At 40.9% G+C, this 144,179-nt stretch overlaps 1 long non-coding RNA gene across 1 annotated transcript; it reads left to right on the forward strand.

Annotated features, from left to right (window-relative positions):
• Positions 1-16,672: 16,672 nt before the first annotated feature.
• LOC137055551 (uncharacterized) lies at positions 16,673-119,793 on the forward strand. The gene is made up of 3 exons (XR_010900023.1): positions 16,673-17,150; positions 63,081-63,504; positions 118,839-119,793. It is a non-coding gene; the product is annotated as an uncharacterized lncRNA (long non-coding RNA).
• The last annotated feature ends 24,386 nt before the right edge of the window (positions 119,794-144,179 follow it).

Consider the following 144,179-nt stretch of genomic DNA (forward strand, 5'->3'; position numbering starts at 1 on the left):
CTGCCAAAGTCACGCTATGATTGGATGTTGGAGAACATAGCGTGGCATGGGGACGTAATGACGTGCCATAATCGATCTATGTTCTATCACATGTAAAACGGGAACATGAACGGAGTACTCTAAAAGGAACTCATGTAAACACCTTAATCAGAATATTGTCTTATTTAGAATAAGGTCAATAATTAGATTACTGCTGTCCATGTAAACATAGTCACTGTCAGCTTGCTTGTTTTAGCACATAGGGGGCGATTCAGACACAGCCACACACTCGTTGTATGAGTCAATAGATGGCTAACGATGATATCGAGAAACCCTGCATAGTTCAGCTCCAACATTAATCAAACACACCTGATGCAGCTTATGAAAGGGTTAGACGGGTGTGTTGGGGTAGGGTTGAAATGGAAGAGTCCTCCAGAATCAGGCTACCCCTGATTTATTTTGCAAATCTAGATACGAATGCAGTTTTTGAAATAGGGTGTTATATATAATAGCATCTCTGTTAAAATGTTTAGGGACTGACTTCAGACTTGATTCTTTGTGTAGCTGCATCAAACAAGACGCAACTGTACAGTTTTTCTGATGCACTGCTCATGATGAACGTGATGATATCTCTAGAAATTGCTATATTAGAACACTACAGATGGCCTACTCTACCAGACATAACTTCTCTAAATTTGATCACAATTGAGTTTTTCTGTTGTTGATGTTGTTCGTACGTCTAATAAAAAGGAAAGCTCAAGAATAAAACACAAAGTCTGAGAAAGTGAGAGCTCAGGAGAGCAGGTGCTGAGTCAGAGAGGGCAGGAATGTCGGTGGAATGAGGAAGAAGCGTGCGAGTGCGAGTGTGTGTGTGTGAGTGTGTGAGTGTGAGTAAGGCTGAGAATGATCTGGGGAAGGAGAGGGCGGAGATTCTCCAGGGATTGCGTGCGGACATCAAATGTTTACCTGTAACAAAGAGAGAGGGGGAGGAGAGGAGAAATGGCTGTGGTTTAAAGGAGTAGGCGGAGAAACAGAGCCTCCAGCATGAGCTTCGCACGCAACTTAACAATACTACCTTTATGAAGACGGCACACACACACACACTCCTGCAGGAAGAAATCCAGGGTTTCATGTCAGTGGAATTTCAGTGGTAGTATTCTCTTATCATAAACCACAGGTCACACAGTCAAATCACAGCAGACATGAGTTTGCGGTAACAATGAAACTCATTTGTGTGGGTTAATAAACATAACCACAGATTTTGTAAAGCTATTGAAATATAAAGGAACATTTTCTAATGCTCACATTGAGGATTTCATGAACTGTTTTCTTCTTTTAATTGATCCCATCTCTGGAAATAAAGGGTTCCCTGAAGAGTTAAGTATATTGTTCACTGATAAAAACGTATTTGGAGATATCCACTATTCAGTTCGGTAAATGCACTCCATATTCACGGTCACATAAATCACATTGTATGCAAATCTCACTCAGTTAACCTACATGATGATGCCCATGTAATTTATGTGGCACGTTCATTCACTCCATATGTCAATTGCGATCTTTTGTTCTTGGTTGCTCCCTTGAGACAGGTAAAGTTTACGGATGAGACCCCAACAACTAGAGCCATTAAAGGGAGGGGGGCATTCTGACTTATTTACAATGTTAAAGAGTTTATTCTCATGCTAAACATGGACAAAATTATATAACTAGTGAGACGTAAATAAGAGTCTGTGACAAAAACACTCCTTCAGGATTCAAAAGAGTTTGGGAAAGGTTTTTTTGAGGATGGTCAAGATTGCTGTCATTGACCCTGTCCCAAATGGCACACTTCATATGCACTTTCGGTTGTGCGGACTTAGGGTGTTTTCACACTTGGTCCTTTTCAGGGGTCAGAGGCAGTTCGCATGATTTTTGGCCCATATGGCCCCGTTCATACTGCAGGCAAAAGTGGCCCAAATCAGATTTTTTTTGGGGTCAAGTGACCAGGTCAGACTTCTTCAGAGGTAGTGTGAACACTTAAATCTAGCCCAGAGCTGATTTTTTCAAATCAGATTTAGACCACATCCATATGTGGTCCTGAATCAGACCCAGGTCAGATTTTTTTCAATGCGGCTGCAGTGTGAACACACAAGGCGGATTTCATGTGACTTTTACGTCAATCTATGTCGACATTCATCAATTATGCAAAATGATGTGCCGGCGAGTTAGCCCTAGACACAGACGGACACAGACAAAAACATTAAAAACTAGTCTAGATATGGAGAACAGCGATGGAGTGAGTCAGTAGAGGGAGAGTGAGGTGTTAGACCTAATTAGTATATGGGGAGATACTTCAATTCAAGCTAAACTAGAAGGATCCTACCGTAACCGCTCCGTTTAAATTTTTTTTTTTTTAAAAGCACCCGAAATGGAAGAACGGGGACACAGAAGAACCGTAGCCAGTGTCAGTGCCAAAGGAACGTGACAAAAGTACAAAATAACCAATTTTGCTCTCTTACTTTTCGTTCTTCTCCTCTTCAGCACATGCTCATTAATGTTATGGCTTCCATTACACAAACATTTTTAAATAAAAGCGAAAATGCTTACTTCCTCTATAACCTCCCGACCTTTAGTGCTACAGCATGCTGCGTCTGATGTCATTGATATTGTTCTTTTGCACATGCAGGTTAGTTTGAAACCTCAAACAGTTCACACTGGAATCAGATATAGGCCACATTAGGTAATGTGAACAGCCAAACAAAAAATCAGATCTGAGCAAAAAATCAGAATTGAGCATTAAGACTTGCAGAGCCTATGTGAACACTCCTGACGATCTCAGACCCCTTTAAAGCGAACCGAGCCGAGACCATCGCGGGAGGTGGACTGGGTACGGTTCGATATCATCTTGTGGTACGGTTCGCTAAAAACACACAGTCTGAACACAAACCCTCTGGGCTTACTTGATTTTTCTGTTCGCGAATTCCAATGTAGTTTGGTCATCAGATGCCTCCGTACAAATCGGCTGTTCATCACGGCTAATTCTTCTGACAAATCTCTACAAATGATTCGTTCACAACATACACTTGTTTATTGCAATTTAAACCGCTTCGGAACTGAGAGGTGGCTGCATGCCTTGCCAGTTTAAAATGGTGTTACGAGCACACACACCTGAAGCGCAATCTTTAGCATCTTATTCCATGTATTTTAAAGTGTCAAAAACACACAAGTTTCACATAAACGGGTGGTTTTGTCTAAAGTGAATGTAAACATCTGCATGATAGCCTAATAAAAGAATCAGTGTAGTCATACAGTACAGTGAAGAATAGGTTATGTATGCAGTTTTTTTTCATGTGATTATTATTACCTTTTGCAATAAAATTGAATGAGTCAAGGAAAGCAATTCTAAATAAATGTTAGTTACAGAGGTGAATGTGTGATATAGCTAGTGTAAGAATATGTAGTATTATATGTGTGTGTGTGTGTGTGTGTGTGTGTGTGTGTGTGTGTGTGTGTGTGTGTGTGTGTGTGTGTGTGTGTGTGTGTGTGTGTGTGTGTGTGTGTGTTTTGTAAAAAAGATAAACTAGTTAATTCAACAGCATTTGTAGCAATGTCATAAAGTAATAATAATCTTTACAAACAAATATCATGGTTACTGAGGAACAAACAATGTAAGCGAAAGGGATCAAATGTTGAAGGCCATAAGGTCAGCCATCAAACACTGAGCTGGACTAGATCCAGAAAGCAACAGTCTGAACACAAAGGGGTCTGAGACCACATTCCTACTAAAGGGGACCAAAAATGATCTGAGTCCTCTTTCAGGTAATGGGACAGTGTGAACGTAAAGAGAACCGGGTCCTTTTTCACTTGGTTCACTTCTTGGTTCACTTAAAGGAGTCTGAGTTTGGTTCTTTTAAAGAGGACCCAAGTGTGAAAACACCCTGACAATGACTGCCGCGTGCACGTGTCCATTCAGTCCACGGGACCATAGGGTGTCCCATTTGTCATTTTAGGTCTCAGAAGGGTGCTCGCAAGTGCGGTCTCTATGCCGCATTGGTGTGAGCTCCGCAGCGGACTTCTTCCCGAACAGTAAAAGCCGCATTACGGCATTAAAGTGCGGACTCGACCACAGGGGCTATTTGGGAAACACACACACACCAAACAGAGCGAGAGCAAGAGTGTGTCTATCAAGAGCTTTGTTCGTCTTATGGGAGCCATCTGCGACTCTGGCGTTGTGTTTTTAGACACGAGATCAACAATGTCACTAAAGAAGTGTGTGTGTGAGGGAAAGATCACCTTGTTCCGCTTCACAAATAACCCCGCGTTAAGCGAATAGTGGATGCAGTCTGTGTTTTCAGAGTTGTGCAAGTGTGTGTGTTTGTTCCCGCTCATGAGTGGAAACCATAGGCGGTGTTTGAAACTGCATCAAATGTGTGTTTTTAGTTGGTAATCGGCACCTAAGTGAATATAATGTAATAATTCACAACACCAATGTATAGAGAATCGAGGGTTATCCAGGGATAATGCCATGATTGATGTGTGTGTGACTGACTCTTTAGTCAAACTAAAGACTCTTGGGAGATAAGAAGGATCAACACTACTCAACAGATACTCAAGATTAACACGAGACTGGCAGAAACTGCGTGTTAGTGCCCCTTTAATAATTGGCTGCTTTGCATCTTGTCTTCTTGTCAAACCATTTCCCGAACGATCAGATTGTGATCCATCTCGGAAAGGTGTTCACGCTTTATCTTTCCATGATCAGATAACAATCCTATCAGCAGAAACTCATTGATCAAATAAGTCATCAGCAACCCTGAGAGCTAGAGTTGACACCAAACTAAGCTGACTACCACTTTGCGTTGTAAGTAAATGTCTGCTCAGGTGAATGTATAACTATAAATAAAGCATGTGTGCTCACAGGGTGTGTGTATGTGTGTGTGTGTGTACACACGTGTGCTTGCGTGCGTGTGTGTGCATGAGCCAGGCCGGGCTGGGTTCTCCTCCTCTCCGTGAGTTGCGCGTCTGCAGTCAGAGCTCGTCACAATGGCAGTCATTGTTCTGAAGGCAGGCCCCTGCGTGCTCACACCCTCCCCTACCTGAGCAGCAGACAGGTGTATCTCTGCTAGTCACGCACAGCCACGCTGCCAAATATCCAGCACGCAACACAGTGCCTCACAAACCGCCTCTGTGTGGCTGGACATTCCTCTACATTTCGTTGGAATACCAATGTCCTTTAAAAGGTGTGAATTCATGAGTGTTCTTGTGAACTTAGTGGGAGTTTAGTACTATCATAGTCAATTACCTAAAAAGCATAAAGTAAAAACATTAATAATATGTAATTACTAAAAAAGTTTCTTATGTCTTCAGTTTTTATTAGGTTTGCCTTTTAGTCTCTTTTTCTTAAATTCTTATAAATGCTTTAAAAAGGACCCATGTCCTTTTAAAGGGTGTAAATGCTAAATAAAGCTAAATAAAAGTGTTCTTGTTAACTTATTTATTTATTTATGTATTTATTTATTTATTTATTTATTAAATGTATTTTATTTTATATTTTTATTATTATTTTCATGATAATTTTTTATACCAGTCACTAATTTTGGATTTTACTTTCAAAAGTACTTTCAAAAGATTTTCAGTAGATTTCATGCACAAATGAATGCATAACAAACAACAGTTAGTAATTGACAACTATTGTTTGTCTGAGCATCCCAAGCTGGTTTTTCATAGGCTGCTTCTGGAAATTATTCTATGAAATATTGCTTCATGACATAAGCTGTGTTCGAAACCATTAAAGGATTAGTTCACTTCAAAAAGAAAATTCCCTGATAATTTATTCACCCCATCTCACCCTAGATGTTCATGTCTTTCTTTCTTCACTCAAAAAGTGTTTTGAGGAACATATTCTAGGATTTTAACAGAAATAAACAAAACTAAAGTCAGTCTGGTTAGTAATGTGTGAAGCTGGTAATGCTGTTTGTGGAGTTGTTTAATCCTCTGATGAGATCTTCAGAGATGTAATGTCTTCTTTTATCTTCAGTTGATTTCATCTAAAGCTGTGGCTGAAGTCAGTTGTAGTCATTATTTAGTGATTCTGCTCGTTATCATCAGGTGTTCATCATTAATGCTCAATCATCACTTAATTATCTTATTAACTTTAACACTGATTCAGAGTTATTTTAACTCTAGGTAGAGAGGGACCATATGTACCCTGAGTAGAGGTAATTTAACTCTGGGGATTTTGCCATGCAGCTTCTGATGCTTATTGCTGGTTTACTGGATCCCAGCATGAGATACTGATTGCTGGTTTACTGGATCCCAGCATGAGATGCTGATTGCTTGTTTACTGGATCCCAGCATGAGATGCTGATTGCTGGTTTACTGGATCCCAGCATGAGATACTGATTGCTGGTTTACTGGATCCCAGCATGATATGCTGATTGCTGCACTCAAAAAAATGACCGTGATTTTAACGATGTAAGGTTGTAATATTCTACGGTTAAAAAATGTTATTTGGTAAACAGAAAGTTTCCGTAGGAAACAGTACAGGTTCTGTACTATATATACGGTGAATAACTGTAATAGGTCTAACCTTATGCCTGTAAAATTTACAGAAAAACAATGTAAAATCCCAACAGAATATTATTAGAAACCCAAAGCATATATTTTTGTTTAAATCACAATGAACTTTTGTAAACTGTTAAACAGAATATTGTGTTATATTTACAACATGTGATTATAAACAAATTTGTTTGTTAAACCTACAAATATTGGTATCAACAACAGAGAAATACTGTAATACTGTAAAAACTATGGTGTTAATTTGATATCTAAATATTGTAAAAAATTAAAGTTTTAGTCAGTTGTTCTCAGAAATGTAAGTCATTTTACAAGTTTATGCACTTAAAAAAGTCTAAATATGTATTTGAATTGTATATAAATGTTCCAGGCATTTTGATTATGTAATTTTGACAAACAAATTAATAAACTTAATGAAAATCTTATTTGTAAATCAAACATAATTGAAACAGGTAAGATTCTCAGATGAGAAGCTCACTACTGAGTTAAAGTACTATTCAACCAGTGTTGACGTTAATGAGATAATTAAGAGACTATTGAAAATTAATGATGAACACCTGATGATAACAATCAGTCACTGAAAGAAAGAGAAACACGAGAACTACAACTGACTTCAGCCACAGCTTTAGATGAAATCAACTGAAGATAAAAAAGACATTAAATCTCTGAAGATCTCAGCAGAGGATTTAACAATTCCACAAACAGCATTACCAGCGTCACACATTACTAACCAGACTGACTTTATTTGTGTAATTTATGTTTTAATGAAAGTAATAGTTTTATTTGAAGTCACCATGATGGTGAACAGTATTTTCTTTAGTTGGTCTCTTGACCCGCCAACATTAGTTATCTTGCTGCTTTAACTGTGTTTATAGCACTTTTGTTATGGCATGGAAAGTGAAGCAATAATATGGTCAGGTGATTTGGCTCTTTGTTCATGAGGCTATAATCATCATCTAGTGATCACTGGTCTTGCTCATAGTCTAATGTCCTTGTTATGTGTGTTCATTTTGTTTTATTCATAATAGTGGTCAACTAGCTATTTTGTTCTACAGCATTTTTTTTTTAGAGTTTTAGCAATTTTGTGGCAATATAATAATATGCAGAGTTAAAAAAATGTAAAAAAAAAAGTGTGCAAAAGGTTTTAATATATGGAAACTATTAGACACAAACAGATATCAAAAATCAGTGTATGAATCTCAACAATGGTGACAATCAATGAAAAGCTTCATGCTGCAGTGCATGCTGGGTACCACCAATCAAAACTCTCCCATGGGTCCCAGCATGCATTGCGGCATGAATAAATGATGCATCTGAATTGACAAATTTTCTTTGATTCTTACTTTTTTTTATTACTTTTGCTGTTTTTCTTGTGACGTTTTATAGTTGCTTGTTTCATGTTAAGAGTAGATGTTTCTGATTTTTTTTTGTCACCATTGTAGAGATACATACACTGATTCTTGATGTCTGTGTGTGTCTAAATAATGCTGTAGTTTAAAACTTTTTTTATAAACCTGCATATTGTTTGATTACGACAATCATACTGGATATCGTTCTGTAAACCACATGGCTATTATTACACATATTACACAATTAACACATCCCTGAGTAGAGTTAATTTAACTCTGGGGATTTTGCCATGCAGCTTCTGATGCTTATTGCTGGTTTACTGGATCCCAGCATGAGATGCTGATTGCTGGTTTACTGGATCCCAGCATGAGATGCTGATTGCTGGTTTACTGGATCCCAGCATGAGATGCTGATTGCTGGTTTACTGGATCCCAGCATGAGATGCTGATTGCTGGTTTACTGGATCCCAGCATGAGATCCTGATTGCTGGTTTACTGGATCCCAGCATGAGATGCTGATTGCTGGTTTACTGGATCCCAGCATGAGATGCTGATTGCTGGTTTACTGGATCTCACCATGAGATGCTGATTGCTGGTTTACTGGATCCCAGCATGAGATCTGATTGCTGGTTTACTGGATCCCAGCATGAGATCTGATTCCTGGTTTACTGGATCTCAGCATGAGATGCTGATTGCTGGTTTACTGGATCTCACCATGAGATGCTGATTGCTGGTTTACTGGATCCCAGCATGAGATGCTGATTGCTGGTTTACTGGATCTCACCATGAGATGCTGATTGCTGGTTTACTGGATCCCAGCATGAGATGCTGATTGCTGGTTTACTGGATCCCAGCATGAGATGCTGATTGCTGGTTTACTGGATCCCAGCATGAGATGCTGATTGCTGGTTTACTGGATCTCACCATGAGATGCTGATTGCTGGTTTACTGGATCCCAGCATGAGATACTGATTGCTGGTTTACTGGATCTCACCATGAGATGCTGATTGCTGGTTTACTGGATCCCAGCATGGGATGCTGATTGCTGGTTTACTGGATCCCAGCATGGGATGCTGATTGCTGGTTTACTGGATCCCAGCATGAGATGCTGATTGCTGGTTTACTGGATCCCAGCATGATATGCTGATTGCTGGTTTACTAGATCCCCGCATGGGATGCTGTTTGCTGGTTTACTGGATCTCAGCATGAGATGCTGATTGCTGGTTTACTGGATCCCAGCATGAGATCTGATTGCTGGTTTACTGGATCCCAGCATGAGATTCTGATTGCTGGTTTACTGGATCCGATCATGGTATGCTGGTTGCTGGTTTACTGGATCTTAGCATGAGATGCTGATTGCTGGTTTACTGAATCTCCGCATGAGATCTGATTGGTGGTTTACTGGATCTCAGCATGCGATCTGATTGCTGGTTTACTGGATCCCAGCATGAGATCTGATTGCTGGTTTACTGGATCCCAGCATGAGATCTGATTGCTGGTTTACGGGATCCCAGCATGAGATCTGATTGCTGGTTTACTGGATCCCAGCATGAGATGCTGATTGCTGGTTTACTGGATCTCACCATGAGATGCTGATTGCTGGTTTACTGGATCCCAGCATGAGATCTGATTGCTGGTTTACGGGATCCCAGCATGAGATCTGATTGCTGGTTTACTGGATCCCAGCATGAGATGCTGATTGCTGGTTTACTGGATCTCACCATGAGATGCTGATTGCTGGTTTACTGGATCCCAGCATGAGATCTGATTGCTGGTTTACTGGATCCCAGCATGAGATCTGATTCCTGGTTTACTGGATCTCAGCATGAGATGCTGATTGCTGGTTTACTGGATCTCACCATGAGATGCTGATTGCTGGTTTACTGGATCCCAGCATGAGATGCTGATTGCTGGTTTACTGGATCTCACCATGAGATGCTGATTGCTGGTTTACTGGATCCCAGCATGAGATGCTGATTGCTGGTTTACTGGATCCCAGCATGAGATGCTGATTGCTGGTTTACTGGATCCCAGCATGAGATGCTGATTGCTGGTTTACTGGATCTCACCATGAGATGCTGATTGCTGGTTTACTGGATCCCAGCATGAGATACTGATTGCTGGTTTACTGGATCTCACCATGAGATGCTGATTGCTGGTTTACTGGATCCCAGCATGGGATGCTGATTGCTGGTTTACTGGATCCCAGCATGGGATGCTGATTGCTGGTTTACTGGATCCCCGCATGAGATGCTGATTGCTGGTTTACTGGATCCCAGCATGATATGCTGATTGCTGGTTTACTAGATCCCCGCATGGGATGCTGTTTGCTGGTTTACTGGATCTCATCATGGGATGTTGGTTTGCTGGTTTACCGGATCCGATCATGGGATGCTGGTTGCTGGTTTACTGGATCTCAGCATGAGATGCTGATTGCTGGTTTACTGGATCCCAGCATGAGATCTGATTGCTGGTTTACTGGATCCCAGCATGAGATTCTGATTGCTGGTTTACTGGATCCGATCATGGTATGCTGGTTGCTGGTTTACTGGATCTTAGCATGAGATGCTGATTGCTGGTTTACTGAATCTCCGCATGAGATCTGATTGGTGGTTTACTGGATCTCAGCATGAGATCTGATTGCTGGTTTACTGGATCCCAGCATGAGATCTGATTGCTGGTTTACTGGATCTCAGCATGAGATGCTGATTGCTGGTTTACTGGATCTCAGCATGAGATGCTGATTGCTGGTTTACTGGATCCCAGCATGAGATCTGATTGCTGGTTTACTGGATCCCAGCATGAGATCTGATTGCTGGTTTACTGGATCCCAGCATGAGATCTGATTGCTGGTTTACGGGATCCCAGCATGAGATCTGATTGCTGGTTTACTGGATCCCAGCATGAGATCTGATTGCTGGTCTACTGGATCCCAGCATGGGATGCTGGTTTGCTTATGGACCAGAATATGATGTCTTTTGGGTTTGGGTTTCTTAGTGTGTGTTCGTAATTAAAACACCATAACAATATTTCAAATTAATTTCTTTAAATTATTTGATAAAAAACGCATGTTGCTGGTTACATGTTTAATGGTACTCAGTTACATCCTTAGTGTTCAACAAATGGTCCCAGTCTAAAAGTATTACTAAAAACAATGTTATGGTTAGGGAAATAATAAGATTCACTATATATATTCACACTATATATTCACATGGTGATTGAGCATTAGTGATGACACATGTGGTTGACAAGCAGAATCACTGCTTGAGAAGAGATGGGCAGAAAAACACCAACTAAAAGATGTACAGCCACACAGCCTTAGATGAAATCAGCTGCCGTTAAAATGTATTGATTATTAAACAACTCCAAAACAGGATTACCATATTTGTTTATTACAAACCAGATTGGCTTTATATTTTACATGATACATGTACAAATTTAATTGGACACTTGGCCATTTACTTTGGTTGAATTAATTTGTTAAGCATCTGTTCAAAATGCCTGATGTCAATATTGTTTACATTATTTCATGCTCCCGACTTCAATGACATACCTTTTGCTATGTGAAATCAGTGACTGACAGCTGGATTTTGACAAAAGTGAGTTCCCGAAACGAATATGAAAGTCTTCAAAAACAGCAACTTTCAGTTTTGAACTTGCATTATTAAGTTGTTATTAACTGCTAAAAGAGGTCTTCTCGTTACCTCTGTTATTGAACAAACCACTTATAGTTATGCTTTTATTAGACATTTTTCTTGGTTTTCATATCACTAAATGTTTTTGTTTTGCAATGTACATGAGCTCATTCAGCAGATTTTAACTGATTTATGTTCAGATCTTTAGAAACAGGAAATCATTTATTTGATGCTTTGAAACATTTTACCAGCTTACAGTACCTGTATTATTTAAGTATGTTAGGCTCAATGCAAAGTCTTGTTTTGTCATTGCTAACATTTCTGAGCATTCCCACGATTGTCTTGCCAATCTTGCTTACTATTGTTATCACAAGTCTTGCTGCTTCTGGATATTGTATTTGTCTGATCCTCTGCCTGTTATGATTATGATTTCTGCTCTGTCTACATTGCTGTTGTTATTCGACCCGTGACTGTCTGTACACTCACTCTGTTGTTGTTAATAAACTGCACATGGATCTTAATCCCAGTTTGCCTGAGTCATCGTTACAGTTGATTGCAATTAATTGAAAGTGCATTATTATTACTACAATTTGCATGAGCTCACCAAAATTGGATAGTTGAAGACTGGAAAAATGTTGCCTGGTCTGATGAGTCTCGATTTCTGTTTCGAGACTCATTTCAGAATTTGGTGTGAACAGAATGAGAACATGGATCCATCATGCCCTGTTACCACTGTGCAGGCTGGTGGTGGTGGTGTAATGGTGTGGGGGATGTTTTCTTGGCACACTTTAGGCCCCTTAGTGCCAATTGGGCATCGTTTAAATGCCACGGCCTACCTGAGCATTGTTTCTGACCATGTCCATCCCTTTATGACCACCATGTACCCATCCTCTGATGGCTGCTTCCAGCAGGATAATGCACCATGTCACAAAGCTTGAATCATTTCAAATTGGTTTCTTGAACATGACAATGAGTTGACTGTACTAAAATGGCCCCACAGTCACCAGATCTTAACCTAATAGAGCATCTTTGGGATGTAGTGGAACGGGAGCTTCGTGGCCAGGATGTGCATCCCACAAATCTCCATCAACTGCAAGATGCTATCCTATATTGGCCAACATTTCTAAAGAATGCTTTCAGCACCTTGTTGAATCAATGCCACATAGAATTAAGGCAGATCTGAAGGCGAAAGGGGGTCAAACACAGTATTAGTATATTGTCCCTAATAATCCTTCAAAAACTAAAATCTTCGATCATCTTGCTGATACATATTACTGATGAAATCTGAAATCTCTCTGATCCCTCCATATACAGCAGTTTAATGAACACTGTCAAGCCCAAAGAAGGTACTGTTAAAATAGTCCATGTGACTCCAGTAGCTCAGCCTTAATGTTACGAAGGAACGAGAATACTTTTTGTTTGCAAAAAAAACAATAAAAATAACAAATCTATTCAACAATTTACTTAACGTCTTTGTCAATCTCCTCCGATGCTGTGTCTTGAAAGGTCAGAGATCTCGTGGATTTCATCAAAAATATCTTCATTTTTGTCCATAAATGTTACAAAATAATTCATTTTTATTATTGGGAAGACAGAGGTTTAAATATTAATGAGCATATATGTTAGCAGGATGAGTATCAACTTCAGCTCTATCTTAAACTGTGCATTATTAAAATGATCTATTCTTATTGAATGATAACAGCCTCTAACACCACCCATAAACAGCACGAGAGTCCTGTCATCAAAACAATAAGTGCATCTATTAATTGTATGCTAATCATTCATGAATGTATTATCCTGTTCAGCTGCATGGCTACTGTATATCATGTTATGTGTATCACTCGCAGAAGGAAAAAAAAAGAAAAACTTCAGAGCGCCGGTGACTCAGGAATGCAAGACAGGAATGTTGTTGAGTTACCAAAAAGGGGGTTTGACTGAAAACAATGTCTTTGTGTTTTCGTTCAAGGCTCTAGTCACGCAAACCTCCAGCAACTCTCCTGCGCGGTACACAAGAAAGAGATCGAATGGCTGTAACTGACAGAGTTGCGTGCGGCTCAGGTACCCCTGGGTGTGCTGGACTCCAGCCAGAAGAGGTGTTGCTTTCAAAGCAAGTGCTGGATCAGGGAACGGATTAACTGGTCCCATAGCACTAGATGTTTAACTTTTATCCAAAACAACTTCCATTACAATTATGAGGACAGTCACTGTGAAATAATCTCAGGCTATGTTCAAGAACACAGTGGTAATTGTTTATTGATCAAACTTGCTAAGCTTTCAAGTAATGGTAGATTGATACACTATATTGCCAAAAGTATTGGGACACCCCTCCAAATCTCTGAGTTCAGGTGTTCAATCTCTTCATGGCCACAGGTGTATAACTCCAGCTCTCGGCCTGCAGACGCTTCTACACACATTAGTGAAAGAATGGGTCGCTCTCAGGAGCTCAGTGAACTCAAGCGTGGGGCCTTGATAGGTCCATTCCTGACATTTCCTCACTACTAAATATGCCACACTGAACTGTTAGTGGGATTATAACAAAGTGGAAGCGATTGAGAATAACGACAACTTGGCCACATAAAAAAACAGAGCAGGGTCAGCACATGCTGAGGGTCACAGTGCGCAGAAGTCGCCAACTTTCTGTAGAGTCAATATCTACAGACCTCCAAACCTTATGTGTCCTTCAGATGAGCTCAAGATCAGTGTGTAGAGAGCTTCATGGAATGGGTTTCCATGGCCGAGCAGCTCATCCAAGCCTTACATCACCAAGTGCAATGCAAAGCGTGGGATGCAGTGGAGTAAGGCAGCCGCCACTGGACTCTAGAGCAGTGAGACGTGTTCTCTGAGCGACCAATCATGCTTCTCTGACTGGCTATTGTGTAAAGTTTGGTGGAGGGGGGATTATGGTATTTTTTATTTTTTTATTTTTTTTATTTTTTTTTCAGGTATTGGGCTTGGCCCCTTAGTCCCAGTGAAAGGAACTCTTAATGCTTCAGCATACCAAGACATTTTGGACAATTTTATGCTCCCACATTTGTGAGAACAGTTTGGGGAGGGCCCCTTCCTGTCCCATCATGATGCGCTCCAGAGCACAACGCGTCGGTCCATAAAGACATGGATGAGGAGTTTGGTGTGGAGGAACTTGACTGGCCTGCACAGAGTCCTGAGCTCAACCCGATAGATCAGCTTTGGGATGAATTAGAGCGGAGACTGAGAGCCAGGCCTTCTCGTCCAACATCAGTGCCTGACCTCCCGAATGCGCTTCTAGAAGAAAATATCCCATAAACACACTCCTAAACCTTGAGGAAAGCCTTCCCAGAAGAGCTGAAGCTGTTAGAGCTGCAAAGGGTGGGCCGAATCCATATTAAACCCTACGGATTAACAATGGGACAGCATTAAAGCTCATGTGCATGTAAAGGCAGGCGTCACAACACTTTTGGCAATATCATGTATATTGGCAATTAATTAATTACTTTTAAATTTTTATTAGTGTTGTCTGATATATTTGGCCAAGATTTTGTTGTTTAGCCTTGTGTTCCAAAATAGTCTCGTTAAGGAATAATGCACATTTTCAATTTTCAAAAAAAAAAATTTACATTGAGAAACTTAATCATTCTCATTTGCTAGCATTATATATAACATTTAATTACAGAATATGCAAAGGTCTTCAAAACAAGATGCTTATTTATATCCTTTGCTCTTCATGCAAGTGAAAAAGTCTTTCAACAGACAGAGATCTGATCTCAGCGGCATCGAGTCAGTCTGAGATTACAGACACCGAAGCGATTTGACGAACGCCTAAAGAAATCCTCAGAAGAACTGATCTATTGAACAGCAATGTTTCTCTGATGATGCCACATTAATTATTTTTTTTATTATTCCACCATCTGAAATCATTGTAATTGTAAATAATGTTCACAGTTTGACTGATCCTAATCCCAAATCCACTTCTCATTTTAGCAATTCAGCTCAGATGTGGGAAATGAAAGCATGTCTGGAGCTGACGGAAGAACATTAATGAAACCATGATTCACCCTTTTGTGTCCTGTGACGACAGCTGATCTTATCTTCCTCACGCTCATCTGCTCACACGCGATGCTGTCATTAACTCCAAAACATCAGCGCATTGACAAACGGCCTATAATCGATTCATAATAACATGCTGAAGTATATTGGACACTCTTGCACAGTTTTTAGTTTGGTAAACAATGCAATCTTAAGCACAACAGAGCAGTCCAATATACAATAAACGTATACCCTTGTCCTCAATAGACATATTAAAAAGACATTTTGCATCGAGCTGACATTCAGAATAACAGCATGCTTGTCCGTGCGATATTACTCATGGTAAGGCTGTATTAAAAAATAAATATTATTCCTTCTTTATATTAGATGCCTTTATTTACATCAAAAGGGAAAAAAATGTTAGGCACACTGTGCTTATTGTGTTCATGTTGTATTGCAAAACAAAACATTTGCTGTTATTGAGTAGGCAAGGTTAGGGACAGGTTTTGGTAGTATGGTGAGGTTTAAAGGCACAATATGTAATTATTTTTGCCACTAGATGTTGCTTATTCAAAATGAAGGTGTGGCTTGTCGCCTAAATATAAATAGTTTATATATAAATATAACATATTTTTCTTGAATATATACATGCATGTGTGTGTACACAATAATTATACACAGTACACACATATATTATGTAAACACAAACTATTAATCGCGATTCATCGATTGCCCGGCATTAATATTAAAGTATTTGGTGTTTTCATGGTTTCTACTAAATAAAACCAGAAATGGAGGGTAATGTGGTCCGTGTTCTGGTTAAAATTGCTTATTTATCTGGATTTAAACATTTTTGGAAACGTTTGGAATAATGCAAGTACTCAAGCCAACAAAATATATAACATTGTTCTAGTGGTTTTTGGATATTTTAATCCAGAAATCTTACATATTGTACCTTTAAATGTAGTTTCATAATAGACATGTAAATACAGGAGAATAATTGGTGTTTAAAATGTAAGTAAAACATAAAAACATGTCCTACATGGGCTCGTGAAAGCTAAACTGAATTCAACTAAACTTGGACTACATTTCCCATGGCTCGATACTGTGCGTGTGTGAGAGAGAGTGTGTGTGTAATATGGGGCTGAGCTGCAGTCTGCCGCTGACAGTCACACTGTGAGTGTGTGTGTGAGTGTGTGTATGTGCTCGCCTCTCTTACTCTTGACACATTCGTCATAGCGAAACACAAGCTCTCATCCGGACCTTCATCTGAGTCTCTCGGTTTAACAGCAGGACGTCGTTCTCGAGTGTGTGTGTGTGTGTTTGTGTGTATGTGGAGATCTTCATCCGCTGGATGGTGTGGAGATGTGTTTGTAAAGTGTGGCACGTGGGTCGACAGCTTCATTCAGGGAGATACACCGGATGCCTCTCTGGATTCATGTGGATGTTTATTCATTCGTCGGTTTGGATGCTAAAGGCTCGTTGTTTGTGAATGTGACCATGATTAAATCCGCTGTCTGTGGGATACTCGCCTGTCTCTGCACTTCTGGAATAACTTAACTTGTGGAATACACTTACAGTAAAGGACGAACGATTGACAGGAGTAAGAGAAGAAGCAACAAATACTCTGGTAAGTACCCTAAGATAAGTCTAATATTGACAATGGATATGCTCAAAACATCTTCAACAACAACACTAACAGACATTGTAGTAGCCTATATAAGGCACCATTCATTACAGCCAGTTAATAATCCATTCATTAATGTGACTCTGGACCACAAACCCAGTCATAAGGGTCATTTTTTATTATTATTGAGATGTAAGGATCATCTGAAAGATGAATAAATGATCTTTCCATTGATGTGTGGTTCGTTGGATGGAACAATATTTGGGAAAAATGCAAAATATCTTAATATTGTGAAAATCTCATTTTAAATTGTCCAAATGAAGTCTTTAGCAATGCATATATATATATATATATATATATATAATTTTTATTTTATTTACGGTAGGAAACTTACAAAATCTCTTCATGTAACATCTTAATATCCTAATGATTTTTGACATAAATGAAAAATGGATTATTTTGACCCACACAATGTATTGTTGGCTATTGCCACATATACCCGTGAGATTTATGACTGGTTTTGTGCTCCAGGGTCACATTTTTCAAACCATTCTCTAGTATAATCCCTGTTGTGTTATTAATGTCAGTGTTAAAGTCGCTAAAGTGTGCGCTTCACCTGTTTGCCTGTCAATCACAGTTATCTCTTCGTTAGAGCCATTTAAACACACAAGACTTCATTTGGGTCTGGTTAGCAAAACTTCAAAACCAAGAGGAATCAAAGCAAAGCAAGCACTATGATAAAGGAATGGTGTTAACATGGCACTTTAAATACATGTAAAGTATTTAATGCTGTGCAATATTCCTGTGCCATTCATGTCTTCTGCTCTATATTGACAATGACAGCTCTCATTGTACTAAAACTGAAGTTCATAATCTCACAGCCATAGTTATTTAAGATATCATTAGGTTGTTTTTTTTGTGTTTTTTGTGTTTTTTTTTTTTTTTTTATGAACACAGAATGCATAATTTCTGGTTAATCATGTGACCCTTTAGAGTCTACTGATGCCTCTGTGGTGTAAGGGGCATTTCCTGTCAGACTCAGGTTGATGACATGCAACTTATTTCAAGAGTGTGTGTGTGTGAGTGAGTGAGAGGGAGAGAGTTGCTTGTGGTATTCAGCTAGTGGACGGTGTGTGCTGTCAGGGTGGTTGTGTTTTAAAGCAGCCCTGTCTCAACTCGCCCCTCTTTCGAGCAGAATTTCCTCTATTGTTGAGTCCTGGACAGAGATCCACTATAACCGCAGTCCCCCACCTCCCCTTTCCCAGCGTCCCCCTCTCTCAAACACATCTTCTGCAAACAAGACCTCCTTTCTCCTCTGGAGAGGGACCCTATGTCCAACAGCAAGTGACTCTCATGGCCAGCCATTGACGATGGGACACTCCCTTCACAAAAGAGGCTGAAGTGTCAATAAAGTTGGTCGGAGAGGCACAGGAATGCCTCTCTCTCCCACCCTGAGACAGACAAAGAAACACTTTGTGTCAGCCAGGGGGCCCTTGACTAAACACCAGGGCCTTCTTTTCACCCCAACCCTACTCCTCTTCCTCATCCTGTTATCTTAAACGAGGAGTGGGAAGCACGTGTTTGTGTTGTGGTTGCTTTGGTTTGTGCTACCCTTTCCTGGCTCTGTTTACACCTGGTGTTAAAAGGCCACCCGAAAAAAAAATTCTATCATTAATTTCTCATCCTCTTGTCGTAGGACAGCCGTCAGACCTCCGTTCATCTTCAGAACACAGATGAAGATATTAGTGTTGAAATCCGATGGCTCAGAAAGGCCTTCATTGACACCAATGTCATTTTCTCTCTCTAGACTCATAAAGGCACTAAAGACGTCGTTACAAAGCCCATCTCACTACAGCGGCTCTACAATCATTTCATGAAGAGACGAGAATAGTTTTTGTGCGCAAAAACACTAAATATCGACTAAATATCAACCATTATCAGTCAGTGAATCGATTTCATGATTCGGATCGTGTGTCAAACTGCTGGAATCACTTGGCTTTGGTGATCGTGATTTCAAATTGATCTTGAATCGATTAGCAGATTATTTTGGGTCTTGAGCATCGGATTTCAACACAAATATCTTCAGCTATGTCTGAAGGTTGTGAGGATGAGGAATTAATGAGATAATTTACATTTCTGGGTGAACTAACCCTTTAAGATACGTTTTGGGTGTTCTGATCAAAAGCAGACGAGGGACACACAGTCCCCTTTTACACCTGATATTTTAATCTGTCCTTTTTGTCCACTTCTGTCCTGATTTTTCAGGTCTGTGCTTGGTACGTTTTTTCGCCTTCAAACCAATCAAACCAAAAAATGTAATCCTGCCTGGCTAGTGACCTTCAGTCACCCTGTTGGTTGAACATGTTTGAGTCCCGTCGTAAACAGGTCGGAGTAGGTGTGTGTAGCGCGTGCCTGCGCTGCAGGTGTTTACTGCGCTGTCATACAATACGGCTGTGGTAAACCACAAGAGAAACGTACAAGAGCGGTCAGGCGCGTGCGCTGGCATCCTACATCTGTCAGGAACTCCAACGTTTGCATTCAGTTCAACTGACCACGGTTCTCTAAACCACAAACTGTTATTTAGGTATATAATTATACGTACATGTCAAGTTTAAATGGCAATATTCCCTTCAGCCCATTCCTTGAGCCATGACAACACTGCAAAAATGCTTTTCTTACTTAGTATTTTTGTCTTGTTTCTAGTCTAAACAAGAAGAATTTACTAGACAAGCACAAGTAACTTTTGTTCTTCTTGTGTTGGGGAAAAAATACCTCAAAATGAAGAGAGTTTCTGCTTAAAATAAGATAAATAATCTGCCAATGGGGTGAGAGAAATAATCTTAACTCAAACAGAAAACAAGATTATTTTTCTCACCCCGTTGGCAGATTATTTATCTTATTTTAAGCAGAAACTCTCTTCATTTTGAGTTATTTCTTCCCAAAACAAGACAATACTTTTTCTGGTCTAGTAAATGTTTCTTAATGTAAGAATTTTTTGATATTTTGACTAGAAACAAGACAAAAATACTGAGTAAGAAAAGCTTTTTTTGCAGTGAATGGTTAAAGCGAAAGAGAAAACCGACCATAAGACGGACCGACTTCTTACACATAGTATTGTTTGATGCACCATTTAACTTCTCTTTCTCAGGGGCGTTCTGAGGCTAATTAATGTAGTGAGGAACTGCAATGGGATATTGTTTAGTAACAGAACCAAATATTTTTGAGGACATGAACAGCTCGCACTGAAAAAGTGTTTTTGACTCGTTTCCAGTCCAAATATCTACAATTCTAAAAAGATTAAAAAAATCTTCTTTTACTAGATAAATGAAATGTCATAAGATATTTTTTCTGGGGGAAAATCTAAATGAAGTGAGTTTTTGCTTAAAGGGATAGTTCATGATTTACTCACCTTCAAGTCACCCTAGGTATACAACATTGTTCTTTCAGACCAATAAATGTTGAATTGTATAAAAAAAACTCCTGGCTAATACAACCTTTATAATGGCAGGGATTGTAGCTCTGTTTTTTAAGTCCATTAAAATGCATCTGTCCGTCAAATAACTGCTGCACACGACTCCTGGAGGCCTTTGGAAGTTAATCGATGAGTTTGTGTAAGAAAAATATCCATATTTAAAACGTTTTGAATTAAAGTTCAGGCTGATCGTCGTCTGTGGAAAAGTGTTGAAAGTGCCTCTGCAGTTCAAAGGCGTACGCTCGTCAGACGTCGCGTACGCATCTTGAACTCCGAGAAGCACTTTCAACACTTTTCCACAGACGACGATCAGCCTGAACTTTAATTCAAAACGTTTTAAATATGGATATTTTTCTTACACAAACTCATCGATTCGCTTCAGAAGGCCTTTATTAACCTCCCGGAGCCGTGTGGAGCAGTTATATGACGGACAGATGCATTTTATGGACTTCAAACAGCTACTGCCATTATAAAGCTTGGAAGGGCTAGGACATTTGTTAATATAACTCTGATTGCGTTCGTCTGAAAGAAGAATATCATACACACCTAGGATAACTTGAGGCTGAATAAGTCATGAGCTAATTTTTATTGTTGGGTGAACTAACCCTTTAACTAGAAAACAAGATTTCAATCAGAAACAAGATTAGATTTATTTATTTTAACTCATTGGCAGATAATTTAGCTTGTTATAGATTTTATTTCCAGAAAACGTAAAATATTGCGTAATTTTTCTCGTCTAGTAAAAGCATTTTGATGTCATTTTAGGGATATTTGGACTGGAAACGACAACAATACTAAGTAAGAAGAGCATTTTTTTGCAGCAGGGCAAAGTTTTCCTCACCTGTGCGGTGTAAATTGAGTCCAGTAATCAGCGTAACGCGAGGGGCTGTGAATGTCAGCGGTGGGAATGAGGTGACGAGTGTGTGTTTTTACAGGCCTAATGTCAGCTGCCAAATCTCACGTCTGCGGTCTCTGATGCTTCAGACTAGAAGCCTTCAGCAGGATTTCAAGAGAAGGACTGTATGATTAGCTAGGTTTTGCTCCCTAGGAGTGTTTAAACTGTGTGTTCATCGAGTACTCGTATACCGCGGTTATAACTCACAATCCGTGTTTGTGTGCATGCATGCTCTCCGTCTCTCGGTGTGTGTTTAGCGTGGCTCTCGAGCTTGTCTGTCATTTGTTCGCGCTGCGGGAACAATGGGCAGCTTGTCTCTGGGGCGGCGATGCTGGAGAGAGGGGGTCTGGGATCGGCCCGCCTCGGACCAAGAACAAGCGTCTGTCTGATGAAGGACCTGCTGACCCTTCCTTAGGAAAAGGGAACCTTTGTTCAGAGGTGTGTGTGTGTGTTTATGTGGCTGTGTGTGGGAATGTGTCTACGAGTGGGAGAGGCTGAGAAAACCAAATGGCCAGATGAAAGGTCAGAGAACTCAAACGCTGTGTGTTTCTGTCTATATGTTGCACAAGTGGCAGCAGCAGGCCAGCAGGTTTTGGAGAAGTTGTAGAGGACCAATAGTGGCTTGTAGAAAATATGTGATGTGTCTTTTTATGGGACTTTCTCTGTCTGGTCTTACTAAGCGAGTCCCGGTAATTGGCTGATTTTGAGATTGTAAGGGTTAGCCACTTCTTGTTCCAGTTTATAAACTACAACTTCAGTTGCTTTATGTGAAACAAGTGTCTTTAAATCAAAGCCTTGTGGACATGTGGGCTCCTCGTGAGGTCCATCAGGAGTCTCAGATGTCGTTTTTGTTCTCACGACCGTCCTCTTCAAGCTGTGCGCCCTCAATGTGCACTTTTGCCTTAATAATGTGAAGGATTTCTGGCGTTACTTCACCAAAGTGTGGAGTGCTATTTTGGGACAGAGTCAAACTGCTTCTGGCAATCAGAAGGCTTCACCGCACCTGGAATTGAATGTCTTGATCACGTCTGTCAGCCTTTAAATTACAAGAATAAGCCTTGGCACATGTCTGCCATTCAAATGAAGGTGGTGAACCCATTTTCTTATCATTTCAAAGAGTTGTTCTCGACATGACAGTGTGAGTAATGCCTACACTGTAAAAAATGCTTTTCTCACTTAGTGTTTTAGTCTGGTTTCTAGTCAAAATATCTAAAGATTCTTACGTTAAGAAACATTTACTAGACAAGCAAAAGTTATTGTCTTGTTTTGGGAAAAATAACTCAAAATGAAGAGAGTTTCTGCTTAAAATAAGATAAATAATCTGCCAATGGGGTGAGATAAATAATCTTGTTTTCTGTTTGAGTTAAGATTATTTATCTCCCTCCATTGGCAGATTATTTATCTGATTTTAAGCAGAAACTCTCTTCATTTTGAGTTATTTTTTCTCAAAACAAGACAATTACTTTTGCTTGTCTAGTAAATGTTTCTTAATGTAAGAATTTTTAGATATTTGGACTAGAAACAATGCAAAAATACTGAGTAAGAAGAGCACTGTTTGCTGTGTTTTCCCGCTCATTGTCTTGAGGCAGAATTGTGTTAATGAAGGTGTGATTGTGTCACTCGTCCATCGGTCTCTCTTTCAAACCCAGATATCTTTGTGTGAAGAGTATGCTTACTGTATTAGTGTTTGATTGATGATGTGCTTTATAAAGCACACGAGCGATTTCATGGTTTGTGGGTCCACCTGGTGGCCGGTGAGAGTAACACACACTTCACTTTCAAACAGTGTTTCTAGAGAACCTCCAATGCAGAACGAGGACTTAAACATATTTAAATGAACATATTATTATATAATATCAAAATAAATGATGAAATGTCAACTGAAAGAGCCAGTTTGTTGTATGAAGAACCGAGAGTGGTTAAAATGTCTGGCATCACACAATAGACCCTGGTTAGTTAATTAATCGTCGGTTCTCTTAGTTTTGTCATAAAGCAGACGTCCAGAAATTATTGAATATTGTTTTGGGAACCACTGGCTTTGAACACGTCTTCAGATTGACAGACATACCGCTGGAATATGCTTCAGTCCGGGCAAATTTATGGGGATAAAAAACTTTAACCTTTAACTTTTCATTAGTGCTTCCCTACATACAATTTTTTGGACTAACTAATTTCTTATTATTTTTACTAACGTTATTGTGTGGGTAATCGAGTTTTAGGACATCGCTCTTTCTGATGGAAGCTTCTGGATGGCACTTTGACTGACTTTATACAGTATAACGCAATGGCTTTTATTTGTACTCTTGTAACTTTCTGCTCCACAAATCCTAAAAGTGGATCCTCAACTTCTGCTAGATTACCTAAGATCGGCATCAGTTTGATGTCCTGGTGAAGGTTCGTTCCGTGCTCTCTCTTCAGTCTCAGACTTTAATTCATCTGAAGTATCTATGATTTCTAATAATTCTGCACCCATTGTGTTTTGCCCTTTTCTTGCCAGTGTTAGGTGTTAATTTTAAAATGAGATGGCAAATGAAGTGTCCACTTAAAGAAATGCATATCATGTGAAGAAGAAAGCCAAAATATGAAATGTCATTAATGTATATTTACTGAGTAAGGTAGTAGAGGAGGGTCAATTAAAGATGTTCACCTTGAGATTTGGAGCCGAATTATTAGGGGATAAAAATGATTTTAGATTGTTTTATTTTCACACAGAGATCGGTAGGTCTGTTAGTAAAATCTGTTGACTTTATCAGTCTTCTTTTCATTAGATGCCAACGGTGAGCGTTCAAAAATGGGGAAAAAGCACTTCTTGTTTTTTTTTTGTGCCGTAAGTTTGCATTTCTGTAACTCAAGAGGTATTAAATATATCTTAGGGTGCGTTCACACTTGTCATGTTTGGTTCGATTAAAACGAACCCTGGTGCGGTTGATCGGTTAGTGCGGTTCATTTGAACATATGTGAACGCTGCCACCCGAACTCTGGTGCGCACCAAACAAGCGGACCGAGACCGCTAAAAAGATGGGTCTCGGTCCGCTTCCAAACGAACTCTGGTGCGGTTCGATTGATATATGAACGCAACACGGACCAAAGACATGTAAACGGACCAAAAACCGGACGTAATGTCACAAGATGCCACGCATAATGCAGCTGATTTGACGACGCGGAAAGATCGGTGTACGTTATCCAAAATGAGTAACTTTAACATTAGAGGGCAAACGTAGAGCAACGAGGAAGAGCCTTATCAATATTTGGTCTGACGAGCATGTTTCGAAAATGCTAGAAAAAACACACAAAAAGCACACCTGGCTCTTCTCATCAAAGTTCCTGTGTTGCCCATTATTAGCAGGTACAGACGACAGAACGGCCGTCTCTGTTCTGCACAACGGAGGAAATCCTGCTGCTGTTTTGAATGTTTTGAACATTTTATGAGCTCTTCATGAGTTCTCAGCGGGTAAAAATAATGCCACATGTACACGCATAAAATGATCGCGTTTAATCCAGCACACAGCGTTGTTTAGAACATTTCATGAGCTCTTCATGAGTTCTCTGGTAAAAAATAATGCCATATGTACACGCATAAAATGACCGCGTTTAATCCAGCACACAGCGTTGTTTTGAATGTTGTGAACATTTCATGAGCTCTTCATGAGTTCTCTGGTAAAAAATAATGCCATATGTACACGCATAAAATGCCCACGCGTGTAATCCGCACACAGCATTGTTTTGCATGTTCGGTAAACGAGCTCCTACGTCATATAAACCGACCAATCAGGTTGTGAGCGTCTCCCTGTGCCTTTGGTTCGGTAACTTTAGGTTCGCTGTTAAAAATGCCCGTGTGAACGCTAAGCGGACCAGGACTATTATGTTTGTTTTTGTTTTTTGGTCCGGACCAAACTAACCAAACGAACCGAACTACAAGTGTGAACGCACCCTTAATATCCTCTTAGATGCTGGTTCTTGGCAAACTCTTCTTTTGGCATCTTCATTTTAAAAACCCTTTGTGGTTTATTCCCGGAGATTTGGAGATCTCAGTGTGGCTCCGTGAGTAAATGTGTCAAAATTGTAAAAAAAAAAGTAGTGGTCAAAACCAAATGTGGGTCACAGCGAATGCTTTTTTTCTTTTAAAGAGGAATATCTGAGAACAAATAATGATGAAACTATAAAACCTATCTTGTTTTTTCCCCACAATTTCTACCAGCACTCTCACTTAAATCCATTTCTTGAACACATTGCGCCCTCTGCTGATGAGTCACGAACACTACAACTTTTTGAATCTTTAATCTTGATGAAAGCAATATTTACACAAAGCCTTGATTCTAGGCCAAGCCTCTATAAAACCACATCAATGTGCAGCGGGAATCTTCTCTGGATGCTTTTCAATTAATGCGCGTGGACATAAAGGAGAGGAATATGGGTAACCAAACAGGCCTTGGGCTCATTGACTTCTATATATATATCATGTAGAGTATGAGTACATACATGCATATACACATACACATATATACATAAGCAAAGTGTATTATGGACCTAAGTATTTGGTGTATGCACTATTGGCAGTCAGTGGGGCCCAAATATTCGTTTTGGTGAACGATATTCTTCGGAAAATCATCTTTTGTGTTCAGCAGAAGAAAGAAATGCATCCCGGTTTATTCAGCGTATTCTTCAGCATTCGATTAACATGCACAGAAATGATTAAAGACACATTCAGTGCCAGATAACGCTCTTCAGTCTTCCAGTTATCTAGTATACTGGATAATGACCCTCCGGCTAAAATGATTTGAAGTCAAATCAGTATTCAGGGGTTGACTCGATGGGTAGTGTTGAACAAGGTCACTGTATTGTTCTTGTCTACCCTAATGATATAATCATGTGTTACATTTATATAGTGCTTTTCTAATCCCTCAAAGCGCTTTGCCTAGAGAACATTATTTTATTTTGTTTCCACACAGAGATAGGTATGTCTGTTAGTAAAATCTGTCGATATATTACAGTCTCCTGTGGGGAAAATCCAGTTTTTCTGCTTTAAATATGCTTTAAAACAAACCATGTGCAAACTCAGTCATTGCTGAGTAGTTTCTCCTTAACCAACGTCAGCACCGTGTCTCAGGTTTGAGAACAAACACGGAAGAGAAGACAATGCTGAATAAAGTCGTAGTTTTTGTTATTTTTGGACCAAAATGTGTTTTCGATGCTTCAAGAGACTCTAATGAACCCACTGATGTCTCATATGGACTACTGTGATGATGTTTTTATTCCCTTTCTAGACATGGACAGTATAGTGTGCATACACTTGCATACGCTCTTAAACTGTGCTTAAACTGTGTGTGAAGATGAATGGAGGTCTTACGGGTGTGGAACGACATAAGGGTGAGGAGTTAATGACAGACATTTCATTTTTAGGTGAACTCTTGGGTGAACTGGCTGAGCAGATGTCAGTGGCAGTATATGCCTGAGCGTGGCTCTCCTGCGCTGCCGCCTGCTGGAGACTTCACATCAGTGCATGCCACTCCATCACTGAGAACAATTTGAACAAAATAAGACATCATACAAAATGCATGCTCTTTTTAATTTAGTGCTGTCCTGGATAAGATATTTTACTTTTTTCACATCTAGTCCACAAGACAGAAAAGCTGAATTTATAAAAATGACATGTTCAAAAGTTTATGAATCCTTGATTCTTAAAGGGATAGTTCACCTAAAAATGCTGACCACAGTGCATCCAACATGTAGGTCTGTCTGTTTCTTCAGCAGAACACAAATGAAGATTTTTAACCTCATATAGTAAGTAAGTAAAATGTATTTTTGGGTGAACTAACCCTATAATCCTGTGTGTTGTTCTCTGGATGATCCACAGCTGTGTGTGTGATGGTTGTTCTTGAGTTTGTCCAGATCAGTTAAACTGCCCAGCGTTCCTCAGGGAAATCCTCCAGCTCCTGCATGTTCTTTAGTTTTCTCATCTTCTGTGTGTTTGAGCCACTCTAGCAGTGACGTGATCTGAGGGCGATTGAGGGACACAACTATTACAGAAGCTTCAAACAGTCACTGAAGCTCCAGAAGGAACAACATTGGGCAGTTTAACTGATCAGGACAAGCAAGAGATTCAAGAACAACCATCACAAAACACACACACACACACACACACACACTATTTTTTGTCTTGGGAGCTATCCTATATGTAAATATAATTATATATTATTCAGGAGAGCACTAAATTAAAAATAGCATGCATTTTGTATGATCTCTCTTATTTTATTAAAATTATTCACATTTTTGCGAATAATTCAATCACTCTCTCTTTTTCTCTCTCTCTCTGATTTGATTGATTTAAACCCAGATTTTCTAAGCTAGTTAAAGAAAGTTGAAGAAAACTCACTTGTCAATGAATCTCGTTTGTAGCAGATTATCAGACAACATTGCTGAGATTTTTTTAAGTCTTTTTTTTTTAATCTAACTGCAATAACCAGATCTGGAGCTCATTCTTGATACATAAGCTCAGAACTCAAAATTTTAAGGCAACCAGGTAACTTTATTTTTTTTAAATATTTGTTGACAGTGTAGTTATATCAGGATGGCTTAATACATCAGAATGACCATCATAGTAACTCATTATTTGTCTATATGCAGTATATCTTGTCAAACCTATATTATGAACATCCCCAAATGTGGCACTAAACTAGAAGAATGAATTGAGAATATAGAGGCTTTAAGCTAATTTGTTATCTCTGATTGAACTGTCCACTGGCAGATGATCAGTCTTCTGACTGATAATGTGTTTGGTCTAATGCACATGCTGCCCGAATCGATTGGGCCTCTATTGCTGTTCTCATCTGGCCACAAAGTGCTGGCAAACAAACGTAACAAGAAGAAGACAGGCCAAAATATAGACCGTTTGAGTGATTACACTCAAGAAATATTCAATAAAAGCACGATAAAACCAAATCAACAGTGTTTTATCAATTTGAAATGTGCACAGTTTCCTTAAAAAGAGCAGACGTCGATGCCCCTTTTTACACACAGCTTCACAGTTAGCTTTAAAGCTCAACAGCACGTGAAGCTAATGAGGAAATACAGCAGGTCTTCTCACCAAGTGTGGTCCAAACGTCTTCATTATGACACACAAATGATGTTCATTATCATATGTCCAGAGAGCGAGTGTTCCCATTGGACTCTGCCCATCATCAGCACATCCAGTGTGCTTCAGTTTTGCTGTCCAACATGTTCACACATGTGAGGAGTTTTCCCAGTGAACAGAGCCGTTTGAATAAATGAGATTATTTAAATCAAATGATGCCATTATTTAACACACGTGTTCACGTTTATCCTTGTTGAACCTGTGTTTAATGGACGAGGGCATGTGTTTAATGTCCCAACGGGTATATTTGTGGCAATTGTGTGGGTCTTTTTTCTTTTATGCCAAAAATCATTAGGATATTAAGATCATGTTTCATGAAGATATTCTGAACATTTCCTACCGTAAATATATTATAAATGTATTAGTAGTAGTAATATGCTTTGCTAAGGACTTTATTTGGACGACTTTAAAGGAGATTTTCTCAATATTTAGGTTTTCTTTGCACTCTTAAGTTACAGATTTTATAATATTGTCCTATCCTAACAAACCACACATCAGTGGAAAGATTATTCATTCAGCTTTCAGATGATCCATACATCTCAATGTCAAAAAGATTTACCCTTATGACTGGTTTTGTGGTCCAGGGTCACACATGAGTTTGATAGCCCTTGTGAGATCAACCAAAGGTTATGGGAGATGTTTTTCCATTGTTGACGCTGATGGTCCATGTGAGCACTAGATGGCGCTGTGCTTCCACTGACAGACCTGCAGGGCTGTGTCTGAGCCGATCATGCTCACGTCTCACTGCAAGCCGTCCGCCTTTGAGGATCAAAGCTCCCGCACGGCCACTATCACCACAGATAACGTCCCTCAACCCCCATAAAGCCTGAGGAGGGTCCGCTGCCATTCAGGCCTTATTCAGGAATCAATCTTCAGAGCATCTGAACTTGGGTTAGATTTGTTGGTGTTGTAAAACGTTGAGCTTCACAGTTTGTGCAATGCACAGTTAATCATTTGGACAAGCATTTGTTTGGCTTGACAGGAGGCTGGAATGGCCGGTTTAGTGAAATGTGTGTGTGTGTGTGTGTGTGTGTGTGTGTGTGTGTGTGCCCTGTAACCAGAAGACACGGAAACTTGGCAGATGTCGAACCCTCAGTTGGGGCATCGCCAGATCTTTGTGAAGTTCAGGTCTGAAGTGACGCTCGTCATGCAGGTGAGCCGGGTTATGATTGGACGACAGTAATAGCTGCGCTATAAAAGCGTCCTGTTTCTCACAGTCTGTGTGTGTGTGTGTGTGTGTGTGTGTGTGTGTGTGTGTGGGCATGTTTTTGTGACATATGAGTGCACAAATGTGTATAATGCCATGGGTATGACACAGGTATTACAGGAGAGGGTGAAATATGAGGACATTACCCATGTCCCCACTTTACAAAAGGCTTATAAATCATACAGGAGGAGTTTTTATGAGAAAGTAAAAATGCAGAATTCTTCCTGTGTGTGTGTGTGTGTGTGTGTGTGTGTGTTTGAGATGGGTAGGTTTAGGGGCTGTGTGTGTGTGTGTGTTTGTGATGGGTAGGTTTAGAGGCTGTGTGTGTGTGTGTTTGTGTGTGTTTGTGATGGGTAGGTTTAGGGGCTGTGTGTGTGTGTGTGTGTGTGATGGGTAGGTTTAGGGGCTGTGTGTGTGTGTGTGTGTGATGGGTAGGCTTAGGGGCTGTGTGTGTGTGTGTGTGATGGGTAGGTTTAGGGGCTGTGTGTGTGTGTGTGTGTGTGTGTGTGTGTGTGTGTGTGTTTGTGATGGGTAGGTTTAGGGGCTGTGTGTGTGTTTGTGTGTGTGATGGGTAGGTTTAGGGGCTGTGTGTTTGTGTGTGTGATGGGTAGGTTTAGGGGCTGTGTGTGTGTGTGTGTGTTTGAGATGGGTAGGTTTAGAGGCTGTGTGTGTGTGTTTGTGATGGGTAGGTTCAGGGGCTGTGTGTGTGTGTTTGAGATGGGTAGGTTTAGAGGCTGTGTGTGTGTGTGTTTGTGATGGGTAGGTTTAGGGGCTGTGTGTGTGTGTGTGTGTGATGGGTAGGTTTAGGGGCTGTGTGTGTGTGTGTGTGTGTGTGTGTGATGGGTAGGTTTAGGGGCTGTGTGTGTGTGTGTGATGGGTAGGTTTAGGGGCTGTGTGTGTGTGTGTTTGAGATGGGTAGGTTTAGAGGCTGTGTGTGTGTGTGTGTGTGTGTGTGTGTGATGGGTAGGTTTAGGGGCTGTGTGTGTGTGTGTGTTTGAGATGGGTAGGTTTAGAGGCTGTGTGTGTGTGTGTTTGTGATGGGTAGGTTTAGGGGCTGTGTGTGTGTGTGTGTGTGTGTGTGTGTGTGTGATGGGTAGGTTTAGGGGCTGTGTGTGTGTGTGTTTGTGATGGGTAGGTTTAGAGGCTGTGTGTGTGTGTGTGTGTTTGTGATGGGTAGGTTTAGGGGCTGTGTGTGTGTGTGTGTGTGTGATGGGTAGGTTTAGGGGCTGTGTGTGTGTGTTTGTGATGGGTAGGTTTAGGGGCTGTGTGTGTGTGTGTGATGGGTAGGTTTAGGGGCTGTGTGTGTGTGTGTTTGTGATGGGTAGGTTTAGAGGCTGTGTGTGTGTGTTTGTGATGGGTAGGTTTAGGGGCTGTGTGTGTGTGTGTTTGTGATGGGTAGGTTTAGGGGCTGTGTGTGTGTGTTTGTGATGGGTATGTTAAGGGGCTGTGTGTGTGTGTGTGCGTGTGTGTGTGTGTGTGTGTGCGTGTGTGTGTGTGTGTGTGTGTGTGTGTGTGTGTGTGTGTGTGTGTGTGTGTGTGTGTGTGTTTGTGATGGGTAGGTTTAGGGGCTGTGTGTGTGTGTGTTTGTGATGGGTAGGTTTAGGGGCTGTGTGTGTGTGTTTGTGATGGGTATGTTAAGGGGCTGTGTGTGTGTGTGTGTGTGTGTGCGTGTGTGTGTGTGTGTGTGTGTGTTTGTGATGGGTAGGTTTAGGGGCTGTGTGTGTGTGTGTGTTTGTGATGGGTAGGTTTAGGGGCTGTGTGTGTGTGTTTGTGATGGGTATGTTAAGGGGCTGTGTGTGTGTGTGTGTGTGTGTGCGTGTGTGTGTGTGTGTGTGTGTGTGTGTGTGTTTGTGATGGGTAGGTTTAGGGGTAGGGGCAGTGTAAGGGGATAGAAAATACGGTTTGTACAGTATAAAAACCATTACGCCTATGGAGAGTCCCCATATGACACAAAAACAAATGTGTGTGTGTGTGTGTGTGTGTTTGCCTACTGCCTACTCTGTTTACTATATCAGAAAACTGCAATTCAATCTCTTCCACATTCATAAGTGCAGAAATTGGGAGAATGATACTTGAGTTCTTGATGCGTTAATCCCAACTGTCAGATGAGTTTCTCTGAATGAGAGAGACCGGCTCCGGTAGTGTTTTTCAGGAGGCCATTGTAAGTAAATACGAGAAGAAGCTCGGAGCGCCGCATACTTGAACCTTGCCCAAATTTGCTTTCAACAAATCAGATTTGGTGTGATTTAAAATGCTTCGTTACGCAGGTTCCAGCCTTCAGGGATTACGAAAAACAGAACGAGCGGGGAGAAGTTTCTCCGCAGACTTTACAGCATTATCAGAGCTTTGCCATCAGTCTGCTGCGTGTGTGTGTGTGTGTGTGTGTGTGTCCGAGCAAACAAAACGGCCCCTGTTGACCAATCGCAGCTCAAGTTCTAGTGCCGACTGGAGCGCTGCCAATCCGAGTCAGATGAGGGCGCGTTCAATCAAAGCTTATCTCGTATCGGAAGGCAAATACTATACTTTCAGATTAAACTTCTTCTCACTCTGTTCCTCTAGATTGTACTTTTTCAATTCTCAGTGAAGAGCAAAAACAAAACAACTTTGTTACATGCGAGTGAAGCTTCTGTGTTTGGCTGCTCCAAATCAAGCTGCTTTCATCGTGTGTGTGTGCGTTGAGGTGTGGTTAAGGTACTGTAGGTCAAAGCTCATTTTGCTCCACATGCACACACTCCTCAACAATTATATTCTCGACAGTGTGTCCGAGAGTCGGCTCTAACACAACTGTTGCTTTAATGCTAAATTGAGACCATAGGTGACAATGAAACGGCCTCATAGAGCTGAATTGAAAGCCATTTTATTTCTCGTAACTCTCAGTGCTCCATACTCGGTATATTAGTTTGGACTGAACAAAAACGAACCAAAAAAACAAGATGAAAATCAGCTTTAGAGTAAAGTTGCATTGACGTGTTCTTGCCTGAAGATGCTCGTTTCCCTTTCCCTGTTTCTGACATTACAGCTTTATGTCTTACATTTGTGTGTGTGTGCAAAGGAGGAATAATGAGAGTACATGTGTAACACAAGCTGTCATGCATTAGCAACATCAACATTTACAGCATTCATTCATCGTGGTTAATGTGTTTGGGTTCTTATGAGTTTGATGCATGTTTTTTATTTATTTTTTATTTATTGAATTCAGTCATATTGCAGGCTACCTAATGACTGTTGACAAGTAGTTTTATTATAACATATATGTTAGTTAATTCATATTACCCCCTCCACACACACAAATAATGAAGTTGTTCCCAATCACAATACAATTACATTGGAAACAGACCAATAAGCCCAATTTAAACACTAAAGACTGCATTGTGCAAAAAACGGCAAACGGATTACAGGCTACTAGATAATTTACATGAATTAAACCAATGATATTCAAATGGCGGACTCCGGGAGACAGAAGATAGCACCGTTTTCCTGTTTCTAGCTGAAGTGAGCGGAGCGTCAAAGCGAACAGCGGCGCGGGTCACACCACAGGCTCTCAGGAGGGTTTGTGGGAAGGATTTTTCAGCGCTATGTCCTCTATAGGGCTGTAATCAACCAAAGAAAATCTTAGTCGACTAAAAATCACGTTAGGAAAAAAACTTTAAATGAATTAGCGGCGCACTGTGCGCGGTACTTGGTAGCCTTGTAGTCTGCCTAAATGAATTATAAGTAAACATAGTAAGCTTTTTGCAGTACATTAAAGAGTTTTTGACCTGATTATTTAGCGCTGAAGTGAGTCTGACACACGAGTCTGTCGGCTGTGCAGCGTCACATACACTCGGCTATATTATAGTAGGGCCCCCAAATTCCGTTTTATTTTTTTCCAAATTCCGTTTTTTCCGTTTTAATTTTTGCAAATTCCGTTTTTTCCGTTTTAATTTTTGCAGATTCCTTTTTTTCCGTGTAAATGTTTGGCAATTCAGTTTTTTTTACCCTTTACTGTTATTTTGGTGAAAAAATGTTAATATAATAGAACATAAAACAAAAAATAGGAATGACCTTAAATTTATTGAGGTAACAAACATCACATTTCCTTTTTAGGACAAATATGATATTTGACATAACACTGCACTTCAAATACTTCAAATATTAATGGTTATTAGCTTTAAACTTTCCGGTAAAATAAATTATAATAGTTTATATAAGTTAAAATGAAAGTGCTCCATTAGCTTTTTCTTTCAAGTAATTTTTTAAAAAAAGAACTAAATAAAAAAAATCATCTTTTACATACAGTACTATTAAGTAAAACATTTAAAGCTGAAAATTAACATGAAAAAATAACATTTCACCATGAAATCATGTAGTGAATTGTTCTGTGTGTTTAACAATCACCATAATGATATCCAGAGCTGTGAAAAATAAAAATACACGAAAACACAACACTGCCTGAAGTTATTTCCCCCAACTTCAAAGGCCCCTTTAAATGATTAAAACTAGATGCTTAATTTTAACTTTAAGGTTACTTTTATCATGTAAACTACCCATATGGGCTACAGCATGTTAAATGCATATCTGCAAATGCGAGGGGGAACCGGTCACATTTGCAGCAGATATGCATTGCTGCCTAATGGGCCCATTATAAATCAAAGCACGAGATGACAGGGGTCGAGCAGAACACCGGAAAATCTGACAGAATGGACAATATTTGTCTGTATGTGCAATACACGAGCCGCGGTTCAGGTGTGGCTCCCGCTCTCCATACGCAAAGCTGCCTGCGCGTGCAGTGTGAAACCGCCGTTAGCGTCGAGTTTCTTAACTTTTTCGCTGCCGAAAGCAGAGCCGTGGAGACCAACTTCGCCGTACTTTCATTGTTTTGAAGGGCGAGCTGAAATGACGGGAGGGGTTGTGTCACGAAGATTTGCTTCCCCCGGTCTGCACTTTCCTCAGACATACAGTCTTGTTCAAAATAATAGCAGTACAATGTGACTAACCAGAATAATCAAGGTTTTTAGTATATTTTTTATTGCTACGTGGCAAACAAGTTACGAGTAGGTTCAGTAGATTCTCAGAAAACAAATGAGACCCAGCATTCATGATATGCACGCTCTTAAGGCTGTGCAATTGGGCAATTAGTTGAATTAGTTGAAAGGGGTGTGTTCAAAAAAATAGCAGTGTGGCATTCAATCACTGAGGTCATCAATTTTGTGAAGAAACAGGTGTGAATCAGGTGGCCCCTATTTAAGGATGAAGCCAACTCTTGTTGAACATGCATTTGAAAGCTGAGGAAAATGGGTCGTTCAAGACATTGTTCAGAAGAACAGCGTACTTTGATTAAAAAGTTGATTAGAGAGGGGAAAACCTATAAAGAGGTGCAAAAAATGATAGGCTGTTCAGCTAAAATGATCTCCAATGCCTTAAAATGGAGAGCAAAACCAGAGAGACGTGGAAGAAAATGGAAGACAACCATCAAAATGGATAGAAGAATAACCAGAATGGCAAAGGCTCAGCCAATGATCACCTCCAGGATGATCAAAGACAGTCTGGAGTTACCTGTAAGTACTGTGACAGTTAGAAGACGTCTGTGTGAAGCTAATCTATTTTCAAGAATCCCCCGCAAAGTCCCTCTGTTAAAAAAAAGGCATGTGCAGAAGAGGTTACAATTTGCCAAAGAACACATCAACTGGCCTAAAGAGAAATGGAGGAACATTTTGTGGACTGATGAGAGTAAAATTGTTCTTTTTGGGTCCAAGGGCCACAGGCAGTTTGTGAGACGACCCCCAAACTCTGAATTCAAGCCACAGTACACAGTGAAGACAGTGAAGCATGGAGGTGCAAGCATCATGATATGGGCATGTTTCTCCTACTATGGTGTTGGGCCTATTTATCGCATACCAGGGATCATGGATCAGTTTGCATATGTTAAAATACTTGAAGAGGTCATGTTGCCCTATGCTGAAGAGGACATGCCCTTGAAACGGTTGTTTCAACAAGACAATGACCCAAAACACACTAGTAAACGGGCAAAGTCTTGGTTCCAAACCAACAAAATTAATGTTATGGAGTGGCCAGCCCAATCTCCAGACCTTAATCCAATTGAGAACTTGTGGGGTGATATCAAAAATGCTGTTTCTGAAGCAAAACCAAGAAATGTGAATGAATTGTGGAATGTTGTTAAAGAATCATGGAGTGGAATAACAGCTGAGAGGTGCCACAAGTTGGTTGACTCCATGCCACACAGATGTCAAGCAGTTTTAAAAAACTGTGGTCATACAACTAAATATTAGTTTAGTGATTCACAGGATTGCTAAATCCCAGAAGAAAAAAAATGTTTGTACAAAATAGTTTTGAGTTTGTACAGTCAAAGGTAGACACTGCTATTTTTTTGAACACACCCCTTTCAACTAATTGCCCAATTGCACAGCCTTAAGAGCGTGCATATCATGAATGCTGGGTCTCATTTGTTTTCTGACAATCTACTGAACCTACTGGTAACTTGTTTGCCACGTAGCAATAAAAAATATACTAAAAACCTTGATTATTCTGGTTAGTCACATTGTACTGCTATTATTTTGAACAAGACTGTACGTTCTCCACCCACACGACACAGAATTTCTTTACAAATATGTAAAATTCCGGGGAAATCTGCATTAACACCAGATTCCGCGTTAATATGCCAATTCTGCGATTCCGTGATCGCGGAAATTATAGGGCCCTATTATATTTCCCAAAATATAGTGCTGTGTTGTTAACTAGTGATATCATCACAAGAACTTCTGAGGAATATGCAACATAATTTTGGCAATTGTTTTAGTCATATGTATTATAATAACTGACAGACACTAACATTTCAGCCGCTCTGTGCAGATCAGACATATGAGACAAGAATAGACTATTAACTTAAAGCTACACTGTGTAACTTTTTTAGTTTAGTCTTAGCTGAGCAGAGCGTCAAAACAAACAGCACAGGCTCTCAGGATGGTTTGTGGGAATGATTTTTCATCTCCTCTATAGGGCTGTAATCAACTAGGGCTGGGTGATAAAACTATAACGATAATTACCTGGATATAATTTTCCTCTGTGTTAAAAACTATAACGTGATAAAACTATAACGATAATTACCTGGATATAATTTTCCTCTGTGTTAAAAACTATAACGTGATAAAACTATAACGATAATTATCTGGATATAATTTTCCTCGATAAAACGATAGCAACAGTTCGATAAAATGCTTGATGCTAAAATGCTATGCGTAATGCTGGGCATGTGTATTGCAGACCGGGCTTCCGGGGCTTCTGGGTGCTGACTTGTTTACAGTCAATGTCTGAAAGGCTTGGAGAGGATCGGAGTGAAGTGGAGCGAGAAAAATGAGAGAGAGTGAAGAAAACTTAGAGCTTACGACCAGCTCGGAGAACACAGATATCGTTGACAAGTTAGGCCCTGTCCACACGAACACGGGTATTTTCAAAGCCGCAGCTTTTTCTACGCGGTTTGGCTGTCCGTCCACACGCAAACGCTGTATCCGGTTACTAAAACCGGACTTTTTTGAAAACTCTGGCCAGGGTGAAGATTTGTAGAAACTCCGGTTACAGCGTTGTCGTGTAGATGGTGAAACCGGAGATTTCGGCTTTTTAAATTGAAGTGCGCGCCGTTCTCTCCTTTGTTTGATATCAGGTTTTCCGCATCTCCTTTTGAATTATGTGAGTCGAGTCTATGCGGTGGACTCCACTAACAGCGCTTATCACATGTATATCCTACAGATACATGTTCAGTTATTTCATTGTATTGCAGAACAAAGGCGCCAGAATGCAATTAATACAAAATAGTAAAGCAAGTGTGTGAAGCTATTACAGTCCACTTCGGCCCGGCACCTGTATACAGTTACCTGTCACTGAGTCCAAAGCAAAGGAACTTGTAGGAAGTGTTTCACTTGAGCCCATGGCATCCCTCAGTCAGTGCAATGTGCATCGGTGCAGTGAATGGGACCCATGTGGAAATCAGGCAGCCAATCATAGCGTAGTTTTGCGTTCTCATGTGGACAGATTTTTTTTAAAAACCGTGCTTGTGTGGACGCGATTGTTTTTTAAAACGGAGGAGGAAAAACTCCGGTAATAAAAATACCCGTGTACGTGTGGACTAGGCCTAAGTTTGCTCAACTTCAGTGGTTTGGAGTTATTTTGGCGATCCCATCAGACATAAAACAGCGACGTACGTGGACTGCTTATCATAGGTTCACCACACAGAATTGAATGATTAAATGATCCTGCTTCGAACTTCTTCCATATAACATGGAGCCCAACACAGCGGTAAATCTACATTAGCCTAACATCAGTTCACGCACAGCAGGCTTATTACCTTGTTAGCTGTAGTGGGTGACTTGCAACAAGCTAACGTTACCAAACTTTAATCAGTAAAACGTCAGACTTGTACATCGCTATCATAATTTTGTCTTTGGTGATGTATTAATGACACTCGCCTGTTGCGCTTTTCTTTAAACGACGGAGGGCGACTCGGAGTAAATGTTCTCTAAACCATCAGGAACCAGCGGTGAGAAGTAGCAATGGTGACGATGTTTATTTCAGAACACCTCACCAAAAAAACACACTACTGAAGAATTGTGTAAACTTTGATATTATTACTTGTGACATGAGAACAAAATGTATGAACATGTACACAACTAAATTAACGATCTGTTAAATAGTTCCTAATTTCACTAAACATGAATTAATTAATTAAACACAGATCTTTATTTTCAATGAAAGGGTGTTTATTTCTGCTTTTGTAGTTATTTGTACTATCAAACTGGGTGCTGGTTTGATGAGACGATATATCATTATCATTTATCGCCCAGCCCCACATTCAATTAAAAATGTAATTGCAAACACACACTTGAGCTTTGGTCTTTACTCTTTATTCATTTGTTCGGGACATGTAGAGTGAGGCCTCATCCTAAATCACATGCTTCCCTAATCCCTACTATATAATAGCCAAAACCAGTATGTGGCAAAACTATGTGTGAGTTCACAGTACTCCTAAAAGAGTAGTCGAATGACCATCTACTCCTGAAGTGAGCATACTGTATGATGGACCCTTTACTATCCCATGAGGCCGCTGGATTCGTGAAGTGACATTGGCAGGTCACATGATAAGCACAACATGGCGAATGCAGCACGTCTGGATTACAGTCATACTTTTAGCCGGTGTGAAGTAATCACTTGTGATTACATGTGATTTCGGACGCAGTGTTTATCTGATTGAATCGTCTGGTTCCTCTGCCGTCACATTTGCTGGTTTCGCTTCAGTTTGGGGAACTTCTTCAGGACAGCAGCATATCAACAACCGGAATGAGCACTATATTGTGCCATATGAAAATATAATAGATGTATTTTTCCATTACTGTTATAATAATAATAATAATAATAATAATAATTCATTACATTTATATAGCGCTTTTCTAGACACCCAAAACACTTATAGAAGGGGAGAATCCTCTCAACCACCACCAATGTGCAGCACCCACCTGGATGATGCGACGGCAGCCATATTGCGCCAGAACGCCCACCACACACCAGCTGATTGGTGGAGAGGAGACCGAGTGATGAAGCCAATCAGGATATGGGGATTATTAGGAGGCCATGATGGACAGGGGCCAATGGGCAAATTTGGCCAGGATGCCGGGGTTACACCCCTACTCTTTATCGAAGGACATCCTGGGATTTTTAAGGACCACAGAGAGTCAGGACCTCGGTTTATCGTCTCATTCGAAGGACGGTGCTCTTTGACAGTATAGTGTCCCCATCACTATGCTGGGGTGTTAGGACCCACACAGACCACAGGGTGAGCGCCCCCTGCTGGCCTCACTAACACCTCTACCAGCAGCTCCTGGTTTTCCCAGTTGGTCTCCCATCCAGTTACTGACCAGGCTCAGCCCTGCTTAGCTTCAGTGGGAAACCAGTCTTGGGCTACAGGGTGATATGGCTCCTGGCAAATGCCCCTAGTATGTCCTAAACCAATTGTTATAATTTTATTTTAAATTATTACATTATTTGGTCACCATCATCGTGAGGACTCTTGGTCAGCACACACACACATCATAGCTTTCTATTGTTTTTTTATTTAAAGCTAATCCTAAAGACTTTAGACCAGATCTGGCCAATAAATCAAATATTCACTGTATTTTCACAACGATTTTCAAATTTTCTTTTGAAAAATTGCCCATCCGACAGATCAGAACTTTTAAATCAAATGATTTTTATATTTATTTATCACTTTTACTTTCCAGAAAGCGCGGATTTGTCAGTTTCGGCTCACTTCACAAGGCAATTTAGCGGAGATCACGCAAACACATGCTGTCAATGTTAATGGGATGGCAGCAGTTTCCAGGGGGAGTTTTTAAGCAGGTGCTGCTGTAGCAGTCAGGCAGTTTTAATAGGATTAACACACACACACACACACACACACACACACACACACACACACACACACACACGACCCAACTCTCACACAGGCAGGGCTCCAGACATCAACAAATGACTAGGGAGCCACTGGCTCCTAAAATGAAACATTTAGGAATAAAATGACTTCCCAATACAATTGCATTCAAATGTTCTGTAGCTAATGTGTAAGACTCTTCATGTATTTATAAATGTTGGTATTGCCAGTGTGTAAAACACTGGTGCTAACTCTAAAGAGTACAGTATTCAGTAAGGGGGGCCTTGAAGTCACTAAACCAAACCCTCATAATGGATTATTTTTTTAAATAAATCTGACCCATTTAACATTAGCTCTGCGCTGGCTGTGTTATTAAAGGTGAGCCTGAGAAATGTCCAGAGTTATATATAGTGATATAACTTCCCCGGTGAGTCCAAACAGCGTTACGCTCCAGTCTAGAGCCTGAGGCGAGATCGACGGCCGAATCTGGACCAATTTCTAGAAATAAAAAGCGAGTGTGAGAGCTATAGAGCGATTGAGTAAATGATGGTTGACTGTCTGTCCTGCCAGCCTATCCACGTGAGCAGTCCTTTTCCAGCTGAGCCCAGTGTGTGCTGAAACAGACGGCTGATAGAGGCCACATGCTGGAGATCAGGAGATCGGCTGGAGCAACAGTGACGTCTGGACTCAGTGTTGAAGATTTCTCCCAGGGCCTTTGTCTTCACTGACCGGGCCATACTCTCAGCCTGAAGGCGATCATATTGTGATAATGGCAAGCTAACTGTACATCATCCTGTTGATTACATGGAAACTTCTCCAATAAATCAATAAATGGACGTGAAGTGTTGAGTCGAGTTGAAATGAGCATTTATTATAGTGATATTAGAGGGATACTACTTTTAGATGAGGTTATATACGGCAGAAAGGAGAAGGTGTGCATTCAAGTGACCGTTATACAAGTTTGACCTACATTCTCAAGCATTGCTACAGACTAGCCTAGAAATCTAGACGCACCCTAGCAGCAGCAAATTTAATCTGCCCGCAAGTGTCGTCTAGGAACTCTCAATACCCTTCTGAGCTGTATTCCTCAGAATCTGGACGAGCCAATCACATCGTGTATAGAGTCGGCGGGCGGGGCCATAATGACGACGGCCAAGTTGCGTTTGAGTGCTTCTGTTGTCTAGTAAACACAGAAACTGGCGAACGGCGGCGGTCTTTCGAATCAGCTTTGACCGCGACTCTGGAAGATTTGGAGTTAAGCTTTTCTCTGAGAAAAGGACAAAGAACGGCACTGAAGTCATTCTTAAAAAGGGAAGATGTGTTCAGAGTTTAGCCGACCGGATACGGAGAATGTTTAATCAGTCAGCGAGCTCTGTTTCACCTTCGTTGCTCTGGTTGGTTGTAGCACTATCCTATCGCGTGCAGAGGGAGTTTGAAAGACAACCGTTTATCCGCCCCTCGGATTGAGCTGTCAATGGTGAGTTTCCTGACCAAACATCTTGATGTGGGTCCGGCTTGTCAGGCTAGCTACAGAGTACAACCGTTAATGCGATAACCTTTGATAAAGTGTGAGGGTTGTGTATGAAAATGAGCAACAAAAGTGTAGAGCAACATTCAAAGCTTGCGACTCCAACTTCTTGTGTGGTCTTGAGCTAATAGACAATCATTTAAAGGCTATTTTAATCATATGCGGGAAACTTTGGGAGACAGAATAAAAAATAGAAAAACAAGAATATATTTCTAAATATTTCTTTAAACCTGCTGCAATCATAAAGCTGGATTCTCATTCATTCATATTTTTACGATCATAGATGTCAACAACAACTAATCTGGGAGAAATTCTGGGTGAAAATGCCTTTATTGTAGGTGTGCAGTTGCCATAGGTGTAGTTTAAGTTTAAGTTTGTTCAACATTATTACCTGTTTTAAATAGTCCATAAAGCAAAAAAACGATAATTTCTGTAACACTCGCCTGTATTGTTGGCCCCGCCCACACCAGGAGCTCATGAATATTCATTCAAGCTCCACCCATTGGAACCAAATATTTCAGGAACCGAATATATTGAAACTACATAAGGCAAAGATTTAATCTATCAACTAGCTAACTAACCCAGCTGGTGTACTTCATGTGATGTTGCTGGTGGACTCATTCCAGATTACAGTCCTAGTGAGCCGAAGTGTTTTCACAGCTCATGACTTCTTGCAGGGATTGAAGCAGCATTTTCTTCTCCGCAGTGTTTTATGAGCTCAGTGAAGCGTTGCAGTGCATGTTCTCTTAATCAGACGAAGCTGTTGCGGTGTGCTAATCAGCTAACTGAGATTTCGTTCAGAACTACAAACAAAAAGGAAGAGAACTTCAAACATGGCAGATACTCGTGAGATTTGCCAGTTAAGTAGGGTTTGAGTTATTAATATTAATGCAAATTAATTGTTATATGCACAACTATGTTGAGTTGTGTGTATGAAGGATGTACGACTGGCAGATTGAAGTGCTGCATCTTTTCTAGGGCTGCACGAATAATCGCAATAAAATGCATGCGATTTGAAAAGGGCTGGGATTTATTTAACGCACAGATTCACAGCGCAGCACGACTGTGATCAGTATTTACCGTCAGCATGAAACGCAAGTTAAGATGGTCTTTTTCTCCTTATTGTGACGTATATGCGAGTGAAACGGCCTCTGAAATTAGAAAAAATGAAGGGTGAGGCTTGATTTTGTCCTTCGGGAGCTGATTGGTTTGTTGGAAGTTGGGCGTTACTAACAAAATGGGAGGGAAGGTTAATGTATTTGATTAAAGATTATAAGGGTAAATAAAAAAAAATGTATTAATGAAGTGCACAGAAAAATTATTTATAGTAAACACTACAATATTACATATAAAAATGCCGTCTTCCAGCCAGAGTGTGCTCTCGCGCAGAAACTCAAAATGGCCGCCGCAGAAGTACAGTAGCGCACGTCATTCCAGGACACCCCTATGAACATCATACTATCGGTGAGCTTTACAGAAGATTGATACGCTTTGATTGATTAAACATGACGAAATGCTTCTCAGGTTTGGAAAGATGATTGACTCGTTGCTTTTTGGATGTTATTGCGACTCAAACTCGCGGTGATTTCAGATGGAGCAGCATTCACTAGAGCTGGACGATATGACCTAAAATCCAAACCTCGATTAATTCAACACTTTACCTCGATTCCGAATAATGAATCGTTCATTTTGGTTTGGGTTTGTACTGTAAATATGCTTGACAATTAAAGGTGGGATATTTCTTTTTTTAAGTAAATTGGCACCGTGAGAGTGCAGTTATTTGAATGCATTAATGAAATGGATGAATTGTTTTTTAATTGTGAAGCTGTGCGATGTATGTTACGGAGCCCCGCACACATGACGTGCAAGAAAAATAAAGTCAATTGTGGTGACTATTTACAATTTTTTCCCCTTGATTTATATAAATAGTGTGCACAAATTAAGGCTCCTGCACACTGTGCTATTTTTCAAAATCCTTGTGAGAAAAATAATCTTGTTTTCTGTTTAAATTAAGATTATTTTTCTCACCCCATTGGCAGATTATTCATCTTTTTTTAAGCAGAAACTCTCTTCATTTTGAGGTATTTTTTCCAATACGGGATATGGAAGAAATGTTAATGCAATGTGGACCGTGTATGATGATTGCCATGCCGGTTTCTGGTGACTGAATGCACATAACTATGCCACAAAATGGCCCGTTTCAGGACACTTAGAACAAGTGATGCTTGCCCTAACAAACTTTTCAGGACCCTTGTGTTGTGTGTGTGTGTTCTCTGGGTGTTTGCGACCTAACCCAAGTCAAAAGAGCCCCTCTTTATAATATTCAGGTCTCCAGATATGGCCCTCCAGCAATATCAGCGGAGGGAATCTCAGGGATTCCTTTACCCGTTTTCCCTCCATTAGGCAAACGAGGGGAAATTAGTCACATCACACTTATATGTGGTGAATTAAAGTCATTTTTCTTGATTTGGACTAGTTCTGTCATCTAATTTCTTCTGTTCCTTTTGTCTTTCTGTGTTGGTTTTGTGCTCTCTTGATGGTCTTGAGGTCAATTTAATATCCTTTACTTTTTTTCCTCATGGGCCTTTTACTCCATGAAGGTCTTTATTTAGTCCTTTGAGAACGTTTTCAGCAGTTTTGTGTGTGTGTGGGGGCATGTTTTTGTGACATATGAGGACACAAATGGGTATGACACGGGTATTACAGGAGAGGGTGAAATATGAGGACATTACCCATGTCCCCACTTTTCAAAAGGCTTATAAATCACACAGGATGAGTTTTTTTTAGAAAGTAAAAATGCAGAATGCTTCCTGTGATGGGTAGGTTTAGGGGCTGTGTGTGTGTGTGTGTGTGTGTGTGTGTGTGTGTGTGTGTGTGTGTGTGTGTGTGTGTGTGTGTGTGTGTGTGTGTGTGTGTGTGTGTGTGTGTGTGTGTTTGTGTGTGTTTGAGATGGGTAGGTTTAGGGGTAGGGGCAGTGTAAGGCGATAGAAAATATTGTTTGTACGGTATACAAACCATTACGCCTATGGAGAGTCCCCATATGACACAAAAACATACGTGTGCGCGTGTGTGTGTGTGTGTGTGTGTGTGTCACACAGGTTATCACAAGCCATCTGTCTTACGTCTACCTCTTCAAATCTGGTTTGATTATTGTAGGCAATAAATTCCCAGTCTACTCTAACGATCATAAAATGACACATTTGGCCTCAACATTAAAGCAGAGCCGCAAAAGCACTTTGAGACGACTGGATATTTGCGCCGCCATAAACGCGTCAGCGTATCGCTCGTGTCGCTCCGCAGTCGAGGGTCAGATCAGACACTGTATCTCGCATGTATCTCAGGGACCGTAAATCAGGGGCCAATTCTCTGAATTTCCAACAAACGCTGTGATTTTGGGGCTGTAGAGCGTCTGACTTTTCAGACCCTTCAGTCCAGTGTAGTGTGTGCAGGGCCTGATTTATGAAGACGCCTGCTGAATGTGGAAGGAAGATCAAACAACTACACACATTTCAGTAGCATTTGTTTTCAATAGTCTACTTAACACCTACACTGCACTACACTCTTCTTACTTAGTATTTGTGTCTTGTTTCCAGTCCAAATATCTAAATATTCACAAATCAAGATGCATTTACTAAGTAAAATTTGTTCTTGTTTTCTGGAAAATACAATTTAAATGAAGATTATTTTTCTCACCCCATTGGCAGATCGAAAAACTCACTTTATTTAAATTTTATTTTCAACAAACAAGCAAACATATCTTATGTCGTTTTACTTAATCTAGTAAATGAATCTTGATTTAAGAATATTTAGATATTTGGACTGGAAACAAGACAAAAATAGTAAGAAGAGCATTTTTTGTAGTATACTGCCTAACCCTAACCTGATAGTCTACTAATACTCTGATGAGAGTCAGCTGACACATTACTTATATTTGGGAGAAATAAAGTGTTACCCAATGATGTGACACTCATTTTTTGGCCTATATATTATTTATTAAAAATATATACAAAATGCAGTTACTCATTTAGACCTCTTGTTTTTAAAATTTAAATTCAGGTTCAGGAAAATGTCAAATGATGCGACTCCCCAAAAGCATTGTTATTTATAAAGTAATAAAAAATTATGTTTGAAAAAGCAAACAAACAAAAAAACGTTTCATTTATGTCCTCAAAAATATCTTTAATAATTGTTGTAAATAAATACTTGCTCCAAACATGTCTGCTTGACACAGTGCAGCCAGCTCAAATGTGTTTGTAGACATGTTGTAGATATTATAGTCTCACTCATTTAAAGCTACACTGTGTAACTTTTTTAGTTTATTCTTAGCTAAAAACACTTAGTTCTTTCACAAATATATGTGCTGTATATTTACTTCTTTCAAGTAATAAAGTATTCTCATAAGTTTATAATATGCCATTGAAAATACATACGGGTGAGGGTTCGGATGCCGGTCGCCATGTTGCTCCTCCATCTTGAAAGTACATTAGCCAAAGAGGGACATACCCGTTAATTCAAGCTTCGCCTTTTGCGTTTTAACACTCGATGGCACCGTGTCGAATGTGAAGAGGAGGATTGCCATGTTACTCTTGGACTAAATCGGCCACCGTAGAAGTTGAAACGAAATCGAAATTGAGAGGAACAGAAACTATTATTCACTGGATGGTCATAAACCTTTACACCGCTAGATGGGGGAAAATATCACACAGTGGAGCTTTAATGACGCCGGTGCATGAACACCTTCTGTCCTCATACGCGGACAGGACGTTATATTGTATTCGGTCAGGGTGTCCTGTAAAGAGCACATTCAGGCCTTTTCACAGATACCAAATGTTTGGACGTTTCACCAGGACTTCTCCTTGATATTATTATGAAAATGTTGCCAATTATTACACTCATTTGTTCATTACATGTTGCTCCAAGTACACATTAATACACACACATTGCATTGAATGGGAAAACACACGTGTTGCTGTTTTACATAAAGTAAAATGGTATATCAATTAATTCCGTTATATTTTTTATAACATAGAATCACCTGAAAAAAAAATCCCCTTGTTTTTGCCTTTACATGTCGGTGTCACTACAGAGGACACAGCATAACAAATAGTAGATCATTTTTCACACATTTTTTTCATTTGTTTCTGATGCTCCAATCATGTAATGGCATGAAGTGGCATTAAGCAGATCATTTTCATATCAGTTTCTGCCTTTATAAACCCACATTTTCCCACTTTGAACACAAGATTTAGGGTTCAAATCTGATCATATGTACCATCTCATATTTTATAAACGAGTTTTCTGGGTGCAGGACCAGGTCATCTTGATTTTATATTGTGCTGGACTTTCACTCCGCATTACAGAGCTATCACATTATGTTTTAGGCAGGCGCGTTGTATCCTAAAAGACGTGCATTAGAGCCCTGCACGGGCCTCAAATCTAGGCCCTAGCCCGGCCCGGGCCCGAGACGCTGAGGCCCTAGCCCGGCCCGTGTCCGACAGCTTATCAAAATTCTCGGCCCGAGTCCGACTAGAGCCGGTTTTTTTTTTTTTTTTTTTTTTTTTTTTTACATTGTTGCAGCCATTAAAATAGTTCTGTTTTGTTTTTAATGTCAAAGTAGTTATTTTTCGTTTCGTTTCTTTATTACGTTAATTTAGAAAAATGTTTAGAGCATTTTTTTGTTTGTTAAATTAAAGTTTTAATTTTTTTAAGTGACGACCAAAAGCGGCCAGCGGCCGACAGTGAGTTAACCGCATATTTAATTAATTTAGTCTCTCAAATCAACTCTTGACTTGTCTTGCCTATAATAAAATCCATAAAACACTTCAAGCATCACAATGTTAGTTAATTTCGCCAACTATTACCACCAGTAGCCTAAAAGGCATTTTTGACGAGCTGAGGCAGGCTGATTCTGCTCGCGGCTCTCGCAAACGGAGCTAAACAAATAAAATAAAAAAAGCACATGCAGGTTGTCTTATAGCCTACCTTACACCTACGCAAATGAATATAAATCCCATCTTCAATTCCCGGGGTATATGCTCATTTAACGGAGTTTACAGCAACGGAAGCAAAAGATTAAGATGCATTTTATTCAGCAGCTTATTTCAGATTCAAATACCACATAAGAGAGCGCGACGCACTGGTAAGATAATGATCTCATTCATCTCATTCATTTTTATTGAAGATGATGGTGTTTTTGACTATCTTAGACTTATTTTAAGTTTCATTTACGGCCATTTGCGTTGGCTTGCATTAGTCATTTGCGGCGATGCGTGTTGCAGCACCATCATATCTATCTGACTACAACATATAGCCCATAACACATTGTGACACATAATGACATAATGTTTGAAAGTCTGTAGGTTAACATAAATGCAGATAGGCCTAATTGTAATAATAAAAGACAACATAGCCTAATTATCGATTTTGAAATATTAAACCAGTCAATACAGAACGAATTATTCTGTAGCCTTTTGCCGTCAATACATATGGCATGGGCCGGCTACTGCCGAAGTTGTCTTTGCTGTATCAATAGGCAATATATTTATATTTAACATGAAGTATAGGGCTTCCCTGTACATTAATAGCACCAGACGCCCCGCGGATGACACGCAACAGAAACGCCATGCTCACACCACGCTTGCAGTGTGTCTCCGTGCTGAAGAAACGCGCGCTGCTGCTGCTGGCGCGGACTCTGAACCTATGCTCTGAACACTGTGCGAGCCATCTTAACAGTTGCGTTAGCTATTATGGTCTCGTGTTGTTTCCACCAGCGCAGAACTCATTGTTCCTTTTAATTGATAAAATAAATATAAAACGAAGGAGAAGCCTATAAAAAGGCCCGAAGCCCGGCCCGCGTTTTAGGTATGACATGAAAATTGGCCCGAAGCCCGGCCCTAGGGGCGTAAAAAAGTCGGGGCCCGTCGGGCTCGGGCATAAATGCAGGGCTTTAACGTGCATTGCATTAAAGGAATACATTTGAGCAGTTCATCCACTCAATAAGACTCAAACCCACAACACTTTTTGCTAACTCAATTAAATACCGCGATACAACACATGTATACCGCAATAAAAGCTTCTGCTTGTGCTGCCTCTGTAGTGTTGGTTTAGAGTCGGTCATGTTTATTAAGAAAGCCCGCAGTGGCGCTGACACTTTAAGGTTCACTTATTAACTGTTCGCGTATTATCATGCATATTACTGTGATATTGTCTGTTTATTAGTACTCATAAAGCTCATATTAATGCCTTATTCTGCATGAGTTTATTCTACATCCCTCAATCCTACCCAATACCTAAACTTAAACTCTGCAAAAACTACCGTACTAACTATTAATAAGCAGAAAATTAGGATTTTATTGAGGCAAAAGTCGTAATAGTGAATGTGTTCCCCAAACTAAAGTGTTACGGCAGAAAAGTGATTGCATGATGCTGTTCACTTTATTTAAGGCATTCATCTTGATTTAACACCATTATGTCAGGTTTCTGGTTCAAATGTGATCGCCTTTTGTTATATTGACCTAAAACCATTAGTCTTTGACATAACTTGGTTTTTATTTTCAAATAACATGTTTCAATCAAGTAACCCAATCAAACTGGACATTCACTTCCCATCATGCTTTGCAAACGGGCTGAGTTCGGAGAGTAAATGTTTAGATAAAGTGCTATTTCATGCATTTTTAACAAGATGAGAAAATGGAGATCATATTTGATGTATAATGTTGGTACGTAAAAGTGTGTGTTGTGTTAGTGTTTTTAGAGGTTACCATTGTGGTGGAGTATAGAGCATGTGCTCAGGGTGAGCAGCTGATAATAACTTGATAATAATAACTGATAATAACAATTAAAGCTGTTTTAATAATAAAAAATCAACTACTTTGGGCACGCCATGGATGTGACAACAATCTTCTGGCTAGCCAATAAGATTTTGTAAAGGTTTTCTTGTTAGATAACATTTGTAAATGTGTAATTGAACTGGATTACTTGTTATGGTTTTTGTTTGTTATTCATTTTAGGATAATTAATTTTTAGTTTTGGACACAATTAAGAATGTGTTAACCTGAACTAAACGGCATTTAAATAACCTTACGTACTAAACGTGCTCAACATAACCCAGTAACGTGGAACCAGTTGATATAAAAAAGTTAAGTAAATCCAACGTATCATTTGTTTTTTGTGTGTATTTGGGATTATTTTCCAAATGAGAGCTTGCTGGTGTTTCGAGCAGGTGCTGTGAGGAATGTCGAACATGTGCTTCGGTGCTAAAATGTGACAATACCAGTCTTTCTCCAGTATCAGTAGAGCAGAGTATCGACTGTGTGAAGAGTTTAAATACTTCACACTGCTAATGTTCATCAAACAACAATATTAATGGGGAAAGATTCAACCATCCACTACTCAAAACACAGGTCGACATCCAGACACCAACACAGAGAGCGTGGCAATGATGGGCTTCATTAAATACACTGCAGAAAATGCTCTTCTTACTTGTCTTGTTTCCAGTCTAAATATCTAAATATTCCTAAATCAAGATGCATTTACTAGTAAAACGACGAGATATTTGTTCTTGTTTTGTTGAAAATCAAATCTAAATGAAGTGAGTTTTTGCTTAAAACAGGCAAAATGAGCAGCCAATGGGGTGAGACAAATAATCTCTTTTCTGATTGAAATCTTGTCTCGTTTCCGTCCAAAACTGAAATAAGATTATTTTTCTCACCCCATTGGCAGATCATTTTGCTTGTTTTAAGCAAAAACTCAATTTATTTTGATATTTTTTCCCCAGAAAACAAGAAAACATATCTTATGTCGTTTTACTAATCTAGTAAATGAATCTTGATTCAAGAATATTTAGATATTTTGACACAAATACTAAATCAGAAGAGCATTTTTTGCCGTGTAGTGTTGAATGATTGTTGTTAGATACAGTTCTGTTTAAATTACTATTTTACTACATTATTATTAGGGCGACACAATTAATCGAATGTAAATCGTGATTACAGTTACGGATGTCTTAATTATGTAATCATTCAATAAAATGTAATCGTAAGTCCACTTCTGTGCTTAATGTTTGTTTTTTTCTTCCTACGTTATCTTACATTTTTCCCCCGTTGTTAAATGTTTATGTTTATTATAGCTTAATGCATATTTTACTGTTTTGAATTTCTTTTGATATGACCATATCGCATGCAGTTGCTTCAATCTATGTTATAAAGCCATTAAAACGTCATTCAATGTAAATCGGGATCATTTATAATCGCAATTACAATTCCTGGGGATAATCGACAATTATGATTTTTGTCAAAATCGTGCAGCCCTAAATATTATAATTATCATGATTTTAAAAGGTTTTGTTTCTTTTTGATCAGTTTAATGCATCCGTGGTCATTTTAATGTAAATATAAACTATTTCTATTATTAAAACATGCAGTTCTTCTGAATAAAATGTATCTTATTTGTGGGCTGGGGACTTGTTATTTGTAGTTTTCCTCCATGCGTTTACATGGCTTACGAATGCCCATGCGGCCGTACACTTTTAATCAGCGGCAATTGCTTGAAGGGTGGGTTCATTGTCATTCTTTATGGCTATGTTTGCAGGCTTGGCTTCCTATTAGGATTGTGTTTAAATCCAAAATCTTTCCTAAAAGGCACTTTTACACTTGACTTTGAAACCCAACCTTCTGCCGTCGTCTTGTCGGTCAGCTCGCCTCGCTCTTCTGCTGCGCTCACACCATCCACGTCATGTAAATAAAAGAGATGGACTGAAATCAGACGATTGTCCACATGATGGCCCCGGACCGTGACCAGTCTCACATCTATCAATGAAAGAGGACACCATTAGCTTTAAAATGAGACCCTACTCAGAGTCATACCTTGAGTGGTTTAAAAAATATACCTATTTAAATTATAATCGTCTGCCCTCTTTTTCCAATTAAAAACATGAGAAAATCACTTTTAAAGTTTTTTACCCGTTTTTTTGTTGATGACTTTGCATTTAAAGGGTTAAACTATTTATTTTACGGCTTAATTTGACCAAAGTGTGTGTGTGTGTGTGTGCGTGTGCCGTATCCTTGACTGTTAGCTCACGCGTAGACACACACAGTCACTTTGCTTTCTTTTAACAGTGATAAATAAACAGAATAAACTCAAATGAGTAAACCGATCCACACACAGCCTATACTCCACCGTGTTTATCTCTCTGAGGAGATCTCGCCTGTTTACCCAGAGCGCTGCTGGTCTGACTGGAGGATGGCAGGAGAAGTTGCGGTCAGTCGAAACGCGGCTTCCCATTGACAAAATCAGTCAGCGTTTATGTCACTGTTTCTGTACATTGCCATTGACAAAATCATTAATCTATTTTCTTTATTTCTATTAGTCAACAACACTTGATCACTTGCTAACCGTAACATGCAAGTAATGATCAAGTAAACCACGAACTGCGATTAAGGGCCAGTGTTGCCAAGTCCGTGGTTCTCCTACTTCAACACAGATTCGAGTTGCAATTGGAAGGGTTTTGTTGTGAAAACCTGGCAACCCCATCAAGCCTTACGAGAGAAATGTTTTGCAGACCTTTAAAGATGTGTGGAAAAGTGCAGACAGCTAAACATTGTATAATCATTTTGTCTGCGTCCATCGCATATCGCGGCATTTTACTTCCTTTACCGGTTAAGAACGTCTTGGGCTGTTTGGGCAGTCTACAGTGTGAATAATATCAGATATGGGCCGCTTTTAAAAGATAATGTAAGCGGGTTGACAAAAAAAATCAGATATAGTCTTGGCTGTGTATTGCCAAGAATCAGGCGATACGATACGTATCCCGATACAGAGGTTACAATACGATATATTGCGATATTGTAAAGAAAATATATATATATTTTTTTTTTATAGAAAGAATAATTTAAAAGAATAAAGAACACAACCATATGCATAAAACATGACAAGTAACTGTTTTATTTAATTTATACAGCATCATTTATATCACTATTTTGTGCAATCTAAGTAAAGGGCAATTGTAAAGTGACTGCAGGATTCTTTATGTGTGCATGTTTTAAAGGCAATTTAGCAACAGAAAGTGCATAGTTCATTAAGTCCATGGCTGAAAGACTGCTTGTTTTATATTTAATACTGTAAAGCTGTTTTCTTCAACGCAGTCTATTGTATAAAGTGCCATTTCAAGTCGAGAGCTGGTCATCATATCCACATCGCTATGATCAGATGCTTTCGTTCTGCTGCCACCGCTGGCAGTTTTGGTGTGTGTTTATTTTGTTACCGAGAGGAAAATGTGCTGTATATATTCTATCGAAGCGCTTCTCAGCAGCTTCTCAGCGGATGGCGTCGGGATGTTAAGCAAGCTCTCCGATTCAATGTTTCCCGAGTACTGGATTTTAACTTGGCCTATTTTGCAAACAAAATGACTCTTGTTGATTTCCTTAGTGGCTTCTTTGTAGCTGAAGCCAGAATGCGTCCACACTTCTGTAAATCGCGGGAGTGGAATAATGCTATCGTCTTGTAAGGTTTGCTAATGCTAATGCACACACACACCATAGACAGTTAAAGAAATGGACAGAGCTATCCCATTGACTTCAACAGCGGAAAATTATGCCAATCAGAGGCACTCACTTCCTGATGGCTGAGCGAACTGCGCCGGCTCAGACGGAGCTTGAGGACGTAGATGTGACGTGAGCCTCCTATCAGACAGCTGTAGGTCTTCTAGTAGATGTGGAAAGTGAAAGCTGAATCACGTTGTTTAAATATTTTCTCCCGTTGCTTTTGGCTCACTATGGGCTTCTCCCCATTCTTCCCCCTTGACTTTATCAGACTTTATGTCTCCACGTCCCCCCGACTGTCTCATAGACAGTAAAAGATTGCCTGCGAGCGTCTCCTCAGGTCTATACGGTAATTTCTCAACTGTGCGACAGAGTCGCGTTGGTTATGACGCAATCGTTAGCCTATTTTTACAAAAACAGCTTCTGCGGGGCGATAGTGTAAGATACAAGGTAATGGAGCCTTTTATACATTGTCGTGTTTCTTTATAAATAAACAATGGACAAATGGAGTCTTTAAACGCCTCAGATGTAAAGTTATTCACTGTCAAAGTGACTCAAAAATGAATGGGAGTCAATGGGATGCTAACAGCAGGTGATGGCTTGGTTAGCAATGGCAGCCCCTATGGGAGGAACGCTTTCCGAGCGCTTTGACACACACACATTCAGCTTGCTATTCTCTGGCTCCGCATCAGTCACGTTCTGAGATAACACTAATATCTAGCGGTTGGGTTGAATACAGTCTATGGTTGAATTTGAACACAAAGCCACGAATCTTGGATGTAAATAAATAAATATATAAATATCGATACAGTGTTTTTGAGAATCGATACAGTATCGCCAAACAAAATATGGCAATACTCACGTGTATCAAAAATTTCTTACACCCCTAATATAGTCACCAAATCGGAATTGTGCATTTACTGAACTAAATGCTTTTTATTACTATAAAAGCCAGAACTGATGAAATGAGTGCGGCTGAATGGCGCGTAAAACCGACTATCGCAGACTTTTCACTGCATTTCCAACCCGATCTCACGGCAATTCGTACTAATTTTACGAGGTGGCTAATTCGTACGAATTGATACTACCTCACTCGTACGAATTCATACGATTTTTGCTAAATCGTACATATATATGAGTTACCAAATTCGTATGAAATCATACGAATGACCTACCCCTGACCCCGCCCCTAAACCTACCCATCACATGGGTTTAGACAAATCGTATAAATGAGACACCTTTTATTCAGTCGTATTTATTAGTACTAATTGGTCGTGAGATAGTGTTGGCATTTCTTTAAACTTTGCAACAACAGTGCACATGACAAGCCGACCTCATTGTGATTCACGATTGCACAATATATCATAAGCCCCGTCCCGCCCAACATGAGCAGTCACGGGACCAAGCGTCCCATCTCTCCCGCAAACACTTTCAAACTCTGCTTTTTTTGTCTTTCTCTCCCAGAGGGACGGCTGTTTGTTTCTGTCCATGTATGAAATGTCATAAAAACATGGGATCTGTCTTGCTGTTGGGCAAAAATAAAACCGTTTTGCTCTGCTGGAGACATCTGCTGCACAAATGTGTGAGGAATAAAGAGTCCCCATCTTAATTTGATTTACATCTCGATGTCTCTTTGACACTGAACTCTATTGACGTCTCTAATAAGCGGCGTTTATTTCTCATACTGCAAAAAATGCTTTTCTTACTTAGTATTTTTGTCTTGTTTCTAGTCGCAATATCAAAAAATTCTTACATTAAGAAACATTTACTAGACAAGTAAAAATGTGTGTCTTGTTTTGGGAAAAATAACTCAAAATGAAGAGAGTTTCTGCTTAAAATAAGATAAATAATCTGCCAATGGGGTGAGATAAATAATCTTGTTTTCTGTTTGAGTTAAGATTATTTCTCTCCCCCCATTGGCAGATTATTTATCTTATTTTAAGCAGAAACTCTCTTCATTTTGAGTTATTTTTCCCCAAAACAAGACAATTTCTTTTGCTTGTCTAGTATATGCTTCTTGTTTTAAGCATTTTTAGATGTTTGGACTAGAAACAAGACAAAAATACTAAGAAAGAAGAGCATGTTCTCTGTCTTGTGTTGGTTTATTCGGTGTTTCTCTAACGCGGAGCCGAATCTTGCTCCTCCTGATCTGTGTGCTGGAATGTAAAGCCACAGCGGCCTCCATTTCCATCAGAGATGGGCCGATATCTCCGAGTTCGCGGAGGTTCGTTGGCAGCGCCGCGAGTGTGTTTGCTCTTCCGCGTGCAGGTGTTGTGTTGAGTCACATGTTGCAGTAAGTGTGTGTTCAAAGAGAGAGAGAGAGAAGGAAAGGCACATTAAAGTGTCCCCCGCACCCCCCGCGGAGGCCTTTGTATTGCATAAAGCCTTGAGAACAGTTCTGTCATTGTTGGGAACGGAAAGGGCCTTTTCTTCTGATGCTTGCCGTTTTTGAATATGATATGTGCACATGGAAAACATGGACAAAAAACTGTGTTGAATTACCCCGTCTGTACCAATCTGTCAAAAATGGATGCAGCTCAGTTTTCATTTGAGCGACGCACCGACAGCGACTCTGGACTTTCCCTGGAGCTGGGGTTTCCACTTTTGTTTTAACCTAATTGCGTGTCTCTGCGGCCGCGCTGCTTAATGAGGCATTGTCTAATGTCGGAGAGAGAGAGAACGACACACGGCACAGCTCACACTGCACAAAGTGCCTTAAAGTGTCTTGTTTCCAGTCCAAATATCTAAATATTCTTAAATCAAGATGCATTTGCTTGATTAGTAAAAAGACAAAATATATTTTTTCTTGTTTTCTGGGGAAAAATATCAAAATTAAGTGAGTTAAAACAAACAAAATGCTCCTCTTACACTGAAAAACAAGGAAAACACAAATTGTCCAATTTACTTAATCATATTATTTGCGATCTACGCAACAAAATAGTGTTTCTCTTCTAAACGTGATTCTTTTGCTGTCGATTAATGTAGTTCTCTAAAATGTGCAATCGACTAGATTACATTATTTGGGGTGAATGTGAACCGATCAAGTACTCCAACATGACTTTAGCTGAAACTGTAGCTCCCAGAATGCTTTGCTCGGGACTTGACGGGAAGATTGTTGAACTTAAGTGTTATTTTATGTGTTTTTTGGGCAAAATTACAAAACGGGGAGACTTTATATTGTTTAATACACTCTCAGAAAAAAGGTACAGTGCTGTCACTGGGGTGGTACCCTAAGGTACAAAAGTGAAAAGGTACATCTTTGTACCTTACTCACCCCTAAATGGTACATGTACCTTAAAAGGTGTATATCAGTACTTTCAGAGTACAAATTAGTACCTTAAAGGTACATAGTAGTACTTTAAAGGTACATATTAGTACCTTTTCAGTGTTGTACCTTAGGGTACCGCCCCAGTGACAGCACTGTACCTTTTTTTCTGAGAGTGTAGTGTTTATTTTTAATAATGTTGCAATAATTAGACCACTGGGTTACCGTAGTGGAGAAGAGCGGAGCGATTGGCAGAGACAGCTCATGGCATTAAAGGGATCCCATGGTGTTGAGACTTGTATGGCTTAATATAACATAAATGATGTATCTTACTGAATTATGTGGTAGAAAACCCATGAAAGATCTACGTTATTTAAAAAATCGATTTTATATTTGGACCATGGGCGGCGCCATTTTGTTTGCGTTCTACTAGGTTGATGACGTAGAGTGGTTGAACTCCTCAATCAGCTGGCATTACCCGTAGCTATTTTTACCACAACGCAACTCGAAAATTGTTTCAGAGTTAAACAAAACAATTGAATTGCTTTGTAATTGTACTTAAAACACACTCAAACATACATGTGCACACAAACTCACCTACACAAGTCACAAACAGATCGGCGGGCGCGCACACACACACCTGACTGCTCTGTCTCAATCGCATGCATCATCACCAAAACATCCTGCCTCTCTTCCTCACGTTACTTTATCCCATCGTCCTACCTAGATATTTCCCTCTGCTGGTCACATTAGGCATTATAGTTAATCTACTATCAACAGTCTATCTAGGGAACAGGATGTGTTGAACAGGATATCAACACAGGGAATAGATTGAGGGTTATGTATGCGCGCGCAGTGCGTGCGTGTGTGTGTGTGTGTTCGCGCCGATCTGTTGGTGTGTGTGTGTGTTCGCGCCGATCTGTTGGTGTGTGTGTATGTGTGTGTGTGTGTGTGTGTGTTCGCGCCGATCTGTTGGGGTGTGTGTGAGTCTGTGTGAGAGAGAGAGAGTTTGTGTGCACATGTATGTTTGAGTGCGTGAAGTCGGACAGCTGTTTGTAAATCGGCTTTACTCGTTATTGCGGTGGAACGTGAGACTGAATGACTGCACTCGAACATGTCCACTATGGTGTCGGACAACACTACAAATGGCCGTCCCTTCAAATAATGCCCTATTTAAGGGTATAGGGTCGATTTCAGATTCAGCCCCTGTCGTGGAGACTGAGCAGCCCAACATCTCGATTGAGACAGAGCCTTTCGTGTGCGCGCCCGCCGATCTGCTTGTGACTTGTGTAGGTGAGTTTGTGTGCACATGTATGTTTGAGTGTGTTTTAAGTACAATTACAAAGGAATTCATTGGTTTTGTTTAACTCTGAAACAATTTTCGAGTTGCGTTGTGGTAAAAATAGCTACGGGTAATGCCAGCTGATTGAGGAGTTCAACCTTTCTACGTCATCAACCTAGAACGCAAACAAAATGGCGCCGCCCATGGTCCAAATATAAAATCGATTTTTAAAATAACGTAGATCTTTCATGTGTTTTCTACTACATAATTCAGTAAGAGACATCATTTATGTTATATTAAGCCATACAAGTCTCAACACCATGGGATCCCTTTAAAGAGCATTCATAGCCCTTAACATCTTCATTATGGGCTATTATTGGCTAACAGAATGAAAGCTAGTTAGTACAGTCTTATAAATCAGTCATGTGACCACAAAAATCAACAAAAATTAAATACTCTTGTGATTTGATTAAAGAGGCAGGGTAGTGCGCAGCGCTGTTGTTAGGAAGCCATTTTAAAATCATTTTGAGACTACTCAGTTGGCTTATACTAATTATTTAATTCCATGATGTTGAAGTTATGTGAACAAATTATGTTAAGTAAAGTGACATAAGATATTTTTGCTTGTTTTCTGGTGCAAAAAAATAATCGTATTTCAGTTTGGGACGGAAACAAGAAACAAGATTTCAATCAGAAATAAGATTATTTTACTAATCTAGTAAATGCATCTTGATTTTAGATATTTGGACTGGAAACAAGACAAAATGCACTTTTGCACTTTTCGCAATAAAAGGAGTCGGATCATTGTCTGAAGGCTTCTGGCTGTGATTGTGAGCGGTGTCGAGGGATGGTGGGAAATGCTGTCCTTTTTTTTATATTTTTTGTCTCTGAACTGTGTGCAGAAATTAGTGCAGTCTTGCTGTGGAAGAGGAAACGCATTCAGTTACAAAGTCTAGATCAGTGCCATCCGTCTGAACATTTTACATCTTGCATTACAACTAATGTGCACACAACAACATGTGTAAGATGATACGGAGCACACCTGTAAATCAAGACCGGCACAAGCCTCAACTTTTCACCCGTCCTGCTGTGGGTCTGGGGGCGGCACTGCCTTATACCAGCCTTCAGAAACTTTACATTCCCTTCTTTATATTCACTGTGTTATATTTTAGTTTGTGCCGAAGAACGGTGTTACAATGAAAATGAATACTCAAATGAATTGGAAAACTGTGTGTGAGGACATATGAGGACACAAGTGTGTATAATGCCATGGGTATGACACAGGTATTACAGGACAGGGTGAAATATGAGGACATTACCCATGGCCCCACTTTTCAAAAGGCTTATAAATCATACAGGATGAGTTTTTTTGAGAAAGTAAAAATGCAGAATGTTGTGTGTGTGTGTGTGTGTGTGTGTGTGTGTGTGTGTGTGTGTGTGTGTGTGTGTGTGTGTGTGTGTGTGTGTGTGTGTGTGTGTGTTTGTTTAATGTATTTCTCAACACTTTAAGGAACACTGAATATGAATACATTTAATGTCCAGTAAAGGTTGGTTTAAAGCACTTCATTAAAGGTGCACTATGTAGTATTTTTGCAGTAAAATGTCCAAAAACCACTAGGCCAGTGTTATATATTTTGTTCAGTTGAGTATCTACAATATCCCAAATGTTTCCAACTATTTGTAAATTGTGAGAAAATTGCTATTTTAACCGAGGACCGGGACGTGTCAGCATAGCGTTTGAGGGAGTCGCCTGTCAATCGCGTCATATCTGCGCTACCCTCGGTTTCGGGTTTTATTTGGCATGAGTGCTTTACTCTTAGCAGTGTGAACAAGTGAACGCACGGAGTAACGTCATAACATCATTTTCAACACACATAAATGTATCTAATATGATAAACAGAGCTGCTTTACCTCATAATCCTAACCGGAAGAGCGGATCAGTGCGGGCGCCCGGCGACTGTGTCCCGTCCCTTCATCATAAAAGTCCCGGTGCTCGCGATCCGTGGGTTTGTGTAACAATCGCTCCAGCAGGTGTGCTCAGCTCCACAACCCTCGGTCCTTTTGATTTTAATAATGTATTAGTAAATGCAGAAATTAACATAAACAAAGATTAACAAATGCTGTAGAAGTATTATTCGTTGTTAGTTTGTTGATTACAGTAGATAACTAATGTTAAAGCTGCTACACGTGTGTTTAAATGAGTGTAATGATGAGCGAGTACATCCTGCTCTTTAACTCTGAATCGCTTCAGTCAACCGATTCATTCACTACGAGCTAACTAAACATTTAATCATTGAGCACTACGGTCACAATGCATTTCAAGAATATAGCCTATTACTATATCAAACTACAATAAACTATAATAGTTTGTTAGTGATTTGTGTTACTGTACTTTTATAAAGTGTCTCCATAATTCTTACATCCTGCATGTCATGTGTGAGGCTCCGTATTAAAACACTAAAATACAGGCTCACCCCAAAGATGCAGATCACCAACATTAACTCTCCCTTCACGTCGCCAAATTAGTGTTGTCACGATACCAAAATTATGACTTCGATACGATACCAGACTAAAATACCTCGATACCGATACTAAATCGATACCACGGTAAAAAAAAAACAAAACAGATAATATGAATAATATGACAGCAGAACTTATTCTGCTTATTCTGCTACTTATTCATCGTTTTATTTATTTTACTAAAAATGCACTTGTTCAGCATGTTCCTGCGCTGGTTTTTGACCATTCCCTCCTTTTATTACTATAATAACTACATGCCAGTGTGAAGATCCTCACAGAGGTCATCATTATCAATCATGTTAGCATTCACTAACCTTTCAATTCTCAACAGGTTGAGGTGATCAAAATCTTATTTTATGGTACGAGTAATTTAATATTTTTTAAATGTAATCTTATAATATAGATTTTTAATTGTATCTGTTTTTAAAAATAAGCAACAAATGCAAATTACAAACAACATGACAATAACAGTGCTTTATTTTTCAGCTACATTAGGTCAATTTAACAGCAAGTCAAGAAAGAAATTAAGTAATCAAATATAAAACTAGTCTTCACTTTTATAATTTAACTATACACTGATTCTACGTATTCTATACGCAATAACTATAGACGGCGGATAAATGGCTATCCACCTGTAACCACGCCCTTAATTATGCAGAACCTTAAGGCTTTATATAACGGAAACGAATGAGTTATAAAAAAATTCACCCCCCTCAGAGTTGTCATGAAGATCAAAATTAGCCTTATAAGCCAAAACCACAACTGGTACCAGGCTGTAAACATGTTTTTTTCTGCTTTAAAGTTGAGAATTTTAACATGGGGCTCAATGAGATTCTGCTCCCTTCTGGAGCCTGTCCCTAGCGGCCAGTTGAGGAAATGCAGTTTACATTACTTCCGTATTGGCTTCAAGAGAGATCGCAGGAGGTTGCCGCTTGGTCAGAGCTTTTTCTTCTTATGCGCGCATATTTCTGTTGCTTTCTCTGTCATGCATTGCGCATATAACTCTTCTACTACTTCCAATGTTTAGTGAACGGTGGAAGCAGAGCTCTGCACACACGTCCTGACACCTGCTGTCACACTTCCACGCAAATTCATCCAGCTCATGTTAGCGCTGTCCTTCTTAAAGTAGCGGTACTAATTAAAGTCCATATCGTACTGTTTGTAAAAGAAGGTAATCGAAATACTTTCCTAGTACTGGTATATCTTGCAACACTACGTTACATTTGACTTTCTATCATCTGTGGACGAAAAGGAATATATTTTATCGAGTGATCACATGACGAGTTCGAGGTAAACGTGAATTGTGCTGATTTGATGCAGTTTAAGGGAGTAGACCCTGAAAAGCTTTGAAAACTAGTCTAGAGCAGGTTCCTGCGAACGGTTTGGGTTTTTGTGCTGCTCCGAGAGCAAGCAGAAAAATGCTTTGTGTGTACAAAACAAATATCTGGTGTTGGGAACAGGCCCGGTGCTGTGGTGGAGGGGGGCGAGCGGGGTAATTGCTATATTAAGAGGAAGGAATTCAAAATAAAGTTAATCTTTCCACCCCTCCACTGGCGCAGAATGAGCATGCTGCATCTTGTTCAACACACAAAGCACTTACAGAGACAGAGTAGCTCAGACTGGGGTGAAGTGCCAGATCCAGCTCAGCCCAGTTTAGGGTCAGGCGTGGAGTGGTGTGACCAGAAGTGCTCCAGATGTGTGTGTAGGTTTCAGTCGGTGTGTGTGAACTGAACTGGTACATTCCTGATCCTCCTCTTGCTGTAATGCTTCGTTTTCACTCAATAGCCTCCTCACCTTGATGCCAGTTTTTCAAAGCTCCTCCTCCTCCTCCTTCTCTCTCCTGGCAAAAGCTAAAACTAACATGGCAGTGACTTCTGCGCCACAAATTCTTTGATATTTCCTATCTCACAAGTCTATTATGTGCATTGCCATTTTGAGTCAGGTAAGTGTAGTGATTCCAACATGAGGTGAAGCGTTCAAAGATTGAATGGAGAGCCTGATTTATCACACAATCCATCATAAAAGTGCATCTATCCATCATAAACTGCTCCACACGGCTCCGGAGGATACTAAAGGTCTTCTGAAGCGAAGCCATGGGTTCGTGTGCGAAATATATCCATATTTAACACTTAAGTAAAATAACTAGCTTCCGACAGACGGCCATAAAGCAGACGCATTGATTTAGGGCGAAAGAGTAACTCATGACCTTACGTATTGGTGAACACGGAAGTGCAGAGAAGAGAGCTAAACAAGAAAAGAGTTTCTAAAGAGAAGACATCAAGTAGGAGAACAATTATATATCATTGTCACTGTAAAAGCACTATATATAAATGATTGATTAAATAAGAGAGGTGTGCATCTAAGCTGGGTGCGCTCACATAATTTCCCAATCCTGTTCCCTCTTCATCCTCTTATCTGTCGGCTGTATCTGTCATTTAAAAGTGGCATGAATCAGTAAAAAAGTGCATATTTTAGGCTATGTTCTTTGGGGACAAAATGGTTTTATTGAATGCGTTACTTGACATATTTCAATGGATATGAACGTTGATCGAGATGTTTGTCCATGGCTCCATTTCTTGACAACAGATCTGCCATTTACCCAACGTAAACATTTGGCTCTGTCAGATTTGATTTCTAGCACACTTAGTAATGTATCCCTTCTGCTTCGTCCCTTGCCACAGTGGGTCCAGCCTGACTTCGCACGGCGCTTCCTGAAGAAGGGGAACGCTGGTCACCCGAGCTGACGGCGCGATGGAGGCCGAATGTCTTCACGCACTCAATGGCCGCTCTGTTCCAGCCTGACGGCGAGCCCATTGGATGTAATCTCCGGACTCAGGAGATCGGGAGGCTACAGTAGACTTTGCAGGGAAGGATCGTCTTTCTCCAGAAGTCGGAGGGTTCCTGCTGCCAGTCCTGTTAGGACACGGGCCCAAACTCAAACCATGTGTCCTCGCACCCGGTTAGCTGCTTTTGCCCACCTCTAGCATCGGCGGATCCATTTCTCCCGGCCCCAAACGAGCCTCTCCGTGGGACTCCTGGCTTAATAGGCTGGATCTTTCCCATGTCCGGTCTCGAAGGGGGCGAGCTGGAGCTCATGTTATTGGGGTGAGTACAGTAGCCCACCTCCAGGGTCACAGGTCACTTCCTTTTCAGATCTCTGCCTAAATATGTGAGGGGACTGGGTGTGTCTTTTTGTTTAAATATGCTCCATATAGTGGGAAGGAGGGATATTTGCTGCCTGCTGCAATTCTGGTCTGTCAGCACTTGAAATGTGTGTGTATTTGTTTAATGATTCATTGAGAGAAATGTATGGAGGGTAGAAGTCGGGGAATTTAATGGCGTGGTCGAACGTGACCCCCCTCGGCTAAGGACAGCGTTATGACCAGGCCTTGATAGCAAAGGGAACGAGGAATAGACACGATATTTAACTGGAATTGGTAATGCAGTGTACTTTTGTCTTATAGTAATGCAGGTACACCTTTTCAAAGATCAATAACACAATAACTCGTGGCACGAATGGACTGCATGTTGACCTGCCAGAATGACTTTACGAGCATCGGTTGCAGAGCCGTAGACTGTGTTCATGAGAGCGAATGTTTTTGTGTCTGTTCAACAGAAGGTCATGTTAGTTACTTATGTACCTAATGTTTGCGGTGTGTGTAGGGGGCGGGTGAAGGCCCTTTCTGTTTTGACGCCTGTTGCAGGTGAAATGGTTGAAACATAGCAAAAGCGAATACCTCGAATGCTTAAAGACGAAACTGGACCTGATGTTCTCCAAACACACGCACGCATACACTTTAATCCAGCTAGCTATCCTAAACCAGAACATACCATAGTCTTTTTTGAAGATGTATGACCCTGGACCACAAACCCAGCCATAAGGGTCAATTGCTCAAAAGTGGGATGTCTAGATCATCTGAAAGCTGAATAAATGATCTTTCCATTGATGTGTGGTTTGTTAGGACAATATTTGCAAATCTGAGGGTGCAAAAACATCAAACTATTCAGAAAATCTGATCATTTTGACCCATAAAATTGTTGGTTATCGCCACAAATATACCCGTGAGACTTATGACTGGTTTTGTGCTCCAGGGTCACATTTGTCCTCAAGTAAAAAACAAAAATAATGCTTCTCTTATAGTAAACCGCATTGCATAGTAATGTGACAACTGAGAGATTAGCATTAGCAAACAGCTCATGAGGTTATTTATCGAATCACAGGACACTGAAGACGGATTACACGTGTGTGTGTGTGTGTGTGTGTGTGTCTGTGTTTAATGTATTTGTCAACACTTTAAGGAACACTGAATATGAATACACTTAATGTCCACTAAAGGTTGGTTTAAAGCACATCATTAATGACTGATGTTAACAAATGCAACTTTTGATTTTAATATTGAATTAGTAAATGCTGAAATTTTCATAAACAAAGATCAACAAGTGCTGCAGAAGTATTATTCGTTGTTAGTTTGTTGATTACAGTAGATAACTAATGTTAAAGCTGCTACACGTGTGTTTAAATGAGTGTAATGATGAGCGAGTACATCCTGCTCTTTAACTCTGAATCGCTTCAGTCAACCGATTCATTCACTACGAGCTAACTAAACATTTAATCATCGAGCACTACGATCACAATGCATTTTAAGAATATAGCCTATTACTATAAGTGTGTATGCCAGCCGAACTTAGCCCCGCCTACAACATTTTTAGGTCGGGCAGTTCGGTCTGGCCTTGCTCCATAGAGGAGTAATTATCTCCGAACAGAAACTGTTCTGACCAATGAAATCATCAGGGCGGGCTTTAGACGATGACGGACCGATGATCAACAGAAACGCAATCATCACGTCATCAAAGGGGCTTGGGTTATATTTGTTCAAATCCTAAACGGAGAGCTTGTTTGTATCTGCATTCACCTTCACAATTTCTTTCAGAAATGATGATCATGTTGGGTAAGTACTCTGTGTAAAAATTTGAGGTACAGCGAGAGGTTGCCGTCCACAGCTGCTCATTGATCTGGCCACTCATAGGACTTTGTCAAGATCAAAATGGACAAATCCTATATTTTCATTTAATCGTGCAATATTTGAAAATATCTTCTCTTTTAGACGCGCTGCTACGGTGAGCAGCCTGAAACCCGTCTGCCCTGTGGCCTGCTCTCAGTTCCTCGTTCCTTCAGCAGAACGTGTCCTCTAGCTGCAGGGATGGCCGTGTGGGACGAAAGCTGGATGTGGGTTATTTGTGTCCCTGTTCTGAGGCGTAATGAGAAACTGTGATTCTGTTATTTGAGTGTTTTGCTGATGGGATCCACATACTTTGTGTCTGCTCCTCAATGGGTGTGTTTACATGCAGAACCTCTTCTACTTCTGCTGCATGAGATGAGATCACATCTTAAAAAAGTCTGTGTTTGTGATATATGTCCTTATTTCATAGCTCGCTCGCTCTGGATGTGTTTAAATCTGCTCTAAGTTTGCGTGTTTGTCACCTATCACACATGCGCACTTCAGTAAGCCGGCAGAGAGCAGGTTAATGCGTTTACATGCAGCGCGAAATCAGGGTAAGAGGCAGAAAACGACCTGTCCTGACCAGTTTATGCTTACGCCGTTTATGACCTTACTCCGATAAAAGAAAACGGGTTGCCGCGTTTACATGACCATGATCATTGTCGGCTTATTGGGCATAATCGGCTTGTAAGCGTGCATGTAAACGCACCCAGTGATCGAGGGACCAAACAGCACCTCTGTGTCTGGTCTGAAAGCCTCTTGTTAGAAGATCAGGTGTTCACACACAGATAGCTCTACGGTGTGTGTTGATGTGAGGGAGGTGGGGAGCTTTTAATGGAGACACTTTGAGTTAATGTGCAGGGATTATTTGTGAAGACGAGGCTGGTTTTCTGTTGACACAGCGGGCGGGAGAAGCGCTGGCGTACCTGAGCTGTGTGTTTGATCATGTCCTATCGTCTCCGCATCCTGAGATTCGGCATTCCTCTCGCAGCAGTCAGCGCCTTCACACTGGACTCATCTCTGCCGTACTGTACGGGGAGCACAGCCAGGCCATTGTGTACTGAGCGCGCTTCTGCCCTAAAGGCTGCTCGCAGACCTGCACATTCTTCTCCACACCCGTCACAAAATTCCCCAAGTGTGGGGTAGCTCCTTAAAAGCCGATATTAGCTCTGATCCAGACAAAAGATGGCAACCTAGGCAACATTTCAGGCCCAAAGTCTGTTTCAAACATAGGCAAATGACTACTGTAGAAGTGCTGTGTCTGCGCAATGTCTTGAAAGCACTAAATGGTAACAAGGCCCTTTTTTCCTGAAGTCACGTGATTTAATGCTTAATTTTGCGTACTATAATGCGTATTAATAAAGCACACTGTGTACAGAAAAGCTGATGGGTCAGGAATATGAACGTATCGTTTAATGCGTTTCCCGAGAACCGTTAATGTGGCTTAATCAATGGGTGTGTTTACAATGAACCTGGTCATGTAAACGCAGTAACCTGGTTTCTTTTATCGGAGTACGGTCATAAACGGCGTAAGCATAAACCGGTCGACACAGGTCGTTTTCTGCCTCTTACCCTGATTTCGTGCGGCATGTAAACGCATTAACCTGCTTTCTGTCGGCTTATTGGAGTGCGCATGCGCGATAGGTGACAAACACGCAAACTTAGAGCAGATTTAAACACATCCAGACAGAGCGAGCGAGCGTTTTGCATGAAATAAGGACATATATCACAAATGCAGACTCCTTTAAGACCCAGAACATTGTAAAGATGTGTTCTCATCTCACCAGTGTTGCCACAGTTACTTTGAAAAAGTAATCTGATTACTGATTACTGATTACTCCTTTAAAAAGTAACTTAGTTACTTTACAGATTACTTGATTTTAAAAGTAACTAAGTTAGATTACAAGTTACTTTATAAGTTACATTCAGCAGTTGCCGACAACACCCCTGCCGCCTAAAAATATAAATGACAACCGTTTTTGGCAACACACTTTATTGCATTTATGCCTGAGCCTGACGGCCCCGACTTTTTTACGCCCCTTTTTTTTAGGCGTCTCCTTCGTTTTATATTTATTTTAATAATTAAAATGAACAATGAGATGTGCTGGTGGAAACAACATGAGACCATGATAGCTTGCGCCACTGTCAAGATATGGCTCGCGCAGGGTTAAAGAGTCCGTCTCTTCAGTGCAGCTGCTAGAGTTATGGCCTTTTTACTACTGGTTCCTTCATTCATTTTCTCTGACCAGGTATCTATCTGTTTGCGAAATGACCAGGAGTAGGACTAATGCCTTCCGAGAGTCTTTCGAGACGTATTTAATTCCGATCACTCAAACAAACCAATTCAGAAGGTGCATGAAAGCATTTCAAACTAAACCGGACAAATGTAAATATATCTGGTTGTTTAAACCACATGTGTAAATTTTACTCCTGGCAAATAATTAAAAAATAAATGTGTGAGAGCGTGTTATGTTGTAGTCAAATAGATATGACGGTGCTACTGCAACATCGCTGCAAATGAGTAAAGCAAGCCAACGCATATGGCCGTAAATGAAACTTTAAAATAAGTCACACAAAACACAATCATCTTCAATATAAATTAATGAGACTAATGATCTTACCAGTGCTTAGGTCGCTCTCTCTCATATTGCGATCTTTGAATTTGAAATGAGCTGCTGAATAAAATGCTGGAATCTTTTGCTTTGATGTGAACTCCGTTAAATGAGCATATACCGCGGGAATTGAAGATCGGATTTATATTAATTTTGCTGAAGTGTAAGGTAGGCTATAAGACAACCTGCATGTACTTTCTATTTTTTTTTTTTTTTTTTAGATTGTGTAGCCCGTTTCGTTTTTTTGAGCGCAGTTGTGAGCAGTAGGCTAATCTATCAGCTGCCTCAGCTCGTCAAACATTTCTTTGTGGTGGTATAATAACTAGCCTACTTTGTTTTTGATGTCAAAGTAGTTATATTTTCTTTCGTTTCTTTATTAAGGTCATTTCGAAAAATGTTTAGAGCAATTTTTTGTTTGTTAAATTAAAGTTTTAATTTTTTTATGTGACGACCCAGTGAGTAACCGCATGTTTAATAGCCTAGTCTCTCAAACCAACTCTTGAATTGCCTTGCCTATATAAACTTTAATTTAACAAACAAAAAAATGCTCTGAACATTTTTCTTAATTAGGTTTATAAAGAAACGAAACGAAAAATAACTACTTTGACATTAAAAACAGAACTGAATTATGTTAATGGCTGCAACAAAAATATAAAATAAATAAAAAACACGGGCTCCAGCCGGACTCGGGCTGAGAATTTTGATAAGCTGTCGGTTTTTACTAAGGAAAATGACTAAAATAGTAACTCACAGTGACTTGGATAAGTAACTTTAATCTGATTACTGGTTTGGAAATAGTAACGCGTTAGATTACTCGTTACTGGAAAAAAGTAGTCAGATTAGAGTAACGCGTTACTGGCATCACTGCATCTCACACAGCAGAAGTAGAAGAGGTTCAGTCAAAACGCTGCATCTGGAACTGGATGAGGGATAATATGAGCCGTAAATCTCCCACTGACACACTTTATTTAACATCACAACTGACTAGGGATGTTAACCCGATGGCTGTTTGACCGATGGTTGACCGTATCAGCGTTAACCGATCAAAGTTGTCGGTTAAAACAAAAGTGATCTCTAAATTAGGCTATTATAGACAGTGGACTAAACGCTGCTACAGTTGAACAAACTCGCCTGTTTGTACTTAATAAACTAATAAAATCATTTGGCGCGAGGTCACGTTTGGGTTCACGCGCTCACAAGGTTTGCAAAAAGTAAACAGGCTAAAACACTGGAGGTTAGAGCGAGGGCAGACGACAGGATGAAGCGTCATTCCGCATAAGATGGGCTTACATTCGGAAATATATTACATCTACATTTCAGTGGTAACACATTAGGTGTTGATCATCATCCTTCTCTTTATTATTGTTAGCACTACCTCGAATTAAAGCGGCGTCTCTTCGGAGCTATCCTTTTCTTAAATGAGCCGCGGCAATGTTTCAAATGAGCTGCTAACGCTAGACAAACGCCTTTATTTTCAACGCGATCACCTTGTACACAAACTATTTCAAAACTTTTTTGTCGATTACAAACAAGCTCCTCGGCGGCGCGTGTTTCGCGCTGAAGGGGATTTAAAAAATTGACATGAGTGGAAGGGAGGCGGTAGCCCCGGGACAGTCTGTGTGTGTGTGTGTGAGAGAGAGAGAGCGGCAGAGAGATCATAGACAGAGTTGCGAAATTGCAGGCGCGGCTCGCGGCTGTTATTTCAAATAGCGCAGCATATTTTAAACTAATCGGTTAACCGGTTTCAACCGGCTAATGAGGCTCGGTGGTCAGTCAAGAAAATGTTTAGTTTTCACCATCCCTACAACTGATTTAGGAATACTCAGAGTCAGATACGGACATTATTATTTTTGACGTCACTACAAGGAAATTACGCAGTTTATTAATAATTATTATTATTTATTTATTATAATAAAGTCAGCTAAACGCATTTTACTTGCATTGTCAGTTTACTGGTGTGCATGTAAACGGCTCAGAAAGACCCACATTGTCCCAAATCTTTATGCTATTCTTTCTTCTGTAGAACACAAACGGGTGCAAGGGCCATTAATGGTGACTGATGATGATATCAAGCCTAAAAAATGACACGAAATCACCAGAACCATAAAAAATATCATATACACTGTAAAAAATGAAAACAGAAAATGTACCGGTATTTTTCTGTATCGTTACGCGTTTAATCAGTGTATCGATCTATATCGATGAATAGTTAAACCCCTAGTGAATAGACGAGTGCAAACCTTAGTAAATCAGCTTGTGTGATTCATTGAAACTCTCTCCTCATATAAATACTGCGTCTGAAAGAGAAACTCCTACACATGCGATAAGATCAGCCGCAGAAATAACCCTGTCCAGGCCTTTTCAGCACTAATTCCTCACTGTGTGTCTTTAGTAACTCCTTTGAGAAGTTTATAATGCCAAAAGAGGGTTTGCTCTGGTGCTGTTAGTAAATGTGGCCCCAAGAAATCAAATCAAGTGTGAAAGCTCGTCTCTTTCACAAGCTATTGGACAAATGAGTTACAGTGTTACGGGGCGATGGTGGCCGAAGAGTCCCAGAATCCACGTGGGTGAAGTTCTCCCTCCTCATAATCTGCATCACTACACCCATTGTGACACCAAAGTTCAAAACTGACCCAAGATCAGATTTGTTTCTAAGAGGATTTAGACACGTTCTCATCTGCGTGTGTGTGTGTGGGTGGCTTTGAACACGGAGGTCAGGTGGGGCAAAGCTCCTGTTGCCGTTTCTCTGGAGTTAGCACACATGGTTTGCAGGGCTGCATCAAAGGGAGCCGTGCTTGTTAAAGTGTGTTATGGTGCTGGACGCAGCGGGTGGGACTGGGCATGAAGCTCGCTGGTTAAATGTTGCCTCTCAGCTGGAAAGCGGAGTATGTGGAGCGGCCCGAGAGATGAAATCATCTCAAGAATGATTTATCCAAACTCTTGTGTTGTTCCAAATATCGACGACTATCTCCGAGAGTTTGAATTATGAACAATCTTTACATGGCTCTGTTCAATATAACAACATTGGGTACTTTATTTCAGGGTGTCCGTGTTACATGTAATTACTGAGTAGTAATAATTACCTACATATACTTACTATAGGGTTAGGGTTTATTTGTGGGTTAGTTGCATATTTATAGTCATTACTACAGTACATGTAATGTATAACAAGGACACTGTAAAATAAACAAGTGGCAGCCTCCTGCGGTCTCTCTTGAAGCCAACAGTGAAGTGACTTAAACTGCAGTTCATCAACCGGCCTCTAGAGACCGGCTCCAGATGAGAGTCAGTCCCTTAGACCCCCATGTTCAAATGGCCAACTTTACAGCAGAAAACAACATGTGTACAGCCATAGTCAAATAGTCATAGTCGAAGCTAGTCATTTTAGTATTGAATATGGATGTTTTTATTACACAAACGCGCCAATTCGCTTTAGAAGGCCTTTATTAAGCACTTTTATGATGGACAGATGCACTTTTATGATGGACAGATGCACTTTTATGATGGATAGATGCACTTTTATGATGGACAGATGCACTTTTATGATGGACAGATGCACTTTTATGATGGACAGATGCGCTTTTATGATGGACAGATGCACTTTTATGATGGACAGATGCACTTTTATGATGGACAGATGCACTTTTATGATGGATAGATGCACTATAATGATGGACAGATGCACTATTATGATGGATAGATGCGCTTTTATGATGGACAGATGCACTTTTATGATGGACAGATGCACTTTTATGATGGATAGATGCACTTTTATGATGGATAGATGCACTTTTATGATGTACAGATGCACTTTTATGATGGACAGATGCACTTTTATGATGGACAGATGCACTTTTATGATGGACAGATGCACTTTTATGATGGATAGATGCACTTTTATGATGGACAGATGCACTTTTATGATGGACAGATGCACTTTTATGATGGACAGATGCACTTTTATGATGGACAGATGCACTTTTATGATGGACAGATGCACTTTTATGATGGACAGATGCACTTTTATGATGGACAGATGCACTTTAATGATGGATAGATGCGCTTTTATGATGGACAGATGCACTTTTATGATGGACAGATGCACTTTAATGATGGATAGATGCGCTTTTATGACGGATAGATGCACTTTTATGATGGATAGATGCACTTTTATGATGGACAGATTCACTTTTATGATGGACAGATGCACTTTTATGATGGACAGATGCACTTTTATGATGGACAGATGCACTTTTATGATGGATAGATGCACTTTTATGATGGACAGATTCACTTTTATGATGGACAGATGCACTTTTATGATGGACAGATGCACTTTTATGATGGACAGATGCACTTTTATGATGGATAGATGCACTTTTATGATGGACAGATGCACTTTTATGATGGACAGATGCACTATTATGATGGACAGATGCACTTTTATGATGGATAGATGCACTATTATGATGGACAGATGCACTTTTATGATGGACAGATGCACTTTTATGATGGATAGATGCACTTTTATGACGGATAGATGCACTTTTATGATGGACAGATGCACTTTTATGATGGATAGATGCACTTTTATGACGGATAGATGCACTTTTATGACGGATAGATGCACTTTTATGATGGACAGATGCACTTTTATGATGGACAGATGCACTTTTATGATGGATAGATGCACTTTTATGATGGATAGATGCACTTTTATGATGGACAGATGCACTTTTATGATGGATAGATGCACTTTTATGACGGATAGATGCACTTTTATGATGGACAGATGCACTTTTATGATGGACAGATGCACTTTTATGATGGATAGATGCACTTTTATGATGGATAGATGCACTTTTATGATGGACAGATGCACTTTTATGATGGATAGATGCACTTTTATGATGGACAGATGCACTTTTATGACGGATAGATGCACTTTTATGATGGACAGATGCACTTTTATGATGGATAGATGCACTTTTATGACGGATAGATGCACTTTTATGATGGACAGATGCACTTTTATGATGGACAGATGCACTTTTATGATGGACAGATGCATTTTTATGATGGACAGATGCACTTTTATGATGGATAGATGCACTTTTATGATGGATTCCAGGATGTGTATTAATGTAACTCTGATTGTGTTTGTCTGAAAGAAGAATGTCACACACCTATGGGATGACTTGAGGGAATCATGGGGTTGAATGATCGCTTTCATTTCCATAAAAATCACTGTAAAGCTGCTTTGAAATGTTCTGTATTGTAAAAAGTGCCAAATAAATGAAGGTGAGTGGACTTGACACACCGACGGTTTAGTGCACAGGGCTTAAATAAAAGCACAGAGCGTGTCATCACATGGTGTAGGGTTGAGATTGTCCTTAGAAATGACTAGAAAAGCCATCGATTATAAGGGCCACATGCTTGTGTCCCGGTGCTGTGTGTGTGTGTGTGTGTGTGTGTGTAGCGCTCCGTTCTGAAAACAAGGAAACACACACACATTCCAAACTTCGCTCTTGAACGAATTGTTGCAGGCTAGACAAACTTAGATTGATGTGCAGCATCGCTGGCTGTAGTCATGATGAGCCACACACACACACACTCGCATACACAACGAGTGTGTTTGTCTTCAGATGAAAAGCTGTAAATCTGTCAACTGCTGTGAATAATACAGGAAGATTCTGATTGTGTTCTGAAGTCTTTAGGCGTTAAATGTTTACACAAGGCAGTGTCAATTTTTTCTCTCTCTCTCTCTCTCTCTCTCTCTCTCTCTCTCTCTCTCTCTCTCTCTCTCTCTCTCTCTCTCTCTCTAGCCCACGGGAGCAGCACCTGTGGTAGCTGGCACCGAGAGCTCTCGAACCGTGGCACTGTACAGACATGAAGCACAATAACAATGAAAAGAAATTGAAAAGCAGAAAAACATTTGTGGTTTGCCAGGAGAGAGGGCTTGAATAACAGCCTGTGAATGGGCTGCCATGTTAGTGTGCGGCCGGGCTGGGAACAGGATGTTTGGGCCTCCAGGTGTGTGTGTGTGTGTGTGTGTCGGTCTCTGTCAGGGCTTGTGGGATCGGTGCGGAGATGGCAGTGTGACGGCTGTAATGATAGGCTCCTGCGGGTGAGGACATGACTACACACACACAACAATGAGCGATAAATCAGGAATCTGCCCCGCAACACACTGCAAAAAATGCTTTTCTTACTTAGTATTTTTGTCTTGTCTAAATATCAAAAAATTCGTAAAACAAGAAGTATTTACTAGCCAATGGGGGGAGAGAAATAATCTTAACTCAAACAGAAAACAAGATTATTTTTCTCACCCCATTGGCAGATTATTTATCTTATTTTAAGCAGAAACTCTCTTCATTTTCAGTTATTTTTCCCAAAACAAGACAATAATTTGGACTAGTCAAGTAAATGTTTCTTAATGTAAGAATTTGTAGATGTTTAGACTAGAAACAAGACAAAAATACTGAGTAAGAGAAGCATTTTTTGCAGTGCACAAGCACAGTCTTTTAAATGCGATGTTTACAGCTGAGAAGTCTTCTCCTTTTTGCCTACATTGCTCCTTTACCACCGATATGACAGACACACACACACACACACACACACACACACAGAAGGCAGTTCTGGTGCCCGCAGGGTGTTCGGAAACAGCACAATGACTGCGATTGTCTGTCTCAGAGAAGGAAAACTGGGGTTGTGGTGAACCGACACACACAATAAAGGTGGAAGACGGGTTCTGGATCCCATTGTGGGTTCACCACGCCGGCCGCGCACACACACTCGTTTCCCTGTTCTGCCGGAGCGCTTCTAGCCCTATAGCGTATCTCACACACGGCCCATTGTCTCTCCTGACCCCTCAGTCCACACAGGTGTCAACAAACACACACACAAAAAAAGAAGTTGGCATCGTCTGTCCTGCCGAGTCTGATGAAGCGCTGTGACTGCTAACCAGCGGTTAATGAGTGTGTTGCTCTCAGATCCGTTTCAGAGCGTTTTCAGCTCAGAGCTCATGTTAACGCTTTCGATCGGATTAAGCGCAAACACCACCTCACCATGCATTAATATTAAAACATTCCCATTGTTCCTAAACTGTCTGTTTAGAGTAGATTACCTAGATTTCATACACCACACATTTATACTGCACTGGTATATTTGTGTACCGGTATATATCATATATTTATATATAATATTGTATTATGACCACCTTCCTAATATTGTTTTGGTCCCCGTTTTGCTGACCTGTCGAGGCATGGACTCCACTAGACCCCTGAAGGTGTGCTGTGGTATCTGGCACCAAGATGTTAGCAGCAGATCCTTTAAGTCCTGTAAGATGTGAGGCGGAGCCTCCATTGATGTTTGTGTGTTGTGATGTAAAGGAAAATGTACAAATATTTTGATATTTTGGCTAGAAGCAAGACAAAAATACCCATAGTGCATCCTGGGGCCATGTGTTCCCCAGGTAAGCCACACACACACACTCGGCCATCCACGTGATGTAAAAGAAAACGCGATTCCTCAGACCAGGCCGCCTTCTTCCATTGCTCCGTGGTCCAGTTCTGATGCTCACGTGCCACTGATGGTGCTTTCGGCGGGGTCAGGGGTCAGCATGGACACCCTGACTGGTCAGCGGCTATGCCGCCCCATACACAACAAACTGAGATGCTCTGTGTATTCTGACACCTTTCTATCAGAACAGAATTAACTTCTGGAGCAGTTTGAGCTCCAGTAGCTCGTCTGTTTGATCGGACCACACGGGCCAGCCTTCGCTCCCCACGTGCATCAATGAGCCTTGGCCGCCCATGACCCTGTGGCCGGTTCTCCACTGTTCCTCTTGGAGCACTTTTGATAGAGACTGACCACTGCAGACCGGGAACAGCCCACAAGAGCTGCAGTTTTGGAGATGCTCTGACCCAGTCGTCTAGACATCACAATTTGGCCCTAGTCAAACTCGCTCAAACGCTTGCCCATTCCTCCTGCTTCTAACACATCAACTTTGAGGACAAAATGTTCACTTGCTGCCTAATATATCCCACCCACTGACAGGAGCCGCGATGAAGAGATCATCAGTGCTATTCACTTCACCGGTCATAATGTTATGCCTAATCAGTGTATATTATCAGCCCTTGTGAAAAAAAAAAGTGTAAAAAAGGGAAATCTCAATTAAACGATCTTGGACTGTAGTTCGTTATTACATTTAAAGTTAATATATTTTAAATGTACTGCATTCAGTTTGTACTTAAATATATTATTACCTTTTAAAAGTGTCTTCCTCAGTTACATAATGGAGGCACGCATCCTCCCATAATTTCATGACAAACAAGTTTGTAACAGTTCGGTCCTGATAAGCTTTTTTATAATTAATGTGCTTAAACAAAGGGAAATCTCAATGTTACCCACAAATCATCAGTACAGCGACCTGGAGACAGACAGACGGGGCTATAAACGCCACTGTCCCACTGTTTGGGCTTAATATCTATTGTCCTATCAGTATCAGGCAGAGTGAGCTGTCTCCTTTCCTCGGAGCGGTGCAGTGCATTGTGGGTGTGTGGGGTTCAGGGTTTCCCCGGCTGACGCCACGCTAGTGTTCGGTAAGCGGCTCAGGCCTCAGTTTCCTCCGCAGGTGTCTCACGTCTACAGTAGGTGTGCATTAATGAATGTGTCTGCGTTCGTCTCGGTCACATACTCTGGATTCTTGCTGTGTGAAGTCATCTTTTGTTCCTGTTCTGACACAGTTCCCAGACCAACGGCCGGGTGGTGCTTTCACAATCAGCTCTTCTGCTCAGCACCGCTTTAGAGACGCTTTCAGAGGCGCAGGGGAACTGTAACCTGCTTAGTTCAGGTCGGGGAGGATGAGTGCACTGCAACAAATGCTCTTCTTATTTAGTATTTGTGTCTTGTTTCCAGTCCAAATATCTAAATATTCTTACATCAAGATGCATTTACTAGATCAGTAAAACGACATAAGATATTTTTGCTTGTTTTCTGGGGGGAAAAAATCAAAATGAAGTGAATAAAAAAAACATAATGATCTGCCAATGGGGTGAGAACAATAATCTTATTTCAGTTTGGGACGGAAACAAGAAACAAGATTGCAAGATTAACAAGAATATTTCGTAACACTTTAGTATGGGGAACACATATTCACTATTAACTATGACTTTTGCCTCAATAAACTCCTAATTTACGGCTTATTAATAGTTAGTACGGTAGTTTTTGCAGAGTTTAAGTTTAGGTATTGGGTAGGATTGAGGGATGTAGAATAAACTCATGAAGAATAAGGCATTAATTTGAGCTTTAGAAGTGCTAATAAACAGACAATATCACAGTAATATGCATGATAATACGCGAACAGTTAATAACTGAACCTTAAAATAAAGTGTTCGTGATTATTTTTCTCACCCCATTGGCAGATCATTTTGCCTGTTTTAAGCAAAAACTCACTTCATTTAGATTTGATTTTCAAGAAAACAAGAAATATCTCATATCGTTTTACTGATCTAGTAAATGTATCTTGACTTCAGATGTTTTTGATATTTACACTGGAAACAAGACAAAATGTGTGTCCCAACATTGGTGTCTTGATTATTTCCTACACTGCAAAAAGTATTGTGTTTTGTCTTATTTCCAGTCCAAATATCTAAAAAATGTTGCATTAAGAAGTATTTACCAGACAAGAAAAAGTTATTGTCTTGTTTTGGGAAAATATACCTCAAAATGAGGTGAGTTTCTGCTTAATCTAAATAATCTGACAGTGGGGTAAGCAAAATAATCTAGTTTTCAGTTTGAATTAAGATTATTTCGCTTATTTTAAGCAGGAACTCACTTAACTTTGAACTATTTTCCCTCAAAACAAGACAATAACTTTTGCTTGTCTGGTAAATGTTTCATGTTTTAAGAATTGTTAGATGTTTGCACTAGAAACAAGAGTTTAATGTAAGCAAAAAGACACTTGTCTCGCCTAAAACACCCTTTAACCGTCCCTATATTCATAATATACATAACATGAGCTTGTGTATTACTTACCAAACGTGTGTTGTTAAAAATGAACGACCAAAACACCAGAATATCTCCATGGGAAAAGTTCATCAGAGAGACAAGACATGAACCGGATTGATCTTATACACAGCAAAAAATGCTTTTCTTACTCAGTGTTTTTGTCTTGTTTGTAGCCAAAATATCTAAAAGTTCTTACATTAACTCTTTCCCTGCCAGCGTTTAAAAAAAAAGTTGCCAGCCACCGCCAGGGTTTTTGACAATTTTCACCAAAATTTAATAGCCCATAGAATATTTTGTTTAATGAATATCTGAGCATGCAATATATCAAAATAAAGAGCTGACCCTCTTCTTTTAAACAAAAAAATCGTTTTATTCTAGCTTCATGCATTCCTTTTTTATCAACACTTGAATATGGGTAGGTTTCATAAAAAAATCAACATTTTGAACAAAAAGCTGAGAAAATCTAATTTTTGTGAAAGACTGTTTCCAGATCAGATTCAGAGCGATGATCAAACACAGATGGAGTAGATCGAGTCCATCAACACCCCTAATGCTTACACAGTCCTGTAGCTCATCCTGGGTCCACATTTCATTCAGGAACATTAGGCAGTTTTGATTCATATGCTGTTTAACGAGGATGATCACGTTATTTTTAATATGCATGTGATCACTTGTTTCACTGTGTCTTCCTCACGTGTGTTTTGATCAGGAGATTCAGTACTCATTCAGAAGATGCGCAACAGCGCCCCCTAGCGCCAGACAGTGAAAACACGGAAACCCGGAAAATTCCGTTATTGGCCTGGAAGCGTTTTCTCGCAAATAACGGAAATTTCCGTGTTTGGCGGAGAAAGAGTTAAGAAACATTTACTTGACTAGTAAAAATTATTGTCTTGCTTTGGGGAAAAAATAACTGAAAATGAAGAGTTTCTGTTTAAAATAAGATAAATAATCTGCCAATGGGGTGAGAAAAATAATCTTAACTCAAACAGAAAACAAGATTATTTTTCTCACCCCATTGGCAGATTATTTATCTTATTTTAAGCAGAAACTCTCTTCATTTTGAGATATTTTTTCTCAAAACAAGACAATAACTTTTGCTTGTCTAGTAAATACTTCTTTTTTTAAGAATTTGTAGATGTTTGGACTAGAAACAAGACAAAAATACTGAGTAAGAAAAGTGTTTTTTGCAGTGTTACGCTTCTAATGCAATCTTTCTCATCTCATCTCCACTTTTTTGGGGATCGTCGACATTTAAGGCTAAAGCTGATGATACACAGGGCAACTTTTTGAGCAATGTTGCTGAAAGATGTTCCTGTGGGCACTTTCCCATTGAGAATCGGCAACACATTTCTATCGGGATATCCAAAATGAAATATATTGCCCATTCTCAATGGGAAAGTGCCCACAGGAACATCGCTTGGCAAAAATTGCCCAGCAACATGGCTCAAAAAGTTGCCCCGTGAATCATAGGCATAAAAAGTCAAGTGGTACCAAGCCAACTTTGAGCTATGAACACAGAGAGCAGCTCTTGATAGACCGGTTCAGATCAAACTCTCACAGAACCTGGTCTGGTCTGTGTGTTTCATGACAATCACACATGTGTGATCATTGAAATCGCGGGGTCATTGAAGTTGTTCAGCAAACCTACAGTGGTTTAGCTGTTGATCCATGTTCTCTCTGAGCAGGAAGTCTTCCCGATTGATTGACTGTCCTAATAATAGGGTATGATGAGTTTCCAGAAGTCAGTATTGTGCTGGTGCGGAAGGTGTAATGTGAGCTGTGATGAAGGAATGGATGGGCTCATTAATTCGATTACTCAGATAATATCTGCAAACACAGACACGCCTTGATGCTGTTTTTGCGGTTGTGAGCTGTGACGTAATCCAGGAGTTATGTCTCTAAATCAACACAATAATCGCTCCTCGTCTGACACTGCTACCGTCACCCAAGCATCTGATATTAAAACTCTGAAACGGTTTTTAGGCATGACTTTGCTTTGCATGGGAACTCATGGGAATGTATGAAAGTAACACGTCCCGTATCAGCGGATGTGTGTAGGGCAGATTATGGCCGAATCGAGAGAAGGCTAAACTCTGGGCATTCCTGTCATGACTGCATACATTACGTCTGATGTTCACTGCATGAGATGATGCACAATATCAAACCAAAGAGCATCGCAAACATCAAACAGCAGCTTTTCTCAGAGCTAACTTTACTACTCGTGCCACGCTTAAAATTATTAGCCAGTTGTTTTCGACGTCACTTTTTTAATGGATTTAAGTCAGTTGTACCAGAATAACCCGCAGTTATAAATTAACTTGTTCAAGGAAATTGGGTAAATGAACTTTATAAATGAATTTTGACAACCACGAAGTGTATTCATTTTGGAAAATATATTGCTTCACATTTTGAAAGCTTGCTAGCTTAATTTTGTGAATAGTTTATAGTTGAATCTAGTTTTTGGGCCCAGTGTGTGTGTAAATCCATACTTCACCACTGCACCTTGAGTCTTCGAGCCCGATTTTAACAATCTGAGCGCATGCTCTGCACTTTTGCTAGGTTAACGATTGGAAAAACGGACAGCACATGGTCCAAAAGGGTCGTCCCTCGTCTCTGAATGAGACATGGGTGTGTTTGGGGCGTAACGAGTAATAAACCAATCAGAGTCTCATCTCCCTTTCCCTTTGAAAGCCAGTTGTGCTCGCACCATAACCACTATTCACACGAGGAAAGACTGAACGCTTCTCCAGAGAGGAGTCCTTTTAAATAACACAATACACACTCCACTATTGACTTTAGAGCTGGTTTATGTTGGTCAATGATGCAATGGCTGCACGATATATTGTTTTAGATCATCCACGATCGTCACGTCAAAGGATGTAGTATCCTAGTGTATCCGTGATCTGTATGGCCAGCTGCACACCGGTTCAGAAAGCACGGGATTCACAGATTTATTGCAAAGTTTAACGAGTAAACGTCTAGTATTTGCATGAGTTTTTAGGTTGAGTCAGGCATCAAGCCCAAGCGGACTGAAACTAGCAACAAACTGCCAAGTTTAATCTCGACAGCTACAGTATGAAAATTGATTTGTGTTTTAAATTGAACTTCTGTCAGTATTTCATTTGTTCCAGCTTGCTTATCTGTCGGCTCAGTATAAACCAAAACATATTTAGGTAATAAATTGGGAAATGACTTCACTATAGTGAGCATTTACTACTGGTGTCATAGAAGGGCTCTTCCTAACAGGAATTGAGTGTTGTTTTAGTAGTGGCCTCTTCCTGTAGGGCCTTCAGGGGCCCGGTGTCTCATTTTAGATTCTACACATTAATGGTTAAATCTGGTTTAAGATTGCAGTAGTAACACCTTTAATTTCATGCTTCATTATAGCTTGACAAACTTGTGGTGCTGTTACTGTACAAATTTGAGTTAGTTCACCAAACTGTTCTGCATGTGCACTCGAAAAAAATGTTGGGTTGTTTTAACACAAATTTGGGTCAAATATGGACAAGCCCAGCCATTGGGTTACCTGTTTTAATTACATTTTTTAACACAAATTTGGGTCAAATATGGACAAGCCCAGCCATTGGGTTACCTGTTTTAATTACATTTTTTAACACAAATTTGGGTCAAATATGGACAAACCCATCCGTTGTGTTAAAAATGTAATTAAACATGTAACCCACTGGCTGGGTTTGTTCATATTTGACCCAAATTTGGGTTGAAACAACCCAGCATTTTTTTCAAATGTAGTGTAAATCCTCCGAGTCCTTTCAAGCTCCAGCCAGCAAACTCAGCATAGACGTTCAGCCCGACATCACCCATATCACACACTCTTCCATCAAAAACGGTCATGCCATACGGCCACCAAATCTGGCTATGCCCATCTATCCGCCCCTACAACATAGCAAAAATCTAGCGGAAAATCCCCAAATCTAACTAGCGACCACAGTTCTCTCTTCAAACTGCCGAACAAAGCCTAAATCACGAAGATTTCAGGATAGTCAGGTAATGGATGTGAATGCATTATTCATTGAGTGTGTGTTGGATTTGTAGATTGACGGCGCGATCGATCGATCGATCGGTTGTGTGCGTGCGTGCGTGTGTGTGTGTGTGTGTGTGTGTGTGTGTGTGTGTGTGTGTGTGTGCGGCGTCTCTGAAGTGTGTTCTTGGCGTGCGACGGTCCAGTCCTGCCTGAAAGCGAGAGTGGCAAGGCATCTGGGAACGGGAAGGTGCGGTCGAGTGTGTCTGTTCCAGACGCAGCCTCTTGTTCCTCCTTACCAACAATGGGTCGAGATCGTGGTGCGCGTGGGCCTCTGCTCCTCAACCACTGTCCACGTCTGCCTCCACACGCGCCTCAGCGAAAGCCTCTCTTTCTTCAGGTGGAACTGCGACTGTAACTCAGAACCGGATAGTTCTGTGGTTTGGCTTCATCCGTGTTGACGCGGTCTGGCGATGGGCATGTTTTATTACCTGTCATCATCTCATCACCTGATGGTTCCTGTCAATAGAAGGACACATCATGTGCTGCACATGTAAAGTACTAACATATTATAAATAACACTATAGTTATAACTCTAAACCTAATCTGGGAACTCTTTATTTTACCGTGCCCTTGTTACACTTTACATGAAGTAAAAACAGTTCACACTGCAAAAAATGCTCTTCTTATTTAGTATTTTGTTCTTGTTTCCAGTCAAAATATCTAAATATTCTTGAATCAAGATGCATTTACTAGATTAGTAAAATGACTAAGGATATGTTTGCTTGTTTTCTGGGGAAAAATATCTAAATGAAGTGAGTTTTTGCTTAAAACAGGCAAAATGATCTGCCAATGGGGTGAGAAAAATAATCTTAGATTTCAATCAGAAACTAGATTGTTTTTCTTTTGTTTGAAGGAGATTTGAGGCTCTGAATCTGCACTGCAAAAAAAAAATGCTTTTCTTACTCAGTATTTTTGTCTTGTTTCTAGTCCAAACATCTAAAGATTCATAAAACAAGAAGCATTTACTAGATAAGCAAAAGTAATTGTCTTGTTTTGTTAAAAAATAACTCAAAATGAAGAGAGTTTCTGCTTAAAATCAGATAAATAATCTGCCAATGGGGAGAGAAATAATCTTAATTCAAAACAGAAAACAAGATTATTTTTCTCCCCCCATTGGCAGATTATTTATCTTATTTTAAGCAGAAACTCTCTTCATTTTCAGTTATTTTTTCCCAAAACAAGACAATAATTTGTACTTGTCTAGTAAATGTTTCTTAATGTAAGAATTGTTAGATATTTTGGACTAGAAACAAGACAAAAATACTAAATAAGATCAGCATTTTTTGCAGTGTGGGTGGAGAGCGAATTGATTCAGTTCACGATTCATACATTTTCGATTCGAGATGATTGACATTAAAATTCGATGCGATGTGATTCTGCATTGGTTTTAATACGCATTCATAGGATTATAATGCTTCCCCCAATGTGTCTTAGCCCGGGTGTGAATTACCCAGCGGGGTCAGAGAGTGCAGGCATACCTAAACTTTTGTAATGTTAGCTCATGTTAATTGGAAATGGTGTTATCAGGGTATGAAATGAACTTTTTTATTACATTTGGCTGCTACATTTTTACGTTTCCAGCCATTCAGAACTTCTACTAGCCAAATAAAACAAACCAATAAAAACAGATAAGCTGTCGTCTATACATATATATTCATTTGTATTTCATATTAATTTGTTATTCAAACAAAATCCTGTCATCCTGTCCTCTCCTCTCTTCCTCTTTCATCCTCATCATTTTCACCAAAAATGTATTTTAGGTGGACGGATCTATACAGTACAAAATAGTTTTTTTGTGTGTGTGTTTTTCCAAAGTGTATGTCCTGCAGTCCTCATAAAACATTACTCAGTGTGTGGAGTCACGATGACTGACGAGTTGAATATTTGCGCTAAATCTGTGCAGATTTGGCTGACACGACCCCCCCCCCCCCCCCCCCCAAAAAAAAAAGAAAGAAAAGAAAATACTACTAATAAATAACCCGCCACATTGATTTGACAGCGTTACCCACCACCATTGATTTTTTTTGTTTTCCATTTCAAACCCTGGATGCTATTATTATTAACTTTATTTTAATAGCCTATAAAAATTGGTATTTGTAGTAAGTTACACAAGCCAACATTTTAAAAGGCTTTAAAAGTATTGTTAGTTCCCGCTAACACTATTGTGTATGACAGTGTTAATGGCTACACAACCTTATTAAAGCCTTATTTGTGTGTTCATGCCACTGCATTGGTAGGCATACGCCAACAACAGCCACAACACGGAGGGCTCTGCAGGACAGATGCCGTCTTATTTACAACAAGACAATGTGTAGAGGCATATTACTGCTAATAATACATTTCTGATATATTTACGGTAGGACATTTACTAAATATCTTCATGGAACATGATCTTAATATCCTAATGATTTTTGGCATAAAAGATAAATGTATAATTTTGACCCACACAGTGTATTGTTGGCTATTGCCTCAGATATACCCGAGAGACGCCGGACTGGTGTTGAGCTCCAGGGTCACATAATGTTTTTTTCTGCTCGTTTTTTTTCTTCTCACTTTGCAACAACACAACCCTGTTTCTGAAGGTTGTCTCTGCAACATGACTTTCAGCACATTTCCTATAAAACTAATTGATATAAAACTATAATGCTAATTAGGGGTGTCCATGGTTAACCGATTGACCGATTAACCGTTAAAAATTGAGTAACCGAGTGAAACATTTTGCTCGGTTAAGTGGCGTCAATGACGTGCCTTGAATTTAGTTGTAATATATGTTTGCACCCCTATAGACCGCCAGAGCGCTCCCAGACATTTGTAGTATCCATAGGGTTAGGGTAGTATCCACAAGAAGAAGTCATGACCAGCTTTCTAAGCGGGCAAAGAAAGCGTGGGAGCACTTTAAAAATGAGAGTGACGGGGCGAAATGCAAGTATTGCAATGCAGTGCTTACCGCATTTTTCAGGCTATAAGTTGCTCCGGAGTATGAGTCGCATCAGTCAAAATATGCGTCATGAAGAGGAAAATAACAAACATCGCACTGGACTAAAAGTCGCATTAGGGCAGAAGCAGAGCGGGAGCCGCGCGCCCTGTGCATAACGGATCAGAAGAAAGAAAGTTTGAAGTGAGAAACTTGTGAATGACTAGAGAAAAGCAGACGTTACTTTAACTGTAATGAAGAAAACAAAAAAGCTGATCGCGGACTGAAAGCAAGATGGCCAGAGCTGAAGGGACGAGTCCACAGATGCTTGAACTCTCTGCCGGGAGAGGCTCAGCAGCCGCGCGAGTCAAACGCTGTGTCTGTGTGAATCATTCTCGGCTGCATATTTTACTAACGTTACATGCTCTAATCGTGCAGGCGGCCACTCGCATTGCTCGTGAACTGGAGCGCATCTCATCCTAATTTAACGAAACTCAGCGTACGCCTCACAGACATGAAATAGATCTTAAGAAACTTGAAATGTCTTTTAACAATTTAAAACGAAAAGAAATAGGCTGCTCTCTGATTGTGTAATCCATGATGTGCATTTCTCTCTATAGGCGCGTTCACTACGGAGATGGTGGTCGTCAAATTAATAAGCTAAAAATAACCCTGACGCACACTATGGTTAACCGATCATTAACCGCTAAGGGCCTCGGTTAACGGTTAATGAAAAACTTGAAAACGTGCAGCCCTAATGCTAATTTTGATCTGATTTCAATCCGATTTGTACAAAGCTGAATACAGTCTCATTATCTTAAACATTTGGGGTTCTAAACGTCAAATTTTCTTTGGAGAGCAGATTGATAGCTTGTTTTATATCCGTTCTAATATGAATTTATCAAGACGGCCAGTATATTTTGTGTTTGAGGACTCCATCAGTAGTGTAAAGCAGTGATTAAACGTCATTGTAAGTATTAGATGTCTTATAGCAGAGCGAAAGCATTCCTTCAATTGGCAGCGGCAGGTTCTTCACAGGTGCGGTCTGGAGTTTAAAATGCTCTTTTGTTTTACTTCATTCTTGTACTAGAGTAAACACACACATGTGCCATGTCCTGTTTTTACCGCCGTCCCACGTCACTATTCAAACTCTCCAAAGACACGAGTACAGAAGTGATTAAACTGGGTCGAGCAGATGAGCATCCTCTTCTTCAGCTAGTCGTGTGTACATACACACAGAACGGCCAATAATGTGGTGCGGATTCAATTCAGGCAAGTTCAATTATGTACACATCAGCACATGCGCTTGAAGTTACAGACAGTCAACGCATTCAGCATTCTCATCCATATCAAATATCAGGCATGTTGTATTAACTTGCCACACCTGAATGTTCAGCCAGTTTTTAAACACTCTTTGGCAGCTCGGTTAACTCCAGTCAGTTTCCCAGAAAACATTTTTCATGTCACTCAACGTGACTAATTGGTGTCGAGCAGCGTTTGTGTCCACGGGCAGCCGTGGCGCCTCCATAAGCACCTGACCAGTTTTTGATAACAGATCGCCGCTCTCTCATCACTCAGGAATGACTTCACAATTATGATTCATTTAAGAAACTTTGTCTCAGATTCATCTAGAAAAAATCAAAGGGACAAAGTGTTACGGATGGAAATGAGGGTATTGCTGAAAGACAGTGAGCTGTGCTGTAACATGAATGCTCAATCTCTTCTGGTCGGCTGGAAGAACTTGATGAGATGAGCTTCAATCCAGATCTCTGAGTGTGCCAAAATCATGACGGTCTCCAAACAGGTATCCTGTGTATTGTTAATTTCGTCAGCTACTTTTGAGTGTTTAAGCCCTGTTCTGACGGGATTAGATTAACATGGGGACGTGAAGGTAACGTAATTTTACCTCAGGACGTCTGTAATATTAATGGCCAATTCGCACGGGATAAGACATCTCAGTAAAACTAGCAGAAGTGGGAGGAGTCACTCGCTTTACACACCACGGTAACCTCCGTGCCGTCGTGTATATGAAGTTACTGTTATCACGTGAGCAAACACACAACATGAGCGCCAGTCTGATTGCTGTCTCAGGCTATGTGTGTGTGTGTGTGTGTGTGTGTGTGTGTGTGTGTGTGTGTGTGTGTGTGTGTGTGTGTGTGTGTGTGTTTTAATAAACAGTTAGGTCCAGTCTAGGGCTGCACGATTAATCGAAATCGAACCGCAATCGCGATTTGGCTTGTGCGCGATTATGAAAGCTCAAAGGCTGCGATTTTAATTAAATAAATAAATGTGTTAGCAAAGAGCGGCTCTGTGATAAAAGCTGCTCCGTCTGAAAGACTGCGAGTTTGAGTCCCTTATAACGTGCGTTTGAAAAAGCAACACGAGTCAAACATCTTCACAAACTAGTGAAGCGCTCATAAACCTGTTCAACAAAAGACAATGTTTAATAACATGCTTTACCTCACTTCATATCGTCAGTCGAGTGTGTGTGAGCTGATGTGGCTTCTCATCAGTGTAAGGCAGACGATGCGTTATTTTATAGCATTCTATGTCAATCAGCACTGCATTATAATACACTTTATTATTATGAAAATACCCTTGACGGCTTGAAGAACTCAAATACACCATATTTTGCTGCAGTCGTGTTTATTGTCGTCATGTTTAATCAAAGCGTCTCTATCTTCTGTTTACAGCGTTAGCTTCACATCATGGATTTCCTGAAAATGAACGTCAATTACTTCTCTGAGGCAAATGTGGCGGTTTCCGCTCGAGGGCGCCCTCTGGCTTTCAGTATGAATTAAAAACGTTTGGGTTATAATATTAAGATATTATTATCAATAATAAGAAAATAATGCTTAATGCATTTTAAAACTTAATAAACTTAAAAAATTAGAAATTTGTTGGACAATCCATGTTTTTCTTCAATGTACAGGAGTTTCTCCCCCACAGTGGATGCACAAGAGGTTCATATTTCATATTAAAGACAGACTTTAAGAATAACTCCTTAGGCTTAGACCTTTCTAATGTTTTTTAGTCATAGGCTGTCTGCATATTAATAGGTAACTCAGCAGTTTTTTTTTTTTTTGTAAAATAAGTTTTCTGTAAAATATTACAAAAATAATAATAATAATTAGTATTAGTATTATATTGTTATATTTATTCTGACATACTCTTTTTTTTATTTGTAATTATGAAAATGTTATTGTAATGGTAATATTTCTTATTTTTAAAAATATTTTAGCAGTAATAATAATCATAATTATTATTATTAGTCACATTAATATAAAAACACTAAATGTTATATACACACACTTTTCATTTGTAAAAAATTATAATAACAATAATCGCATTTTAAATCGCAATCGCAATTTTACCCAGAATAATCGCAATTATATATTTTCCCCAAATCGTGCAGCCCTAGTACAGTCTAACGATTCTGATTGGATTATGTTGGTAATAGACACTTTCCTAGAGCTAAAATAAGTGTTGCGCCTCTAATAAGTGCTTTTGATCTTCTTTTTGCTATAAATAATACACAGAAAATACTTGAGGTTTGCCACAGAGTTGTCCCAACACCTACAACGCAACCGAATGCTTCAAGCGCCTCCAAGCTCGCGAAACGCGCTTTTTAAAAAACTTTTAAACAGGGATTTTACCTCACATTTTTACAGCGGGTCTATTCGAACGGGATTAGTATTACCCAAGTCATTTTTCTGACCTTTTTACAGAAGGTAAAAGTCTCGGTAATCTTTACTGACATTGTCCGTAATCACAGAGATGGCACATTCGGACGGGACTAAAATCACTGAAAAGCTCTGGTAATAATTACTTTACCCCCATGTCCCCATGTTAATCTAATCCAGTCCGAATAGTGCTTTAGTCATACTTCTGTGCCAGATTAGCCTGACAAGCCAGACCCACACCAAGATGTTTGGTCTGGAAACTCACCATAGACAGGGCTCAATCTGAGGGGAGCACACAAACGCAACTCAGAAGCTCAGAAGGGTATTGAGAGTTGCTAGACGACACTCGCGGCAGATTAGATTTGCTGCCGCTAGGGGGCGTCTGTTTTTGTTTAGTCTAGCTTTAGTCAATGAAAACTGAGGGCCCTATTTGAACAATCTGAGCACACAGCGCTAGTGCTCTTAGGGTGTGTCCGAATCCACTTTTGCTCGTTTAACGATGCCCGGCTCATGGTCTAAAAGTGTCGTCCCTCGTCTCTTAATGAGTCATGGGTGTGTTTGGGGCGTAACGAGTAATAAACCAATCAGAGTCTCATCTCCCTTTCCCTTTGAAAGCCAGTTGTGCTCGCACCATAACCACTATTCACATGAGGAAAGACTGAACGCTTCTCCAGAGAGGAATCCTTTAAATAACACAATAAACCCTGCACTATTGCCTTTAGAGCAGGTTTGTGTTGGTCAATGGTCAGCCGTTTTCAGTTCCTCATGATATCAGCGCTCCAACAATGCTCCTGAACACTCCTGGTTTTCAGACCAGACGCCCATGGGGGAACAGATGCTCCAGTGCATTTGATATTTAAACTACGAGGAGCTGGACGTGAGGACTGGGTCAGGCTGAAACTAGCAGAACACACACTTGCCTGACGTCACATTACACCTGTGTATGATAGGGCTCTTAGTCACATTTTTGTTGTGCTGCAAAATGGTCAGATTGGTATGAATAAAAGTAGACATCAAGCATGTTTTTGAGTGTTGCATACACCGAGTTTCGGTTCATTTATGTGATGCGCTGCAGTTTACGGAGACCGAGATGGCAGAAAGCACATTGTGTGTGTTTTTATTCTATTTTACAGAAGCATTATGTTGTTATTGCGAGTTTACACACATTAAAGTATTAGGTACCTTTATAGTTTGGTATGATGTATCTCTTATCTGTATGGCCAAAAATGACGGGTTATTTGAAGCTGAAAAAATACAAGTGATCACGCTAGCGCCTCCATGTCATACACTAAGCATGCTAATGCTTCAGCTTCCACACTTCACACAAACACTCGGATATGTGCCTAATATTTATGCACACGTTTGTCTAGGTTAACGCTAGAGCGAGCAGCCTTTTAAAGTTGCTACTTAGGTGTTTCAATTGAGGTTGAAGGATGATAGGCGAACGTTTGGATTTGCCCAACATACTGTAATTACCACAAGGACTCTCGGTTAACAACGTGACTTCAATACTTCCTGTAGAGGTTTTTTCTCCGACTAGCCGACCAATAACATCTTGGTCATCTAAGCCTCTTCTCATCGACTAGCCCTAATTTTCACATGTGATTTGTCTGTTCAGACCCTTATGAATAGCAAATGTAATCGCTCTTTAGACAGGCTGAATATGAAAATGCACACTCATTCCCTGACAGTAGGTGGCACTTACGAACCAGCAGAAATGCACAACTTTCTGCTTGACACCCGCTTGTCTGTTACGAAGAGAAAAGGAAGACACAGCATTTACATGTGGTCGATCAGACAACATCAAATATAGGAGAGCAGAGACAAAAGAGCCGCTTCCAGGTCCTTCCTCTCCTGAAACCACAGCGCTTGTGTCACAGCACAGTGAAAACGAGATCAGAATCACCTCGCCATTAAACCATTCATGTTTGTCTGAACACATGCATAACCAATCAACATGTTTATCACACCACATTTTTCAAAGCAAACATTGGTGTTAGTGTGAACAGGCCTGTATTTAAGATTTTAATCTCGGGCGGCAGTCTACATTCTTCAGGAAGTCCACCCACGAGATGACTCCACACATTTAGCTGAGATAAAAGAAAGTAGTCTAACATCACAAAAATGATTTGACTGAATGAATTGGTAGCAAGTGAAATGTATTACCGTCTTCCCCGTCTGGCTGTCACTGCCGCCCACCCTGAACAGCACTGTAATAAATAAATGAACACATAAATCTGTGAAGTTTTACAGGTTGAGCTTGATTTTACGGTTTACAAAATGTAATTAACTCCAATAGTCGGTTTCAGACTGCGACTAAAATGTTTATTTACGAGTGATATTTTTATAAATGTACAAGTTATGATTTAAAAATGAAAATGTGTGCCTTTTTACCGGCATGTTGTGTGATGAGTAGCCCATCACATCTGTTGTTGTGTTGATGTAATAAAATGAGACGACGTGCAGGGCAGTGGAAAAAACCTCTCTTCGTCTGAGCGCCAAAACACACGTCAGAAATACATGTCAAAACGGAAAATATCAGGCTTTGTCAAAGCCCTTCTCTCTATGAGCAATAACACTGACGGCTGTGTAAGCTGAGAGCGATAGAGAGAGACAATAAATGAACATCCCAGTGCTGAAGGAGTGCAGGAAGGCAAGTGTGTTCATACACACAACGTGATAACCACAGCAGATTAACATCTACTAATCGCTAACAACTCTCACTTTTAATTGATACTGATATGGATTCTTATCCTCAGTATATTTTAATCGTTGCTGTAACTTTAAGTCATTTGTAGCACAGCCATCCATAATCTTAGGAAGATTTGTACTTAACTGTCTCCTTTAATATGTTTTAGTAAACAATTCACACACTTTTTGGCACTCTTTGATGAGACCTGACAGATGCTCAATCAGCATTTCCACCGTGCGTTATAATCATGGCACGTAATGTCAAATTTACCTCAGAAAGCCATTCAATGATTTTGTTAGTCAGCTGGAAAAATAACTATAGGAAAGGGAACTCTGCTAAATACATGCACTATAGCACACGATCCTTCCATTTCTACTTAAACTGTTGTCATGAGAAAGAATAAAAGGAGCTAGAAATGAGATTCAACACCGGCCATTTAACTCCGCATGGAAAATTAAAACATGTTTATTCTTTTGTGGCACTTCAAAAAAATGATTTGGCACCTAACCTTTTCAAACCGGTTTTTCAGACCATCACATGTGAAGACTTCTGGGAATGCTAATGTGCTGTTTTTCCCACTGTAACTCTTGACTTGTTCCTTTTCACATCCAAACACTGTATTTTACTGTTAAATTTCACAACCAATTACGTTTTTTATCTGTATAGTGTAAGGGAGCTTACTTAACATTAAACATCAGAAGTATGTAAATGTTTGGTGATGTTGAATTGAAGAAAGCGTGTGTGTATTGGAGAAAGTTGATGACGACTTGCTTAAGGACACGTGAGGAACGACACCAGCTCACTTTACACATGGCACTCAACTTCCTGTTTCTGTCTGTATGCTTTAGTCCATATCTCAGACGGTTTCAGATTACCAGAAAGGTTTTCTTGGGTTTTTGGTAACACTTTATTTTAAGGTGATGGAGTTACACGTTACTACATGTACTTACTATAGGAATAACAGTAAAATGTGCATAATTACTATCCACTAACTATAACTCTATAGTACACACATGTAGTTCATTAATATTAGATTATTAGGACATCACCTTAAAACAAAGTGTAACCTTTTTTCTAATTCATCCAAAGTCAAAACTTTCCAAAAAGGAAACCTGTATCTTTTGCATACACCTATATTCAGACTCGACACTTCGGCACACATTCTTGTCATTGATATTAAACACCACTTCTCTCAGTGTGAGTGTGTGGAGTATATTAGGGGTGTAACGTACATAAAACTGACGGTTCGGTACAATCGGCGAGACGAAGCTGAATATAAAATAAACAGCGGTGCACTGAACTAATCGTGTCTGTCCTTAAATGAATTCCATTATAACTAAATGTTTCTAAAAGGTTAACAACAAACTATTAGCCTAAATTCACCTGCTATTTATTTTCCGGTATAATAATCAACACTCAAATAACATATTGTGTGAAAACATGATTTGATTTATATAATTTAAAGCCTGACATTTAAACATTTCTGTAGACATATGTCTCATATGTTTGTGTGACGAGTTACAGTTCATTTTCTGAAGATTATCAGATTCGACTGCTGAGGCTGCAGATTACGCATCATGGTTGCCTTCTTTATTTAGCAAAAAGCATAACATTTGGGTTTTATTCTGACTATACACAAAGAAAAGTAGAAGCTTAACAGATTATAGTGATCTGACACTTGCCTGAATGACTAAAATCGACGGAGTATTTTGAGTCTTTTGCGCACTAAGGAAAAAAACAGTACACATGTGCCCTGCACCGGAAGCCCTGTAGCGAATATGTGTACGTTACACCCCTGGTGTGGAATCATAAATGAGCGGAGAGGAAGCTTTTCACTGAATATCGTCCTAACAGTTATCGTTTGACTCCAGAAGAATTTGAAAAAAGTGTACGAATCTGACTTTAATGAGATTTGGCAGCCCTTGGTCACTTTATGTTTCAGTAAAACACCAGCATGGGCATCCGATTCATTCGTGCTTTGTTTTGTTTGTTTTTTGCTTAATTGTGTTTTGTTTGTTTTTGCCTTTTCCTTAATTGTGTTTTGTTTGTTTTTTTCCTTTGTTGTTTTTGTTTGTTTTGTTCGTTTTTGCCTTTTGCTTTGTTTGTTTGTGTTTTGTTTTATTGTTTTTTGATTGTTTTGTTTGTTTTCGCCTTTTGCTTTGTTTTGTTTGTTTTTGTCTTTTCCTTAATTGTGTTTTGTTTGTTTTTGCTTTGTTGTTTTTGTTTGTTTTGTTTGTTTTTTTCCTTTGTTGTTTTTGTTTGTTTTTTCCTTTGTTGTGTTTGTTTGTTTGTTTGTTTTGCTTTGTTGTTTTTGTTTTTTTTGTTTTTGCCTTTTGCTTCGTTTTGTTTTGTTTGTGTTTTGCTTAATTGTGTTTTGTTTGTTTTTGCCTTTTGCTTTGTGTTTTGTGTTGTTTGTTTTTGCTTAATTGTGTTTTGTTTGTTTTGTTTGTTTTTGCCTTTTGCTTTGTTTTGTTTTTTGTTTTTGCTTAATTGTGTTTTGTTTGTTTTTTGCTTAGTTGTGTTTTGTTTGTTTTTGCTTTATTGTGTTTTGTTTGTGTTTTGCTTTATTGTTTTTTGTATGTTTTGCTTGTTTTTGCCTTTTGCTTTGTGTTTTGTTTTGTTTTGTTTGTGTTGCTTTATTGTTTTTTTGTTTGTTTTTGTGTTTTGTTTTGTGTTTTGTTTGTTTTTTGCTTAATTGTGTTTTGTTTGTTTTTGCCTTTTGCTTAATTGTGTTTTGTTTGTTTTGTTTGTGTTTTGCTTTATTGTTTTTTGTTTGTTTTTGCCTTTTGCTTTGTGTTTTGTTTGTTTTTGCTTTGTGTTTTTGTTCTGTTTGTTTTTTTGTTTTACTTGTTTTTGCTTTGTTTTTGTTTTAATTGTTTTTGCTTTGTTTTTTGTTTGTTTTTGCTTTGTTCTTGTTTTTGTACAGTTATTGTGTTTTGTTTGCTTTTTGCGTCATTGTGTTTTTTGTTTTGCTTGTTTGTTTGCTGCATTAATAAGTGAAGAGCTCTTGTCCTGGTGGATCAGCTGTGTTGTGTTAGTGAGGGATCAGGTTTGCTGATGAAATGGCCCCGTTCTGGCCCGTGTTAAAGGCAGAGGCGGTTTCAGCGGTTCTCGCTGGAGGTCTGTTGCCTCTCTTTACGAGATCAGGGTTTCGTCAGCAGTGACGTGATGGCACCGCTGAGCTCATGCTCTTGGCTGCTGAAGGAGGTTTTGCTCTCTTCTGCCAGATTGGGAGCTCAGGACTTTATTTTAGGAAATCTTCTAGAAATAGACTCTGGCTTGAGCTGAGAGTTACTCCCCAAATCCCTGAATGACACACGCTGGACGCAAGACACCCCACTTCTGTCCAGTTCTCATCTCTCCCAGCCTCAGCTTGCCTGCTGTTTGCTGGGAATATTTATTCAGTCAGACCAACACTGATTCAGACACAGATATGATGTTCCTCTAGTGTGTGTGCAGGACACTATAGTTCATTTCTGTAAGTGAGGAGAGCTAAATAAAGTCAGCCGTGACATATTATACCCCAAAATCCAGTAAAAGTGATAAAGAGTTGGGCCCAAAATGACTCAGACACTTTGAGCAGAGCATGTTTTGCTGAAGTTTTTGTTCTTTATTTGCTAATGTGACCTTTGACACCACAGACTGAACTAAATGAAGCATTGCTTGCTCATTGGTTGAGCTAAACTGGCATTATCTAATCGTGTCCTTAAATCTATCAGATGATTGGTAGATCCATTACACAACTTTCTATCAAAGTGATCTGACATTATCAAGAGGAGTCTGTGCAAAAACATCTTTTTGATGTTTTGGTTGAATGGATTTTCAATAATGGACAGAAATGATTTGGGTGAACTAACTCTAAACTTGAAGAGAAAAAGCGCCGCTTGGAAGATGATTTTGGTGACTCCGTATGTTGACTGACCTTGAGAAAGGAGATTAGCTGCTGCCACATGGATGTCTACTGACCAAACACACCAACTACATGTGTGAATTAAGAAACTTCATCACTGAAATAGTTTAATTTTCAAGGGTTTACCTCTTTCTAATCAACAGCTCTGTGACTCAAACCTCGTAGTCACAGCTCAGCCACAAAAATATCACCTCGCTTATCCTTGTGTGTGTGTGTATTCACTAGTCCAGGGGTTTTCAAACTGGGGTCCCCAGACAATTTCAGAGCATTAAAAGTCAAAGCAAAAATGGATAAAGTCTACTCTAACTGTTTCATTTCTAAACATTTCTCTCATTTCTTGTTGTATACTTTGCTTTTTCTCGTTTGTCGTTTGCTTTGCATCTTTCTAGTGAGTTTTACTCACTATAACCCCTTTATCTCGCTCACTTGGGTTGTAAGGCAAGTATGTAAAATGCTTGCATACATTTATAGTTAAAGTAGCTTATAAAAATCATTTTTAATTGAAAATGTTCTTCAGGTTTATACATCCAACATTAAGTATAGCCAACTTAAGTTGGGAAACAATGTCTTACTTTTTATCGAACAGTTAAAATGTTTTCTCTTAGATAAAACTAGATGTATTTTAGGAAGGGGTTCCCTCATAAAGGTTCATCATATTTGAGGGTCCTTGGCATCATAAAGGTTGAGACCCCCTGGACTAGTCTATGCGTTTATCTTTCACACAGGAGATGTGCGTGTGTGTGTGTGTGTAGAGCAGATGTGTTAGTGTCTGTGCGTTGGCCGTGTTTTGGGTGGTCCTCCTGGCTGGTGTGACTGTAATCCTCCAGGCCCATGCATCATTGACTGGTTGAGTTTAACCACCTTCACGTCACATCTGAACCTTCCCTATACACACACTGCCAGTCTGATCTCATTACTCATGCAGGCTTCATTATGGCTGAGGCTAAACATCAGGAAACACATTTATGTTTTATGCCAAAAATCATTAGGATATTAAGATCATGTTCCATGAAGATATTTAGTAAATGTCCTATTATTAGTAGTAATATGCATAGCTAAGGACTTCATTTGGAAAACTTTAAAGGGATAGTTCACCAAAAAATGAAAATGTGATGTTTATCTGTTGACCCCCAGTGTATCCAACATGTAGGTGTGTTTTTTTTTCCTCAGCAGAACAAAAATGAAGATTTTTAACCCAACCGTTGCTCGTATAATGCATGTGAATGGGTAACAACTCTATGAGAGAAAAAAAAACATGCTTCGACAACGTGCACAAAAACCCTGCTGCTCCTGACGACACACTGATGTCTTAAGATACGAAACGGTCGGTTTCTGTGAGAAACACAACAGAATTTATGTTACTTTTTTACCTCATATCCAGGCGAATCTCATCTAGTGTTCCCATCCGCTATTACTTCCCTCTGGTGAGGTCAAAACTGGATTGGTCGAATGAGGCATCTACATCATATATATATCTATGATCACGGCAGTTTTGACTAAAAGAGGTAAAAAACAAAATTACCGTATTTTCCGGACTATAAATCGCTCCGGAGTATAAGTCGCATCAGTCAAAAATGCGTCATGACATGGAAAAAAATATATATAAGTCGCACTGGACTATAAGTCGCATTACGGTAGAGCTGGAGCCGCGTGCGTATGCGAGCACCTGCTCGCGTGCACTCGCTCGTGCCCGCTTCACTGCATAACCCGAGCAGAAGAAAGAAAGTTTAGAGTGAGTGAGAAACTTGTAAGGGACTGGCGAAAAGCAGAGGTTACTTTAATTGTGATGAAGAAGAAAAAGAAATCTACTTGTAAGCAAGATGGCCAGAGCTAAAGGAACGAGTCCACAGCCGCTTGAACTCTCTGCCGGGAGAGGCTCAGCCGCGCGAGACGAACGCTGTGTGAATCGTTCTCCGCTGCATATTTTACTACATGCTCTTTGTATTTTGCAGAATAAGATTTTCTTTATGGGGGCATTTTGTTTGTGTTCAGTCTTTCTAAGTTGTTGTCTTTAAGTAAATATTAGGCTACAGGAGCAGCATAGAGTGCATTCTCGCGGCTATATGTTTATTCTTGTCAGTCAGTATGAATTAAATTTGATATATAAGTCGCACCTGACTATAAGCAGGACCAGCCAAACTATGAAAAAAAGTGCAACTTATAGTCCGGAAAATACGGTAGGTAAAAAAGTAACATAATTTCTGTTGTGTTTCTCACAGAAACCGACCGTTTCGTGTCTTAAGACATCAGTGTGTCGTCACGAGCAGCAGGGTTTTTGTGCACGTTGTCTAAACATGTTTTTTTTTTCTCTCTCATAGAGTTGTTACCCATTATATGAGCAACGGTTGGGTTAAAAATCTTCATTTGTGTTCTGCTGAAGAAACAAACACACCTACATGTTGGATGCACTGGGGGTCAGCAGATAAACATCACATTTTCGTTTTTGGGTGAACTATCCCTTTAAAGGAGATTTTTTTGCACCCTCAGATTTCCAAATATTGTCCCATCCTAACAATCCACACATCAATGGAAAGATAATTTATTCAGCTTTCGGATGATCTATACATCTCACTTTAAAACCCCTTATGACTGGTTTTGTGGACACATTGTACACCGTACCCATCTAGCATTGGTCTGTGTTGGCCGTGACCCGTACGGATACGTGTCTTCCAGGAGCGTTGTTTATCCGAGGCTGTAGATTAAAGCTAGCAGCGATCAGAACTTCAGCCATGCAATTAAGATCATGAAGATGAAGATGATGAAGCACTATGTCTCTCTCTCTCTGAGTCCATCCGTCCCTTTAATCTAGGCTACAGAAGGACAGCAGATGCTCTCGCCGGACGGCCTCTGCCACTCAACAATAAATAAAAGATAAGACTGTTTGGAATAATAACATTCAATTTTGAGAGAAGTGCCTCGGCAAATGCGCGGCAGAAGAGTAGAAAAGCAGGAGATGAAAGCAGATATGCTTAAAACATGCTCGCCAAACAAATACGTGTCCCTGAGAGGGCCAATCATGGGCTCTCAGCCTGATTTCTGACCCGCGGAGGACAGGCCCGAGGAACGCAATTTGTTCCTTTGTACGGTAGGATCACAAGAGCCACTGAGACTTACTTACTCCTTTACAATTGAGTTCTCTGAGCAGGTGGTCCAGGCCTGCTGCGACCTCGTCGACTTTCCCTTTTTTTTTGTAGCTTCGCTGAGGTTTCGGCCGTCAGCTTTCAAGAAGTTGAGGATTAGGAAGGGCAGATAGGACAAGGAGGAGGCGCAGACAGTCAGCTTGCATTAAAACAGCTCCTCATGGCCGATGGCTCCAGTCTCCACACGTGGCCTTTGTCTGCACCTAGACTTCAGCAGGACTCAAAGCTCAGCTGGTCGGGCATTGTGGCCCTCAAAGACGGCCGTGAGGGGGGAAAAAAGTGTCCGACTCAGCTCTTACACGCCCTAGGAAAACTCCAGAGAAGAGAAAGGATGGATTAGCGTCTAGCTTGCCCGCTCACACACATCCAGACCCCCTCAGCTGTTCGACACATCACTTAAGCCTGCTGTCAGTTCAAGCATTTTTGCTCGACGTGCAAAGTCTCGGAAGAATGTTGCTGTGCTGGTCTTTCCATACAAAAGTCTTTTTCATCTGCACCCTTTTAATTACCTCTTCGCTTCATCGTCCTGTGATCAACCCCACGGCGAACAGGCCCGAACGGCCACTTGCACCTGCTAATAGCATGCTTTGTTTGCATTATTTTAATGCTTGATTTACCAAATGTGTCCACAAAACAAAGCATGTTGGGTAGAAGCGAGTTGCGTCTGGATATGCTGTTAAAATTAGGGTATCGTTAAGGGTTTAAAGGTGCAGTGTGTAAAATTTATGAGGATCTGTTGACAGAAATGCAATATAATAGACATAACTATTTTTTTGTGGTGTATAAAGACCTTACATAATGAACCATTATGTTTTTAATATCGTAGAATGAGCCGTTTCTGTCTACACACACTGGGACGGGTTTTTTTGGGGTGTTGTTTTTTACTAGATAAGTAAAATGGCAAGATATTTTAGCTTGTTTTGTGGGGGGAAAATCTAAATGAAGTGAGTTTTTGCTTAAAACAGGCAAAATGATCTGCCAATGGGGTGAGAAAAATAATCTTATTTGAGTTTTCTTATGTGAAGAAAACAAGCGAAAATATCTTATGTCGTTTTACTTATCTAGTAAAAAAAAACAGTCCCAGTGGATGTAGATCGAAACGGCTCATTCTAAGGTATTAAAAACATAACATGTAAGGTCCTTATACACCCCTGAATATATATCGCATTTCCGTCAGTAGATCCTCATAAATCTCCCTAATTATAACCGCACATCCAGACTCAACTCGCTGTATTGTACCTAACATGCTTTATTTTCTGTACAGCCGGATCAAATACTGTTGCATTATCTTCCTGTGAAGCTGCTTTGAAACGTTGGCCTTGTAAAAAAAACGCTGTATAAGTAAAGGTGACTTGATTTGACTTGAAAACAATGGGATACGCCAGCCAGCTGCCTGAAAAAACACTTTCTCACTGCGTGTCTTTAATAAATCCTGACAGTGGATTTATAACGCCAACAGAGGCTCTGCACTGGTGCTGTTAGTAAATCTGGCCCACAGTGTGCAAGAGTTGCTAAATGTTTATAATTCACCCCAGAGTGTTTATTCATAATACCGACTTCATGCTTTTACTATCTGTCCTCAGACATGCAGGCAAGACCTGAATAAAGCCTAATCGTGTTTATGAAAGCTAAGTGTTTTGGAGCCCGATGCTCCAAATGTGGCCAAGGTTTATTTTTCGGAGGAGAGATGAGAGTGGCTGACTGCAGTCGCAATGATAAACAGGGCAAATTGGAAGCAGACCCTGATGTAGTTGCTTTTTGGCCTGGGGTGACCACCTAGACCAGACCTTTCAATCCCTTGTTTATGGGTGATAGTCGGTCAGATTAAAGGGTTAGTTCACCCAAAAAATGTAAATTGTGTCATTAATTCCTCCTGTGGTCGGACAGCCGTCAGAGCTCCGTTCATCTTCACACACAGATGAAGATATTAGTGTTGAAATCCGATGGCTCAGAAAGGCCTTCATTGACACCAATGTCATTTCCTCTCTCAAGACCCATAAAGGCACTAAAGACGTCGATACAAAGCCCATCTCACTACAGCGGCTCTACAATCATTTATGAAGCACAGGAGAAGAGTTTAAGTGCGCAGAAACACTAAATAACGACTTTTATAGCGATGGGCCGATTTTAAAACAAAGCTTCGAACGGTTATGAATCAGTGAATCGATTCATGATTCAGATCGCCAAAGTCACGTGATTTCATCAGTTTGACACTCGATCCGAATCATGAATTGATTCACTGAGTCCTCGCCCTGTAATCGATCTAAACTATCGCTATCCATTGACACACCTTTGATGGTGAAACGTAGAGTTTAGTTTGTAGTCAGTAAAGATACTCCTGGTGTTGGGCCAGCCTCTCGGCACACGGGTCAGTGGTTGGAGGAGTGCTGGGACTTCATGACTCAAGCTTTATGTAAGCGCTTCTTGAACGGAAAATAGCAAAAGCCCTTCAGGAGGCGTTTAATTAAAGCCATTGCCGCCGCTATCTAAGCATAAGGGGAAAGCATGGCGTCACACATGGGGGAAAAGAAGAGGATGTAATGCGTGCTGGTGGGGGTCAACTGATCTATTTGACCTCTGGAAACACAGGGTCAGAATGGGGCTGCTTGACCTTTAAGCCCAAACTGTCCATTAAGACGTCTCCTCCAGATGGAGAACGAGAGAGAAAGCTCTGAGAGCGGTCAGAGATTGTGTTGTTTACAGCGCTCGGCCACTTCACTCGCATTTACGACAGAGAATAGATGTGTGAGAACTGTACAATCCCTGCGGATCAGTTTCTTTAATGTAAGATCATCACAAGCGGCTTAATGATCAGTTAAAGGTGCACTGTGTTGTATTGTTGCAGTAAAATATCCAAGTATCCGGTGTTATATATTGTGTTCAGTTGAGATCTTTCAATATAAAAGAAAGGCTTAGAAAAAAGACAAATCAACAGAATTACTAAAACTTTTAACTAAAATTAAAGTGAAAGCATAATTAAATTGATTTTGAAACATTAACCTAAACAATATAGCATCTCAGTGATACTAAAATAAGACTAGTATGGCAAAAATATGAATGCAGAAATGGTTAATAGCACCCCTAACGTTTCTGAACATGCTCCTAATTTTCACCTTAGGAGCACAGGTGTGAGCATCAAGCCCTGGTTTATCTGTAAACATTACATTCCCTCGTTCTCTTTCCTTCAAACTAAACACACTTACAGAAGAGTCTTCGTTTCGGGCTGGTTTCAAACCAGTGGTTTGGCTCCCAGTCTATCATGATAAAAATGGTAACTAGATTTTGGCATTTCCTGAAGCAACAAAACTCGTCTCCATAACATTTGTTGTGTGTGGTTTCCATGACGTTGCTATGCAGACATTAAGGTGTTCAGAGTGTTGCTATGGTGGCCTGGGTGGACTAAAGAGACTCTAGATGTATCTCAATGTCAAGGATGCTTCCTTGGAAGGACTGATCCTTCTAAGTCACTTCCTTCAGAGGCTAAACGAGGCTCCTCTTTAGCATTCGGAGAACACGTAAATGAAACACAGCTAGCAAGTGCACGTCATTACGTCAGTGAAAAGGTATGAACGCCTCCGTATGTTCCTTGGTCCCTGTTAAAAAAGACAAGACTGCTATTAATAATGCTGTGAATAGTTAGCCTGACAAGCCGGACCCCCATCAAGATGTTTGGTCTGGAAACTCACCATTGACAGCTCAATCTGAGGGGCGGATAAACGGTTGTCTTTCAAACTCCCTCTGCACGCGATAGGATAGCGCTACACCAACCAGAGCAATGAAGGTGAAGCGGAGCTCGCTGACTGATTAAACATTCGCCGTATCCGGTCGGCTAAACTCCGAACACATCTTCCCTTTTTAAGAATGACTTCAGTGCCGTTCTTTGTTCTTTTCTCAGAGGAAAGCTTAACTCCAAGTCTTCCAGAGTCGCGGTCAAAGCTGATTCGAAAGACCGCCGTTCGCCAGTTTCTGTGTTTACTAGAAGCACGCAAACGCAACTCGGCCAATATTTTGGAAATATTTCCCCATGGCCAAACTCTTTTTTAATATTTTTTTAATATTTATACATAAATGATGGATAGATGGATGATTGATAGACAGACCGACAGATAGATACTTAACCTACAAATACATTGTATGAATGACTAATACTGATGAATAAATAGGCCTATAAGTTATTAAATAGCAGTCGTTAGTACAATTAAGTAGCCACCGCACTAATTGAGAAATATGCGAAGTAACGTTAAGTGAGAATAAAATGTCTGGATGAACATCAATCCTGCAAGCAAAGACTTCCCAGCTCACACACATCGTACCAGGTCCGTGATTTATAGGTCCTTTACTTTTATTTCATGACTTATCATTTGACGATGTAACGTCGCATGCTGGTATTTTCTCGTGCACTTTAGATATGAGGTGATATACAACACGCAAAAGCCGCATTTGCTCGTGCAATTAAAGAGCAGTATAACGGCGGACAGGACAGGAAAGTTCGGTTTTCGGAGGCGAGAGAGATCTTTTATTCTGTAACAAGCTACAAAAACACAGACATATAGCCTGAAAACGTGATCATACTGAATCAGGACAACACATCTCTCTCTCAGGCAACGAGAATGCAGAGAGCACGTTTTATTTCACCTTTAATGTCTCGCTTAGACACCGAATGCATCGGTGCGCTCGCTGAGGCTCTGGGGGAATTTAATTGGTTTATTGAATGGGTCTAGATGTGCTTCATGGTGCATGTCCTTATAGGAGACCCCATTCTGTGGACCTTTAAAACCCTCCCTGTCATTGTTGCTACCATATGACACGGGCGGCCAAACATTTAGCCTTCTTTGTGTTTGAAAACACAAGACTCAGTCCTGAAGAACTCTGAACCATCTGCCCGAGTGACTAAACCTCTTTACCTGCTGTGCTGTTGTGTGTGTGTGTGTGTGTTTGTCAAAAATAAAACACCCAGCCAACCATTTACAAGTGTTTACACTTACACTGTGTTCTCGTTTCCCACCATTTCGCTCTCCTTCAACAGTCCTGTTGTCCTCTTTAACTTTCTCTCGTTTCCATAATACCTCTTCAAAGTTATTCGCGTCTCTGGTGTCTCTGCGGTGTCAGGTGGGCACTGAAAGCCCAAATCCGCCTGATTTCAACACCGTTTCATATCCCCTGTTTGTGTGAGCTGCGAGTCGGGCCAGTCCGTCAGCACAGGAGCGCGTCTGCTGTTCCTCTTGACCTCTCTCCCCTGGACCCGAAAGCATTCGCTTCACACCATGAGGCCAGAAGCAGCCGCGTAACCCCTCCTGCTCTGCTTTAAGCCACAATGGGAACCATGTGCTCACGTTTTGGGAGATCGGAGCCCACCATGGAGGAAGCTGTTCCTAATCCCAGTTAAACAGCAGGGCTTGTGCGTCCAGTGAAGGCCTGAAGGATGCCTATGTGCAGAAAGACGGTTGTGACCCATGCTATGGAAACACACACGGCCCGTTCTCAAGTATGACCAATTGATCTTGGGTTTGAAATATATTTCCTGTATAATACGGCCAATTTATTCTCAACATCTCTGCTGCATCTTCTACTAAAGGAGTAGTTCACCTCAGAATGAACATTTCCTGATTTACTCACCAAATGTTCATCTCTTTCTTTCTTGAGTCGAAAAGAAATGAAGTTTTTTGAGGGAAACATTCCAGGATTTTTCTCCACATGGACTTCAACGGGAACCAACGGTTGAAGGTCCAAATCACTGCAGTTTCAGAGGAAGAGCTTCAGAGGCTCTGACTGATCCCAGATGAGGAATACACTGCAAAAAAATGCTTTTCTTACTTAGTATTTTTGTCTTGTGTCTAATCAAAATATCTAAAAATTCTTACATTAAGAAACATTTACTAGATAAATCCAAATTATTGTCTTGTTTTGGGAAGAAATAAATCAAAATGAAGAGAGTTTCTGCTTAAAATAAGATAAATAATCTGCCAATGGGGTGAGAAAAATAATCTTGTTTTCTGTTTGCATTAAGATTATTTTTCTCACCCCATTGGCAGATTATTTATCTTATTTTAAGCAAAAACTCTCCATTTTGAGTTATTTTTTGAATTACAATAACTTTTGCTTGTCTAGTAAATACTTCTTGTGAATTTTAGATGTTTGGATTAGAAACAAGACAAAAATACTGAGTAAGAAAAGCATTTTTGCAGTGCAGAGTCTGATCTAGAGAAAACATCAGACATTTTCACAATAAAATAAACATTTATATACTTCATAACCCCAAATGCTCGACTTCTGTGTTGTTGAATGACGCCATCCTGTTGGAAAGGTCACATGACGTGGGTGGAAGCACCGACCCAGTGTTAAAACGAACGTGCAAAGACTAAACCAAACAGCATTTAAAAAAATAAAGGTAAAACAATGACGGATGATTTTAAAGTTGGAGGAGAACATGAGATGGACTTTATCTGACGTGATGGCGTCATACGCCGTGAAGAAGAACAACGGTGAAGTCGCGCATTTAAGGTTAAATAAAATTTAAAAAATGGGGAAAATGTCTGATGTTTTCTCTAGATCAGACTCTAATCCTTCATCTGGGATCGGTCAGAGCCTCTGGAGCTCTTCCTCTGAAACTGCAGTGATTTGGACCTTCAACCGTTGGTTCCCATTGAAGTCCATCATGTGGAAAAAAATCCTGGAATGGTTCCCTCAAGAAAATTAATTTCTTTTCCACTGAGGAAAGAAAGACATGAACATCTTGGATGAGATAAGGGTTAGTGAATGATCAGGACGTTTTCATTCGGAGGTGAACTAAAACTAAGAGGCTCAGCCTCATTGGGACTCAATGAGATTTGAGACTCTGGCAAAGGTTCATCTAACTCTTTATTACACGGCTCTGTGAAATACTTGATTCTGATTGGTCAATTGCGCATTCCAGCGGTATGTTATTCCCAGATAACCCAACACTCGTCCAGGCACTATGAGTTATCTTGACCGGGACTATTTCCATGCTTAACGCTGGCACCATCTTGTGTCTGTTAAATACTTAACCGCCATGGGTTACAATGGAAGACTTCAAGGCAGGTTTCCTTTATACAGTTTTAAATATAGATATTTTTCTTACACAAACGCATCGGTTCGAATCAGAAGGCTCTATTAACCCATCGGAGCCGTGTGGAGCAAAACCGTGTGGACTTCAAAAACAACTACAACTACTGCTGGGATTAACGTTAGCCTGGACTTTTTAAATATAACTCCGATTGTATTTTTCTGAAAGAAGAATGTCTTATACACCTATAATGACTTGAGGGTGAGGGTCAACCAACCCTTTCAGCATTCATTTTCAACATATAGCAGCAATAGATAAAGGCTTAAAGCAGTTTGGGACTGTTTTTCTTCGTGGAAGCTTTGCGTAAGAGCTAATAAAATATTTAATCTCAAGACAATCATTTATTTGAGACTAGTAGCTGTGTAATAAGCGGGATAATGTACACCGCGTCAGGGTCCTGATCACTCTGTCGGGGTTTATTCTGCGATAACAACCGGCTGGGTGTACATTATCCCTTACTTAATGGCTGGATGTCAGTGATTGAGGAAAGTGAACGCAGTGGCTGTTAACACTGTGAAGCTGCTTTGAAACAATCATCATCGTAAAAGCGTGATATAAATAAAGTTGATTGATTGGTTGATTGACCTGACTGATAGGGGATCATGTCTCTCTGTGGACTTCTGGCAGTCATACTTGAACTTGGCGTCTCCTCTTGTCGTCTTCTCCTGTAGTCTGTCCGTCTGAAAGATCGCTCTCTTGCTTCGATGGCGTTTAATGTTTGTATTCAGGCCTACAGTCATCTGAAAACGATAGAGGCTTGTAAGAGATTACCAGCGGGGTGTACGACACCCAGCCAACAGGAAACACAGTCCAGATGAGGAGTCTGTACTGAATGAGGCTTTGGCTTTTTTGGGCCAGAACTACGTGGCCAAAAGTAGTAGTAGAACTCAGAAATATACATTGGGAAAATGTTTTGTTACAGGCTACAACGTTATAAGACCACAGCCAGGCTCTGTGTGGACGTGACGAGGATACGTGTGTGTGTATAGATGCCGGTCTTAATAATGTTTTTATAATTTTCTTAAGAGTTATTGAGTTTTGTTGTTGTGGGTAGATAGCTGCGCTCTTGGATGCTGATTGGTCAATACAGTAGTCCTGTGTGGAGATACACTGACGTTCAAAAGATAGGGGTCGGAAAGATTTTAATGTTTTAGAAGAAGTCTCTCTGACACCGTTTTCAATCCAACAGTTTTTTTACAATCCAACGCTCTCCATTGACTTTGTATTGCATGAAGCGGTCGCCTCGTCTTTTCTTACTTATAACAAAAAAACAGAGCAATGTCTAAAGGCTGATATGTGAAAAGGTGTGCAGCAAACAAGCTTTAAAAACACAGAACTACATTTTTATAAGCTGTCGACCCCAAAAAACGAGCGTTTAATGAGATAAAAGTGAATACAAGCAGTAAGACATGAAGCTTCAGCAGGAAGATTGGGTCCGTTTTGGGATCCTGACACTCAGTATATCTCAGTATGTCTACGTGTGCAGTAAACATGTTGTCAAATGTCGTTTCATATATTATATTTCCTGTCGCTGATTACTTTCCCATCCAGTCGGCGTAGTTCTCAGTGTAATATAACATGTCGCGCTCTGTCTTAATTACTTGTATCCACTTTTTTGTCCTTAAACGCTCGATTTTTGGGTCAACAGCTTATAAAAACGTCTTGGTTTTTGGTTCTGTTTTTTTAGCTTGTTTCCTGCACACCTCGTCACATATCAGCTTTAAGACATTGTTCGTTTTTTAGTAATAAGTCTGAAATGATAAGGAGGCCGCTTCCCGCAATAGAAAGTCAATGGAGACGGTTGGTTTGTTTTCCCCCCGGTGGGAGTGGCTTTCAGATTATGAAGCGTGTCGCTCTGTCTCTATACTGAACTCACAATACAATACGCATCATGATATTTGAAGCCAAAAGGAGAGGTTTTCCTCTCCATCGTGTCTCTTTAGAAGACCTGGATTTGGATTAGACACCTGATTGGTTGTTTCTACGACGTCTTAAGAAGGTATATCTGTGGCAATAGCCAACAATACATTGTGTGGGTCAACGTTTTTCTGTTATGCCAAAAATCATTAGGATAAGATCATGTTCCATGAAAATATTCTGCAAATTTCCTACCGTAAATATATCTTAAATGTATTATTAGTAGTAATATGCATTACTAAGGACTTTTTTTGCACCCTCAGATTCCAGATTTCCAAATATTGTCCTATCCTAACAAACCACACAATCAGTGGAAAGATTGTTTATTCAGCTCTCAGATGATCCATACATCTCAATGTCAAAAAATCGATCCGTATGACTGGTTTTGTGGTCCAGGGTCACATTTGTGCTTGTAAGTTAAACGAAACGACATGAGGGTGAGCACATGATGACAGAATTTAAGTTTTTGGGTGAATTATAGCTTATGAATACAGGGAGTTGAGCCTTGGATAAAACGAACTCGATTGTTTACATCGCTTTTTATATCAGGATATATATCAATTGACAATGCATCAGAAAAGCGGTGCCTATTCTGACCCAGCACAAACTCGTAGAGATGGACGTATGATCGGGACAGTGCCCTCTCCGGCTCTCTCAGCGAGGGGTGTAATGGAGGAGGGCAGGGCTGACAGAGGGACTCCGGCTCTCTCTCCCTCTATCCGGCTGTCTGTCATTGACAGGGTCTTATCATCGCAGAGAGCGCTCAGATGTCTCGCTCGCAGTCTCACCTGCTGAGGGTCACACAGGGGCTGAGAGAGCCGCGACCCGCCGACCTTACACGGCAAAAAATGCTTTTCTTACTCAGTATTTTTGTCTTGTTTCTAGTCCAAACATCTGAAAAAATCTTAAAACAAGAAGCATTTACTAGACAAGCAAAAGTTATTGTCTTGTTTTGGGGAAAAATAACTCAAAATGAAGAGAGTTTCTGCTTAAAATAAGATAAATAATCTGCCAATGGGGTAAGAAAAATAATCTTAACTCAAAACCAATCAGAGCGATCTGAGAAACATCTGAGACACTGTTTGTGATTTCAAGAAAGATGTTGCGATGGCTTCTGATGACTTTTGCCGGTGTTGTAAAAGAAATATGATAATATCTGATAATGGTGTCTACCGCCACTCCATTAACATTTTTGCCAAATTTGGAGCACCTAATATCATCTCAGAGCGACTGAAACATCTCGGACTGACGGTGGAACAGAAAACATCGAGCTGTAAGGCATCTGTTTTGCGATTAGAATGCGATTTGCAATATTTTAAATGTAAAATAACATTGAGGAGTCTTTGGAAAATTGTGTCTCACAAACTTTATTCAAATTCAGTCATTTCAGATGTGTTTTTTTAGACTTGAGCATAGTTACGCTAGTTTAACATGACTAAAGTTACCAGATCTAGTGTGAGGAAATAACAATTTGATTTCTATTCACAAGCTTTCCGTTCGATATCAGTGATTTTGGATGTATATTACAGACGGTGCATGGCTAATTTTCCCAATGCTAATGCTGTAAGCAGCACAGTTGGTCCTACATTACTGTATTATTAACATTTAGGGCCCTATTTTTTTATTAACACTAAATTTATATACAAACACATCATTAGATTATTTTCAAGAATATTTTTAATAATATCAGTAAAGATATAATATTAACTGTATAATTACATGATCATATTTCTAGTCCAATTCAATATCCAAAAATAATTTAAACCGTGGCAATCATAAAAACTTATTGATTTATTTAAACATGCATTAATTATTGAAGAACATACATTTTTTTAATAAATATGTAATGCGGTGCATATATTTATCAAAATGCTAAACGGAGTTAATTTTTCTATGGTTTATGGACACTGAATATGGTTTATCTGGTAAATGTGATGTGACATTGGTTTTCAAGCTGTGTTATTGACGTCTTTCTGCGTTTGAAACACCGATTGGGCGATTACATGTGACACGATATGTATCTTTTAGCACACTTTCAGATGTCCGTTCGTGTTTATTAAGCGCTGTAACTGGCATTAATGCGGAGGAGACAATCAGTTTACGTGTCGCTTCTCTTTAAACAGCCCCAAAGCGATATTTATCTTGTGAATTTCGTAATAAAATGGACGTACTTTGAAATCTGAGACTGTTTCACATCAAAAGTAACAAAGCAGAAAGGTAATTGCGATTGATTGGATGGGAGGCGCACTTGTTCCGTTCATTCATCAACTGAAAATCAATTCTTGGGATTTAATAACTGATATCTGTTCACAAAAATCGAGAAAGCTTATTTTTTACTAAACCTGACTGGATTTGAATTGAAATGATTAGGAACTCTCTGCGTCTTACTGCATCAGTTCACTTTGTTTTTAGCAAGTCAACACTAAACAACAAGGCAGTAATGCTAGTAAAACTTCTAAGTAAGCTGCTTCTTAGAGTAGTTTGTATTGATATTTGTATGAAGCTGAAGCTGTGGTGTTGAGCCCGGAGACTCTTTATTGGTTGTTAATCAGAGTGAGTCTAATGAAGTGGCCTGTGGGGCTGTCGTTTGGTCTCCAGTGTGTGTCTGTGTGTGATTTAACACACTTCCAGCAGCATGTCGAGTTTAACCGGCCTGCAGGAGAGACGATGATTCAGACCATCCTCCGCCACCAAAGATCATATCAGGACTGGGTCATCGAGACACACACACACACTCACTCAATGATTACAGTTCAACACACCCACATCATGCCAGAAGAGTTGGTCATGTGCTTTTATTAAAGGGTCATGAAAACCTAAACTGAAGTTGATTGTCACTTGCGTTTTTTTACAAAACCAGGCCTAAAATCGTGCATTCAATTACATTTTAGTCTTTTTGTGCTATTTTCAGCTTCTGGGTTTAAAATATGTCTTTGTGTTCTTTTTGTATTATAGTACAACGATGACTCATTGGTGTCTCATAATTATTCATGAGACTGCGCGTCCTTATCCTATGGGAAGACGCCTCGCTTAATTATTCATGAGACTGCGCGTCCTTATCCTATGGGAAGACGCCTCGCTTAATTATTCATGAGACTGTGCGTCCTTATCCTATGGGAAGACGCCTCGCTTAATTATTCATGAGACTGTGCGTCCTTATCCTATGGGAAGACGCCTCGCTTAATTATTCATGAGACTGTGCGTCCTTATCCTATGGGAAGACGCCTCGCTTAATTATTCATGAGACTGCGCGTCCTTATCCTATGGGAAGACGCCTTGCTTATTATTCTTGAGACTGCGCGTCCTTATCCTATGGGAAGACGCCTCGCTTAATTATTCATGAGACTGCGCGTCCTTATCCTATGGGAAGACGCCTCGCTTAATTATTCATGAGACTGCGCGTCCTTATCCTATGGGGAGACGCCTCGCTTAATTATTCATGAGACTGCGCGTCCTTATCCTATGGGAAGACGCCTCGCTTAATTATTCATGAGACTGCGCGTCCTTATCCTATGGGAAGACGCCTCGCTTAATTATTCATGAGACTGCGCGTCCTTATCCTATGGGGAGACGCCTCGCTTAATTATTCATGAGACTGCGCGTCCTTATCCTATGGGGAGACGCCTCGCTTAAGTATTCATGAGACTGCGCGTCCTTATCCTATGGGGAGACGCCTCGCTTAAGTATTCATGAGACTGCGCGTCCTTATCCTATGGGAAGACGCCTCGCTTAATTATTCATGAGACTGCGCGTCCTTATCCTATGGGAAGACGCCTCGCTTAATTATTCATGAGACTGCGCGTCCTTATCCTATGGGAAGACGCCTCGCTTAATTATTCATGAGACTGCGCGTCCTTATCCTATGGTAAGACGAGGCTCGCTTAATTATTCATGAGACTGCGCGTCCTTATCCTATGGGAAGACGCCTCGCTTAATTATTCATGAGACTGCGCGTCCTTATCCTATGGGGAGACGCCTCGCTTAAGTATTCATGAGACTGCGCGTCCTTATCCTATGGGAAGACGCCTCGCTTAATTATTCATGAGACTGCGCGTCCTTATCCTATGGGAAGACGCCTCGCTTAATTATTCATGAGACTGCGCGTCCTTATCCTATGGTAAGACGAGGCTCGCTTAATTATTCATGAGACTGCGCGTCCTTATCCTATGGGAAGACGCCTCGCTTAATTATTCATGAGACTGCGCGTCCTTATCCTATGGTAAGACGAGGCTCGCCTAATTATTCATGAGACTGCGCGTCCTTATCCTATGGGAAGACGCCTCGCTTAATTATTCATGAGTTCTTAAAGGTATAGTTCACCCAAAAATGAAAGTTCTGTCATAATTTTCTCATAATTAAAGTTTTTTTCTTTTACTGAACACAAAAGATGATATTTTGAAGATTATGGGTAGCCAAACAGCTGATGAGCCCCATTGACTTCCATAGTATTTTTTTTCCGCTCCATACTGTGGAAGTCAAGGGGGCTCATCAGCTGATTGGCTACCCATAATCAGCAGAAGAAAGACATTTAAACACAACTACTTCAGTTGTTGAGAAAATTATGACAGAATGTAAATTTTTTGGGCAAACTATCCCTAACCCTCATCCTTTCCTCACATTTTATAACAAATCCTTCCCTTGTGGGTCAAAATGACCCGAAGCTGTAAAATCATACTTTTTTTTTTCAGAAAGCTTATTTTATTTCTTTTTTTAATGAAAAGGCTTCTGTATTGTTTTTATTTTTTTTATTTACCTTTAAATTACTAGATATTATCAGTAAATAATAAATAAATTGTAATGGATGGCCATTCATTCTAGATGGCCTTTTATCGCTCTCTGTGGAGCGGAGGAGCTGTTCCTCTGGGTCCTAAAGTGATTTATCTTCAGAATGCCTTTCAGATATACACAGGTATAGACCTTATAAAATAATGTTTTGGTAAAGATTTAGCCTCGTTAGGTTTGTCTATGTGTACTGCAGCCTTACATTCATTCCTAAGGGGGTCAAATTGACCCGCGAGAGAAGGGTTTGTTACTTTTTTAAAATTTCAACCACAAAACTTTTGAATTCAGTTGTGTGTGTGTGTGTGTGTGTGTGTGTGTGTGTGTGTGTGTGTGTGTGTGTGTGTGTGTGTGTGTGTGTGTGTGTGTGTGTGTGTGTGTGTGTGTGTGTGTGTGTGTGTGTGTGTGTGTGTGTGTGTGTGTGTGTGTGTGTGTTTGTGTGTGTGTGTGTGTGTGTGTATTCGTGGTTCAAGTGCAACAAAAGTCTTAGGGTATTGGGCCACTCCGATGAACTCTCTTTTTTTATTTCTCTTTTTTTTATTATATCTTATTTTAAATGAGTTTCGGGTCATAGATTAGGGAAGGATGAGGGTTAAGTGGCGCTGTGGACAACTTATGTCCAAAGTTAGCAATACTTGCCTTAGCAAACTAACCACTATGAACTGTTCAAGCTTTATTTAGGTGCTATGAGTGATTAAACCGACCCATCTACAGGAAGAGCTATAGTGGTTTGTAAGTTATACCTGACACGTACATGTGTTTCATGCCATTTTTGCTTGTTATTAAGATGAGCTTGGCATCTGCAGCGCTCTCCGATTCGACTGGAGAGACGGCAGTGGAAAGCAGCGGCTGGATTTCACTCTGGCATTCTTTGCACTGCATCTTTTTGTTTATGCCTCTCTTTATTTTGAACTATTAGACCATCAGAAATGATATGAAATCATACTCTTTGTGGTGCGGGCCCTTATCCATACGCCTATGCGCTCTTATTTTGTTTAGTATGGCAGGGAAGCTCTGTTTTTTGTGGGAGTTTGTTATATTTATTTATATATTTAGTAGTCAGTTCTTGAACTCATGTTATTTTCATTGCACAGGAGTTGAGGGAGAGTTGTAATAGACTTGTATGAATGTGTGTGGGAAAGGTTTTGCTGTCTTCATGCAGGTTTTTAGTTTAATCGACTAATTAAATGTGGTGAACTTCAAACTGAAGTGTGTGTGTGCGTGTGCGTGTGCGTGCGTGCGTGTGTGTGCGCAATAAAAAGAGTTGTCCGGCCTTATGTTCACTGTAAACCTGAATAAGTTGGGCTAACCCAAAAAATGTGAGGTAATCAGTTGCAGTCAAACCAAAATGTATTCAGACTCCTTCAACAGTTTCTCACATTCTCACGGTTAAATCGCTATACTTCAAACACAACAACTGGAGACATGTAACCAGGGTGGCCAGGTCTTCACAAACAAAACCCACCCCGCCCTTTGCTGCTCAAAACAAGCCCAATCGCGTCCTGGGGGGTAAATTTGAACCCCTTTTTACAGTGTAAATGTGCATTCCTGTGGCTAAATATCAGATTTTTGGAGTCACTTGGACTTGATATGTGACTTACACATTGTTTCTAATTTCTGACTTCAGTATGATACCTGGAAAAGTATTGATATTTGCTGCAAAATGCTGCATATGCTGTTAAATCCATTTTTTTTATATTTATTTTTTTGTCCGTCTGTTAAAAGTCTAGGCAGTCAAATTTCTCTGAATTGTTTTTTCTTTTTGATTAATTACCAATTTTCTGTTTGAGTTAAGATTATTTTTCTCTTATATTTTTTGACAACACTACTTACACATACCTGCTCCTAAACGAAGCCACATGAGCCACTCGTCCATGGTGCAACTCTCCAAAATCACATTAATTAACATAAACGCTTCTCAATTAGCATAACTAAACATTAATCACTACTAAATCTCCCCCTACCATTAATCTTTCACACACAAAAAACGTCAGATTTGACCCTGGAGCTCAACACCAGTCCGGCGTCTCTCGGGTATATCTGAGGCAATAGTCAACAATACACTGTGTGGGTCAAAATATACATTTCTCTTTTATGCAAAAAATCATTAGGATATTAAGATCATGTTCCATGAAGAGATTTAGTAAATGTCCTACCGTAAATATATCATAAATGTATTATTAGTAGTAATACGCATTGCTAAGGACTTCATTTGGACGACTTTAAAGGAGATTTTCTCTATATTTAGATTTTTTTTCCACCCTCAGATTCCAGATTTCCAAATATTGTCCCATCCTAACAAACTACACATCAATGGAAAGATTATTTCCAGGGTCACACACAACACTTTTTACTCTCAATTTTATTCTCCCTTTCGAGTGACATGGGCAAAGCATGCTGGGAAATAAAAAATCCCAGCCCAGTTTCAGGTAAACTTAAGTTAGTCTAAATGAAAGACAATCAATGAAGCGGTTTAGATTACTTGAAATACGTCAGTGCTGTGAACTCAAGAGAAAGTGCTCATAACAGTTCATTTAATTTAAGTTTGTCCTACTCAAACCAATGAGCTATTTTCAGCATTAGGGTTTAGTGTTGGCTTCTCTCTATTTTGTTTGGCTAAACTATAATTGTAGATGCATGTGCCCCAGTTTTAGTAGACCATTACAGAGGAGCTGTTTTCTCCATGCTCCTTTTAAACAGTAACGCATGTAAAAGAGAAAGAGACTGAACCGTAGGTCACTGCAGGAAAACACTGCAAAAAATGCTTTCCTTATTTAGTGTTTTTGTCTTGTTTCTAGTCCAAACATCTAAAAATGCTTACATTAAGAAGCATTTACTAGACAAGCAACAGTTATTGTCTTGTTTTGGGGGGGAAATAACTGAAAATGAAGAGAGTTTCTGCTTAAAATAAGATAAATAATCTGCCAATGGGGAGAGAGAAATAATCTTGTTTTCTGTTTGAGTTAAGATTATTTTTCTCACCCCATTGGCAGATTATTTATCTTATTTTAAGAAAAAACTCTCTTCATTTTGGGTTATTTTTCCCCAAAACAAGACAATAACTGTTGCTGGTCTAGTAAATGCTTCTTAATGTAAGATTTTTTAGAAATTTGGACTAGAAACAAGACAAAAATACTGAGTAAGAAGAGCATTTTTTGCAGTGAACAGCCTATCAAGAGCCTTCAGGAACTCTTTAAACATCCCAGAGCCATTTGCATATTTTACCAAAATATTGTCGGTGTAAATATGTGACTGTGCAAGTTGTAACACTGTGAAGCCGTATGGTTACTTCTGAAGAGCATAGCTGTAAACAGAGGAATAACTCAGAGGTGTGTGGGAACCGCTGAACTCCAGCTGTTGTGCAATCGCTGAGATTAAACGGGAACCGTACGTGTCCAGACTAGCCGTTTTAATGCAGTGTGTGCCACCAAATGAAGAACTGAGAATTCACCGTTTTTATGTCGGGGCAATTCAGGGCAATCAGAAAACGAACTGAAGGAGAAGATGATATTATTTGACTTTCGATCTTTTCATTAAATTAATGTCTGGCCTTTCCAAGCTGCCTAAAAGCAGACTTCCCTTTCTTTTAAGTGCTCTTCGTTTCTCGCGGTGAACGCTGACCCGGATGTGTTGAGGATGGACGTGTTCGACGAGTGTGTGTGTATGACTCCAAGGGTTCAGTCTTGGCATTGCTCTCATTGAATTGCGTAACGTAAGCCTTCGCTGTGAGTGTGTGTGTGTGTGTAAAGACAGAGATATCAGATGGAAATGCTGTGATTGCCCACCTCTGAAAGCTGTGTGTGTGTGTATGTGTCCTTGAAAACCCTACGTTATGAAAAAATGTCCCCACAAGGACACGGTTTTTGTATTTTGCCATCCTTGTGGGGACATTTTTTGGTCCCATGAGGAACACATCTTATAAATCATACTAAGTGTTGTTTTTTGGGAAAGTAAATGCAGAATGTTTCTTGTGATGGGTAGGTTTAGGGGCTGTGTGTGTGTGTGTGTGCGTGCGTGTGTGTGAAATATGAGGACACAAGTGTGTGTAATGACATGGGTATAACACAGGTATTACAGGAGAGGGTGAAATATGAGGACATTACCCATGTCCCCACTTTTCAAAAGGCTTATAAATCATACAGGATGAGTTTTTTTGAGAAGAAAAAAAAAACTGTGTGTGCTCGGGGCAGACTGCCAGGAGACAGACGGATGGGGTGATGGAGTGATAAGCTCCGGCAGAAAGGCAGGTTTGAGCTTCAGGCACGAGGCCCAGACAGGTAGAGGAGGGACGTGACTCCTCTCAGGCTCGCTCTGCCCCTCTCCGGCTCCATGGCCACAGTGATGTCACGGGGTCAGGCCTTTTGTTTTCGGGTCGGTGCTGCAAACAGAAGTGATGGTGAACATCTGGAGGACCGCCTCGGCACGCTTCCTCTGAAATACCAGCCGATGGGGGCCATACAATTTATACGAAACTAAATTCACTGTAAAGAAAGACTTTCTACAAACGTCATTCATGAGTGCTGGTGTTATTTTGGGCATTTGCCTTTTTGAATTCAGCTTTTGGGTTCGTTTGTACACACTTCAATCCACACCCGGCGTTTTTGGATTGCTACTTATTTATTAAATCCAGGCAATTAACCGTTTGATTAAAATGAAAATACGATTTTTACAAAAGAAAATTCACTTAAATATTGCGTATTTGACTCATGCTCTTCAGTGTTTATTGTTTGGTTTGCTACTTATTTATTAAATTCAGGACATTTTCTGATTAAACATTTGATTAAAATGAAGATACAATTTATACAAAACAAAATTCTCCAAAAAACTCCAGGTCTCCCGACATATTGCGTGTTTAACTCGTGCGTTTCAGTGTTCACTTTTCATAACCAAAATAGATTAAATAAAATAAAAATTGCATTATAATATTTGAACATACATATGAACCTAAATATGTCACTTAATTCAGTAGCCAACCCTGTATTTCCTGGATTCGGGAAAACTGTTTTGATTTTGGGACACCCTGGATTCAGGCCCACCTCAACTTTAAGGCCGACTGAAGTGCTTTATAACGCGCCGCATTATTCAGTGTGTTGACGTGATTTCCCCTGAAACAGCTCCAGCTGTTAGCAGCTCCTCCCCTTTTTTGAAACAGCCAATAGCGTTTCGTTAATATACAGCTTGACTAGAGCCGTTCTGTTTGGTAAAGCCAGTTTCCTCTAAATGACTAAATCATTTCCTATCACATATATAGTGTGCTATGTGCCTTTCACCATGTAGAAATTATGTGTGTTAACAACTGACCGATTTCAGCCGCCGCTTCAGCAGTGTAAGGGGCGGGCTTTAGATTCTAGAGCGCATTTTGATTGGACAGAAGATTTGACGAGAAAGTGAAGTCTGCAATGATTTCATCAAAATCTGAGATTCGTTTAAGCGGAAGTGGGAGACTGTACATTTCATACCAGCTTATTCATAACTTTAAGGCTAACAAAGTCGTACTAAAAGCTAAAAAACTTCAATTGTGATTTCAGTGGACCTTTAATCCACACTGCAAAAAATGCTCTTCTTACTTTAGTAATTTTGTCTTGTTTCTAATCTAAATATCTAACAATTCTCAATCAAGGTGCATTTAAAACGATATGAGATATTTGTTCTTGTTTTGTTGAAAATCAAATCTAAATGAAGAGAGTTTTCGCTTAAAACAGGCAAAATGATCTGCCAGTGGGGTGAGAAAAATAATCTTTATTTCTGATTGAAATCTTGTTTCTCGTGTCCGTCCCAAACTCAAATAAGATTATTTTTCTCACCCCATTGGCAGATCATTTTGCCTGTTTTAAGCAAAAACTCACTCCCCAGAAAACAACTCATTTTACTTATCAACAATGTAATTTTACTAATCTAGTAAATGCATCTTGATTTAAGAATATTTAGATATTTGGACTGGAAACAAGAACAAAATACTAAATAAGAGCACTTTTTGCAGTGCAGCCCCACCCATCCGCCTCACTCTGCATCCGCCCCTGTGTTCAGAAGGGGTAAATCAGGCATACATCGCTGTCTCCTAACAATGGGATGATCTGAATCAGGGGTTAAATTAGGGAGACATACCCAAATGTGTGCCGCGCGATGGGCCTGGATGTGAGCCGCTACTATAGGCAGCCCTGCCGGTTCATCAATCGAGGATCTGGAGCCTGAGATCTCGGAGAAATCAAGCCCAAAAAGCCTCACATGAGCTTCATTCTGATCAACTCGCTATTATTGTTATGCCCGTCTTCATCTTGCATGAAAATATAACAACCAGCACTTTATCTGAAAGTTTTACTTATTTATATTTTTCTCTGGTATGAGAAGCCGTCTTATTTTTTAATCCCCTTCAAACACCATTCATAGAGACTTTTGACCTTTTGATAAATCAAGTCCTCTTATTCATCCATTCCCTGTTACTAAGTCTAATGTATCTTGTTTGGATGTTGTGTTTCTGAAAGCATGGAGAGGGTTTTTATTCCCAGCAGACACATCCTGCATGATGAAAGTGCTTTTATTGTTTGAGCTCAATATCATTACCTTTTGATTCGGTTCACTCTGCATGGAGATGTTTCATTGATCAAATTGGCCTGTGTTAGGTGAATCTGAACATGTTTTGTGTTTGTTTGTCCAGGCAGTGTCTGAAGAGACCCGTGGATGAGTGTGACGGGAACACAGGATTATTTGGAGATGGCCAGTTCACATGTGGATTTAAGACTGCCGCTTTCCGCTGTGTGGGACAAACATCGGCGTCACGGCATCTGCTGTCCTTTTACCATGCTTCGACTGCACATACTGGATTACCCGGACTGTTTTCTGCTTTAGCATTTCTTCTCCCTTCTGATTGGTCAGTACACTGTTCCAGCGAATATAATAACAGCTCTGATGTTGACCCTCCAGCGGACCATATCACTTTACTGACCCCTACTATTAACCTTAGTTCAGTGTGCCAAGGACTAGATCTTCTATGAACATTGTTTTCATGAAAATTGTGGTAATATTTTAGAGGGTTTCCACAGGTCTTCAAATGTCTTCATTTGACCATCTGAAATTCAAGGCCTTAAAAATATCTTCAATTGGATCAGTCTTAAATCCAATGTCATGGGGTTAAATCAGACCCCTCTGTTTTCCGTGAGGTGGAATAGCAGAATCCTTTCATACAAATATTGATTACTGTATAATGTGGAACTTGTCACATTTTGGATGAGCAAATCTAAAGATAGTAGGCTACATTTGAAGGGATAGTTCACCCAAGAATGTCAATTCTGTCATTTACTCAGACTAATGTGACTAAACAGTTCACCCAAAAATGGACTACACATAATTTTTGGTAAAATAAAAATTGAGAAAAAATTTAACATTTAGGGCCCTAATTTTTTATAATTTATAATGTTAATAAATTGCTGTTCAATTGTATACGTTTCATGATTTCAATTAATTAGACCTGCTTTTTGACTAATAACATTTAATTTAACCATTAAAACGGAATAAAAAAAACTCAAACTTAACTAAAATAAAATGGACTTCATAGGGCCCTAAATTAAATTGAGTATAAACACACACACACACACACACACACACAGAGATATATATATATATTTTATTTTTTTTTTGCAATGCATGCAATTTAATTTATATATATTATATAAATATATAAACATCCTTGAACCAAGATACATTTACTTGCTAATAAAAATCTAAGAAATTAAGGCTTTGCTTTGTGAGAAAATGAACAAAATTGAGTGAGTTGTGTTTGTGCTTAGACAAGAACAAATATCTGTCAATGGGTATAAAAAAAAAAAAGACTTTTTCCTTTGAATGAAGTTACTTTTTCTAAACGCATTGGCAGATATTAATTCTTGTTTTCATCATAAACTCACTTTCACAGGAAGTCTCATCATACGTCATGTTGCTTCTCCAGTAAAGGTGTCTTGATTTGGAAAACCAGAGAAAATACTGGAAAAAACAATATCAGTTTTGATCAGAAGGTTCAGTAAAAGTTATTTCCCTATTTTAGTGTTTGGGAGAAGAGCTTTTTTGTAAAATTAACTAAAAAGTAATTGAGATCTGTTGAAAATATTATTTTCAAGCTTTGACGTGTCGCTAATACTCATCGTGTGCTTAGACAGTTACATTTAGAGAACATGTTGTGTTGTTCCTTTCAATTTATTTCTTAAAATGTCTTGAATTGGTCTTAAATATACCTACAGAAAACCTGATTTTAATATAACAGTGTCATTTTATAAATGAGTTAGATATTGTGGCACCATTTAGACATACATTGTCGTCATTCTGACTCTCGCACTTTATAGCTTTTTTTTTTTACTATTTTTTTCTGATGCTTGTATAACATGCTGCATATTATTATTATTTTTGGCCTGAATACAAAAAAATGAAGTGGATTGAAGCGTGTCTTTGTCATGATGTTAAAAACTGTAAAATGGTGGTGTCATGCTCAAGATATTAAAAGACACTTTTTATAATTACATACTGTATTATGCATTTGTAATAATTGCACTGTTGGAAATTCCCCCGGATTACTGTCCTCCATTACATACACACAGCAGCTCAAACCTGACTGACAAAGCATAAACTTTGACTAATTATTTCTGTTAGTCTTATCTGACATTGACTTTCTACAATCATTATATGTGTGTGGCAGACATCCTGTTTGCTCTCCATCAGCTCCTCGCCGTCAGCTGCAGATTTATTGAGTTTAACTAACCTTAAGCGAGACGTGTCGCATCATGTGACCGACGGGTCATGTGCAGGCAGTGCTCAGTGCCAGTTAGGCTGGAATTGAGTTTCTTTTTTTACACTGATTGTAAATTCTTAGGAAGTGGTCATGAACTGAAATTCAAGAGAACAAACTTGACCGTGTCATGAATGAATGAGTTGTTTCCCATGAGGTTAAAACCTGTCAAAACTTGATGCTGTAATACGACAATAATCGTATTTTAAGAAGTAATGTGCTGGAGCTTTCAAGCTCCTCAAAAGACTGTACCATAATAATAATGATAATAATTAAAGCTGCAAGCAGCGATTAAAGGGCCCTTGAGTCACCCATGCATCGACATGCATTTAAACAGGTAAATATAGGAGAAATATGGCAAACTTATTTCAATGTGCCACACTTTCTGCTGCCAGAAGGTGGCGCTTTAACTATAACTGAAAATTGCCATGTGTTCAGGCCAGACTCTTATCAGACATGTGTTGTTTGGGGCAGATCGGACATTGCACACCTGATTTACAACCGCTTCCTCTTTCATGGCGAAACATCAGATTTTGTATGACCGCCATGGACACGCCCTTCAGCGAAAACTCAAGATCTTCATAATTTAACATCGCCAAGACCATAAAGGGTTAGTTCACCTAAAAAATGTAAATTGTGTCATTAATTCCTCCTGTGGTTGGACAGCCGTCAGAGCTCCGTTCATCTTCAGACACAGATGAAGATATTAGTGTTGAAATCCGATGGCTCAGAAAGGCCTTCACACCAATGTCATTTCCTCTCTCAAGACCCATAAAGGCACTAAAGACGGCGCTACAAAGCCCATCTCACTACAGCGGCTCTACAATCATTTATGAAGCACAGGAGAAGAGTTTAAGTGCGCAAAAACACTAAATAACGACTTCTATAGCGATGGGCCGATTTCAAAACAAAGATTCGAACGGTTATGAATCAGTGAATCGATTCATGATTCGGATCACCAAAGTCACGTGATTTCATCGATATGCTGATTCATAACGGTTCGATACTTTGTTAGTAATTAATGACAAAATTTACATTTTTGGGTAAACTAACCCTTTAAGATAAGACTTACCAAATGTGATGATAATCTGATTAAATCTCTAAGAGGAGTTTGTTAAAGTAAGTCTGGAAATGGCAAAAACTGCACAAATTTAGCAGAGAAAATCATAAATATCTGACGTCCTGCTGGGTTTCTGATTTTGTTCCCTGTTTTAGGTATTGGGCTGGTAAATATGTCTACCAAATGTATTACTCGTATGGAGCGCAAACAACGCTTGATTAAAATGTTTGTAGGTGGCGCTATCGAGCCATTTTGCCACACTGAATCCTGAAACTCATCTCAGATGTAAATTTCCTCCACTTCTGACACGCGTGCAAAGTTTCATGAGTTTTCGGGCAGGTTTAGTTCCTCAAAAATGTGATAATCGACTAACAATGGACCAAGCAATTTCAACAGGGTCCTAATAAAAGTCTCCACAGATTGACCTTTCTTTTGTATAATACAGCCATGCGTGTGTGTGCGTGTGTGTGTGTCTTTGCGTATATGTGCCAGACAGAGATGGATTACATATTGTGTATCTAGTCCAGTTTTATGGATTCCCTCCATGATAATTTCCTATTGAAGTGTCATTGAATGGCAGAAGCGGAGCTCAATAACAACCGTCTGCTGAAGTTACGGGCCCAGCGGGATGCTCCAGGGCAAGACATTCGGGGTTATATTTGTGGAAAAGGCCAGTCGTTCACCCCGTATAAGCTCAAGCTCACATACAGAAGCGTTTCGACAGTAGTTCACCCTGAAATCTTCATCAAAGTCTTCCTGTGTAGACTCCGGCGGCCAGTAAAAGGTCCCGTCGTGGGTTTTTCCGAACAATGGCGCTGATGTTTTGGCAATTAAATTTCATGACATCTTTATGCCGCTATCTCCGCTCAACGCCATTAGCATGACCACAATGCTTTCCCCTCTCGCTCGCCTTTCTTTTTTCTCTTTTTTTCTCACACGCAGAGAAAATGACCTCTCCGCCAATCTCAATTCACTGCACTTCTATAGCACTGAATGGACCAACTCAACAAAGGTTGACATAATTTTCTCAGGCTTTGATTGGCCCCCAGCGTGCCCCACAATGACATCATGCCCCCCTCCTCTGCTGGATGCTGGATCGTCAGGGTTACGGTGGGCCGGATTTGGCATCGGCCTGTTTGGCTGGTGTTAATGAGTACGGGGAGCGATGGCGGCGTTTTGTGGTAAACAGTCCTGGGAAACACAGGCTGAAAGTAAGGGAGGGCACATCCGACCCCCACACCCCTGCTGCTGCTGCCCAGATTCCACATGGGCCGTCCAACGGGAACATGTTTGTACAGTGTTTAAACCTTTACGCTTTAAACTTTAAACTTGTGAGTGGAAGTGGACGACGTGTCTCCTGGAGGATATGAAGTGATTAAAGGAGCTGTGTGTTGGGAGAAGCCTGCTGTGATGAATTTTTCCTGAATTAATTACTCAAGCTTGTGCCAAAGGGTGTTTTCTCTGTCCTCCAGCACCACCTCCCCGTGTTTCTTTGTTTCCTCATGACTCCGTCCAATCGCATGACAGGAATTAAATCCCAAAGTCACAGCCGTAAATCTCCGGGCCTCGCTCAGCTGCGGCTCCCTTTCCAGCCAGATCTCTCTGAAGGAATCGCTCATCTAAATCTGAAAAAGCTGTCATCGTGCGCTCGCCCTCGTGTCATTTCAGATCTCTACGACTTACTTTCTTCCCTATGTCTCTTTGCCGCACTGCAAAAAATGCTCTTTTTACTCAGTATTTTTGTCTTGTTTCTAGTCAAAATATCTAAAAATCTGAAAACAAGAAGCATTTACTAGACAAGCAAAGGTAATTGTCTTGTTTTGGGGAAAAATAACTCAAAATGAAGAGAGTTTCTGCTTAAAATAAGATAAATAATCTGCCAGTGGGGTGAGAAAAATAATCTTAATTCAAACAGAAAACAAGATTATTTATCTCACCCCATTGGCAGATTATTTATCTTATTTTAAGCAGAAACTCTCTTCATTTTCAGTTATTTTTCCCAAAACAAGACAATAATTTGGACTAGTCAAGTAAATGTTTCTTAATGTAAGAATTGTTAGATATTTTGACTAGAAATAAGACAAAAATACTAAGAAAGAAGAGCATTTTTTGCAGCGTGTACCTACTGTAGACCATGACCGTTTCCAAAAAGAGCCGAAGCACTTCATGAAAGTATCATAAAAGTTCATTCAAAGTTTTCTGAAGCCATATGAAGGCATTGTGTGTTGAAATCTCTCCAGTTCACAGAGGGCGTCATGCCCACAATCAATTCAAAAAGGACACGACAAGATGCCAGACATTTTAAACGTAACGTATGACGTACATGAGCAATATCACACTCGTAGCAGCACTAGTACAGGATTCACTGCAGAAAATGCTCTTCTTATTTAGTCATTTTGTCTTTTTTCCAGTCTAAATATCTAAATAATCTTAAATCAAGATTCATTTACTAGATTAAGTAAAATGACAAGATATTTTTTTCTTGTTTTGTTGAAAATAAGTACTAAATGAAGTGAGTTTTTGCTTAAAACAGGCAAAATGATCTGCCAATGGGGTGAGAAAGTTTGGGACAGAAACAAGATTACTTTTCTCACCCAATTGGCAGATCATTTTACTTTGCCAGACTCACTCAGACAGACAGGCTTCGCTGCCATAATGTAACTTTCACTGAAGTCCATCTGACAGACCCCTTATCCACACCAAATACTTAAAATAATATTTAAATTAACAACAAAGGTCATGATAAAAGACAATAGGAAATATCTCACAAGCAAATGTTCAGTTAAATGTACACAAAAAAGCATCGCTAAAGTACAGGACTCATACTAATATAGCTTAAATATAAAGCTATGAAATATAATTTCCCCCTTTAACCCAAATCAGTTTGCTCTGGAGCATGTTATAGATTAGATATACACTGCAAAAATGTTTTTATTACTCAGTATTTTTGTCTTGTTTCTAGTCTAAAATATCAAACAATTCTTACATTAAGAAATTATTTACTTGACTAGTAAAAATTATTGTCTTGTTTTGGGAAAAATAACTCAAAATGAAGAGAGTTTCTGCTTAAAATCAGATAAATGATCTGCCAATGGGGGGAGAGAAATAATCTTAACTCAAACAGAAAACAAGATTATTTCTCTCTCCCCATTGGCAGATTATTTATCTTATTTTAAGCAGAAACTCTCTTCATTTTCAGTTATTTTTTCACAAAACAAGACAATAACCCTTACTTGTCTAGTAAATGTTTCTTATTTTAAGAAACTTTAGATGTTTGGACTAGAAACAAGACAAAAATACTGAGAAAGAAAAGCCTTTTTTGCCATGTGGGCGCTGTTTATATACAAGTCATATATTTGCGGTCTAAATAACTACATTCTCACCTAAAAAAAAACGATTAAAACTTCATTACGTGACAACAGCAGTAGTATCTTTAAAACTTGTGGTGGATTTGCTCAGTGACAAGCAGAGGGATACAAGCGGTGAAAGGGTTCAAGTGACGATACTGTGTAAATATCGCACGGCGGGAAAAGGCTCTCAGCCAATCAGACTAGAGAAGAACCAGAACTGATTTACCGAAAGGAAGATTTGATATGTTCACCGAATCACGGCTTCAATTTCAGTCTGTGCCACGGGTTTGAAGTGACGTGAGGGAGTTGCTGAAACTGATTCAGTGTGATAAAGGGTGCTGGTTAATCACTTAAACACAGCGGTTGTGTAAGAAGACCTTGATTATGAGCTGTTTGTCTCGCTGTCAGAAGGGTGTGACGTCAATGTCTAAATTGCCTTTTTTTTCTCTCTCTCTCTACAATAACCATCCGGGCGTTTGGAGGCTCTGTTGGCCAAAACATCTCTGTGGGTTTTCCAGCTGGGGACCTCAGACCTAGCACAATGAAATGTATTTTTCTCATTGGTGGAGCTCCAAAACCCCAACAGGCCTCGTAGGTACAAGTATCACACACAGACAAATGGCCATTTCCCCTTGGAGGAGCCGTTAATGAGAATAATTTGAGGCTGAAGCTTAAACGGGGCCGAGTGCCAAACCTTGCTGCATGTGAATGCTCTCACAGCACGCTTTTAAGCTCCATCCAAACCATTTCCTCAAAATGCTCCTGCCGCCCAAAAGAATGACAGCAGAATAGAAAAAAGCCCACAATTGCGCCTCAGTCGCTGGCTCGATTGATTGAAGCTTTATTTCATGACTGTACAATATTCCTGTGAGCTCCCAGATATGCCCAGAGACAGACTGTTGAAGACATTCATTAGGCTTTCATCCGCCACCTGAACCGAGGACTCGGCGCACCTCGGATACATCTCCTGGTGCCACTGTGACGGATGCTCAGCCAGGACTCTTTTCACATGGTCCGGTGATTTATTTCTTTTAATAGGTTTATTAAGTGGTCCATTACTAACGGCCAGGACAGACTTTAGCCAAGACTTCCCGCTTGTCAGGAGAGCGTTGATCTCCGCGTGGCTGTGTTTCTGTGGGCGTTGGGCTGGGCCGCTGCGGGCGGACGGCTGCCAGTTTGGATGGGCCGCAGTTGTATCGGTTTCTGCTGGCTGGTGGAGGGTGTGTGTGTGGGTGTATGGGAATATGAACCACAGCACACACACACACTCTCTCTCTCTCTCTCTCTCTCTCTCTCTGAGAAAACTTTCCAAAGCAGTCCCTGGATATGTTGACCTTTAATAGAAATCTCTTGCTTCGTCACTATGGATGTCAAATATCATTCCTTCATAAAACAAACGGTTCAGTGCCGCTTTCCGGACTGGCTACTATAGTTGGAATTAGTAACCGCTATAACGTGAAACCACTTCATGAATTGGTTTAGTTTTTTCATCATGTTGAAAAAGTTTTATAAAAGCAATAAGGCACTTGAGGATATTATATATTAATATAGTTAACCCTTTATCCGTATTCACAACATTGCATAACCTCCTGTCCATATTGCTTTATTAATACACAACGGTCTCGAATACTTGATCGTACACTGCAGAAAGTGCTCTTCTTACTCAGTCATTTTGTCTTGTTTCAAGTCCAAATATCTAAATATTCTTAAATAAAGATTCATTTACTAGATTAAGTAAAACGACATAAGATATTTGTTCTTGTTTTGTTGAAAATCAAATCTAAATGAAATGAGTTTTTGCTTAAAACAGTCAAAATGATCTGCCAATGGTGTGAGAAAAATAATCTTGTTTCTTGTTTCAGTCCCAAACTGAAATAAGATTATTAAACAATTCCTACATCCAGTAAGAGTGTAAGTTTCATGCCTTTCTGATAAGTATTATGCTGCAATATTTGTCTTCTCACGTAACAATTTAGACTCAAATCATTTATTTATTTATTTGTTAAATGTATCATAATCCCTAGTGCGTCAGGACCTCGGTCGGCTTGGCTGGGTTTACTTTGCTAAAATGTCCAACTGAGCAAACATTATCCCATATTTATTTTGTGTAACGCGTCATTATTGCTGACTTATGGTAGTGCAGATGGATCCTCTATTACATAATTCCTCAAAGCTAAGCAGCGACAATGTGCCAGAAGAGATGTGATATGCCGGATGAGTCTGTTGAATGTCAAACTCATCCCTTACTTTCTGTTTCTTTCTCTTTGACGTGAGGGAAGTGGGGGAGGTTGGGGGGGGGGGGGGGCATTTGCAGTGCGACGGCTAGACGGACATCCATGGGAATCTGGATTTCCATTCAGCGGTAATTATCTCCATCAATGCCGAGAGCAGGGGCGGGGGAAGAGGAGGACCAATGGAGGCAGGGGAACTTCATGAGCTGTCAGAGCAAATCTTAAGTCTGAGTGCTCAAACTAAAAGATGGCACTTCCATTCGGTGCCGCTAGTGGTGCAGGCATCCAGGATTATTAATCAAGTGTGCTGAATATGAGCACACCTGCGACTGGTTAATAGTCATGAGGCAGCAAGCAGAGCCACGGTAAGCCACTGAGCCTGGGACAAATCCTTCTTCTGCTTCCCCACGGCACAATCGCTTCCCGCGGGAGTCCCCCTCAATTACCCCTTGGTTGAAATCTCGATCCAGTCCGGGCTCCCCAATGCCCAGGTCTTTTATTAGAGTAAAATCACAATAACAACAAAAGGTTGTGCTTTTGTCAAATGAAGACAACACACAGGATGATGTTTTTAATGCAAATCCTTAGTTCCCCCTTGGTTGAAATCTCTATGCAGTCAATGCCAGGTGCACACAAATATCAAACAATTCTTTTTCCCAAAACAAGACAACTTTTGCTTGTCTAGTAAATGTTTCTTAATGTAAGAATTTTAAGTTATAAGGACTTAAAACAAGACAAAAATACTGAGTAAGAAAAGCATTTTTTGCTGATTTCCTGTAGTCTCACATTGTACAGCCGTGAAACGTTAGTTGACGAGAAGAGGCTTAGTCAACCAAAATTTTGGTAGTCGGTTAGTCGCAGAAAGCGTTGAAGAGTCACGCAATCCATGACGGACAGATCGTGTGCTAATTACAGTATGTCGGGACAGAAATCTTTCACCTATAAACACAAATCAAGAGCGTGTCAACCCATACACATGGTTTATTTTACCTCATCTAGTTTAATGATTTATTATATCTGCCTAATGGGGGAAAAAACTTCTCTAAAAATGTAAAACAATGACATTCAACATTATTTAATGGTTTTCTGTCAAAACAACAGCAAACAAGTCTTTGTATTGTCACACAGAGGTTGCGTAAGTGCAGTTATTCAGCAAACACGATCGCAAATATTCACAAAATCATGTTTGGATTTTAACACAGTTCATCACTAAGAAGGTTTGATGGCATATTTAGCCGCACGAAAAGCACAAGCGGCTCGTGAGTCGTGCCTGAACACAGACCACTTGAATGACACTTTCATTTAATCTCAAATGGAGAGTGCTGAAATACAGTTTAGTTGTTTATTGCTGTTTTCAGAGAGAGAGAGAGAGAGAGAGAGAGAGAGAGAGAGAGAGAGAGAGAGAGAGATTGCCCGATTGCAAAGTTTAAATAAAACAACGGGGGGGTTAATTATTATTGAAATCTGGCAACCACACGCATGAACACTCATCTTTTCCCCCACGACAAAAACTAAGAGTAATTTTGGTTTACTAAGTAACTAAGTTTTTAATTTTTAAAATACAAAGTGTCACTTATTATATAAAGCAGGATTAATTGGGAGGTTATGTTATGTCACTTTGCATGTGCCATACAGTAGATTTTCTTTTATCTGTACAATCAGTCTGCACAAGGATCTGTCCCGTAGCTTAATTTGTGCCAGTATTCTGCCGTAGATTTGAGGCAGTTTGCCTCCAGTCGGGTGAGGTTTGTGATTTACTGTAGAGCTCAGGGCCGCTGTGATAAAGTATCTAACATAACCTCTGTGTACTTCAGACACAGCCTGAGCCGCTGGCGCGAGCTGTCAGAATGAACGAGGCCACGCATGAGGGATTGTGTTTAGAGAGTAGATGTATGCTGGTATCCGACTGATGCTATCAGGACACTCTTGTTTTAAAGTGAATGGATTACGCGGCTAGGGGCATGCACGTAGGGTGGTGTACGTGTCAGGGTAGCAGTTTCAAGTCTTTTCAGCATATTTAAAGGAGCTAAAGGTCACAAGGAACTCTTTGACCTACTGACCCGGGGACACTCTCAGGTCATCTTTACAAGCAGCACTTGAATTTCGTCAGGCGGTGTGGTGGGATGACAGGGAGGTGAGGAAACCATCCATCACACAAGGGACACGCTAGCCAGGTTAAGGACAGGGATGCTCTGGTTCTCTTCCCCTGGGGACGCTCTGTGGCTCCCACGGTAGCAGGATGAACTGTGTCAGGGTCAGCCAGCGGGTCGATAGCCATCCTCTTATCTGGGTAACCAGCCAACGGTCATGTTTGCTGATGGTGATGAATGCTTGATTGAGCTGTTTTTCCTGCTTTTTCACACATATCGCACTCGAGGAAAAGCATGCGCTAATGCCTCAGTGTTTTTGGGCATGTTCAGACGTGGAGGAATGTTGACCTTACCTGCAGTTCATGGTCAGATACCGGAAAAATCAATTCCTTAGGGTCCCACTTTATATTAGTTGTCTTTAACTACTATGTACTTACAAAAAGAAATAAGTACAATATACTCAAAATAAGTACAATTTGTGTTTATATTGTATTGGTGTGGTGGTGTGGGTCAGTTTAAGGGTAAAGTTAGGGATAGGTGTGGTGGTGTGGGTCAGTTTAAGGGTAAAGTTAGGGTCAGGTGTGGTGGTGTGGGTCAGTTTAAGGGTAAAGTTAGAGACAGGTTTGGTGGTGTGGGTCAGTTTAAGGGTAAAGTTAGGGACAGGTGTGGGGGTGTGGGTCAGTTTAAGGGTAAAGTTAGGGTCAGGTGTGGGGGTGTGGGTCAGTTTAAGGGTAAAGTTAGGGTCAGGTGTGGTGGTGTGGGTCAGTTTAAGGGTAAATTTAGGGTCAGGTGTGGTGGTATGGGTCAGTTTAAGGGTAAAGTTAGGGTCAGGTGTGGTGTTGTGGGTCGGTTTAAGGGTAAAGTTAGAGACAGGTGTGGTGGTGGGGGTCAGTTTAAGGGTAGAGTTAGGGACAGGTGTGGTGGTGTGGGTCAGTTTAAGGGTAAAGTTAGGGACAGGTGTGGTGGTGTGGGTCAGTTTAAGGGTAAAGTTAGGGTCAGGTGTGGTGGTGTGGGTCAGTTTAAGGTAAAGTTAGGGTCAGGTGTGGTGGTGTGGGTCAGTTTAAGGGTAAAGTTAGAGACAGGTGTGGTGGTGTGGGTCAGTTTAAGGTTAAAGTTAGGGACAGGTGTGGTGGTGTGGGTCAGTTTAAGGGTAAAATTAGGGTCAGGTGTGGTGGTGTGGATCAGTTTAAGAGTAGAGTTAGGGACAGGTTTGGTGGTGTGGGTCAGTTTAAGAGTAAAGTTAGGGTCAGGTGTGGTGGTGTGGGTCAGTTTAAGGGTAAAGTTAGGGACAGGTGTGGTGGTGTGGGTCAGTTTAAGGGTAAAGTTAGAGACAGGTGTTGTGGTGTGGGTCAGTTTAAGGGTAAAGTTTGGGACAGGTGTGGTGGTGTGGGTCAGTTTAAGGGAAAAGTTTGGGACAGGTGTGGTGGTGTGGGTCAGTTTAAGGGTAAAGTTAGGGTCAGGTGTGGTGGTGTGGGTCAGTTTAAGGGTAAAGTTAGAGACAGGTGTGGGGATGTGGGTCAGTTTAAGGGTAAAGTTAGGGACAGGTGTGGTGGTGTGGGTCAGTTTAAGGGAAAAGTTAGGGACAGGTGTGGTGGTGTGGGTCAGTTTAAGGGTAAAGTTAGGGTCAGGTGTTGTGGTGTGGGTCAGTTTAAGAGTAAAGTTAGAGACAGGTGTGGGGGTGTGGGTCAGTTTAAGGGTAAAGTTCGAGACAGGTGTGGGTCAGTTTAAGGGTAAAGTTAGAGACAGGTGTGGTGGTGTGGGTAAGTTTAAGGGTAAAGTTAGGGACAGTTGTGGTGGTGTGGGTCAGTTTAAGGGTAAAGTTAGGGACAGGTGTGGTGATGTGGGTCAGTTTAAGGGTAAAGTTAGAGACAGGTGTGGTGGTGTGGGTCAGTTTAAGGGTAAAGTTAGAGACAGGTGTGGTGGTGTGGGTCAGTTTAAGGGTAAAGTTAGAGACAGGTGTGGTGGTGTGGGTCAGTGTAAGGGTAAAGTTAAGGACAGGTCTGGTGGTGTGGGTCAGTTTAAGGGTAGAGATAGGGACAGGTGTGGTGGTGTGGGTCAGTTTAAGGGTAAAGTTAGGGACAGGTGTGGTGGTGTGGGTCAGTTTAAGGGTAAAGTTAGGGTCAGGTGTGGTGGTGTGGGTCAGTTTAAGGGTAAAGTTAGGGTCAGGTGTGGTGGTGTGGGTCAGTTTAAGGGTAAAGTTAGAGACAGGTGTGGTGGTGTGGGTCAGTTTAAGGGTAAAGTTAGGGACAGGTGTGGTGGTGTGGGTCAGTTTAAGGGTAAAGTTAGGGTCAGGTGTGGTGGTGTGGGTCAGTTTAAGGGTAGAGTTCGGGACAGGTGTGGTGGTGTGGGTCAGTTTAAGGGTAAAGTTAGGGTCAGGTGTGGTGGTGTGGGTCAGTTTAAGGGTAAAGTTAGGGAAAGGTGTGGTGGTGTGGGTCAGTTTAAGGGTAAAGTTAGAGACAGGTGTGGTGGTGTGGGTCAGTTTAAGGGTAAAGTTAGGGACAGGTGTGGTGTGTGGGTCAGTTTAAGGGTAAAGTTAGGGACAGGTGTAGTGGTGTGGGTCAGTTTAAGGGTAAAGTTAGAGACAGGTGTGGTGGTGTGGGTCAGTTTAAGGGTAAAGTTAGGGACAGGTGTGGTGGTGTGGGTCAGTTTAAGGGAAAAGTTAGGGACAGGTGTGGTGGTGTGGGTCAGTTTAAGGGTAAAGTTAGGGTCAGGTGTGGTGATGTGGGTCAGTTTAAGGGTAGAGTTAGGGACAGGTGTGGTGGTGTGGGTCAGTTTAAGGGTAAAGTTAGGGACAGGTGTGGTGGTGTGGGTCAGTTTAAGGGTAAAGTTAGGGACAGGTGTGGTGGTGTGGGTCAGTTTAAGGGTAAAGTTAGAGACAGGTGTGGTGGTGTGGGTCAGTTAAAGGGTAAAGTTAGAGACAGGTGTGGTGGTGTGGGTCAGTTAAAGGGTAAAGTTAGAGACAGGTGTGGTGGTGTGGGTCAGTTTAAGGGTAAAGTTAGGGACAGGTGTGGTGGTGTGGGTCAGTTTAAGGGTAAAGTTAGGGACAGGTGTGGTGGTGTGGGTCAGTTTAGGGTGTGGGTCAGTTTAAGGGTAAAGTTAGGGACAGGTGTGGTGGTGTGGGTCAGTTTAAGGGTAAAGTTAGGACAGGTGTGGTGGTGTGGGTCAGTTTAGGGGTAAAGTTAAGGACAGGTGTGGGGGTGTGGGTCAGTTTAAGGGTAAAGTTAGGGTCAGGTGTGGTGGTGTGGGTCAGTTTAAGGGTAAAGTTAGAGACAGGTGTGGGGGTGTGGGTCAGTTTAAGGGTAGAGTTAGGGTCAGGTGTGGTGGTGTGGGTCAGTTTAAGGGTAACTTTAGAGACAGGTGTGGTGGTGTGGGTCAGTTTAAGGGTAAAGTTAGAGACGTGTGGTGGTGTGGGTCAGTTTAAGGGTAACGTTAGAGACCGGTGTGGGGGTGTGGGTCAGTTTAAGGGTAAAGTTAGGGACAGGTGTGGTGGTGTGGGTCAGTTTAAGGGTAACGTTAGAGACAGGTGTGGGGGTGTGGGTCAGTTTAAAAGTAAAGTTAGGGACAGGTGTGGTGGTGTGGGTCAGTTTAAGGGTAGAGTTAGGGTCAGGAGTGGTGGTGTGGGTCAGTTTAAGGGTAAAGTTAGAGACAGGTGTGGTGGTGTGGGTCAGTTTAAGGGTAAAGTTAGAGACAGGTGTGGTGGTGTGGGTCAGTTTAAGGGTAGAGTTAGGGACAGGTGTGGTGGTGTGGGTCAGTTTAAGGGTAAAGTTAGGGTCAGGTGTGGTGGAGTGGGTCAGTTTAAGGGTAAAGTTAGGGACAGGTGTGGTGGTGTGGGTCAGTTTAAGGGTAAAGTTAGGGACAGGTGTGGTGGTGTGGGTCAGTTTAAGGGTAAAGTTAGGGACAGGTGTGGTGGTGTGGGTCAGTTTAAGGGTAAAGTAAGGGACAGGAGTGGTGGTGTGGGTCAGTTTAAGGGTAAAGTTAGGGACAGGTGTGGTGGTGTGGGTCAGTTTAAGGGTAACGTTAGAGACAGGTGTGGGGGTGTGGGTCAGTTTAAGGGTAATGTTAGGGACAGGTGTGGTGGTGTGGGTCAGTTTAAGGGTAGAGTTAGGGTCAGGAGTGGTGGTGTGGGTCAGTTTAAGGGTAAAGTTAGAGACAGGTGTGGTGGTGTGGGTCAGTTTAAGGGTAAAGTTAGAGACAGGTGTGGTGGTGTGGGTCAGTTTAAGGGTAGAGTTAGGGACAGGTGTGGTGGTGTGGGTCAGTTTAAGGGTAAAGTTAGGGTCAGGTGTGGTGGAGTGGGTCAGTTTAAGGCTAAAGTTAGGGACAGGTGTGGTGGTGTGGGTCAGTTTAAGGGTAAAGTTAGGGACAGGTGTGGTGGTGTGGGTCAGTTTAAGGGTAAAGTTAGGGACAGGTGTGGTGGTGTGGGTCAGTTTAAGGGTAAAGTAAGGGACAGGAGTGGTGGTGTGGGTCAGTTTAAGGGTAAAGTTAGGGACAGGTGTGGTGGTGTGGGTCAGTTTAAGGGAAAAGTTAGGGACAGGTGTGGTGGTGTGGGTCAGTTTAAGGGTAAAGTTAGAGACAGGTGTGGTGGTGTGGGTCAGTTTAAGGGTAAAGTTAGAGACAGGTGTGGTGGTGTGGGTCAGTTTAAGGGTAAAGTTAGGGACAGGTGTAGTGGTGTGGGTCAGTTTAAGGGAAAAGTTAGGGACAGGTGTGGTGGTGTGGGTCAGTTTAAGGGTAAAGTTAGGGTCAGGTGTGGTGATGTGGGTCAGTTTAAGGGTAGAGTTAGGGACAGGTGTGGTGGTGTGGGTCAGTTTAAGGGTAAAGTTTGGGACAGGTGTGGTGGTGTGGGTCAGTTTAAGGGTAAAGTTAGAGACAGGTGTGGTGGTGTGGGTCAGTTTAAGGGTAAAGTTAGGGACAGGTGTGGTGTGGGTCAGTTTAAGGGAAAAGTTAGGGACAGGTGTGGTGGTGTGGGTCAGTTTAAGGGTAAAGTTAGGGTCAGGTGTGGTGGTGTGGGTCAGTTTAAGGGTAGAGTTAGGGTCAGGTGTGGTGGTGTGGGTCAGTTTAAGGGTAAAGTTAGGGACAGGTGTGGTGGTGTGGGTCAGTTTAGGGTGTGGGTCAGTTTAAGGGTAAAGTTAGGGACAGGTGTGGTGGTGTGGGTCAGTTTAAGGGTAAAGTTAGGACAGGTGTGGTGGTGTGGGTCAGTTTAGGGGTAAAGTTAAGGACAGGTGTGGGGGTGTGGGTCAGTTTAAGGGTAAAGTTAGGGTCAGGTGTGGTGGTGTGGGTCAGTTTAAGGGTAACTTTAGAGACAGGTGTGGTGGTGTGGGTCAGTTTAAGGGTAAAGTTAGAGACGTGTGGTGGTGTGGGTCAGTTTAAGGGTAACGTTAGAGACCGGTGTGGGGGTGTGGGTCAGTTTAAGGGTAAAGTTAGGGACAGGTGTGGTGGTGTGGGTCAGTTTAAGGGTAACGTTAGAGACAGGTGTGGGGGTGTGGGTCAGTTTAAGGGTAAAGTTAGGGACAGGTGTGGTGGTGTGGGTCAGTTTAAGGGTAGAGTTAGGGTCAGGAGTGGTGGTGTGGGTCAGTTTAAGGGTAAAGTTAGAGACAGGTGTGGTGGTGTGGGTCAGTTTAAGGGTAAAGTTAGAGACAGGTGTGGTGGTGTGGGTCAGTTTAAGGGTAGAGTTAGGGACAGGTGTGGTGGTGTGGGTCAGTTTAAGGGTAAAGTTAGGGTCAGGTGTGGTGGAGTGGGTCAGTTTAAGGGTAAAGTTAGGGACAGGTGTGGTGGTGTGGGTCAGTTTAAGGGTAAAGTTAGGGACAGGTGTGGTGGTGTGGGTCAGTTTAAGGGTAAAGTTAGGGACAGGTGTGGTGGTGTGGGTCAGTTTAAGGGTAAAGTAAGGGACAGGAGTGGTGGTGTGGGTCAGTTTAAGGGTAAAGTTAGGGACAGGTGTGGTGGTGTGGGTCAGTTTAAGGGTAACGTTAGAGACAGGTGTGGGGGTGTGGGTCAGTTTAAGGGTAAAGTTAGGGACAGGTGTGGTGGTGTGGGTCAGTTTAAGGGTAGAGTTAGGGTCAGGAGTGGTGGTGTGGGTCAGTTTAAGGGTAAAGTTAGAGACAGGTGTGGTGGTGTGGGTCAGTTTAAGGGTAAAGTTAGAGAAAGGTGTGGTGGTGTGGGTCAGTTTAAGGGTAGAGTTAGGGACAGGTGTGGTGGTGTGGGTCAGTTTAAGGGTAAAGTTAGGGTCAGGTGTGGTGGAGTGGGTCAGTTTAAGGCTAAAGTTAGGGACAGGTGTGGTGGTGTGGGTCAGTTTAAGGGTAAAGTTAGGGACAGGTGTGGTGGTGTGGGTCAGTTTAAGGGAAAAGTTAGGGACAGGTGTGGTGGTGTGGGTCAGTTTAAGGGTAAAGTTAGAGACAGGTGTGGTGGTGTGGGTCAGTTTAAGGGTAAAGTTAGAGACAGGTGTGGTGGTGTGGGTCAGTTTAAGGGTAAAGTTAGGGACAGGTGTAGTGGTGTGGGTCAGTTTAAGGGAAAAGTTAGGGACAGGTGTGGTGGTGTGGGTCAGTTTAAGGGTAAAGTTAGGGTCAGGTGTGGTGATGTGGGTCAGTTTAAGGGTAGAGTTAGGGACAGGTGTGGTGGTGTGGGTCAGTTTAAGGGTAAAGTTTGGGACAGGTGTGGTGGTGTGGGTCAGTTTAAGGGTAAAGTTAGAGACAGGTGTGGTGGTGTGGGTCAGTGTAAGGGTAAAGTTAGGGACAGGTGTGGTGGTGTGGGTCAGTTTAAGGGAAAAGTTAGGGACAGGTGTGGTGGTGTGGGTCAGTTTAAGGGTAAAGTTAGGGTCAGGTGTGGGTCAGTTTAAGGGTAGAGTTAGGGTCAGGTGTGGTGGTGTGGGTCAGTTTAAGGGTAAAGTTAGGGACAGGTGTGGTGGTGTGGGTAAGTTAAAGGGTAAAGTTAGGGTCAGGTGTGGTGGTGTGGGTCAGTTTAAGGGGAAAGTTAAGGTCAGGTGTGGTGGTGTGGGTCAGTTTAAGGGAAAAGTTAGCGACAGGTGTGGTGGTGTGGGTCAGTTTAAGGGTAACGTTAGAGACAGGTGTGGTGGTGTGGGTCAGTTTAAGGGTAAAGTTAGAGACAGGTGTAGTGGTGTGGGTCAGTTTAAGGGTAAAGTTAGAGACAGGTGTGTTGGTGTGGGTCAGTTAAAGGGTAAAGTTAGAGACAGGTGTGGTGGTGTGGGTCAGTTAAAGGGTAAAGTTAGAGACAGGTGTGGTGGTGTGGATCAGTTTAAGGGTAAAGTTAGGGACAGGTGTGGTGGTGTGGGTCAGTTTAGGGTGTGGGTCAGTTTAAGGGTAAAGTTAGGGACAGGTGTGGTGGTGTGGGTCAGTTTAAGGGTAAAGTTAGGACAGGTGTGGTGGTGTGGGTCAGTTTAGGGGTAAAGTTAAGGACAGGTGTGGGGGTGTGGGTCAGTTTAAGGGTAACGTTAGGGTCAGGTGTGGTGGTGTGGGTCAGTTTAAGGGTAAAGTTAGAGACAGGTGTGGGGGTGTGGGTCAGTTTAAGGGTAGAGTTAGGGTCAGGTGTGGTGGTGTGGGTCAGTTTAAGGGTAACTTTAGAGACAGGTGTGGTGGTGTGGGTCAGTTTAAGGGTAAAGTTAGAGACGTGTGGTGGTGTGGGTCAGTTTAAGGGTAACGTTAGAGACCGGTGTGGGGGTGTGGGTCAGTTTAAGGGTAAAGTTAGGGACAGGTGTGGTGGTGTGGGTCAGTTTAAGGGTAACGTTAGAGACAGGTGTGGGGGTGTGGGTCAGTTTAAGGGTAAAGTTAGGGACAGGTGTGGTGGTGTGGGTCAGTTTAAGGGTAAAGTTAGGGACAGGTGTGGTGGTGTGGGTCAGTTTAAGGGTAAAGTTAGGACAGGTGTGGTGGTGTGGGTCAGTTTAGGGGTAAAGTTAAGGACAGGTGTGGGGGTGTGGGTCAGTTTAAGGGTAAAGTTAGGGTCAGGTGTGGTGGTGTGGGTCAGTTTAAGGGTAAAGTTAGAGACAGGTGTGGGGGTGTGGGTCAGTTTAAGGGTAGAGTTAGGGTCAGGTGTGGTGGTGTGGGTCAGTTTAAGGGTAACTTTAGAGACAGGTGTGGTGGTGTGGGTCAGTTTAAGGGTAAAGTTAGAGACGTGTGGTGGTGTGGGTCAGTTTAAGGGTAACGTTAGAGACCGGTGTGGGGGTGTGGGTCAGTTTAAGGGTAAAGTTAGGGACAGGTGTGGTGGTGTGGGTCAGTTTAAGGGTAAAGTTAGGGACAGGTGTGGTGGTGTGGGTCAGTTTAAGGGTAAAGTTAGGGACAGGTGTGGTGGTGTGGGTCAGTTTAAGGGTAAAGTTAGGGTCAGGTGTGGTGGAGTGGGTCAGTTTAAGGGTAGAGTTAGGGACAGGTGTGGTGGTGTGGGTCAGTTTAAGGGTAAAGTCAGGGACAGGTGTGGTGGTGTGGGTCAGTTTAAGGGTAAAGTTAGGGACAGGTGTGGTGGTGTGGGTCAGTTTAAGGGTAAAGTAAGGGACAGGAGTGGTGTGGGTCAGTTTAAGGGTAAAGTTAGGGACAGGTGTGGTGGTGTGGGTCAGTTTAAGGGTAACGTTAGAGACAGGTGTGGGGGTGTTGGTCAGTTTAAGGGTAAAGTTAGGGACAGGTGTGGTGGTGTGGGTCAGTTTAAGGGTAGAGTTAGGGTCAGGAGTGGTGGTGTGGGTCAGTTTAAGGGTAAAGTTAGAGACAGGTGTGGTGGTGTGGGTCAGTTTAAGGGTAAAGTTAGAGACAGGTGTGGTGGTGTGGGTCAGTTTAAGGGTAGAGTTAGGGACAGGTGTGGTGGTGTGGGTCAGTTTAAGGGTAAAGTTAGGGTCAGGTGTGGTGGTGTGGGTCAGTTTAAGGGTAAAGTTAGAGACAGGTGTGGTGGTGTGGGTCAGTTTAAGGGTAAAGTTAGGGACAGGTGTAGTGGTGTGGGTCAGTTTAAGGGAAAAGTTAGGGACAGGTGTGGTGGTGTGGGTCAGTTTAAGGGTAAAGTTAGGGTCAGGTGTGGTGATGTGGGTCAGTTTAAGGGTAGAGTTAGGGACAGGTGTGGTGGTGTGGGTCAGTTTAAGGGTAAAGTTTGGGACAGGTGTGGTGGTGTGGGTCAGTTTAAGGGTAAAGTTAGAGACAGGTGTGGTGGTGTGGGTCAGTTTAAGGGTAAAGTTAGGGACAGGTGTGGTGGTGTGGGTCAGTTTAAGGGAAAAGTTAGGGACATGTGTGGTGGTGTGGGTCAGTTTAAGGGTAAAGTTAGGGTCAGGTGTGGTGGTGTGGGTCAGTTTAAGGGAAAAGTTAGGGACATGTGTGGTGGTGTGGGTCAGTTTAAGGGTAAAGTTAGGGTCAGGTGTGGTGGTGTGGGTCAGTTTAAGGGTAGAGTTAGGGTCAGGTGTGGTGGTGTGGGTCAGTTTAAGGGTAAAGTTAGGGACAGGTGTGGTGGTGTGGGTAAGTTAAAGGGTAAAGTTAGGGTCAGGTGTGGTGGTGTGGGTCAGTTTAAGGGGAAAGTTAAGGTCAGGTGTGGTGGTGTGGGTCAGTTTAAGGGAAAAGTTAGCGACAGGTGTGGTGGTGTGGGTCAGTTTAAGGGTAAAGTTAGGGTCAGGTGTGGTGGTGTGGGTCAGTTTAAGGGTAACGTTAGAGACAGGTGTGGTGGTGTGGGTCAGTTTAAGGGTAAAGTTAGAGACAGGTGTGGTGGTGTGGGTCAGTTTAAGGGTAAAGTTAGAGACAGGTGTGTTGGTGTGGGTCAGTTAAAGGGTAAAGTTAGAGACAGGTGTGGTGGTGTGGGTCAGTTAAAGGGTAAAGTTAGAGACAGGTGTGGTGGTGTGGGTCAGTTTAAGGGTAAAGTTAGGGACAGGTGTGGTGGTGTGGGTCAGTTTAGGGTGTGGGTCAGTTTAAGGGTAAAGTTAGGGACAGGTGTGGTGGTGTGGGTCAGTTTAAGGGTAAAGTTAGGACAGGTGTGGTGGTGTGGGTCAGTTTAGGGGTAAAGTTAAGGACAGGTGTGGGGGTGTGGGTCAGTTTAAGGGTAAAGTTAGGGTCAGGTGTGGTGGTGTGGGTCAGTTTAAGGGTAAAGTTAGAGACAGGTGTGGGGTGTGGGTCAGTTTAAGGGTAGAGTTAGGGTCAGGTGTGGTGGTGTGGGTCAGTTTAAGGGTAACTTTAGAGACAGGTGTGGTGGTGTGGGTCAGTTTAAGGGTAAAGTTAGAGACGTGTGGTGGTGTGGGTCAGTTTAAGGGTAACGTTAGAGACCGGTGTGGGGGTGTGGGTCAGTTTAAGGGTAAAGTTAGGGACAGGTGTGGTGGTGTGGGTCAGTTTAAGGGTAACGTTAGAGACAGGTGTGGGGGTGTGGGTCAGTTTAAGGGTAAAGTTAGGGACAGGTGTGGTGGTGTGGGTCAGTTTAAGGGTAGAGTTAGGGTCAGGAGTGGTGGTGTGGGTCAGTTTAAGGGTAAAGTTAGGGACAGGTGTGGTGGTGTGGGTAAGTTAAAGGGTAAAGTTAGGGTCAGGTGTGGTGGTGTGGGTCAGTTTAAGGGGAAAGTTAAGGTCAGGTGTGGTGGTGTGGGTCAGTTTAAGGGAAAAGTTAGCGACAGGTGTGGTGGTGTGGGTCAGTTTAAGGGTAACGTTAGAGACAGGTGTGGTGGTGTGGGTCAGTTTAAGGGTAAAGTTAGAGACAGGTGTAGTGGTGTGGGTCAGTTTAAGGGTAAAGTTAGAGACAGGTGTGTTGGTGTGGGTCAGTTAAAGGGTAAAGTTAGAGACAGGTGTGGTGGTGTGGGTCAGTTAAAGGGTAAAGTTAGAGACAGGTGTGGTGGTGTGGATCAGTTTAAGGGTAAAGTTAGGGACAGGTGTGGTGGTGTGGGTCAGTTTAGGGTGTGGGTCAGTTTAAGGGTAAAGTTAGGGACAGGTGTGGTGGTGTGGGTCAGTTTAAGGGTAAAGTTAGGACAGGTGTGGTGGTGTGGGTCAGTTTAGGGGTAAAGTTAAGGACAGGTGTGGGGGTGTGGGTCAGTTTAAGGGTAAAGTTAGGGTCAGGTGTGGTGGTGTGGGTCAGTTTAAGGGTAAAGTTAGAGACAGGTGTGGGGGTGTGGGTCAGTTTAAGGGTAGAGTTAGGGTCAGGTGTGGTGGTGTGGGTCAGTTTAAGGGTAACTTTAGAGACAGGTGTGGTGGTGTGGGTCAGTTTAAGGGTAAAGTTAGAGACGTGTGGTGGTGTGGGTCAGTTTAAGGGTAACGTTAGAGACCGGTGTGGGGGTGTGGGTCAGTTTAAGGGTAAAGTTAGGGACAGGTGTGGTGGTGTGGGTCAGTTTAAGGGTAACGTTAGAGACAGGTGTGGGGGTGTGGGTCAGTTTAAGGGTAAAGTTAGGGACAGGTGTGGTGGTGTGGGTCAGTTTAAGGGTAAAGTTAGGGACAGGTGTGGTGGTGTGGGTCAGTTTAAGGGTAAAGTTAGGACAGGTGTGGTGGTGTGGGTCAGTTTAGGGGTAAAGTTAAGGACAGGTGTGGGGGTGTGGGTCAGTTTAAGGGTAAAGTTAGGGTCAGGTGTGGTGGTGTGGGTCAGTTTAAGGGTAAAGTTAGAGACAGGTGTGGGGGTGTGGGTCAGTTTAAGGGTAGAGTTAGGGTCAGGTGTGGTGGTGTGGGTCAGTTTAAGGGTAACTTTAGAGACAGGTGTGGTGGTGTGGGTCAGTTTAAGGGTAAAGTTAGAGACGTGTGGTGGTGTGGGTCAGTTTAAGGGTAACGTTAGAGACCGGTGTGGGGGTGTGGGTCAGTTTAAGGGTAAAGTTAGGGACAGGTGTGGTGGTGTGGGTCAGTTTAAGGGTAAAGTTAGGGACAGGTGTGGTGGTGTGGGTCAGTTTAAGGGTAAAGTTAGGGACAGGTGTGGTGGTGTGGGTCAGTTTAAGGGTAAAGTTAGGGTCAGGTGTGGTGGAGTGGGTCAGTTTAAGGGTAGAGTTAGGGACAGGTGTGGTGGTGTGGGTCAGTTTAAGGGTAAAGTCAGGGACAGGTGTGGTGGTGTGGGTCAGTTTAAGGGTAAAGTTAGGGACAGGTGTGGTGGTGTGGGTCAGTTTAAGGGTAAAGTAAGGGACAGGAGTGGTGTGGGTCAGTTTAAGGGTAAAGTTAGGGACAGGTGTGGTGGTGTGGGTCAGTTTAAGGGTAACGTTAGAGACAGGTGTGGGGGTGTTGGTCAGTTTAAGGGTAAAGTTAGGGACAGGTGTGGTGGTGTGGGTCAGTTTAAGGGTAGAGTTAGGGTCAGGAGTGGTGGTGTGGGTCAGTTTAAGGGTAAAGTTAGAGACAGGTGTGGTGGTGTGGGTCAGTTTAAGGGTAAAGTTAGAGACAGGTGTGGTGGTGTGGGTCAGTTTAAGGGTAGAGTTAGGGACAGGTGTGGTGGTGTGGGTCAGTTTAAGGGTAAAGTTAGGGTCAGGTGTGGTGGTGTGGGTCAGTTTAAGGGTAAAGTTAGAGACAGGTGTGGTGGTGTGGGTCAGTTTAAGGGTAAAGTTAGGGACAGGTGTAGTGGTGTGGGTCAGTTTAAGGGAAAAGTTAGGGACAGGTGTGGTGGTGTGGGTCAGTTTAAGGGTAAAGTTAGGGTCAGGTGTGGTGATGTGGGTCAGTTTAAGGGTAGAGTTAGGGACAGGTGTGGTGGTGTGGGTCAGTTTAAGGGTAAAGTTTGGGACAGGTGTGGTGGTGTGGGTCAGTTTAAGGGTAAAGTTAGAGACAGGTGTGGTGGTGTGGGTCAGTTTAAGGGTAAAGTTAGGGACAGGTGTGGTGGTGTGGGTCAGTTTAAGGGAAAAGTTAGGGACATGTGTGGTGGTGTGGGTCAGTTTAAGGGTAAAGTTAGGGTCAGGTGTGGTGGTGTGGGTCAGTTTAAGGGAAAAGTTAGGGACATGTGTGGTGGTGTGGGTCAGTTTAAGGGTAAAGTTAGGGTCAGGTGTGGTGGTGTGGGTCAGTTTAAGGGTAGAGTTAGGGTCAGGTGTGGTGGTGTGGGTCAGTTTAAGGGTAAAGTTAGGGACAGGTGTGGTGGTGTGGGTAAGTTAAAGGGTAAAGTTAGGGTCAGGTGTGGTGGTGTGGGTCAGTTTAAGGGGAAAGTTAAGGTCAGGTGTGGTGGTGTGGGTCAGTTTAAGGGAAAAGTTAGCGACAGGTGTGGTGGTGTGGGTCAGTTTAAGGGTAAAGTTAGGGTCAGGTGTGGTGGTGTGGGTCAGTTTAAGGGTAACGTTAGAGACAGGTGTGGTGGTGTGGGTCAGTTTAAGGGTAAAGTTAGAGACAGGTGTGGTGGTGTGGGTCAGTTTAAGGGTAAAGTTAGAGACAGGTGTGTTGGTGTGGGTCAGTTAAAGGGTAAAGTTAGAGACAGGTGTGGTGGTGTGGGTCAGTTAAAGGGTAAAGTTAGAGACAGGTGTGGTGGTGTGGGTCAGTTTAAGGGTAAAGTTAGGGACAGGTGTGGTGGTGTGGGTCAGTTTAGGGTGTGGGTCAGTTTAAGGGTAAAGTTAGGGACAGGTGTGGTGGTGTGGGTCAGTTTAAGGGTAAAGTTAGGACAGGTGTGGTGGTGTGGGTCAGTTTAGGGGTAAAGTTAAGGACAGGTGTGGGGGTGTGGGTCAGTTTAAGGGTAAAGTGAGGGTCAGGTGTGGTGGTGTGGGTCAGTTTAAGGGTAAAGTTAGAGACAGGTGTGGGGTGTGGGTCAGTTTAAGGGTAGAGTTAGGGTCAGGTGTGGTGGTGTGGGTCAGTTTAAGGGTAACTTTAGAGACAGGTGTGGTGGTGTGGGTCAGTTTAAGGGTAAAGTTAGAGACGTGTGGTGGTGTGGGTCAGTTTAAGGGTAACGTTAGAGACCGGTGTGGGGGTGTGGGTCAGTTTAAGGGTAAAGTTAGGGACAGGTGTGGTGGTGTGGGTCAGTTTAAGGGTAACGTTAGAGACAGGTGTGGGGGTGTGGGTCAGTTTAAGGGTAAAGTTAGGGACAGGTGTGGTGGTGTGGGTCAGTTTAAGGGTAGAGTTAGGGTCAGGAGTGGTGGTGTGGGTCAGTTTAAGGGTAAAGTTAGAGACAGGTGTGGTGGTGTGGGTCAGTTTAAGGGTAGAGTTAGGGACAGGTGTGGTGGTGTGGGTCAGTTTAAGGGTAAAGTTAGGGTCAGGTGTGGTGGAGTGGGTCAGTTTAAGGGTAAAGTTAGGGACAGGTGTGGTGGTGTGGGTCAGTTTAAGGGTAAAGTTAGGGACAGGTGTGGTGGTGTGGGTCAGTTTAAGGGTAAAGTAAGGGACAGGTGAGGTGGTGTGGGTCAGTTTAAGGGTAAAGTTAGGGACAGGTGTGGTGGTGTGGGTCAGTTTAAGGGTAACGTTAGAGACAGGTGTGGGGGTGTGGGTCAGTTTAAGGGTAAAGTTAGGGACAGGTGTGGTGGTGTGGGTCAGTTTAAGGGTAGAGTTAGGGTCAGGAGTGGTGGTGTGGGTCAGTTTAAGGGTAAAGTTAGAGACAGGTGTGGTGGTGTGGGTCAGTTTAAGGGTAAAGTTAGGGACAGGTGTGGTGGTGTGGGTCAGTTTAAGGGTAAAGTTAGAGACAGGTGA

The sequence above is a fragment of the Pseudorasbora parva genome, chromosome 2, assembly GCF_024679245.1.
Source record: "Pseudorasbora parva isolate DD20220531a chromosome 2, ASM2467924v1, whole genome shotgun sequence".
Taxonomy (NCBI): Eukaryota; Metazoa; Chordata; class Actinopteri; order Cypriniformes; family Gobionidae; genus Pseudorasbora; species Pseudorasbora parva.